The sequence below is a fragment of the Magnolia sinica genome, chromosome 7 (assembly GCF_029962835.1).
Source record: "Magnolia sinica isolate HGM2019 chromosome 7, MsV1, whole genome shotgun sequence".
NCBI classification, from domain to species: domain Eukaryota; kingdom Viridiplantae; phylum Streptophyta; class Magnoliopsida; order Magnoliales; family Magnoliaceae; genus Magnolia; species Magnolia sinica.
Genome location: NC_080579.1, coordinates 80,939,598 through 81,083,776, shown reverse-complemented (window position 1 = coordinate 81,083,776; position 144,179 = coordinate 80,939,598). Strand labels below are relative to the sequence as shown.

At 40.6% G+C, this 144,179-nt stretch overlaps 3 protein-coding genes and 1 long non-coding RNA gene across 5 annotated transcripts; all 4 read right to left on the bottom strand.

The window, feature by feature from the left end:
* Window positions 1-9,094: 9,094 nt before the first annotated feature.
* LOC131251536 (putative disease resistance protein RGA3) lies at window positions 9,095-13,561 on the bottom strand. Its single transcript, XM_058252291.1, has 2 exons — window positions 10,244-13,561; window positions 9,095-9,532 (listed from the first exon to the last, which is right to left on the bottom strand). Exons 1-2 carry the CDS (start codon window positions 13,348-13,350, stop codon window positions 9,511-9,513), a joined length of 3,129 nt encoding a protein of 1,042 aa, XP_058108274.1. The 5' UTR covers window positions 13,351-13,561; the 3' UTR covers window positions 9,095-9,510.
* Window positions 13,562-38,115: 24,554 nt separating this feature from the next.
* Window positions 38,116-41,235, bottom strand: LOC131250679 (putative disease resistance protein RGA3). The gene has a single exon (XM_058250963.1). The coding sequence runs from the start codon at window positions 41,233-41,235 to the stop codon at window positions 38,116-38,118; it is 3,120 nt and encodes a 1,039-aa protein (XP_058106946.1).
* A 21,851-nt stretch (window positions 41,236-63,086) lies between these two features.
* On the bottom strand, window positions 63,087-68,276 carry LOC131251534 (putative disease resistance protein RGA3). Its single transcript, XM_058252290.1, has 3 exons — window positions 65,132-68,276; window positions 64,425-64,472; window positions 63,087-63,433 (listed from the first exon to the last, which is right to left on the bottom strand). The coding sequence occupies exons 1-2, from the start codon at window positions 68,233-68,235 to the stop codon at window positions 64,433-64,435; spliced, it is 3,144 nt and encodes a 1,047-aa protein (XP_058108273.1). The 5' UTR covers window positions 68,236-68,276; the 3' UTR covers window positions 63,087-63,433; window positions 64,425-64,432.
* Window positions 68,277-96,804: 28,528 nt separating this feature from the next.
* Window positions 96,805-109,829, bottom strand: LOC131251532 (uncharacterized). 2 transcript variants are annotated; one of them, XR_009173941.1, is made up of 5 exons: window positions 108,475-109,829; window positions 99,012-99,100; window positions 98,551-98,910; window positions 97,898-97,951; window positions 96,805-97,817 (listed from the first exon to the last, which is right to left on the bottom strand). It is a non-coding gene; the product is annotated as an uncharacterized LOC131251532 (long non-coding RNA). The 2 variants fall into 2 exon arrangements; XR_009173942.1 differs by lacking the exon at window positions 108,475-109,829 and adding an exon at window positions 101,400-101,482.
* Window positions 109,830-144,179: the final 34,350 nt, after the last annotated feature.

Here is a 144,179-nt window from a genome sequence, read left to right as displayed (position 1 = left end):
ATTAGCGGACCTAGTGGCCCACAGGGTGCTCCCAGCAGTGGTTATGTGGGTCATTTGGACGTACGGAAATGAGGCCCAATTTAAGGGGAGGCAGCGGTCTAACACGGCAGCTAGATCAGAAGTATGGCGGTGGCTTTCATTATTAGGTTGTAATGTTCCAGGAGATACGCCGACCACGGCCCCTGCTATAGCGCTAAGATTTGCAGTTAGGTGGGTTAACGCAGCTAGGCTGCCTGCTGCTCATCTACTGCCAGCAACATTTGGGCAGCAGCCTATTCAGGCAGCCGCTAGATCCAACAATCCTCACTCCCGGCTGGTGCGTTGGCTTAAAGCTCCTCTGGGATGGGTGAAGATAAACGTCGATGGGTCATCGATGGACAATCCGGGCCAATCAGGTGGGGGCGGGATATGTAGGAGTGATAGTGGCGGTTTTCTATTTACCTTCTCGTCCCGATACGGTGTAGGTACTAACGTCTTGGCCAAGCTGAGAGCCATCCATGAAGGCATGGATATTTGTTTGAAAAGGGGCTTCAGCAAGGTCATGGTAGAATCTAACTGCCAGTTGGCAGTTAATCTCCTGCTAGGGGCGGTTGAGCCCGGTTGGAAATGGGGTCACTGGTTATGCAGGATCAAGCAGATTATGAACAGGGGTCAATTTAAGTTTATGCATATCTTCAGGAAAGGAAATGCGGTGGCAGATGGGATGACACGAGCAGGTAGTCTGAGTAATGTCCATTTCTTCTCTACTCACCTCCAGGATTTGCCGGCGATCGTCAAAGGGAGTATATTCCTAGACAAGGTCGGCCTAGGCGCGCTAAGAGATCAGGCTAGGAGGGATTGAGAGGTTTTTGTTTTGTAGGATGCTAGTCTCTCTTTTTGAGCTATGATAGGGGTTTCCAGTCATTTTTTTCAGGGTGCCCCCGAATGTAAATCCTGGATCTTGTTAATGAAATCAGGGCCTGACGCCTTTCTCTTAAAAAAAACTAGCGCCAACATGAATACGATAGGTACTTCACAACCGTCGCGAATATCTCAGTGAAGTCAATATATTCTCTTTGAGCATATCCCTTCGTTACCAACCTTACCTTGTACCTATCATGTTTCTTTTTGAAGATCCACTTGCACCAAATCACTTTACAGCCAACGGAAAGCTCCACCTACTCCCACGTCTCGTTCTTATACAAGGAGTCCATCGCTGCTTTTCACTTTTTAGCATCAGGCTCATCAAGAGCCTCCTAAAGAGTAGATGGATCACCCTTATCCATAATGAGGGAAAAAGTGATATTTGAGTCATCATTGTATCTTGCCAATAACCTGCGATCCCACAGTAGATTTCTTCTCACAGGTGGCGCCTTCACCTGCTCATGTACCTCTGTCTGCGTATTTGTATCATCCCAAGTATTATCTGTGTTGACCTGAACGTCCATAACAAACTATTTTGATTCCTTGTGCTCATTATTATCTCTCTCAACTAACAGTACATAAGTGAAAGCATCACAACCAAACACACACAATTCCAAGTAGTCTACATGCTGACCACTCCATACTTCTTCTATAATTTTACAATTAATGGCCATAGAAGGGAACCGATTCACTAAGTAACAAGTCATATTAACGGCCTCAATCCACAATTAATGGCCATAGAAGGGAACCGATTCACAAAATAACGAGTCGCATTAATGGCCTCAGTCCATAATTCATTGCCCAATGCAACATTACCGATCATGCATCGGGCCCTTCCCAAGAGAGCCCGATTCATCCGCTCAGCCACATTGTTTTGCTCAGGTGTGTGGCGCACTGTATTGTGCCTTACGATCCCTTTATCTTTGTAAAATTAGTTAAATTCCCTTGAGGTAAATTCTCCACCATTATCTATCCTTAGTACTTTCATCTTTCGCCTTGATTGTTTTTCAACCATCGTCTTTCATTGCTTAAAGTTGATGTAACCATTGGATTTATTTTTCATAAAATAACTCACACTTTCCTAAAATAGTTGTAAATGAACGTGACGAACCATGAAGACCCTCCACCGGAAACCACGGGCGCCAACCCCCATACATCAGAATGAACATAGTTAAGAACACCCTTACATACATATTTACCATATTTAAAAGGCAACTTATATTGTTTACTATATATATAATGCTCACAACGGTCAAAATCTAAACTTTTAAAAGATGAAATTAAACAACGGTCAAAAAGTACCTTCATGCCCCGCTCGTTCATGTAGCCTAGACATGCATGCCACATCGTGTAGACATGGAATCCACTATAGACGTTGCGAAAGGTGAAGATTTGGAAGTGATTCCATCACTAAACCATGCGCGGGCCAGGGACAACCCCAGCCATGAAGTTAGAATGGAAGGTTGGACGATCGGCAATCCAAAACAATCTTCCCAATGCAAGGTGTTTGCATTACTCACGGCTGCGCAAGAAGTTATGCACGAAACCGCATCTCTTATTGCATAAAAACTCTCCATCGACTGACTCCACCCAGCTGACTTACCTTAGGCTATAAAAGGAGAGATCTGAACATAGAGAGAACCATCCTTGGACGTGTGGAGCACGAGAGAGAGGAGGACGTGCGGCTGGTCTTTGGCTAGGAAGTTTCTTCCCTTTCATTACTTTGTTTATGTTTTTCCTTTAAGAGTTTTTAGTTTGATCATGTCTGTGATTAGCTAAACCTCTTGGCTAGGGCTAAGAGGTGAAGCTTATAGCATGATGGGGTGGTTCTGTGGCTTTGATTTATGTTAAGTTGAACTCTCTTTGATTATGGTTTGATTATAAGGAATATTAATAGTTTTTAATGATTTTTTTGTGACTTAAATTGCAATAGATCTGCGATAGCTTTGAGTATTTTCTGTTCATTATAGGGATTGTGAATTTGGGAACCCTGTTGTTCACCATCGTCTCATGGGCATAGTTGGATGATGGAATCCTTCCTAAAGTTCATAACTCTTTTAGATTGGCTGTGGATTAGCTAAATTTTGTTGTTTGTTTTGTCTCATGGGCACGGTTTTGTGATGGAATCAATTCTAATTCTCATACTTTTCATCTCTTGAGAACTAGAACAAATGAAGTTCATATTTTAATTTTTAATGAATTATCTTACAATTGGATGAAGATGAGACTCTGATTTCAGTTGTGTTTATGAATCAAGCATAGATCTCCCTGATTGCTACAAGTGGATCCTTGACACCCTAGTTTCCCACCTTTGAATTTTACAAGTTTTAGTTACATAGTTTCCAATTATTCTCTTAAATTCTCTAGATTTAGATTACATCTTCTAGTTCTAGTTCTAGTTACTTTCAGAATACGTACAAGGTTCAGTCCCTGTGGATTTGACCTCGGTCATACCGAGATTATTACTACATCGCAACCCTATACTTGGGGTGGTGAATAAGTTTTTGTGTGTTGAGGGTCAAATATTGCATGTTAGACCCTAGCTTTTACTAGATTTTACGTACATGATAATGCTTAAACGATATACTTTAATCGTGTTTTTGTTACAAGGTGAATTTAAGAGCTTGGACTAAAAAGGGTGTTAAAGGCATGGATTTGATGCTCAAGAATCACCAAGGCAAGGGACGGATCTTAGGGGACTAAGGTTAAAGAATTCACATGCCAAAGATCCGAGAAAATCAAGTGATTGATGATAAAGAGGTCTGAAAATCATCCTGAATGCAAAATCACAAGGTTCTCGCCATCCATTTGGCTCGAAACTTTATAAGAGGCCTGAAGACCCTAAACTAACCGTATACCTCGAAATTCAGCCCTTAGATCATTATGGAAGTGATCCAACGGACAGATCAACCACTAAAACACTGATTTGGGGCCCACCTAATCTTTAGATATGCGTCAATTTTGGTCTCAACCCCTTAAATTATATGAAGAAGCAGATGGTCGAAGCAAATTTATCATGTACATCACGATGGAACCCATTTGTGGATGTGCACACACACACTGCACGCACACACACACCACACCGGACTAGAGGCGTCCGGTCAAGGGTCATTGACCCAACCCTTCTCACCTTTACACAGCAGTAATCGGATGTCAGTCCGCTATGATGTGTAATGGGTCACCACCGTCCATCATTTGGTCGATGCGAACCGATCCAAGCCGTTCATTGGATCCAGGGTGTGGGGATGACCGTAACCATGCTCTCCTTTTACTCCCATGCATGTATACATATGCAGATCACCATCAAACGTAGGATGAACGATGGGAACAGAGATACAGTAGGTCGCACCAAAACTTGACCAAAAACACCCATTTTCGACCAAAATTGTGCTAGGAATCCAATGGACGAGGTGAATTTCTCCGAAAACATCACTGTGGGGCTCATCGAGCATCTTAGTGCAATTTGCATAAGAGCTACGCACGTCCGGACGTCCGAACGTTGCGGGACGTTCCGCGATCTTGGCTAGGATCAGACCAACGATGTTAGCCATTCAAAACCTTCCCAAGGTGGGGCCGACCAGGGCCAAAAAGCCTGACTGGATCAGATCCTGCAAGCGGTTCTCCCTTGTGACGAAACATGGGTTGAGCGCAAGACGAGTTGCGGCTTTCGTTGCGCATGGTGCGCACGTAAAACTCCACAGACTCCAGCCTCTTGTGCATGAAACCCAGCCACCGACTTCCCTTATCTATAAAAGGAGAAGAAAGAAAGAGAGAGAGAGAGAGAGAGAGAGAGGCAACCTAGGGACGTGAAAGAGAAGAAGAGAGAGAGAGAGAGAGAGAGAGAGAGAGAGAGAGAGAGATGGCTGGCTGAGTTTTCTCCATTCTTCTTCTTTGTTTTTTCTTTCTTTTTCTTCGATGATCATTATTAAGAACTTAGTTTCATCATGTCTACGATCAGCTAAACCTCTTAGCTAGGGCTAAGAGGTGAAGCTTGTAGTGTCATGGGGTGTTTTTCTATGCTTTGATTCATGTTTATTGAACTCTCTTGGATTATAATTTGATTATGAAGGAATATTTTTAGTTTTTAATAGTTTGTTGTGATTCAAATTATAATAGATCTGTGATAGCTTGAGATATCTTCTTTTCATGTATTGAGATTGTGAAATTAGGCAATCCCATTGTTCACCATCGTCTCATGGGCATGGTTGGGTGATGGAATCTTCCTAATCTTCTCAATTCTCTTATGATTGGTTGTGAGTTTGGTAAATTGTTGTTGTTTGCCTTGTCTCCTGAGCATGGTTTGGTGACAGAATCACTTTCAAATCTTCACCACTCTCATCCTTTGATAATTAGATCCATGAGAAGTTCAGGGATCTGACAAATCTCTTCTTACCAATTGGATAGGATAGGACTCTGATTCCAGTTGTGTCCTTGAATCAATGCAAGGTTGCTTCCCAATTGCTACAAGTGGATCCTTGGCATCCTAGTTCCCACCTTTATTTTTATTAGTTTTTAATTAATATATTCACAATTACTCTCTCAAGATATTTAGAATTAGGTTTTATCTTCTTCTAGTTCTAGTTCTAATTACTTTCAGAATACGTAAAAGGTTCAGTCCCTGTCGATTCGACCTCGATCTTACCGAGATTATTACTACATCGCAACCCTACACTTGGGGTGGTGAACAATTTCCACCTGATGAAGTGCTCCCAATCAACATGTAAAGGTTTCCGTTCCTCTGTGCCTTCACGACAATGAGTCCCCCTTTTGAAACTTTAAGGACACGACAAAAAATAATGAATTTGCATCCAAGCGTCTTGAGTGCTCCAAGAGCTATCAAGCTCTTCCTCATATCAAGAATCTGTCTCACCTCGGTCATGGTACGCTCCATGCCATTAAACATCTTGATGCTCATCGATCTAACACCCACATCATTACAGGCATTATCATTACTCATAAATATCTGGCCACCATCGCACTCTCTAAAATTGGTGAACCAACTCCGATGAAGAGTCATGTAATATGATGCATCGATATCCAAAATCTACTCGTCCTTATGTTCATCGTATAAGTGTCAAACCATAGACACAAACAACAAATCACATCCGCTTGTACCCTCGTTAGCTCCATAATGTTAGCCTCACTGGAAGAGGCCTCTGAGTTCTCTTTCATTTCATTAAGATTTGTATAATCCTTCTTCATGTGCCCAGACATCCCACGGTTCCAGCACTTTAACTTCTCTTTGCCCTTGCCCTTGGATTTGGATCTCGATCGAGAAGATCCATTGTCCCAATCATAATTTTGTCATCTCGTAACCAATGCATCAGTAAAGGTGCCCACACCACCGCTTTTCTTTCTTATCGCCTTTTCATGAAGGGCTGAGATAATAGTATCAATGTTAATGGTCAATCTGCCAGTGCACAACGAGTCCTTAAATGACTCATACGAAATCGAGAGAGAATTCAACAGGATGCATGCCTGATCTTCATCTTTCATCGTTTCTTCCACATCCAGCAATTTGCAAATTATCTTGTTAAAGTTACTAATGTGAGCTTCAATATCGGCCCCCTCTGCCATTTTTGGATTGAACAACTGAATTGCTTCAAATACAAGCGATTCTCAAGAGATTTATTTACGTAAATATCCTCTAATTTCACATATGTACTTGCTGCAGTTTTCTCTCTCATGACATTGTAGAAAACTTCATCTGTTAGGCATAATTGGATAGAGGTTCTTGATTTCTTATCCATGTTGTTTCATTCATCATCTGTAAAAGAATTTAGCCACTTCTCAAGGATTGCATCATCCAATCATTGCTGAACTAGGAGACCAGTCATCTTAGCCTTCCATAATTTAAAGTTATTTTTTTCGGAATATTTCTCAACATCAAACTTAGGATTAGAAGCCATTGATACTCTGCTTTCAGATTCAAACTGCGTCCCAACATTTAGCTCTGACACCACTCGTTGGGGAATTGTGGAAGCACACAAAGATGATTAATGCAAAGTATTCCAATTGTACAATCAAGCCCAATCTCAAACATGCTGAATTTAACGTGGAAAAACCCTTGCGGGAAAAAACCACAACACAAAGTGATAGTTATGCACTATGAAAGAAAAAGCTTACAAGAGATAGAGATTACCCGATTTGAACAAGCCTCGAATCTTCGTAAGCTATGCCCTTGAAACCCTAGAACGGACTAGAAAGCTCTCTCTATACCCTAATATCAATTACATCCATATATATATATAGCATATACAAGAATCACTATCAAAATCGGAAACAAATCCCGCACTTACGTATTTCTAAGTATATGATCGATGGTAGGTCAAAGGCATCAACAAACTGTAGATGTCATCGAACTCCTTTGATGGCATCGAGGAAACACCAAATCAATCAAGGGACAAAACACAAATTTACTAGATTTTTCCAATGGCATCTTCGATGGGGCTTCGATGGCATCAATGATTTTTGGATTTTCTTGATAGCATCAAGCACCTGTGGGTGGCATCGAACAACATGGCCCTGGTGCAGAAAGATTTGATACATCAAACAACACACACTTGTCATCTGCCTGAGCTGTACAGACGCCCTTCTGCTGGATATGATCAGCAACAAGTCTCGGCAGAAAAGGGAGCGCGGGAGAATCGAAGAGGAGGTCCTCTGGGCCCAAGATGTGTTTCACCTGGAGCTGCTGCACCCTGGTAGGGTGCTGGTTGACGCACAGGGACCGCAACGAGCCCAGACCGGTCCATTCAATTAATGTTCCACACGTTGCTGTCACCTCTACCAATCAGCCTTTTGCTTTGATTCTGCAGGATGGGGAACAGTTTAACTATCCCAGACCAGAAATCTTCTTCGTACTTCCTCCTAACAAAAGCCAACCAGAGCCTCTGATTTTCCGAGAATTTAGCCCCCCAACCGAGCTTCATCCTCAATCTCTTCATTAGATCTGAGAGCCGTCTAACGCCTAAACCCCCTTTTTCAACCGGGAGAGCAATCGTCCTGCAGCTCACACAGTGTGTTTTTCTCTTTCCTTTGTAAATTTCCCCAGAAGAAATCAGACACTACACAAAATGTGCTTGATCAGTAGGATTTTCCCTGTTTGCGAGAGGCACCTAGCCTGCCCACCAGAGATACGCTGAAGAATTCAATCTAGCATCAGAGGAAACCAATATGGGGATCCCCAGATAAGAGAACAAGGTAGGGGCGACACCCAAAGCTCTTTCAATCACTCTAATTCTGGATGTGAACATCTTCTCACAACCTGTTAATTTCCAAAGTTAGATGTCGTGGTCCAAAAAATAATATTACAAGCATATTGATGTAGAGCGGGTCGCGGACAGTTTCATGGCAAAGATGGATCAGAAAAGGCCCGGTCGACGACAGAAGTGATCCGGACCATCGGACCTTAGATCGGGCGTATCTTGCAATCCGGAATGAGTTATCTGACGTAAAATATATGATTTTAGGGTAGAATGAGCTACTTTAGCCAACCAACCCGGCTATGCCGGGTTGCGCAGCCCGGAATTGCGAAAAACCCCTTGATCGACGGTCGTTTCCTTGTTTTAATTTCATTTTTACTATAAATAGTAAGTTTTAGTTTGATTATAACTCTTCATCCGTCGGGCTTTAGGAGTTGCGCCCAACGTGAAAAGAGCTTAGAATAATTAGGAGAACGGTTTGGTGAAGCCAAATAGGACACTTACTATTTTTGACCGAAAACCTTGCGCACTAGTAAACATCACCACCGTCTATAAATAGTAAGTTTACTATTTATAGTTAGTCGCGGATTCTAGGAATTTGAGTTGTAGTTTGATTCTAATTTCTTTCCCGTACCCTTATTTAAAGGGTTGTGAACTCGTTTTTAATTATTCATTAATCAATTTCGAATTTATTAGAAATTTATTTCTATTTTCTACTTTCTTTCCTCGTGGATTCGAGAAGTCTCTGTGAGGAGTCCAGAGAAGTTCCGTGGATTCGGAATAGTTATCCTCTTGAGGAAGACGGTGCTCGACCTCACGTCCTCCCCTGCATCACATATATGAAACATTAGAAAACCATACTCACCACGCACACAAATATTAAAATCCTTCCTTTACAATCAAGAGATTCATATTACTCATATATATTCCTTAACAAATTCCAAACTGATACAGAAACATAGATATGGCATGCAAACTGATACATCTGATGGTAATCGCTTCCATGTATACCCTTTAAAATCATTAATTGATAAGAAAACCTCAGGCTATTTAATTACAAAGTTAGTGTCACACATTTTCAAACACAATGAAATTAAGGTGCTGGTGAGGCTGGCAAAGAGCAATAAATAGAGAGCTTTGATGTAATGTGGTTGCGGAGCTTTATAATTGTCTCATGGCCCAACAGAATCCCGGCTTCTTGTGGTTTTGAATTCAGTATTTCGCAGAGATTGCGGTTTTTCTGCAGTTTTCGCTGGAGCTCTCGTTTCTTGTCCCGAGTTGGAGGCAGTTTATTTTCAGTTTTGGATGATGGTGCTGTCTGTTTGGTGTAGTGCGCTCCTGGGTTGTGGGTATTTGGCTTTGAACAGGTCTTGGCTGCTGCTGAGGTTTGTCATTGGTGCTGCTAGAGCTCTTTGGTTGCTGCCCTGCATGAAAAAAAATAAAATAAAAAATTCTAGTGCTTTTAGGGTTGTGGTTGGTGTGATTCAAATTGATTTTTGTAGTCTTTCTTGGCTTGGCCCTGGTTTCTCTTGTTTTTCTGTACAAAGACGTGGATATATATGATAGGTGAGGGCTGTTTGTTTTTGTGGCTCCCACCAGAAAAGATGTACAATGGTTTATTTATTTAACAAAAGTTACATGTTGGGAGCTCCCACCTTTCAATTAAAAAATAAAAGGTGCCGAGACCAGAAACAGAGAACGAAAATCCCAATAGTGCGTCATGCGTAAATATTTTAGCCAATCGTTTGTTTTTTCTTTCAGAAAGGTGGAAGCACACCTTTCTGAAACTGAAAAACAACCATTTGATATGGTTTAATAACTGTACAATCATTTCAGTTGATGCTAAAAAATAATCGAGCCTCATCTACCATATAGGATTGCAATACATCACAAACCACCTCCACCCCTCTTAAAAAAAAAAAAAAAAAACATAACAGAAAACAAAATTACAAAAGAAAACTTAGCTGGGAAGAGATCTAAATCAAGCACCCAGAGGAGCTGAGGTGATATTTTGGCCAACTGATGACCAGATTGGATTTGCAGAAGAGTGGCCATATTTTGAGGTGTAGACCAAGTACAGATGCAATGGAGACTCGATGTGGCAGGGCATAAAATGAGCAGTAAACAACTCTTACCTTGCTTGTCCAGCGACTTCTCGCCCATCTCGCTTGATCTCTTGGTTGCTGATCCAGATATTAGGGATGTGTGACATCGCTTGTTGCTGATCGTCTTCCGCATATTTTTCACACCATTCTTCTAAACTTGGGCAGCCCTTGATCTTCAGTTGGCGAAGCTTAGGAAGATCTCTGAGCTCTTTAGGTAGACTCGTCAGTTTTTTGCAGTCTCTAATTTCGAGTATCTGAAGCCCACAGAAGTTTTTAATCCCAACAGGAAACTCCTGATATTCTGAATTTTCTATCACCAAGTACTTGATATTGCGAGGGAACGGCAGGTGGATGAACATGTTGATGTCTCTGATCTGTTTTACTACCAAAAACTCAACGGATTCTGAAACACATGATGCCCAGTACATGCTTGGTGATTCAAGATCTACTTTCCACAGTTTACCATGAAGGAACGAGGGCACTTTCGCTAATAAGGCGCAATCTGCAATACGTAGCTCAAGGAGAGATGGCATTCCCCCATCTTCTTTACTAACCCATTCCTCCAAAATATACATTCTCTCCAAAACGAGTGTCTCCAACCTAGGAAATGCTGCAGCTGCACCTGTTAAGTCTCCATTGTTGTCGTTCCTGTAGAACTCTGGACCCATGAATTTTACCCTATTCATTCCTTCAATTCTAAGGTATCTGAGAGATGGTAATGTCCCAAGTGCTGGTAGCTTTATGCACCCATGGCAATCACGAAGAGTCACAGTAACTAAGTTGGAGAAGGACGAATCTTCCATCCATCCCGGGAATTTCAATCCTGTGTAACCGATTACTTTCAGTTCTTCTATGCTTGTGTGGGGTCGAAGGCCTTCAAGCACACCTGCAGTCCTGTCTACTTCATCTTCTAACAATCTCCAACAATCTTCATCAAAATACAATTCCAAAAGGCGAAGGTGACTCTTATTCATTAGTTCTGCTTCCTTGGCATCGTCCTCATTTGACACCCTCTCCAAATGGTATACTGCTAACTCTCCTTGGAGGAGATTGAGGTTTTTGAGTTCCCCAATCCCACATTCCATCCCATCCCCAACAATGAACTTTGACAATGTTCGAAGGGAAGTTAATCTCCCAATCCCATGGGGTAAAGCCCGCAATTCCCAGGTACCGTTAATTTCCAGATGTCTTAGCCTCGCAAGTTTCCACATCTCTTTGGGAAGTTCAAACAGTTCGACGCAGTCATTAAGTTTCAAGGTTTGCAACAAATACAGTTCACATATGAATTCAGGCAGCCACACTACTCCAGTGGCAGATAAATTGAGGTATCTTAAAAGTTTCAAGTTCTTCAAGGATGTTGGAAGCCAAGAACACTTTGTACCACTCAAATCTAATGCTCTGAGGTACTTGAAATTTTCAAAAAAATCATCAGCCACCACAGTGATTCTTGACCACCCAATGAATAGGAGCGTGCGCAGATTCTTGGCTTTGTACAAGCTTCCTGGAATTGATGATAAATCATCACTGCATTTCAATGAGAAGTGGCGAACATGCAATGGGATGTTGTCCGGAAATTCCACATTCATGGTATAGGATTCTCTCATGACAGTTTTGAGGAAGTCATGAACAATATCTATCATCTTACAGTGCACGATGTTGCCGAAGAAATCTGTTAATGGAGCATCAAACAAGGATCGACCTAATAAATCATAAAAATACCCATCACCTATCCTTTCTATAACTGGACTTTCCTGTGGAAGAATGAAACCCTGAGCCATCCACAACTTGATTAATGTCTCCCTCTCTATAACATGATCCTTAGGAAATATAGAACAAAAGGCAAAGCAACGCTTCAAGTAAGGAGGCATGTTTTCATAGCTTAATTGAAGGTCAAGTACAATGCCTCTTGTAACATTTGAAAAATCCCATGTTTCACCATCCAACACAAGCTCCCACTCCCATCTCGTCCTCTTGAAACGCAATGCATTCGCCATTCTGTTTATAATAAGAGGTATTCCGCCACACTTTCTTGCAATTTTTTTCCCAGTTTCTTCCAACTCTACATGTTCTTCTGTATTTATTTCCCCAAAAGCAATGTGACTGAACAATGTCCAAGACTCGCTTTCTAAGAGAGGCTCCAGCTGATGCATTTTCACTGCACGCATAGTTTTTAACACAGTTTCATTGCGAGTAGTGATCAAAATTCTACTTCCACGTACTCCGCCATTCAAAGGAAGCCTCAATTTATCCCACTTTTCTTGATTTTCATTCCAAATATCATCAAGCACGAGTAAAAATCGCTCCCCTTTCAGGACATTCAATAGATGATTTTGCACCATTTCCCATTCAGAGTAACTAGGAGCAGGTCGACCCTCCACCGCTTCAATGATTGCTTTGGAAATGCTAGTCTCGTTAAAATCATCTGAAACATGCACCCACATTCTTTTTGGGAAGTGTCGAGTAATCCGCTCGTCATTGTATATTAATTGAGCGAGAGTAGTCTTTCCTACTCCCCCTAAACCAATTATAGAAATGACGGGAACGTCGTTACTTACACGACTAATGTCAGTTACTAACCAGGGTATGATCCTTTCCTTACCTGAAGTCCTACCTATAATCACCGATTCATCAATCAAGGAACTAGTTTTCCTCTCTGAAGTCTCCATCCTGCTATCTATGCTTTCTTCCAAATGGAACTTAGACTTCTCACTGCATATCCCATCGAGTCTTTCTCTAACATTTTTTAATCTACGCCTCATGTCCATGCCCAATTTCATATGAAATTCTGTTTCATCAGCTGTTTCCTCCCAAGTAATAATTCGGAGGATAGATTTGCATACCCGCTTCAACGTAGATTGTCTGCTGCTTAATTGAGATTCGTATATGAGAGCTTCTGCTCTCCACTCGTCCAGCACGTCCTCCACGTCGTAGGCTACATCTTTGAGCTTCACCAACCAATCGTTCACAGCTTTTTCCTTTCTGCATCTTTTCTCAGCATCGGAAAGAACGGATTGGATGGCTGTAAATGCACTGGAAAGGTCTTGTAGCTCTTGGCGACAGCATAGAACGGATCGTAACTCGGATTGGATGATGGAATTCAAGAAAATCAGAACCGATGGAACAAGTCCATCGGCCATGAGAAAAGAATTTAGAGCTTGAAAGCTAAAAAACTAAAACTGAGGAATGGTAAAGGTAAGCCGAAGTAGAGGTCATGGATCATAATGGGGGAAGTTCAGAGACAAAGGTAAAGTTTCCGAGCATGACTTTCAGCCGAGGTACGGTAAACGCGGAGAACGAGATTTTTCGCTATGGTTGCAAATCACCCACCCGCCCACACCACATGGGCACCCCTGGTATCAGTGTTGAGACAGGAGGCTGTCTACCACGCTCATAGCTAAATATCAAACTACTAGAATTGTCATACATGTACGTAGCTCACACGCACAAGGTCGTCACCGCTCTTCAGTTGGACCCTACCTTGGATCGACCTCATGTTAGAAGTTACGATATTCATGTCATTAGAGATACATTGGAGGTTTTACCCCTATATATGTACATATATAGACCACAAGTAAGGAGGGCAGTATGCATTTGTAACAATCTTAGCTACCAATAGTGTTGGCTACTTGGTTTGTTTTTTATTATGCGGGTGTGCCATAATCAATATAGTGGCTCCATCCAAATCAATCAACTTTGACCTCAAGTGCCAAAGTAAGTAGATACCTCTAATATAAATTTATATGGCAAGATTCAGAAAAAGATTGGTCGCTTACTCGACTATATGCAGAATTTGATAACAATTAGGTCATAATCGGAAGGTGGGGCTCTTTCTTCGAAGATGGGTTGCTTCATGCCTCTTACGAGAAATGACTTTCAGGGATCATTTGGCGGGGGATCAAATCCACTGATGTGTTTGGCACCATAAAGTAACTAGGGGTTTCAAATCCAAGGTGAAAGCTTGGATTACATCTAAAATTCTTCCAAGAGTTGCATGTGTAACATGTGTGTACTAGACTATTAATCTATTGGGCACGTGGCCCAGTGATGATGTCCAAAAACAATTAGATTATCAATTTCATCACTATAATTGTTATCGCTCGAATCTGAATGAACTCACTTCTTCACTTGTAAGCTATTGGATACTTGCACCACTAGAGAAAAAATGGCAATGGAGGCGTCGGTTGTAGCCAGGGACCCTTCGATGAAGTAAGGTATATGAACCTAGAGTAGGTACGGCTGGAGTTAGGATTTTTTAGGCGTCCATTTCTTCCAAGATAGGATGTGTATTTATGGGATGCTTAGGCGATTTGCGTATCCTAGTAAGATACGTCAAAGGATCCCAATTCGAGTAGGGATCTGTTTCCGAGAATATTGTCAAGTTTGTCTCGATCAACGTGATCTTCAGCTAGGATCTTGACGAATTCACTCATGTTTAGTACGATGCGGGATCTTAGCCGGATATCCCTCGCCCCAGGTCGAGGTCGACCCATTTGGTTCGAGGTTGATCGGTTCGGCTTGGGAGCTCAGTCTTATCTCTGAAGCGGGGCTCGGTGTTATAGCTCGATATCATCTCCGAGCCAGGACTCAATGTTCTTAAACTCAGGTTTAGAGCAGTTTAGACTGTCAAATAGGTCAATTGTTTCGATCTTTAGTCCTCGGGCATCGGCCTCTAAGTCGGGTCATCTTCAAAGCCCATGCATGGGGCCTATCCCAGGCGATTCTCTCCTAGCGTTGTCTTGTCCTCCCTTAACATACACATGTCCTAGTTCAGCTCAGTTCAGTTTTCCCCATAACAATAATTATTTTAATATGATGATCTGCCGTCTAAAATAGTCCATGTAAATCAATGGTTAAAAATCATTGGGGATGTGATCTTGTGCTTGTGGCCCATTCAAGACTTGAAATTTCATCATTTTCACGCAAAGTATATATTTCAACAGGCTTTGTGTCAAACATTATATACATACACCAATTAGAGATATTGAAATTGATTTAGTAATTAAATTCAAACCCTTGTAAATATACTTGCATAGCTACTTTTGGATGATAAGTGATTCTGAATCCACATGCCAAACACAACAGGAGGATTTCAAATCCAAGGATTTTTTAACCAAGGGGTTCTAAATCCATGCTCCCAAAGAGGCCCTTAGAATATTCATGCAAATCAAACAAAAGAAAAAACTCACAATTGATCACTAGGAGCAATTGTAAGGATGCATGCGTCTCTTGAAAGAACTGCCTGATTTTGAATAGAGAACAAATACAGTGTATGAGCGTAAACTTAGATTACAACTAAAGATTATAGCTAAGAATTACCATTAGTGGATTATCTCTACTCCTAGGATAAGCTGAAATGAAAGATAAATTGATAAGATAAGCTTGTTTATTTGATAGGTTATTGAAATTGTTGGATGTCTATTCCCCTGGTATTTATAGAGCTCTGTCGCAGCTTGCTCTTCCAGATCCTTCTTTCATTACTACAATGGTTGCAGTAGTCGAACAATCTTTTTGGATCAATCTCTTCTCTTATGTTTCCACTTTTGAACGCCTCTTTCTAGATCTCTCTTTCTGTTACATTTCCTTTCTGACTGTTTCCCTTCCAAACTTCTCTTGGCCTCTTGCTTTACTTTTGTCAGCTAAGTTTTTGTTTTAATAGCCCTCGATTGTCTTTTTGTCTTAAACAGCTCGACCACGCTTCTTGTATGTCGACCGCAACACTTTGTCGACCATCCTCTGTCACATAGATTTAGACTTACATCAATTGTAAGTCTACAAAAAGTGCTCCAAATTCTTAAAGATCTTTTTTATCTACTTCCTATCTCTCATACAATACCACATGTGGCTTTCATGTAATTGCCAGAAATAGAGTATAACAAATAATACCATATTTTTCGGGAAAATAATCCATGAGACTAGGGGTGTCAACAGTGCAGGTTTTGGCTAGGCCAAGCTCTGTTGACCTTGTTAAACCAAAGCAATACTGCCCGAGCCAGTGATCTGCCAAATAGTCCAGCCTAAGCTGAAGACGAAATGATTACACAAGACTCCACCGGAGCATAAAATATCCACTTGAGCCTTGCCTTAATTATTGAAATGCATTCTCTTAACTTTACAACGCCTAGCATGATGTTTTCATGAGATCTACTATGTCCATTGGATGTGTAATATACAAATGGTGAAAAAAAAATAAGACGAGCCCTTTATTAAGCTAGGCTACACTAAGGGAAAAAGTGTGAGAGAGACATCCACCCTTGATATTTAGAAAGCCCACCAGGATGATTATATAAAATCCACTCCAACATCAGATACCATACCAAAACCTAAGTCTACTCTCAAAACATCAGAACCGTAAAGCAGTTTGAAGGATAAGCGATGTAGAGTGGGTCGCGGATAGTTTCATGGCCAAGATGGATCAGAAAAGGCCCAGTTGACGACGGAAGTGATCCGAACTGTTGGACCTTAAATTGAACGTGTCTTGCAATCTGGAATGAGTTATCAGACGTAAAATATATGATTTTAAGGGTAGAATGAGCTACGTTAGCCACCCAACCCGCTACGCCAGGTTGCGCAAGCAGGATTTGTGAAATACCTTAAGATCGAATGTTATTTCCCTTTTTTAAAAAAAAAATTCTATTTTTATTATAGATAGTATTTTTTTAATTCCGTTTTTACTGGAAATAGTAAGTTTTAGTTTGATTATAACTATTCATCGGTTGGGCTTTATGAGTTGCGCCCAACGTGATAAGTGCTTAGAAAAATTAAGAGAACTTATTATTTTAGGCCGAAAACCTTGTGCACTAGTAGACATCACATACGTCTATAAATAGTAAGTTTACTAATTATAGTAAGTTGTGAATTCTAGGAGTTTTAGTTATAGTTTGATTCTGATTTTTCTCTCATTGCATAGTATCTATATTTAAAGGGTTGTGAACTCATTTATTTTATTCATCAAATTTTATAAAATTCATTTCTATTTTTGCTTGCTTTTTTTCTCGTGGATTCGAAAAGCCTCTACAAAGAGTTTAGATGAGACGAGCTCCCAGGACGGATTCGAAATAACTATTTCCCCGAAGCAGTTATTCAACCTCCCCAGTCGCCCTCACGTCCTCCCCGCGTCAATAAGCGTGTCTTGTATGATGCACTCAAACACATGATGAGACTAATGTTTAGGCCATGGACCTAGTATGGTGTGACACACCTGATGGTTAGAGTGCATCACATCAACACCTGGAAGTCGCGGCAGATAATAACTACTTTGTGGACTAAGTCGCGGCGCAGATAAGAGTACTTTGTGGACTCTTGGATCATTCCGTGTACGTAAAGTAGGGAAGCGGATTGCGTACTCAGTAACCCAGTTCGCTAACCGTACTGACAAAACTCTGTAGGGTCCACTGTGATTTATGTATTTTATCCAATCCGTTCATACATTTTACTAAATAATTTTAGGTTCTTAGCCCAAAAATCAAGCATATAAAAAGTTAAAATAGTCCACACTACGGGAAACAGTGTAATTTGAATGTCTACTGTTGAAATTTTCCAGGGAGCCATGGATCAAGCGTATATATTTTTCTTCCTTTCTTTATGCTCGTGTGAACTTATGGACAAGTTGAAGACAAATACACATCACTTTAGAGCCTAGAACGTTTTCAACGAAAATAATTATTTCCTTATTGTGGTATGGCCCACTTTAGCTTTAAACATACGTCAATTTTTGGTTCAACCCCTATGATGAACTTGGAAATACATACCTGGGTGTGGATAAACTACACATTTAGTGGGCCTAACAGAGTTTACTCAGTGCAATAAGAGCGTACTGAGTCCATTTTCGTATAGGAGGCGGCGGATTGCATCCTGCCCTCAGCTCGGTCTAGGCTGGGGGCTCTTTGAGGGCCAGTATAATGCATCTCTTTTATCCACGCAGTACATCTATTTTTCTATTTCATTTTAGTGTATCATGCCAAAAATTAGGAAGATTCAAAACTCACGTATACCCCCACAATGTGGTTGAATTCCCACCACTAGAAAATTTAGTGGGCCATAGAAGTTTTGGATCAAGCTGAAATACTTTTTTTTTTGTTCCCTTCATCTAGATCCACACGACCCCATCCAATGCACATGACCTCGTGAACAGGTTAGATAGCCAGGATGAAAAATATTCGTTATGGTGGATCTTAGAAAAGTTCAACAGCAGGCATCATTATCACAGCTGCTTTCTATAGTATGCCCCACTTGAACCTTGAATCTACCTTATTTTTTAGTCCATGTCTTAAAATTATATTAAAAAACTGGTGAAAGCGTGGATAAAACCCATACATGATGGTGGCCCCATAGAGCTCCTGCATGGATTAATTTCCATCCAGGCAGGCAAGACACGATCCGCTTCCGTACATGGAATAACTCTCCTCGTACTGCACCCTTTATTTTATAGAGGCCATCGTCTCATTAGATGTGTGATGCTACGTTACGCCCGTGGCCTAAAAATCAAATTATCATTGATTCAAGTGGGCCATACCAAAGGTAAAAGCAGGAAAGAGACATCCGCCCTTGATATTTACAAGGCCTAACGATGCTATAAAATTCACTCCAACTATTAGATACTACACCATTACCTGGTTCCAACAAGAAGGCCCATTAATCAATCAGGTAGACCACATGAAGGGAAGCATCTTGGAGGGCAAGTGTGCCTTGTAGACTGTTTGCAACCATGTGGTTCACCTCAAGCACAAATGCGGCTGATGTTTGGGCCATAGGCTTAGAATGATGTGGCACAGCTGATGGTCCGGGTGGATCTAATAAGATCCCCCCCCCCCCCCTTTCCAAAAGTCACCTGTAATGGTGACTGCTCTCGTCACTATGGAGAAAATTGAGGCTGACTTCTCACTTATGTTGTAACACCTACGATGAAAATTTAGGTATATAATTTTTTTTTTCTTTCAAAAATATAAGCCAAAATGACTTTCAAGTAGGTCATCAAATCATTTTGATCTAGATTCATGACGAGCTGTCCATCTAAATACCAAACTATACTATGGATCATTTATCTAAACCATCTAGAAAAATGTTTAATTCTTGGATTGACAATTGGACCGTTGAAAATTATCAAAGGAATGGAATGATCATTTAGATCATCGAAATTGCTTTGTTTAGCTTGAGAACCATTCATTTAATTCCCTTGTTATTAGCTTTCAAATGGTGTGATTTTCATATTTTTATTTTGAGTTCATATCATGATCTTAAGCCAAGAGTATGGATGGCCATAATTTATTTCATTTCTTACTTGATCTAATGTAACATTATGCATTAGAATTTTGTTAAATGTTTATATTGCTTAGATCTATAATCTCAATTTACTATATCTTATTTGGAGCACATGAAACTATGATAATCACGTGCATGTGCATGGCTCATCATCTTGACCATTGATTTCATCATCCATCATTCACTTTTGATTCACTAAAATATTTTTTCCTAAGTATGTACACAATGAAAAACAAGTTGAAAGTCTTGGATCGGATTAGATCATACTCAATTAGTGTCCACAAGATTGGCACGCACACACTCATGTATACAATCTCATCCATGGAATTTTGAGATACCTTTGTTAGGTGTACCCTGGGAGCTTTGGATGGTTCTACATAATAATTCCTTATTCTGAGATCTGTTGGCAATATGATGAATTTTAGGATGATGTACACACTCTCAGAGAGGGGATGGATGCTTTAGATGTTGTTTTCCACCTTTGTGGGACCTACTTTAAGAGTGGCATGTATACAGACTCTAAGTTACACCTCAAGGTACACTATACCCAAAATCCTAAAGGAGAGAATCTTTTGAAATTCCTCCATGCGTCGACCCTTGTGTGCCAGACCTCTAATACACAGATAAATTGTGACCCAAAAACGTGGACCCCACCACGGATTGCTACGATCTAATCCGTCCATCATCTTCATTGTTCTTCTAAGAGGTAACATGCTAAAATTTATCTTGATCCAAGGGTTAGAAACGAGGTTTATAGCTTGATAACAATCTATTCCAAAATCTTATCTTGCGCAACTTCGTGCCAAAGAGAAGAAGAGAGAAACGGCCACTTTGTGGGGACCAACGCTTGCCACTGGCAGTTGTGTGGGCCCCACATGCTGTTCACCTGGTCAGTCGTGTGGGCCCACACGCTTTGCCACGTGGCAACGTGGTGGCCCCACAAGTTGCCACATGGGCAGACACCTTTCGGGTGCCGCCATGTCGGTAGTGGCCCCTCTTGTACTGCCTTTTGATGATGATAAAAGACAAATTTACCACTGTACGACCCATTTACCCGCCCAAACCCACTCATTTTTACCGGACCAGAATATGCCTCAGCTATACGGACGATTGGCCAAAGGTCGAAAATGCCCCTGCTTTTTCCTTCAAGCTCGGTTGGTGCATGCAGGCTGGGGCTCCTATGGCTACGGATTATAACCGTAGCTGTATCCGCAGCCATTGAGTAAACACCAGGCAGCGGTACTACCGATCCGGCGGTAATGCCGCCTACCTCTGGACGTCTATGCCGTACTGCCTCGCGGTTTTTTTTTTTAAATTGGGTGGGTCCCATCGTGGACCCCACATTCACCTTTGCACCTTTATATATATATATATATATATAACCTTATTCTGCCTACATTTTTCTTTAATACATATTTATATAAATATGTATATATAAGCATATAAAAAAAATTCTCTCTCTCTTTTTTTTTTTTTTTTTTTTAATTTCTTTCTTTATTCATTTAACAAGAATATCTTCTAAACCAAAATTAGTTACTTGATGTACCTTATATGATTTTGGGGTAGGAGAAGCTACTTTAGCCAACCAACCTGTTTATTTTCCAAGATTCCATTAGGTCAATGGTCGAAAATCCATTTCATTCACTTCATGGTCAATTTCAATTAGTTCGCGATCAATTTCATTCATTGCATTTATTTCACGATCAATTCCATGCATTTCCTGGTCAATCCTGGCGATTCCGCTTCACTTCACGGTCAATTCCATGTATTTCACGGTCAATTTCCTTCACTTCACTGTCAATTCCATGCATTTCACGGTCAATTCCCTTCACTTCACAGTCATTTCCATGTATTTCACGGTCAATTCCCTTCATTTCACAGTCAATTCCATGCATTTCACGGTCAATTCCCTTCACTTCATGGTCATTTCCATACATCTTATGGTCAATTCTATGTATTTCACTGTCAATTACGGCGATTCTTCTTTACTTCATGGTCAATTCAATACATTTCAGGGTCAATTCCCTTCACTTCACAGTCAATTCCATGCATTTCACAATCAATTCCCTTCACTTCATGGTCATTTCCATGCATTTCACGGTCAATTATGGTGATTTCGCTTCACTTCACAATCAATTCTATACGAAAATAATATTGATATCATCGATAATATCGCTGATAACCGGAAATATTGGTATCGCTACAAGTTTCGCTGGCCAGGGATACGGAAACAATATGGATATCGTTGATAACTAAAAATATCGGTATCGCTACAAGTTTTGCTGGCCAGGGATATGAAAACAAGATCGATATCGTCGATAATATCGCTGATAAACCGGAAATATCCGTATCGCTACAAGTTTCGCTGGCCAGGGATACGGAAACAATATCGATATCGTCGATAATATCGCTAATAACCAGAAGTATCAATATCGTTACAAGTGAAGGGGATTGACCGTGAAATGAGTGGAATTGACCATGAAATGACTGAAATTGATGGTGAAGTGAAGGGAATTGACCGTGACATGCATGGAAATGACCGTGAAGTGAAGGGAATTGACCGTGAAATGCATGGAAATGACCGTGAAGTGAAGGGAATTGACCGTGAAATGTATTGAATTGACCATGAAGTGAAGGAGCATCACCGGAATTGACTGCGAAATGCATGGAATTGACCGAAATACATAGAATTGACTATGAAGTGAAGCGGAATCGTCGAAATTGACCGTGAAATGCATGGAAATGACCATGAAGTGAAGGGAATTGACCGTGAAATGCATGGAATTGACTGTGAAATGAAGGGAATTGACCGTGAAATACATAGAATTGACTATGAAGTGAAAGGGAATCGCCAGAATTGACCGTAAAATGCATAGAAATGACCGTGAAGTGAAGCGAATTGACCATGAAATGAATGAAAATGACCGTGCAGCGAAGAGGAATCGCCAGAATTGGCCCTGAAATGCATGGAATTGACCATGAAATGAAGGGAGTTGACCATGAAATACATAGAATTGACCGTGAAGTGAAGCGGAATCGCCGGAATTGATCGTGAAATGCATGGAATTGACCGTGAAGTAAAGGGAATTGACCGTGAAATGCATGGAAATGACCGTGAAGTGAAGGGAATTGTCCGTGAAATGAATGGAAATGACTGTGGAGTGAAGTGGAATCACTAGAATTGACCGTGAAATGCATGGAAATGACCGTGAAATGCATGGAAATGATTGTGAAGTGAAGGGAATTGACCATGAAATGAATGGAAATGACTGTGAAGTGAAGCGAAATCACCGGAATTAACTGTGAAATGCATGGAATTGACCGTGAAATGAAGGGAATTGACCGTGAAATGCATGGAAATGACCGGGAAGTGAAGGGAATTGTCCGTGAAATGAATGGAAATGACTGTGAAGTGAAGTGAAATCACTGGAATTGACCTTGAAATGCATGGAAATGACCGTGAAGTGAAGCGGAATCACCGGAATTGACCATAAAATGCATGGAATTGACCGTGAAATGATGGGAATTGACCGTGAAATGATGGGAATTGACCGTGAAATGCACGAAATTAACCGTGAAGTGAAGGGAATTGACCATGAAATGCATGGAAATGACCATGAAGTGAAGGGAATTGCCGTGAAATGAATGGAAATGACCGTGAAGTGAAGCGGAATCACCGGAATTGACTGTGAAATGCATGGAATTGACCGTGAAATGAAGGGAATTGACCGTGAAAAGAACGAAAATGACCGTGAAGTGAAGGGAGTTGACCATGAAATGCATAGAAATGACTGTGAAGTGAAGGGAATTGTCCGTGAAATGAATGGAAATAACTGTGAAGTGAAGTGGAATCACCGAAATTGACCGTGAAATGCATGGAAATGACCGTGCAGTGAAGGGAATTGACCATGAAATGCATGGAATTGACCATGAAATGAAGGGAATTGACCGTGAAGTGAAGGGAATTGACAGTGAAATGCATGGAAATGAGCATGAAGTGAAGGGAATTGTCCATGAAATGAATGGAAATGACTGTGAAGTAAAGTGGAATCTCCGTAATTGACAGTGAAATGCATGGAAATGACCGTGAAGTGAAGGGAATTGACCATGAAATGCATAGAAATGACCGTGAAGTGAAGGGAATTGACTGTGAAATGCATGGAAATGACCATGAAGTGAAGGGAATTGACCATGAAATGAATGGAAATGACCGTGAAGTGAAGTAGAATCACCGGAATTGACCGTCAAATGAATTGAATTGACAGTCAATTCCCTTCACTTCATTGTCAATTTTGTGCATTTCATGGTCGATTCCTTTCACTTCACAGTCATTTCCATTCATTTCACGGTCAATCCCGGCGATTCCCTTTCATTTCATGGTCAATTCAATGCATTTCATGGTCAATTCCATTCACTTCATGGTCAATTCCCTTTATTTCACGGTCAATTCCATGCATTTCATGGTCAATTCTCTTCACTTCACGGTCAATTCCGTGCATTTCACGGTCAATTCCCTTCATTTCACGGTCAATTCCATGCATTTCACGGTCAATCCCGACGATTCCCCTTCTCTTCACGGTCAATTCCATGCATTTCACGATCAATTCCCTTTACTTCACGGTCAATTCCATGCATTTCATGGTCAATTCCCTTCATTTCACGGTCAACTCCATGCATTTCACGGTCAATCCCAGTGATTCCCCTTCACTTCACAGTCAATTCAATGCATTTCACGGTCAATTCCGTACATTTCACGGTCATTTCCCTTCATTTCATAGTCATTTTCATGCATTTCATGGTCAATTCTGTGCATTTCACGGTCAATTCATTTCATTTCACGGTCAATACTAGTGATTCCGGTTCATTTCACGGTCAATTCCCTTCACTTCACGGTTAATTCTGTGCATTTCATGCTCAATTCCCTTCATTTCAGGGTCAATTCCGGCGATTCCCCTTTACTTCACGATTAATTCAATGCATTTCATGGTCAATTCCCTTCACTTCACGGTCAATTCCGTGCATTTGAGGGTCAATTCCCTTCACTTCACAGTCAATTCCGTGCATTTCACGGTCAAATCCCTTCATTTCACGGCCATTTTCATGCTTTTCAAGGTCAATTCCGGAATTCCCCTTTACTTCATGGTCAATTCAATGCATTTCACGGTCAATTCCGTGCATTTCACGATCAATTCCCTTCATTTCACGGTCAATTCCATGCATTTCACGATCAATACCGGTCATTCCTCTTCACTTCACGGTCAATTCCATGCATTTCACGGTTAATTCCCTTCACTTCACGGTCAATTCCATGCATTTCACGATCAATTTTGGCAATTCCCCTTTACTTCACGGTCAATTCAATGCATTTCATGGTCAATTCCCTTCACTTCATGGTCAATTACGTGCATTTCACAGTCAATTACCTTCATTTCACGGTCAATTTCATGTATTTCATGGTCAATTTCGGCGATTCCCCTTCACTTCACAGTCAATTTAATTCATTTCATGATCAATCCCCTTCACTTCACGGTCATTTCCATTCATTTCACGGTCAATCCCGGCGATTCCCCTTCACTTCACGGTCAATTCAATTCATTTCATGATCAATCCCCATCACTTCACGGTCATTTCCGTTCATTTCACAGTCAATCCCGGCGATTCCCTTTCACTTTACGGTCAATTCAATGCATTTCACGGTCAATTCTCTTCACTTCACGATCAATTCCATGCATTTCATAGTTGATTCCCTTCGCTTCACGGTCATTTTCATACATTTCACGGTCAATCCCGTCGATTCTTTTTCACTTCGCTGTCAATTCAATGCATTTTACGGTCAATCCCCTTTAATTCCGGTGATTGACCATGTAATGCATGGAATTGACCATGAAGTGAAGGGAATTGACCGTGAAATGCATGGAATTGACCGTGAAGTGAAGGGAATTGACCGTGAAATGCATGGAATTGACCGCGAAGTGAAGCAAAATCACCGGTATTGACTATGAAATGCATGGAATTGACCGTGAAATGAAGGGAATTGATCGTGAAGTGAGAGGGAATCACCGGGATTGACCGTGAAATGCATGGAATTGACCATGAAGTGAAGGGAATTGACCTCGAAATGCATGGAATTGACCATGAAGTGAAGGGAATTCACCTTGAAATGCATGAAATTGATCGCAAAGTTAATGAAATTTACCGCAAACTGATTGAAATTGACCGTGAAGTGAATGAAATTGACCACAAAGTGAATGAAATGAATGAAATTGACCGCGAACTGATTGAAATTGACTGCGAAGTGATTGAAATGGATTTTCAACCATTGACCCGATGGAATCTTGGAAAATAACTTTGTTGGTTGGCTAAATTACTTTCTCCTATCCCAAAATCATGTGGTACGTTGAGTAACTCATTCTACTTTAAGAGATATGCTTGTTAAATAAATAGACAAAGAAATGAATTAAAAGATAGAAAAATATTTTTATATGCTTATGTTTATATATATATATATATATATATATATATATATATATATATATATATATATATATATATAGATATATATATAATCATGCATTAGAGAAAAATGAAAGGGGGAAAAAGTTCTCTGCTAGATTGGCGCGGCACTGCCACAGTACTGGCGGTAGTGCGGCGGCGGTCTGGCCTTTTTTTTTTTTTTTTTTATAATGCGGTGGAATTTATCTTCGTTGATTTTGTGGGTCCCATCATGAGGTCTGTTTTATATCCAAAACCGTCCATCTATTTGGCGAGCTCATATTAAGGCTTAAAACGAAAAATAAGACAGATCTAACTATCAAGTGGACCACACTATTAAAGGCAGTGAGGAATTGAACGTCTACCATTGAAATCCTCTTAGGGGTTACAGAAGTTTTGGATCAGCATGAAATTTGTTTTTCCTCTTCATCTAGGTCTTTGACCCTATGAATAGATTGGATGGAAAATAAATGTTATGGTGGGCCCTACAAAATTTTTAACGAGGAAAATCAATTTTCCTGCTGCTCTTTGTGGTGTGCTCCAGTTGATCGTTGGATATGATTTTTTATTTTTTATTTTGGATAATGCTCCAAAATGATCTCGAAATATGGATGAACTCTGTGGATATAATAAATACATAACTGTGGTGCCCATGTAACGTTGATCTCTTTTGAACCGTTCGTACAACTAGGAGTCTGAGGAGTGTCAGCGCTCGTCTTCGAGCACCAGCCAATCCGGTAGAAGGTAAAAGTAGGGGCATTTTTTACCTTTGGCAAGTCATCCGTATAGCTGGGGCTTATTCTGGTGAGGTAAAAAGGAGTGGGCTTAAGCGGGTAAATGGGCCATAAATGAGTCTCACAGTGGTAAAATTCACGTTATAAAAAGGGGTTTCCCGTAAGCGGATTGCGTAGTAACTCAGTAGGCTAGGAGGGCGCTTGGTGCATGGTAGTAGATGGGATTAGGTGGGATGAAATGTATTTGGTTCCGTGCCAATCCCACTCAAAGTTTGAGAAGAATGAAAAAGCTTTGAATTAGATTAGATGAAATTGCATTAGGTCCATGCCTATTCCACTCAATGTTAGCCAGTTGTGTAGGTTCCATCATGATGTGTGAGCTATATCCACACCGTCCACCCATTTTTTGAGATCATTTTAGAGCATGGGCTAAAAAAGAAGGTAGATCTAAGGCTCAAGTGGATCCCACCATAGAAAGCAGTAGGGATTGAACAACTACCATTGAAAACTTCTTTGGGGCCACATAAGTTTTGGATTTGCCTCATTTTTAGGCCCATGCCATAAAATGAGTTTACAAAACAGATGAATCATTTCGATATAACACATATGTGTTATTCTTGATAGTTAAAAATGATGGTGGGTATATCCATTAAATGTACCTCCGTATTAGTAACAGGGCACAATTAGAGGTGTGCATTTGTGACCTGATCCGGCGGATCCGACCCGATCCGACCCGTTCCGAACAGAACCGACGGCCAAGATCGGGCCTGATCAGGTTGTGGTTTCCAGATCCGATTTTTTTTCGGGTCAGGTCCGGATAGACCTCTGTCCGGACCGACTCGACCCGGATACCCGAACCATTGGGACCCGAACAGCACCGAACAGACCCGAACCGATAGGCAGCGGGTAGTATAAAATATTTGTTTTATTTTTTACCATAATTTTCCTAAAAATGAATGGACGATGTGGATAAAACACATAAATTGCATAAAATATGTTCATCAAGTCATGAGGACCCAGATGAAGGGAAAAAATAAATATCAGCTTGATCAAAAACTTTTATGGCCTACATAACATTTTTAATGGTCAAAATTTAGTCAACACTGTTTTCTAAAATGTGGTCCACTTGAGATTTCAATATACCTCATTTTTTTTCTAATGACTTAAAATGATCTATAAAAATAAATGGAGGGCATGGATGAAACACATACATCATGGTGGGGCCCACAGAGGACGGACGTCCGGTGGCCAGAGGAGTAGCCTATCCGTTTTCGCTTTCCAGTACAGCGTACAGCTATAATACATCTGGCCTCTCGAGCTGCAGGCGCTCCTTGAGCTCCGTGCTGTACGGACGGTTCAAAGGAGATCGAAGTTATGGCCCCATAGAGATGTATTTATCATATCTACACCGTTCATATACTTTTAGAGATAATTATAGAGTATTATGCAAAAAATAAATAATATCTAAAGATCATGTGGCCCACACCACAAATAGCAGCAAAGAATGATTTTCACGGTTAAACCATTCGTGTGGTCCACTCGATAGTTAGATCCGTCTTATTTTTCGTCTCAAGCCTTAAGACGAGCTTGGAAAATGGATGAACGGTTTTGATATAACACATATCCTATGGTTAGATCTACAAACCTTGCTCCCTTGGATTGAAAAATTACCCTATACAGCCCTGCTTGCGTGAAAGGTAAGTAGCTTGGTTTTCGTGCACTGCACGTCAGATATTCAGTAAAAACGTTGTATACGTTAGATTGGAAGTTCTTTCATATTCATGTGGGGCTCACCTTGATGTGTATGTTTTATCTAAGCCGTTCATCAATTTTTACATACTATTTTAGCCATTGAATACAAAAAGTAGATATATTAAAGATTAAAGTAGACTACATCAAATGAAACAATTTAATTAATTTTATATATCCGAATTTTACCCAATTTGATCCGACTCGGTTTTCCTAACCGAGTCGGACACTGTTCGAGTTGTGGAAACCATTCATCGGATCTGTCCGAATCATGTGACCCAGATCCGGGCACGGATCGGATCGGATTCGGGTCCAGCCTGTAGAATTTCGGATCAGGTCGAGTTGAACCTAATCCGATCCGATCAGGACCGATGCCCAACTCTAGGCACAATCCCTGGCCATATGTAATAAGTACGTTATTTTAATCCCATCCCACCTGATCCCTCCCAATACCATGCGCCAAACACCCCTAAGGGCCCGTTTGGCCGGTCGGATTGGAAGGGACCGGATGGCATTGGAAGGGATTGGAAGTTAAATCCCGGGATTGGCCGGGCATGCCAAACAGAGTCGGTGATCTGATCCCAATCCCATGGATCTTAAGACAATCCACTAACAGCACCATCATTACCTTTAAATCCCATCCAATCCACTCTAATGCGTTCAAATTTGCCCAGGACGTGTTTGGTTTGACGGATTCGAAGGGATGGGAAGGTTTAATCGCGGGATTGGCCGGGTGTGCCAAACAGATTGGATATAACAATCCAGGGATATAGCAATCCCATGGATCTCAAGACAATCCACCGACAACACCATCATTACGTAGAAATCTATGCCATCCACCCTAATAGCATTCAATCCCTTCTAATCCACCCGGCCAAACGGGCCCTAAGCGTAGTGAGTGAACTCTGTGGGGTCCACTGAGATTTATATATTTTATCTACTTCTTCAATACATTTTATCAGATATTTTTAGGGCCTGAGTCCAAAAATGAAGCATATCCAAAGATAAAATGGACCACACCACGGGAAACAATGTGAATTGAACATCTATTGTTGAAAAATTCTCGAGGGCCACAAAAGTTTTTGATGAAGCTTATATTTGTATTTTACCTTCATCCATGTTTTTGTGATCTTATGAACAGGTTGGATGACAAATAAACATCACTGTAGAGCCTAGAAAGGTTTCAACGGTGGAAATCATTATTCCCACTGTTTCCTGTGGTATGATGCACTTGGGCGTTGGATATGCTTCAATTTTGGGCTCAGCCCCTTAAATGAGCTGAAAAAAACGGTTAGACAGCGTGTATAAACCACATACACTTACGGGCCCAACTGAGCGTACTCAGTACGATAAGAGCGTACTGAGTAACACAGTACGCAATCCGATTTCGATTTCCCCCGTATGTTACTCAGTACGCAATCCGATTTCGATTTCCCCTGTATGTTTCGTGTTTCGTGAATCTATGATTTATTTGATCTTGCTCATATTATGTATGTGGTGGAGATGTATGATTCATGGAATTTTATTTAGATCTGTATATTCTTGCGGGCCATATCCAATGAAGGATAACCAATTCATTATCAATAGACTCTAATAATGTAGACTTGAAACCGTTTTGGACCATAAATTTCTTGTACAAGCGAATGGTCTGGTGTAATGGGAACATTTGAATTTAATCGGATAAATGTGCCCCACCTCATGATCTTGTGATAAGTTTATAAGATGTTTCTATGCTTAGGAATGGATGTAGAATAATTGTACAAATGGACCTGTAATTGTAATCAATTGTAGACATGACTAAATCTAAGATTATAACCCTTGATCAACGGTATGATTAATCCCGATTTTATGTAATGAGCCCCACGTGGCAGAAGGGATATCCGATTCATTTTATGAATTTGGATTACCCAAACATTAAGATTAACAAATCAACCCTTAAATCAAGTGGATAGCCCGCCACGGGATCAACTTTTGGATAGTATGGATTTGAATCCATAAATTGTTTTTTTTTTTTTTGAATATTTTAGATTTGGAGCAAGATGACCATGTGGGCCCCACCTCGCATGATCTCTACCAACTTAATGGGCCTCACCAGGATTTTTGTTTAGATTGGATAAACTGATCTTGTCAAAGATCGGAATGGTACCAGTTTTTATGATTTGAATTGTTAGGCCAATATATGCCCTGCATTAGAACCCTTGATTTATTATATATCTTGATTTCGGTGTACCCCACCTTTAGACCTTGATCTGAAAACTAAAAATAAGAAATGAGATCTAATTTAGCCATGGATACCATGCCCACTAGTGACCAGGCGGTAGATCAGTGTGCGCCGCAACTTTAAATCATACATCAAAAGTGGGACCCAATGCCTAAAATAAGATTCAACGGTATATGTGCTTATCTGAAGATTTTTGTGGTGTAATTCATGTATAGAATCATGATCTGAACATAATCATCACGGTCACTGGACCTATCTTAAATCCAAGTCAAAGGATCTAGAGGAAAAGGGTAAAATGATCAACTTAGACCATTAACATTCTGATCAAGCCCAATCCAACCGTTTATTTTCTGTATAGACACATAAATTGGAAGGTTTAATGTAAGGAAAGTAAGATCCACCTGACATAACCTTTAAATCCAAAGTTGAGATGAATCATGAAATTCAATGGTCAAATTGGATGGATCTTAGCATATAATGTAGCTTAAAGCAAGATCTTAACATAAATATAAGAATTAGACTTGATGAATGATTCGGATCGTATTTAAGATGTAGTATTATCAATATAACGTATCAACTATAGCATGGATTTAAGGACCAAGGGCCATTTTAGCCAATCATCGGTTTGATTGTTGATGATTGTTGTTTTCAATTATTAGTATGTAGAATAATTGACTAGTGTAATGCATTAACCAAATCCTTTCATTATAGTCATGTCTCGAAAGAGAACACTGTCCAAAGAAAGAAAATGAGAATATAGTCGGTAGATCATTAGGGAGATGATCAAGAAGCCCAAATGGTTTAAAGGAAAATGGACACACTAGATAAGTAGTCACTTACATGGATGGATTTTAATACATGCATCTCATGGCATATCATGTACATTTTCTTGTTATTATTGATCATAATTGATATTTGTTAAAGTATGCAACTACCTTATATGATGTAAATTTCTTTAGAACATGGCTCGGGGAATGAGTCCCTTAAATTCTTGAGTGAGCGTCCCACATGGACTCGAGTTGGTACAAAAAAGGACTCCTTCGACTGAGGTCAATGCTACGGTCACACATCGTATATAAGAAATCACGAGCAAGTCTTGTGAGTATGCTACTACATATGCTAGACTTGTGAATGTCTTGATTGAATGGGTGTTAGCAGGCCAGACGCTATGTGATGTGTCAGGTATATGAGAAACTACTCGAAACAATGTTTCCCTTGATCAGTGTCAGGTACTGGGGTAAAGTCTTGCAAGGCATTCACTACTTGCTTAATCATGTCATCATTAAAATCCTCAAAGTGCGCCAACCAAACTTCTAGAGAGTCGGAACATTTAATTAGAAGGGACTCATTGTCCATAATAGAATCAAGCATGTCAATTTGGTAGATTGTATCAACATCACCATATTTGAAAACTTCCAGCATATGCTATTAACTAACTAAAAGCTTAGATGAGATAAACATTTGGGAAAACTGAACATTAGGCTCATAATCACACTCCGACTCTTCATCATGTTGAATATTACCGATCTCATCATCACCCTTAGATTCATATGCTTAATGAATTTTGTATAAGCATATCTAATAATTTAAGCACACTTAGTGTACAAATCATGATATGCATCATGGGTCCAAGTACACACCAAATACCCGTGGGTCGTGACATCCAATCCGTCATCCTAATGATTGGATCATTACTCTCGCAAAGTGAAATGGCCCTCTCATTTGGGAAATACTAATTCCTTCTAAACCTGTAACAGTTCAAAAATAAATTTGAGAATATACAACATTAATATTACTAATAATACAAATTAAAATCCATGAATAACCTTAATTAAAAAGCCAATATGGGGATTTTGCAGGTGATCTCCGCCACGAATGGCTATGATGTCTTGGATACAATGCTATCCACTTAATTGATTGACGAGTCCCAATGAATCACCCATGAGATTCTTAACATCATGGATCCTGCTCCCAATGGCCTCCTTCAATCCATCACTCGCCCCTTCATCCAACCCCTCAGAGCAGGTATCGAGGTTCGTAAGCGCAGCGCTCATCCACGCCTGCACATTGCCTACATGGTCCACATTTTTATCTTTCCCAAATTTCTTTAGCTCTCCAATGGAGTCGTCCATCTGATCTTTGCTGTCCAGAAGCAAACTATGGCAATCTTGGAGGGCCGCCATGTCATAGTGCTGGCACGCCGTCTTTCGTAGCTTATCAAGGAACTTAGACAACCTAAGGGTCTTTGATCGGCAGTTGCCTATGGCAGCGATCGCAGCCTTTACAGGGCTCTGGGCCCCACCGTTGCACGTACGAGAAGAAAGGGTGGAGATACCCAAATATGGATTCTGTGTAGGAATGCATGGATCTTGTACGTTGGATGAGGTAGGATGGCCACCGGCTTGAGAGAGAGAGAAGAGAAAAGGAAGGGAAAGATAGAGGAGAGAGAGTGGTGTCGCCATGAGAGTGTTTGAAGGTGGGTCAGATGAGAATGGCGTGAAAGGATTCGTTATTTATAAGGGGTGGCATCCATTGCTTAGCTTCAAATCACGCATTACGTATGTTTTACCGTTGTGAGATAAGATAACTTCCGGGCAAGGACACAGCCTAATCTGATAGAGCCACCTTCTACAGTCCACTTGTAAATTAGGACCGGACACTCAAGTGGGCCCAGCCTTAGATGGACCATTGCGGGAAAAACGCACTAAGAGGACAATCCCCCACCTGAATTGTAACCGTTATCACTTTGATTTGAAAATTCATTAATACTCTGGCAAAGTGTAATTTATGATATGCAGGCATAGAGAATTACTGAGAAATTGCATAATTGATTCACAAGTAATATAATCTAAACCGTCCAAACTATAGGCACCAGTAAATAGGATATGCTTATTAGATTGCTGGGCATTAGTAGACGGTTAAAAATGAAACAATCTATGGTCTTATTTCAAAAAACAAGAGTCCACAAATCAGATATTAGGATTGTTCAACCAATCTTACTTTTAGATGATAACTTGGCGACAGCCAGTTCCACAATTTAGTCTGTTTAATTTTAGTTAATGTGTTCCATGTGTATCATTTCTACATGCCTGAATATCAACAATCATACACAGCCAGAGTATAAAAAAATCAGTGTTTGAAAACTCAGGTCGAACATACAAAGCAAATTTAGAGATTCTCTAAGATAAAACTTCGTAGAGTGGTCCACCTGAGTGTTAAATCAGCCTGATTTTGGGATGAAGACCAAAAGAGTGATGACGCACCTGATGGACGGGTGGATTTAACTCAAGTCATTTCCTCCCACGTTAGAGAAGACGACACATATTGCCTATCCAGGGTAGGCAAGCGTTTTCCCTAGTGTCCAAGCCTCTTTGCATGATGACAATTCTCCTCAAAATTTCCTGGCCCAGAAATTTTGCCACAAATTTAAATCGTGGGGGTTTTTTTATTTTTATTTTTTTTTCTTTCAGGATATTAACAGGAATATCTAACAAATTCCATAAAGATTTAAAGATTTTCCCGTTAATATCGCAATGTTTTAAACTCTAATGGTGTTTTTGAAACATCCCATTACCATTTAGTGTATTTTTTATTTTTTTTTCCCATGATATTATAGCTGGGATTTCAAAATCTTGGGGATATTTATCACAATGTTTCTATGTTCTTGATCCACAACCTACCCTATGTCACAATGCTTCCATGTTCTTGAACCACAACCTACCCTTTTTCACAATGCTTCTATGTTCTTGATCCACAACCTACCCTACCATGTGGACTGAAGGGTGGCAAAATCTTCTATCAAGGGTACGCTCTCATTGCTTTCTTATAACGTTGTCTTGGTCACGCTTGAAGATTGATTGGTTTGGCTTATTATCTATGAGTGGCCCATCTAGCTGGATGGAAAGATGATCCTAGCCCTTGATATTGTGACTAAACTATTTGTGGGAGACTGAAAACAATTCCACAGTGATCTAAACCGGTTGATTTTTGCCCTGTTGAACATGGACTGTAGACCATTTTTTGCTTTTTAACAGTCCAATTTTCCTCGATTAGCTGTCCAAAGAAAGAGGGTTAAAGAGACCATTCTATTTCAAGGAAAATAATGATCAGAGTGTTTAGATAGAGCTAAATTGAGACTTTTTATTTATTTATTAATACCATTTTATTTTATATATTTTGCAGACGGTTTGTATCACCAAAAATGGCTCTAGGTGAAATGCTTATCCTCCAATGTTGTCGGCCACATCTTTGAGCTCCTACAACCAATCACTCAGAGCTCCATCTCTTCTCAACACCCTGAAGAATGTCTCAGATTGATGCGAATGGAAGATTTTCTAGCTCTTAGAGACAGGAAATTACAAATCCTATCTTGGATTGGTTGATAGAATTCAAAGAACTCAAAACTAATGAAACTAGTTACTCTGTTGTGAGGAAACAACTTGGAAATTTAAAGTGAGAAAGCTAAAGAGAAGTTTCTTCTGCTGATGGATATATGATATTGAAAGGTAAATGTAAAACTTGTGTTCATGTATGGCAGCTAAAGGGAATAAGATTTCACAATGGCAAAGGATTAAAGGATTGTATGTAAGGGTGACAAAAAGAGAAGAAATTATGAAGGAAGAGGATCAAAGGCAAATGTAAAGTTTTTGTATGAATGACCAAGGAAACTTTCAAATTAAAAACAATCAAGCAAAAGAAAAGTTTGTTTTGTTGATGGATGTTGAAGGACACAATTCAAAGACAAATATGAAATTAGATTGTAGGCATGGTTCTGAAAAATGGTATCGTAATAGATGTAGGTGTATCATATCCATATCAGCACAAGACGATATGTGATATATGTCTGTATTGGCTTGTGTCAAAAAATCCAACACATATTGGCACTGTTACATTGTACCTATATTGGTCAGATCAATACAGGCTTATAAACCCCCAACCAACTTCCTTTCTGAGATCTTCCTTTCTCTCTATTCCTTACGAACTATTTTAGCTCAGAGATTGTTTGAAACACATTTTTTATCAAATCAAGTTTGATTTGTTCTTGATTTGGAATACATTTTTTATTTTGCATTTACGTTGGAATTTTTAGAAAATTTTGTAAGTTTGTTTTAAAAATGTTTTAGCTAAATGTTGTAATAATGCATGAGTGATCTTTTAATATTGTAGATCCACAGATTTCACACATGCATTGGTTGAATATTTATTATTATTATTATTATTATTTACTATTATTATTGCATTTTATGGTTACATTTAGTGGGTATTTTCTGGAATTTTTATTTTTCAAAAATAATTTCAGGAAAATGAATCTAAATATAGATCTAGGTGTGTGTGTGTGTGTGTACTATTTATTGTTGGGTTGAAATTACTTTTTGTATTTTTGAACTATTTTTAGGCATTTTTTGAATTTTTCTGAATTTTTTTTTTTTGGGAAAGATAGATTTATGTTGTTTAAAAATAGATCAAGTTCTTGAACATCGATGTACATTTTATATGTTGTAATGTTATTTTTAACATATTTTCTCCCATTTTTGGTAATTTTTAAAAAGAAATTTATTTATTTTTTTTCCTTTCAAATATCAACTTGGGAAAATGAATAATCAGTGTTGTCTGAACATAGATATACCATACATGTGTTGTAATCTTGTTATTATTTTTACTTGTTGGTGAAATGAATAATCATTTTCACTTATTTTTTAATTTCTTTTTCTTTTGGTAAGGTAAGACACTTGGTTTTAATCTTCAACACATGAATACATGATACTGTATATCAATATATGTTGTACATGTTTTACACTTTCACATTATGATTTGAATAATTTGATATTCGTTTTAGGTTTCAGGAATTTGAAGAAACTGTAGTGACAGCTGAGATAAGGGGCTTATTCTTCTCAATCGATGAGGGCTTGAGTCCCCTATGGCTAAGGAAAGCTATCTTCGGAAACTCCATCTCTTCTTTAGGAACTATTTTCGTTCCTTAATCAATTGAGTTCTTGCATCATCAACTTTTTGTAAAATAATCACTAATCATACAACTGGTGTCACCACTTGTGGCATTGCTTGCATTACAGACTACTCTTCGTGCTGTTAACAACGCTTTCCTTTTTCTCATTTGGAAGTTTAAGGCCTAGCTTGATGTGGTAGTAGGGATTACTTTTCTCTTTTGTATAAGTAATAGATGATATCAATTTTTAAAATGTATCAACAATTTATACCCAAAAGACTCGACATCATAGCTTTTATAATAGCTCAAACCCAAAATACAACATGCTTACCAAAAAATGGTCCTAAACACCATTGAATACATAGTAAATAAATAAATAAAAGATAAATTTTTTAATATATCATTATTTTCTTATTTTTTCTACTATTGTTCAATATTTTTTCTAAAAAAATAATTGTTTGATACGGAGTTGATACCGATACACGACACCATATCATATTGGTTTTTCTACCAGGCCGATACACCCATTCATACTGATATTCAAAACCACAATTGTATGAAAGCAACAAAGGTGACTTAAAAGATGAAAAAAGTTTCAAAGGAAGAGAGGGAAAGGATCTAGCATGAAATGCATATATCCAAGATAGCTATCAAACGTTCCAAATCTACATACACATAGCACAAGTGTAAAAGATCCAGGAATGTCAGGCTAGGAAACCTCCCACTCATCTCAGAACCTATTTTCAGAGTTAGATGTCACATTCCAAAACAATAATATTACAAGTATACATAAGACATCAAAAAGCCATACTATGCATGAAAAAATTACATTAGTCCTTCGCAGTCAAGGGACTCCACTATCACACAAATATTACTCGGATACATTCCTTAAAAAATTCCAAAATGATACAGAAACATAGTTATGCTGGTCACAGATGCAGCCGACACAATGCAAACCGATACATCTGATGGTAATCAGTTCGGTGTATAGCAAGGTATCAACCATTTAAGATCATTTGATAAGAAAACTCAGGCTATTTAATTATTAGGTTGGTGTCACACGTTTAGAAACACAATGGAAAAGAAGTCCCAAAAGGTTTGTTTGCAGTTATCCATTGCTTTTGTAAACGTCTGGCTTCCCTGATAATTGAACCACCTGGGTTTTGACCAGATGCTTTAGATGGTGTGTCCCACCTGATACATGGCTGGGATGCTATACATAAATGCCATTTCGGCAGCTTGGCTGCATCTGGGGTTCATTGTGGAAAGGTGCTGGTGGGGCTGGCAAATAGCAAAAAACAGAGCTCTGATCGAATGTGGGTGCAGAGCCCAGAAACAGAGAAGAAAGAAAATCCCAATAATGTGTCTCACCTTGGATATTTTGGGCGACGTGATGTCCGGATTGGATATGCACAGGAGTGGCCATATTTTGACTTGTGAGGCAAGTACGGATGCATTGGAGGAGTTGACATAGCAGGGCTTGAAAAGAGAAGTAAACAGACTCTTACCTTGCTTGTCCAGCGACTACTCGCCCATCTCTTTTGATCTCTACGTCGTCGATCCAGATATTAGGAATGTGCGACATTGCTTGTTGCTGATCGTCCTCGACATATTTTTCACACCATTTTTCTAAATTTGGACAGTCCACAATCTTCAGTTCGCGAAGGTCATGGAGGTCTCTGAGCTCTTTAGGCAGATGTGTCAGTCTCGGGCAGCCTCGAATGTGGAGTATCTGGAGCCCACAGAGTTTTTGCAACCCATTAGGAAACTCATGAAGAAATGACTGTTCTATCACCAAGTACTTAAGGTTGTGAAGGAACTGCAGGTGGATGAACACGTTGACGTCACTGATGTTTTTTACTACCAAACACTCGACAGATTCTGAAATACATGATGTCCAATAGATGCTTGGTGCTTCAAGATCTACTTTCCACAATTTACCATGAAGGAACGAGGGCATTTTCATTAACTTGGGGCAATTTGCAATAAATAGTTCAAGGAGAGACGGCATTCCTCCATCTTGTCTCCCAACCCACTCCATCAAAGTATACATTCCCTCCAAAATGAGTGTCTCCAACTTAGGGAATGCTGCAGCTGCACCTGTTACATCTCCAGTATCGTTGTTCCCATAGAACTCCGGACCGATGAATTTCACATTATGCATTCCTTCTATCGCAAGGTATTTAAGGGATGGCAGTGTCCCAAGTGCTGGTAGTTTTATACACGCATGACAATCACGAAGAGTAACATTAACTAGGTTGGAGAGTGATGCATCTTCCATCCATCCTGGGAACTTCAATCCCATGTAATGCGATATTTTCAGTTCTTCTATGTTCGTGTGGGGTCTAAGGCCTTCAAACACACCCTCAATGCTCTTTGCTTCACCACCATTTAAAACTTTCTGACAATAGCCATCAAAATACAATTCCAAACGGCGAAGGTGTTTCTTATTCACTAATTCTGCTTCCTTGGCTTCACCCTCATTTAACACCCTCCCCAAATGGTGTATAGCTAATTCTCCTTGCAGGAAATGGAGGTTTTTAAGTTCCCCAATCCTGCATTCCATCCCATCCCCAACCAGAAACTTTGACAAAGTTCTTAGGGAAGTTAATCTCCCAATCCCATGGGGTAAAGCCTTCAATACCCTGGTACCTTTAATTTCCAGATGTCGTAGCCTCGCAAGTCTCCACATCTCTTGGGGAAGTTCATACAGTTGGTCGCATTCATTAAGTTTCAAGGTTTGCAACAAATACAGTCCGCATATGAATTCAGGCAGCCTCCATACTCTGGTGGTAGATAAGTTGAGATATCTTAAAAGTTTCAAGTTCTTCAAGGACGTTGGAAGCTGAAAACAATTTATACCACTCAAATCTAATGCTCTGAGGAACCTGAAATTTTCAAAAAAATCATTACCCACCACAGCGATTCTTGACCACCCAATGAATAGGAGTGTCCGCAGGCTCTTGGCTTTGAGCAAGCTTTCTGGAATTGATGATGAATAATCACTACATTTCAATGAGACATGGCGCGCATGCAGAGGGATGTCGTTTGGCAAATCCATGTTCATGGTATAGCAATCTCTCATGACTGTTTGGAAGAAGTCATGAACAATATCTATCATCTTACAGTGCATGATGTTGCCAACGCAATCTGTTATTGGAGCATCAAACAAGGATCGCCCTAGTAAATCGTAAAAATACCCATCGCCTATACTTTCCATTGCTGATGCTGCACTTTCCTCTGAAAGAATGAAACCCTGGGCCATCCACAACTTGATTAATGTTTCCCTCTCTATAACATGATCCTTAGGAAATATAAAACAGAAGGCAAAGCAACACTTCAAGTACGGCGGAATATTTTCATAGCTTAATTGAAGGCCTCTTGTAACATTTGGAAAATCCCATGTTTCACTCTCCAACACAAGCTCCCACTCCTTTCTGGTCCTCTTGAAACGCAATGCATTTGCTATTCTCTTTATAATAAGAGGTAGTCCGCCACACTTTCTTGCAAGTTCTGTGCCTATTTCTTCCAACTCTACATGTTCCTCTGTATTTACTTCCCCAAAAGCAATGCGACTGAACAATGACCAAGAATCGCTTTCTAATAGAGGCGCCAGTTCATGCATTTTCATGGTTCGCATAGTTTTTACCACAGCTTCATTGCGAGTCGTGATCAAAATTCTACTGCCACTTGTTCCGCCTTCCAAAGGAAGCCTCAATGTATCCCACTTGTCTTGATTTTCGTTCCAGATATCATCAAGTACAAGTAAAAATCGCTGCCCTTTCAAGAGGTTCAATAGATGAATTTGCACCATTTCCCATTCAGAGTAACTAGGTGCAGGTCGACCCTCAGCCGCTTCAATGATTGCATTGCAAATCCTAGTCTCATTAAAATCATCTGAAACATGCACCCACATCCTTTTCGGGAAGTGTCGAGTAACTCGCTCGTCATTGTATATTAATTGAGCGAGAGCAGTCTTTCCTACTCCCCCCAAACCAATTATAGAAATGACGGGAATGTTGTTACTGACATGACTACTGTCACTTACCAACCAGGGTATGATCCTTTCCTTATCTGAAGTCCTACCGATTATCGCTGATTCATCAATCAAGGAACCAGTTTTCCTCTCCTCTGTCCCAATCCTGCTATTTATGCTTTCTTCCAAATGGAATTTAGATTTCTCTTTCCATATCTCATCAACCCTTTCTCTAACATTTTTTATTTCACGCCCCATTTCCATGCCCAATTTCAAATAAAGGCCCACTTCATCGACTGTTTCATCAACATGAAAATTACGCAAGAGAGAGTTGCATACCCGCTTTGCGAGAGGTGAGGTTACACTTCCTCCATTTTCATATCTGAGGGCTTCGAATCTCCACATGTCCAGCACATCTTCGACATCGTAGGCTACTTCTTTGAGCTTCACCAACCAATCGTTCAGAGTGTCTTCCTTTCTGCATCTTTTCTCAGCATCACGAAGAACAGATTGAATGACTGTAAATGCACTGGAAAGTTCTTGTAGTTCCTCGCGACAGGAAAACACTGATCCTAGCTTGGATTGGAGGGCAGATTGGATGGTGGAATTCAAGTAACTCAGAACGGATGGAACAAGTCCATCGGCCATGAGAAAATATTTTAGGGATGGAAAGCAAGAAAGCTAGAAAGAAGTTTGGCAAATGTATAGTTTGTGGGCATGGGTTACAACTGAGAAATGGTAAAGCTCCGAAGGAGAAATTTCAGTTTTCCAAGAATCAACCATCCACACTCTCGTTACTACTATAAATAAGCAACGGTATGGTAATCTTGCTTCAGTGATGATCCAAAATAGAATAGAATGCAAGCCACTGAAAATTATAAATAGGTCACCATCATCAGTTCTAATGGTTGGCTCTACACCCTAGTGTCCACCACATGGACGGCTCTGCTGCTTCCATCCATGCCTCTGTGCCCCTGTCGATCGAACCCATCCAGCGTCCTCGCCCACGTCCACCGTCTCCAGCGCCGCGTCCCGCCATTAAAATCGGTTCGCTGAGAGCAGCCCCCTTCTCCATCTCTTCCCTCTGCGCCAGTGCCGCCATTAAATCCGGCGCATCTGGGTTCCGGCTGTGAGCAGCAGCGTTGTCCCTTGCTTCATCTTTGAGAGCGGCGACTTCCGCCCTGCTTCGCCGAGAGCAGCGGAACCCAAACGGTGCACAGCCGCGTAGTCCCCCGCTTCATCGCTGAGAGCGACGACTTCAGCTCTGCTTCGCCGAGTGATGCGCGACCCAAACCTTTAAATCTTCGTGACAGCTTCATCTGGAGATCGATTCAGTGCCATATCTGCGCGGCATCGAATCCGTTGACGAGGTGGCGGTCGAAAGGGTTGTTTGAAAACTCACAAATGTGCAGGGAGTAGCAGGGTTAGTTCCGTTGAAAACGTTACCAGCTTCTGAGGTTTTGGGAAGCAGATTGGCTGGTGTACCACACATCAGCTATAGAGCTGATGTAGGTACGTGTCGTGCGAAGATCGAGCGCTGACTCTCCTTGAGCTCCGACTTGTACGAACGGTTCAAAGGATATCACAGTTACATGGGCCCCACAATGATGTATTTATAATATCCACACCGTTCATCCATTTTTCGAGATCAGGTACCATGTAAAAATGAATCATATCCAAAGATTAACTAGACCACACCACAAATAGCAGCCGAGATAATGATTTTTACCGTTAAACATTTCATAGGGCCCACCATAACGTTTATGTTCCATCCAATCTGTACCTGGATGAAGAGGAAAGACAAATTTCATATTGATCCAAAACTTCTGTGAACCCTATAAGGGTTTCAATGGCAAGCGTTCAATACCCACTGCATTTTTCAGTGTGGTCCACTTGATCGTTATATCTGTTTTATTTTTTGTCCCACGCCTCACGAAAATCTCAAAAAATGGACCCACAGAACTTGGTTACGTACCTACACCAGCCAATCCGCTTCCCATTGTGAACGGAGACAGATTGGCTACTCCCCCTGACACCAGCCCCGTGGCTGGTGGTCAGTGATCTGTGGACCCCACCATGATGTATGTGTTTCATCCATTCCATTCATCCATTTTTACAAATCATTTTAAACTTGATACAAAAAATGATAGGGATATAGAGCTTAGTTGCACCACACCATAGGAAAAAATAATAATTGGATACCTACCACTAAAATCCTCCTAAGGCCCACTGTACTGTTTATTTGACATCCAATCTGTTGATTAGGTCATAAAGACCCAGATGAAGGGAACAATAAATACCAGCTTGATCCAAAACTTTTATGGCCCCAAAACGTTTTTAATGGTCAACGTTCATTCAACACTGCTTTCTGTAATGTGGTCCACTGAGATTGAGATATACCTCATTTTTTCCCTGTGGATCATAAAATGATCTATAAAAATAGATGGATGCCATGGATGAAGCATATACGTCATATGGGGCCTACAGAGCACCGACCACCAGCCAATGGCTGGTGGCAGTATGAGTAGCCAATCCGTTTCCGTTGTGAGTCCTTTGATTATCTCAGGTACATTGAAACGGAAAGCGACTCTCTCCTCCTCAATTAATCTGACGTACCCAAAAGTCAAAAGAGTAGCTTCGGCTGATGGGATTATTTTTATTTATGCGGACTCGACAGAGTCGATCCACCGGCTTGATTCAAACCAATCAAACTTTGATCCAAGCGATCGCCAAACTAAGCAGATACAGATACGTCCAAAGATTTGAAAAAATAATATAAAAAAATTTGAATGTATACGATGGTTATAAGAATTCTGTCATTTACTTAGCTACTTACAAATTTTGATAATAAACAAGTGAAAATAAGAAAAACCGATTGGCTACTCCCCTGCCACCATCCAATGGCTGGAGGTCGGTGCTTTGTGGGCGCCAACATGATATATATATATATATATATATATTTCCTCCATGCAGTCCATCTATCTTTATAGCTCATTTTATGGCATGCAAACAAAAATGAGGTATATATCAATCTCAAGTGGACCACATTACTGGAAAAAGTATTGTGTTAAATGAACATCAACAATTAAAAATATTTTGAGGGCCATAAAATTTTTGAATCAAGCTGATCTTTGTTTTTTCCCTTCATCTGGGTCAGATTGGATGTCAAATAAACAGTACAGTGGGCCTTAGGAGGATTTGAATGGTGGATATCCAATCACTATTGTTTTCCTGTGGTGTTGTCCACCGGAGATTTATATCCCTCTCATTTTTGGGATCAAGCCCTAAAATGATACGTAAAAATGGATGAACGGCATGGATGAAACACATACATCATGGTGGGGCCCATAGAGCACCAACCCCACTAGGTTGGAGGCACGAGAGTAGTCAATCCTATTTCGATAATAAGAGGGTAGGGTTTTTTCTTCAAAGATGGGTTAACTTTTAGAATACCAATGCAAATCAAACAGAAGGGAAAACTCATTTCTAGTCACTAAGAGCAACAGTAAGAATGTGTCTCTTGAAAGAAGTAATTCTCAATAAAACACAAATCCAGTGTGTGAGTATAGACTTGAATTATAACCAATGATTATGGCTAAGAATGACTGCTACTTAGTTAATGTTACTTTTAGAATAAATTGAGATAAAAGATAAATTGAAAAGTTTGTTTCAATTGATTGTTGTTTTGGATTGGATTTTTTATTGTCACATAATAGATTTCTTATGTAACTTATTCTTCTATTATTGCAACGATTACAACAGTCTAAAAGCTTTCTACATTCTTCTCTTTCCTAGATCATTGTCTTTTATGATTGCTCCTCATTTATAGGTCAGTTATATGTCTCTCAGTTGTCTTCCATTTCTAAATGCTTGACCATGCTTCTGCCTCTTGGACGCAATTTACTTTTGGGCACTCAATCGTGATTCGGCCGTGTTCCGCTTTCGTACGCCTCTCAACTTCTTGGACTGCTTTTGGACACATCTCAACCGCTCAATCTGCTTTTATACACCTCTTGACGATCTCCTGAATGCCTCTCGGCCACTTGATTTTCTTTTGAATACCTCTCAGGTGCTCCATGTCTTATTATTTTGTCAACTGTGATTATGTAAAAAAACACTCCAAGTATCCTTCAAGATCTTTAGTATGTTATATATTTCCATTGCTATAATACGTGTACTTTGCAATTAGGTTTCCCAAGAACGATTAGAAATAAGGTACAACATTACCCCCCACGTCACTTTGCCTTTGACGAAAGTGAATGCGATGGTGATTCGTTGTTTGGTGCAATAAATGTGACTGTTTAGCCATGAAAAAACATCAATTTTGGCCATCTTGATCGAACTTGGATATCTTGATTGGAAAACATCAAAGTCGGCTGACTCGACCAAACTCAACCATCTTGGTTGAAAAGTAACAAAATCGGCCAATTCAGTAGAATTCGGCTATCTTTGTCAAAAAACAGCAAAATCTTCTATCTTAGTTGAACTCGGGTTGTAACACCATGAACTTTTCAATGCTCGAATATTGAAAGTTCTTGAGTGTTACCATGAAATTTAACTTAGCATGTACATGTGTATGATACCAATGTACTTATCCTAACCTTACATCTATTCTCAAACATGAATGTGATCGTTGGGAATAATCTTCTACAACACCTCGAACTTTTTAACACCCAAGTATTGAAAGTTCTCGAGTGTTACCATGAAATTTAACTTATTATGTACATGTGTACGATACCAATCTAGCTATCCTAACCTTACATCCATTCTCCAACACGAATATGATCGTTGGGAATAATCTTCATTCATAGATCAAGTCATCTGACTGTTGATTTTGAGATAGGATCATCATATATCCAAGTATTCTCACTTGTCCATCATAACCAACCGTTCAGTCAACTATTCACCGCTAGGTAAAGATATCTGACCGTCCACTCTGAGTTTGGACCACCTAATCATAGTAAATTAGCTACTTGATCTCAATATCCACTCGTATATATATCAAATTGAGATTTTGATCCGTTCATCTTGTTCATCACTTATAAATATGATTAACCCACCATCAAAACTACAATATAAGAAACTTACACATGTGAACAAGTCACTTGAATCTAACGATATACATAGTCTACCTCTTGATCACTTCAAAAACTCACTTGTGATCATCCGTTTACAAAACTGACCGTACACCCACTTATATACATGATCTTGTTCACCACTTATAAATATGATTAACCCACCATCAAAACTACAATATAAGAAACTTACACATGTGAACAAGTCACTTGAATCTAACGATATACATAGTCTACCTCTTGATCACTTCAAAAACTCACTTGTGATCATCCGTTTACAAAACTGACCGTACACCCACTTATATACATGATCATATTACTAACCATCAAGTTTTTTTTTAACATGTCATCTGATAATCCATTATGTTTGTTAATATATGTACATTCCCTTAATTAGTTTAGTGAATAATTCTTTATTCATAATAATTTAGATATAAGTTTTTTTTTGCAAGAATTACTTAGAAACGTACCTATAACCATGTAGAACCATTAGATTCCTCAAAACTATTATATTAGCAATAATTACGAAAATGTCATTAACCTGGATCCCTGAATTCTAGATCACATAATTTTCACGATCCATTTGATGTGAAATTTTATATCATACCTATATATCATAAATTAACCATACATGTCAAATTTCAGCCCCTGGATCATTGTAAAAGTGACCCAATTGACAAATCATCCCCTTTACCGTTGATTTTGGTGTCCATCGAGTGAAGAAACCTCGTAGGTAGTCGTAGTAGGATATTTCCCTTCATATAAACAACTTGGATTACCCATAATATGGATTAAGTGTGAAATACGAAGACTCCACTTTGGTAGGCTTTTCCTTTGACGCAAAGTTATCCTATCGAGTCTTACCAACTCCTTATAAATCTAAATATTCCGATTTAACCACTTTATTCCATCCATCGGAACTCAAATTTGGACCACACTTTGATCTCATATGACTAAGAGGTTATACAAAATTTAGGCCTCGATCTATGATCCTACACTGCTGAAGGTTAAAGTCAGTTCCTTCCTTTTGGTAGAAAAGGTGAAATTTTAGATTTAGATTTTTTCAACCATCGATCAACCATCAAATTTTGTCCAACGATTTTCCTATCTTGACTACACATTTCTCCTAAAATTGTGCCCTGATCATTAAGTGTGGACCGTTAATTGAAATCAAGTTCGTTTTGGCACCCGTTATGAGAATTTTTAAGATAGGTCAATCTAAATTTTGGATCACCAAGAAAATCATATGCCCCGGCTCTATTCGACCACCCTAACACAATGGACAAATTAGATTTAAAGAAAGATCGTTAAAAAAGGGGCAAATTGAAGAAATCCAATCCAAGTGGGGTGGGAAACACACCCCTCTCACATGCCCACTCATTTATAAAAGGAGTGTGCGTCCCCTCTCCCAAATGTTTAAGGAGAAGGAGAAAGAGAGAGATAAAGAGAAAGAGAGAGAGAAAGAGAGAGAGCGAGAGAGAGAGAGAGAGAGAGAGAGAGAGAAAGAGAAAGAAACAGAAGGAAAGAGAAAGAGAAAGAAAGAGAAAGAGAAGGAGAAGTCTAGATGCCCTCTTCCTTCTCCATATGTATGGTGTCTCTCTCTTGCTCAGGCGATGTCATGATTCACGTGGAAGCTTTTCATGTATAAGCTTTCCTACATGGATATCTACCTAGGGTTTAGATTAGAGGTGTACATCGAGTCGAACTGAGTCGAGTTGGCCTTTGCTCGACTTGGCTGCCACTGGCTGATCTCAGCTTGAACTTGGCTCGGCTCGGCTCGGTCCTCGAGACTAACTAGCCAACTCGGCTCGGTCAGCAGCTCGGGCTAGCTCGGGCCGAGTTCGAGCCAAGATCGAGCCGAGTTCGCCATTGAGGCATTTCCACAAATACTTGAACTGCAACTTCAAAATCCCACTGTTTTACAAACAAAGGCAATGGTTTTACATGTATTTTATCAAACACCTTCTAAGCAACATAAAAACTAAGAAAAACAAAGAGAAAAAGGATATTTATTTCATGTACATACCTTCCTTGCCACCAGCCACATTTCGTTGAGTCATTTCATCAAACTGTTGGTGAGCAACATCAATAGAAAAGTAACCGAGTCACCGAATTGGTTCAATCCGAGTTCGATTCGAGCTGGATTCGAGTTGGATTCGATCTGAGTCGAGTCGGGCTGGGGCCTGCTCGAACTTGATTCGAAGTCATTTTCGAGCTCAAAAAATCAACTCGACTCGACTCGAACTCAACTTCGAACCGAGTCGAATCGAGCTTTTTCGAGTCGAGTCGAACGAGCTAACCGATCTAGCTCGATTCGTGTACACTTAGTTTAGATCTAAGGCTAAGGTGAGGGATTCTTTTAAGCTTACAGTAATTTAATTTGATATGCTTTATTTGCCTTTTTCATGTTACTATGACTCTCTCTCTCTCTGCATTTGTTTAATTTACCACCAATAATTATTTATCTTTTTGGAAATTATGGTTAAGGCATGATTTTATTTATGTGTGATCTTTATTAATTTATGTGGGGCGATGGATACAAGGTTTGCCCTTGACTTTACCAATTTGTTAAGTTAGCCCTTGCTACTCTCATTTTTTGTTAAGTTAGCCCTTGCTACTCTCCTCTTTCATTGGGTTAGCCATTGTTACTCTCCTCTTTGTGGAGTTAGCCATTATTACTCTTCTCTTTTATTATGTTAGTTGTGTGTTACCTCCCTTTATGGCTTGGGCATGTGTGTTGGAATTTTAAAACTCCCATGATTCAATTTATTTATCTATTGATGCAAGTAATGTGTTAGAGGTATCACAATTACCGATTCAAATATTCATCGTGGACGTAATGCGTTACGAGTAGCGGCCCTCTTGGTCGGCACGTAATTTCGTGGCTTGATTGGCGTGGTGCACAATCGATGTAAGTAAATCGTCATGCGTGTTACATCACTTTCGTGATTGAATGTCACAAATAGTCGTTCCATGAATACATCGTGTTACGTAAATTTTCTAACCACGTTGTTGTGTCGCCTTGAGATGTTCGCATAAATTCACGTTAACGTTGGACATGCCAGCGAATCTCAATAGTGTGAGAATGCGGGGCGAGTCAGATATTTTGAACTACTTTCCACATTGTGATAATGATCACTACATATGATGAGTCGCACACACTTTGCTAAGCATGTATTCATACATATTGGTTGTGCATACTAATACCCCTCGTAGTGGTGGAGTACGAGACATATTAGATCTCTTATATTACTTTTATGAATCTCTTGAATTATTGTTAATCTTAAAGGATAACCATCACTATGAGTAGGACATTGACCATCTCCAACCGTACAGATGATGCAGGTGATGCACAGATCGAAGACTTAGAGGACCATCTCCCTATAGAAGATTATACTGAAAAAATAAGAAAGTTTTTATGATTTAGTTTTATATTTCTGCTGTAAACTCGATAATGTAATAAACTCTCATTGAGAGGGCACTTGATAATTTGTTGAATTCTTTTACTATAATCAAATAAAAAATACAATCAATTTTACTCTCGTGAATGGTTTACCTTCATGAATGCAACTGAATGTGATTTAATAATAATAATAATAATAATAAGGTGCGATTTTTAAAACATCCAATTTATACATTATTACACCTTGAATTCTCAGGCACGAGTATGTACTCAAGCCGTGAAAATTCAGGATGTTATATCTTTATCCATGAATTAAGCCATCCGGCCATTGATTTTAAGACATGACCATTATATATCTACGTATTCTAATTTATTCATCATAAACAACTGTGCAGTCAACTACTCACCACTAGGTAAAGATATCTGACCATCCATTTTCAGTTTGGACCACTTGATAATAGTAAACTAGCTACGTGATCTCTACATCCACTTATACACATATCGATTCGAGATCTTAATCCGTTCATCTTGTTCACCACCTATGAACCCACCATCAGAACTACAATCTGAGGAACTTACATATATGAACAAGTCACTTGAACCTAACAGTATGCATGTTTTACCTCTTAACCACTTCAAACCCACTTGTGTTCATCCGTTTACAAAACTGACCATTCACCCACCTACATACATGTAAGAGTACTAACCATCAAGTTTTTCTATTTTTAACATGTCATCTGGTCATCCATCACATTTGGATATGCCAAACGTCCTGTCCAAACATCAAAATAAACTACTCAGTTTAAAGATCTTAGGGCACATGTCCAAACTACCGAATTATGTTTCAATTAGATGTATATAAATGTTGCATTAAACCTTAGAGTAGTATAGTCCATTAAAATGGTATCTTGGTCATCCGTAAGTGATCGAGGCTTAAACTGAAGCATTAGAAAGAACATGAAAAATAACAAATATTGGTGAAGTTTCGTCTCATTTGCACGATGTGGTTAGGAGGTATGGACGACATAAGTTGCAACAAAGGAGAAGGGCAAATTTTTAAATAAATATCCAAAATTCATACACACACACATCAACTGCGTGTGTCTCATGTTTTCACGAAGGTTTTTTACCTAGAGTTTCATTCATACGTTTTTTTGCAAAATACGGCCCACCCAAGGCTTAGATCTGCTTCATATTTGGGCCCGTGGCCCACCATGACCTACTAAAGATAATGAATGGACTAGATTTCATAACAAACATCACAATAGACCCCATTTGGCCCCCAACAATCAATCACAATCCACCAAGCCTGCGAACAGCGTCTGAAACCAAAACGAAATCTCCTTCCGCTTTGAATTTGCATGCAAGACGAAAACTGACTCTGCTTCTTTCTCCCAAAGGCAGCATAACCCATGGAGGGTCACTTTCATCAGATCTCAGCCATTCATAGGCCATTCAAGCCCAAACACAACCAGTAACAACCCCACTTGCGTTGTCTTCAGTTCTTTCCTTTTCTTTTGCCGAGACACCGTTTCAAACTGAAACTAGGAATCAATTTATGAAATAAATCTAGATCATTTAATTAAAGAATCCTAATTCCAACTCGACTATTCGAGAATAATCAGAATTAGAAACAGAGATTGCGTGGTTTGCATCACATGTGGTCTAACATCCACAACATTCTATTGCGAAACCCACCAAACAAACGCATCTCAACCTTTCATTTTCAATGTCCACAAGCTCCCTGTGGCCCATCTGAATCATCCATAATGATCACCTCGAAGAGAGATGAGCCAAAACCAAATCCGCCATTAAAAGCGACAATCGTCTTCCTCGTTTGAATGATGATCATTGATCGGGGAGGTTACACTATTCTAAGATACAATCAATTCATTTGATGGCCCATCTAAATACCTATCATCCCTTGAATTATTAGAGGGAATGAACTCTCAATCAGGATCACTGATCAAACCAAACAGCTACCAAAGCTGCATGCACAAACATGCCCGGCGCAAGTTGTTGTTGCAACGAAACTGGGATTCGTTCCCTACACAAAATTCATCTGAAGGCTTTATAAAGCCCAACTTGAAAGGGCTAAGAAGGACACAATTAGAGAGAGAGAGAGAGAGAGAATTCTAGAGGAAAACGTGAGAAGAACGGAGGAAACAAGAGGAGGGGAGAGAGCACGATGAACCGAGTTAACTCGATTGGTTTATGGAGCTCGAGTTGTTACCGAGTCGACTTAACAAAAATTTGCTGAGTTCACATATGCAGCTTGGTTTAACTCTAGATTCTCTATGGCAAGTCGAACTAAGTTGACTCAACATCGCTCGATTTGAGTTATCGAGCTGAGATCTAGGGGCTGAATAAGGTAAGTTGTCCACATGTATAATAACCTAGTTTAAGTTTTCAAATTAAATCATTAAATTGTATGACCCTAGACCTACATTGCAGACCCAACCTTAGTCGTTGATCTTAACTACACGAACCATGTGTTATTATGATCTAACCACACAAAATATGTGAATCATGATTAGATCTCGGTCTTAAAGTACGTACACACCAAACCCTAACAATTAGAAGGGATTTATCTTAAGAGGTGAGGGGTTTTCCTTTAAATTTTGCAATTTAATTGATTTGATTATGTCTTTCTTACATACTTTAAGTTTTAATGTCATTTATCTTCACTATGCAAATCATTGATACGTGATTTTAATTACTGCATTAATATCACACAACGCAAGTATTATGTTGGAAATCTCACTCCTAGTGATCAATATATTATCGTGGACGTAATGCGTTGCGGGTAGTGACCCTCTTGGTCGACACGTAATCCCGTGGGTTGGGTAGTGGTGCACAATCATATAAGTAAACCGTCATGCGTGTTACATTACTTCTCGGGGTTGGATGTCACAAATAGTCACTCCATGACCAAATCGTGTCACATAAATCTTTCAATTGTGTTGTTGTGTTGCTTTGAGATGTTCACATAAATCCATGTTAACGTTGGACATGCCGACGAATCTCCGTAGTGTGGGATGCGAGGTGAGCCAGATATCTTTAAACTACATTCTACATTGTGATGATCGTTAATTGTGATGGACTGCACATACTTTGTTAGGCATCCATTTCATATAGAATGTTTGCGCATATTGATACCACTTGTATTTGTCTAGTATGAGATGTATCAGAACCCTTTTGTTATTTTTATGAATCACTTGAATCATTGTAAACTTTAAAAGATAACCACCATTATGAGTAAGGCATTGACTATCTCCAACCATACAGATGTTGTAGGTAAATTATATGTTGATAATATGGACAACGACCATTCTATGGAAGATATGTTCGAATAGAGAAGAAGAATAATGCACGACTTGCTTTTATTTTTTTTTTTTGCTGCTTACTTTAAGACAATGTAATAAGTTCCCATTGGGAGGGCATTAGAAAATTAGTTGGACGCTTTTTTACTCTAATGGAATAATAAATACAACTAATTTTATTCTCATGAATAACCACCTTCGTGAATATATCTGGATGTGATTTAAATGGAAAAAAAAAAAACAAGGAGCAATTTTGAAGCTTCTAATTTTTATATTATTAACATCTGGAATTCTCGGGCACAAATATATACTCGGGCCGTGAAAATTCGGGGCGGTATGTGGGCGCCTTGATCGAGAGACATCAAATTCAGCCATCTTAATTGAATTCGGCCGTCTTGGTTGAAAAACAAAAAATTCAGCTATCTTAGTTGAACTCGGCCATCTTGATCGAGAGACAACAAATTTGGCCATCTTGGTCGAAAAATAGCAAATTCGACCATCTTGGTTGAATTTAGCCATCTTGGTTAATAAACGGCAAATTCAGCTGTCTTGATTGAATTCGGTTGTCTTGATTAAGAGAGCAAAATTCAACCGTTTTGGTCAAACTTGGCTATCTTCATCGAGAAACAGCAAATTCGGTCTTCTTGGTCGAATTCGGCCATCTTGGTAAAAAAATGGCAAATTTGGTCGTCCTCATTGAACTCGGCTGTCTTGATCGAGAGACACTAAATTCAGCTATCTTGGTCGAACTCGGCCATCCTAATCGAAAAACAGCAAAGTCGGCCATGACAATGGAGACTGTCGATCAATCCATTCCAAATCGGGTTTAAGGTTGACCAAGGTAATAATACAGACGAGAACTTGAGTAAGACCCGTATCTTAGTCTGTACTGTTCCGTCGACTGTCGCGATCCTTCCCGTCGAATTCTGGCAACCTGCGAAGTATGATCGACGTTTGCGCGCGACCCTAAGTCGTATCCTGTAGATTTAAGTCGGCTTAATCCAAGACTTGTACCTTAGCGACCGTGCCGTCGCCGCGATTCTAACGTCGCGACTCACGCACCGATCCGATACTGAAGCCGGAAGATGTGGGCCGGCGTTTATTTCGAAGAAAACACCGCGCGTTTGCAATCCTAAGAGAATCTCTACAACATGTCCCATCAATCAATCAATCACTTTATGTCAAGTACACATCACCTTTCACCTCATCCCTAAGCAACCACCAAGTCAACTCTTTCTTACCCTCTCTCTTACACAACCATACATGTCAAGTATACATCATACATCACTCACCCTTTCACCCATCACACCCATTCCTCACTTCTCTTACAACCCTTTCTCTCTCTCTCATTTCTCAACACAACTCCCAAGCTAGCAAGAGCATCACACGTTCAAGCATTCCATGTGAGAAAGAGTGATTTTGTGTGGTCCACTTTTCATCCCAAAAATTCATCATCCTAGCCCTTCATTTCTCATCCTCTCCATCAAAGTGAAGCACAAGGTGACCGGCGTTCCAACGGACTAAGAAGATCAATCGGTGGGTACTTCCATAGGCTAGATTTTATTGTTTTGATGATGGGCCAAGTGAGGCCTACCGATCGATGGTATGGATCTCTCCTTGCACCCTAAGATGTGGCCGATGGCCCACCTTGATCTTCATGATCATTCCATGATGGGGCCATTCTCCATGGACCCCATCATGATGTTTATTTTCTAGCTTAAAAGGGGGTCATCTAGACCTTACATCTTAGTGGAGAAGGGATCTCCACCATTGATCTTTAATTTGGTGGGCCCACATGCAATGAGACCCACTTAATGTATGTTTTAAATTATGCAAAGGAGGGCCTATAGTGCCGGGGTCCCTCCATCACACGTGTCCCTCTCTCCTTCTCTCTCTTTCCCTCTCTTTCTTTTATTCTTGTTATGTGATGATGTAGTGGTGTGGCCCACTTGGATGGATCCCACCTTAATGTATGTTTTATCCATACCATTCATCCATTTGGTGGCCCACCGGAGCAAGGCCCACCTTATGCATGTGTTATGCCAAGACCGTCCAGTGTCCAGGGACGCTGGACGTGGAAAGAAAACACAAATATGAGCTTGGTTCAAGCCTTGGGGTTGGACCACTCATGCAGGCCCACCTTGATGTATGTATTTAATCCACGCCGTCCATTCTATTTGCCGACTCATTTTAGGCGTTGAGCTGAAAGATGGAGCTGATCCAATCTTCTGGCGGGCCATACCTTTGAAAACAGTGATTTTCACCGTTCAAACTCACTTTAATTTTTCTGCATACCGAAAGATGCCTAATATTGGACTTGATGGATTGGTTATGGACTATAGAATCCATTGGGTGGGCTGGATTCAGCTGATGCGGGCCCCACGTATGAAAAACCCCAGAATTTCAGTGTTTTTTTAAAAAAAATACAACAGCAGCATTGCTGCTATTGTCAGAGGCGCAGACAGCGCTTGTGCCAGACGGGTCGGCAGTCGGTAGGCAAGGACCCACGACTCCAGCTATGGGCCCCACCATGATGTATATTTGTCATCCAACCCGTTCGTATGATGGGCCCCTTCCTGAAGTGGGCCCCCTCCAAATTTCAGCCACATTCAAGAATCAGGTGGCCCACATCATAGGAAACAGTGGTGATTGTACGTCTGCCCTTGAAACCCTTTTATGGGCCACAGAAGTTTTGGATCAAGATGAAATTTGTTTTTCCTCAGCGTCCAGGTCTGCGTGACCTCATGGACAGATTGGATTGCAGGTAAACATTATGGTGGGCCCCATGTGGAGCCCACAGTGATGCATGTGTTTTATTCCCACTGTCCAGGCGGACGGTGGAGCCCACAGTAATGTATGTGTTTTATTCACACCGTGGTGGAACCCACCTTTAATGTATGTGTTTTATCATGCCGTCCAGCCATTTTGCTGGCTGTTGGATGGATAGTGGGCCCCACTATGATGCATGTGCTGCATCCAAACCATCCATCCACTTTGAAAGCTCATTGTATGGCATGAGTTAAAGAATGAGTCAGATCTAAAGTTCAAGTGAACCCCACTATTTAAAATAGTGGACAGTGACCTCCACCATTCAAACTTCTTAAGAGCCATAGTGGTTTCCACTCATCATTGGGTATGGCCCATTTAATATGCATGGGGCCCAATTGGTGTGGCCCATTTGATATACATATGGCTCATGCGAGGTGGCCCACTTGTCATATTCATGGCCCGTTGGTTGAGGCCCACCTCGATGTGTATGAGGCCATTGTTGAGGCCCACCTTGATATGAATGTAAGGCCCATGTTATAAGGCCCATCTTGATTTATTTTTAGCTGTCCATCGAAGCCCACCTTGATATATATATGAGGCCCATGTGATTAGGCCCATTTTGATGCATTCCAAGGCCCATGGGTTATGACCCATTGCAATGTACATAAGGCCCATTGGTGCAGCCCATTGGTGCGGCCCATTGATGAATATAAGGCCCATTTGATATGGCCCATTTGATGTATTGAAGGCCCAATGGGAAGTACCTAAGGTTCATTACAATGCGTGATCCCAACATGGTTTAGGTAATGATGTTTATGACAGGCTATGCCTTGGGAGCAATGTTGGTTTGACGTCCACATTGCAAGTATAATGTTGGTTAAATGTCCACATTACGACTCTCCCTAGGGCCCATTGATAGGCCGTACTTGTTGTGTGTAGGCCGTCTAGGCTCATCTGCATTGTAAGGATAATTCATTACTTTATAACATGCTTAGTATAGCTTCATGATTCATGCCCATACGCATCATATGTGTGCTTGATATGAGGAATGTTTGATCATAGCATAAGTCGTTGGGCTGAGACATTTACGAGACTCCTTGTGAGATGGAGTGCCCCACATGAGTGCGTGGTATGCGTAGGATTGCTGCATAATTTGATGATGTGACTCATGCATTCCGCATATGTGTGACTTGATCACTGCACCCCCTAGCGACATCAGGGCCGTGGCCTCCACAGGCACATCGTAGATAGTCGTATCGGATACCATAAATATTGACTCTAGCATTGTGGGCACTTAGGATGTCCTTAGGTGAAAATCTCAGAACCTTTTTGGTACCAGGGGATGCTCCAACGCCTAGACTGAGTGGATACACGAGCGCCCGAGTGCCGAATACCAGTAAGCCGTGTCTCCCACTGTGTCGTGGTCGGTTAGAAGGGGGTATGGCCTTATCCTCCCGAGTGAGGGGGCTATAAGCTAGGCTGAGTTTGACCAGCTCGTAAATGAGTCCGCTATCGACGAGCCGGGTAGGTATTGACAGAATACTAGTCAGGCGAATAGTGTGGTCTCTTCCACTTGCTTGGCTGTGCAGTTAGGGAGGAGGCAGTCAGTGTGAGTGTACTAGACACGGTGATATCCAGAGGGGAACTGCACTGATATGTGTACTTGATGAGGACTGACATGCTTGTTTTGCATCTCGTATATGACATTTGGCTACATAGGCCTCGCATCGCATGGCCTTGGTATGGCCGATAGCATTCATGCCTTGCATCACATAGCTTTGGTACACCTGATAGCATTCATGGACTTACCGCATCTTTCTGCATTACTCTGATATCATACATTTGGCGCTTGCCTTGCGCACACACTTACACCACCCTCTAAGCTTTTGTAAGATTATGCACGACCATTGCGTGCAAGTAGCGTTGGACAACAGCAGCGCTGAGGCAGGAGTGTGCATCTGATCATTTTGGAGCTTTTTGATCACCCTGTATTTCCCTTTCCGCAGTGTACTTAAAGTTTTGATATAGTGGATATGTGGTGATGTTGTTTTGTGACTTGGTTATGCTTGTAGTTATGCTCCATTACAAAAAAAATTTCAAACTAAAAATTCTCCTCGTAGGATCTCAGGATTGGAATCTGGCATGTGAGTGCTGGAATCCGAGAATGGGATACTACGGAGGCTGTAGGCGCCGGATTCGGCGATCGAGAATTTTGTGAGCCCGTTTTCCAAGTTTAGGGCGTGACAACTTGGCCTGCTACCTCCTAGACCTTTTGAATAATTTGGTTACGATTTAAACAACCATATTTAGCCATTGGAGGTGGTTTAAGGCCTACTTAGTTTTATCTTCCATGATACGATGGATTTCTAGGGAAAAGTTGCCCTTAGGTATGCCTTGGTTTCCTTCTTTAGGAACAATATTCCTGACCTCCGTTCCGGAAGCTTAAATTCAACAGGTGGCATCCACACTTCCTGCACTACAAAAGGTGTATTCTATTGCAGAAGAGGTACTTGTAGTGTCGGTTGTGGTGTTAGCTCCATGGGTTGTACTGGTGGTATCGGTGCCAGATTTTCGATAAAACTAATATTGACCCGTTGCTGAGGTGCCACGGATGTTCTTTTGGCAAAGAAAGCCATCATCCGATTCATGTTTTCGGCATCACTGGTGATCCATCTGCCTAAAATTACGGTTGAACTCGTAACTGTTCAATGATATGCTAAATTCCTAGTTGCCTATCAGCATTTTGGCTGACATAATCTCAATAGGATCTATTGGGCATCTTGCTTTCACCTCACTTTTAAACTGGCTCATGTTGTTCCAGTATGAATATTCATACTGACTCATATTATAGTCCCACCAGGCATGCCAAAAATGTTGATTCCTCAGTTTGTTTTTAATTATGCGGGCATGCTAGAATCGATACAATGGCTCGATCTAAACCGATCAACTTTGACCCCAAATGCCAAAATAAGCAAATTTGTCTAAAATGAACGTATATGACCCGATTATGAGAAGATCGGTTTCTTACTTAGCCACTTGCAGAATTTGATAACGATCATGCGATAATCGGATGGTAGGGTTCTTCCTCCAAAAATGGTTTACTTTGTGCCTTCGACAAGAAAGGACTTTCAAAATACCAGTGCAAATCAAACAAAAGGAAAAACTCACAATTGGTCATCGGAACAACTGTAAGAACGCCTCTCTTAAAAGAACTGCTTGATATTAGAAAAAATACAAATCAAATGTATGAGCGTAGACTTAGATTACAACTAAAGATTATGGCTAAGAATTACCGCTACTTGATTATTGTTACTCTTAGAATAACCTAAGATAAAAGATAAATTGATAAGCTTGTTTTGATTTATTGTTGTGTTGGAATTGGGTTTTCTTTCTGTTACATTCTTCTACTATTTATAGATTTCTGTTGTAGCTTATTATTCCAGACCCTTTTTCCATTATTATAGTGGTTACAACAGTCCAAAAGCCTTTCTAAATTCTTCTCATTTCTAGATCCTTCTCTTTTCTTTTTCTTTTTTTCTTTTTTCTTTTATGTTAGTTGGGTTCTGTGTCTCTTGGTTGCCATCTATTTTTGAACGCTCGATCGCCCTTCAGCCTCTTGGCCACTATTCACTTCTGGACGCTTGACCGTGCTTCAGTCGTGTTTCGCTTCTATATGCTTCTCGGCTGCTCGATCTACTTTTGGATACCTCTCGACTGCCTCCTGAATGCCTCTCGGCCATTTGGTTTGCTTTTAAATACCTTTCATTTACTCCATATCTTATCATCCTATCAGCTGTGATCTTGTTAAAAGCACTCCAAGTATCTTTGAAGATTTTTAGCATGCTATATCTTTCTCTTGCTATAACATGTGTCCTTTTTAATTGAATTTTCTAAGAACAGTCAGAAATAGGGTACAGCATTATGAAACCCACGCGTGGTGGTCTACCTATAAAAAATACTAGCATATAGATTGTTGCGTCAATACAATCAAACATTAGGCCACATGTCTCCGCAAAGGCTTGTATTTGATGAGTGATTATAACGTGCAAGCTAAAGTCTACTCGATTCAATATTTGATTGAACTGTTGGAGTCCCAAGTTGAGTTATACTGATTAAAGATTGGAGGTAGTGATCCCACTATCCTCTCAACTACCGATTGTAATCAGTGATCAAGTGATCTTTAAAAGGGCAGGGGTTAGTCCTTTCATATGGATTAAATTTTCCTCATGTCAATGGACTTAAGAACTTATTCTTTCAACAATACTTTAGCTTGAAATTTATCAAAAGAATAAAAATGAACATATAAATAAAAAAATAAAAAAAGGCAAACCAATGTCAGTTTTATTGAGATTTGAATGTATAGCCCATTACAATCGACAAAGTATCAAAAAACCAAATAAATAAATAAATGAGAAAATAAATACCTAATCTATCTATTGAAACAAACGATCGAGCCGATTGGTTAGCAATAAAGTTGTACATGAACAGAGTTAGCTCGGTTAGCTCACTCGACTCGACTCGAAAAAGCTTAATTCGACTCGGTTCGAAACTGAGTTCGAGATGATTTTTTTAGCTCAAAAAAATTTCGAGTTGAGTTTGAGCTTGCCCGAGCTTGACTCGACTCGGATCAAACCCCAACTCGAATTGAACCAGTTCGGTGACTCGATTATTTTGATATTGATGTTGCTTACAAAGTGTTTGATGAAATGACTCAACGAAGTGTCGACTGGTGGCGAGGAAGGTATGGATATGAAACAAATACCATTGTATCTTGATTTTTATGTTGCCTACTGAGTGTTTGATGAAATACATGTAAACTGCTGCTGCCATTTTACATACCGTGAGAAATTGAAAGTGCACTCCATGTGTTTGAGAAAATGCCGCAAAGGCTCGATTCTGGCTCAAACTCAACTCGAACTGGCCTGAGCTACTGACTGAACCGAGCCAAGCCAGCCAGTCAAGCTCGAGGACCGAGCCAATCCGAGTTTGAGCTGGGGTCAGTTAGTGGCCGAGCTGAGTCGAACTATGCTAAGCTCGACTCGGTTCGACTCGTGTACAGCTCTAGTTAGCAGGATGTGACTGGATAGGTATGATCGGCTAAATCGGAACTCAAACGATCATGATCCAATAACTTATGGTTGCGGATATTTGATCTATGCTACAACTAGGCTAAACAATAGTGATCTATGCTAGAACTAGGCTAAGCTATGCTATGATAAATGAAAGATAAATTAAAAGTAGATAGATGTGTTTGGCGTGGGGACTCATGCTCTTCTTCCTATACTCCTTTTATAGCTTGTCGAGGTGGCAAAACCCTTGTTGGGTTTCCTTACTGATCCTAGATCCTCTTTGCTTGCATCGTGAGTTCTGAATAAGAAAATCTTCTCGACAGATTTGGGACTACTGGCTTTTCAAATCTTCTTCTTGTAATTGATCCTTCGTGGAGATCTTCGTGTCCCACTAATTGGATTCAGGATCAATCTGGGGAACCTCAAGGGCTGATGCCTAACCTCAAATTGATCATGGCCACTCATCTGGTGGCCCATCTCCTCCACTCGAGGTGTTGGTTGGTCCAGATTCAACCACCTTTTGCATTTAGCTTGAGGCCCTATTTATTGATGGTTTAGAGTGTTGGAAGGAAAGGATGAACCAGATCCACTAGATCATGATCTCCCAAACTTTTGATCCCAATTGAACCACGATCCCTAGATAAGATCATCATATGGTATGTCTATGCAATCCCTTGGTCTCTTTTGATCTTCGTGATGTTGGACAGACCAGATCCATCTAATACTTATTGGTTATTAGACAGATTAGATCATTCATCGAGCTCTCCTATTCTCTTTATGCTGATTAATGTATGACTTAGGACTCGATTTGGTTGATTTGTTTGTCTCTCATAATTTGGGTCCAAATCATAATCGGATTGGATGGATAAGGGTCCAATCTCCGGATATTTACATCCTTCTCAAATGATACAAACTCTCTACACATCTCTTAGAAGATCTCTCATTTAGGAAGGATTGTGAGAGATGGCCTCACTCGAATGTATTTATAGCCAGATATGTAATAGGATATGTTCTCTCGACTGGTGTTTTATAGACGTACCACTTACTACTTTTAAGTGGCTCTTCTAATCATTGCCACATGACATGCGCTGATTCGTTATCTTAAAAGCATCTGTAAGGGTTTGTGCTATCGCATTAAAGACAGATTGATAACATCGAAGGAAGATCAACTAAAGATCTCTTCGAATGCAAGTATGCTTCAATGAGTGTCAAACACAAAATGACTCCACGTAGTGATCAAGTTTAGAATATGGAAGATTTCAACCGTAGACGAGTTTATTAATGTGACCTACTTGATCATTTGATCTACTCCATTTTTTCATCAAATCTACTATCGGGATCTGACATTCCGATGAATAGTTCAATCCTAAACCATATAATCTAGTTAATTAATATTTAAGTAACTATTTAATTCCACCTAAATACCCTTAGGAACCCCGGAGATCGTTGACGATTAGTTTAGGTGTTAGATTGTCAGTAATAGGCACTTTTAACTAAAAATCCATTTAATATTGGTCATCTGAGTTGTGTATCTACCTAAAGGAATAGACTGATGTGCCATCGGTGGCAGTATAGCTTAATGGATGGAACAAATTTCATAAAAACATCATAGTGGGCCCCATATGATACCGAGTGTGCACTAGTGGCGAGTCCTCGCTCTGATTCCAATTGATGCAGGGAAGGACGTGATGAGGTCGATTACCGTCTTCCTCAGAGATAACTACTCCAAATCCACGGAGCTCTCTAGATTCCTCATAGTGTTTCCTCAAATCCATGAGGGATAAAATAGAAATAATTTCTAATAAATTCAAAAATAAATTGATTGATGATTAAAAATGAAATTACAATCCTTTAAATAATGAGTTCAAACCTAGGGCGGAGTTTTAGACTCAAACTCTCTAAAAACATTACTTACTATAAATAGTAAACTTACTATTTATAGAAGGTCATCATTCCTACTAGACTTCATAGTTTTCGGCCAAAAATAACAAGTGTCCAATTTGGCCTAACCACGTTATTCTCCTAATTTTTCTAAGCCCTTTTCATGTTGGGCATGACTCCTAATACTCAAAGAATCAAAAGTTCTGATCAAACTAAAACTTACTATTTATATTAAAAATGAAATTAAAAGGGACTTTTGACCATCGATCAGATGGAATCTCACGAATCCGGCATGGGGAAACCTGGTATAGCAGGTTGGTTGGCTAAAGTAGCTTCTCCTACCCCAAAATCATATATGATATGTCCAATAACTCAATCCAGTTTGCAAGATATGGTTGTTTTAAGGTTCTGACGGTCCGGATCATTTCCACCTCCGATCGGGCCTTCTCTGGTCCATCTTTGCCATGAAAGTGTCCGCGACCCACTCTACATCACCATGTAGGCAACTGTTGAAGAGAAACTGTTGACAGAGATGAAGAAACAGCAGCGGAGTAGGACAGAGCTGGCATGCATTCAAGATAAAGCTACCAGAACAACAAATACAGCAGCACCTGAGAAAGCAGATAGCATAGTGCTCCCAGAAATGGAAGGGGATCCAAGCATCAACCAGCAGAGAAGCCAGGCTGTTCAACAGACTACAGAGCAGCAGCCCAATTTGGATCCTCACACAGCCTCCACAGTTCATTTTCGGAAGATTAAATGAAAATTAATCTTACCATGAAATATCCATTAACTCGCTCTGGTGCATCGATTGCAACATTATTCAAATTTGCAAGCTCAAGTAGTAAATCATGATGCCTCTTGATGTCTTGGTTGATTGAAATCAGTTAGCTTGCTGGGGTCAGCTAACCTCCTCATTTTTAACCTGTTTTTCTCTTCATGGCATGTAATTGCATTCCAAAACACCTGTTCATTTTTTAACATCTTTTATAGTTCTTGGCACACAACATATTGCATTAGAAAACACGAAGGAAGATTACAATGGCACATGCCTTAACATCCAAATGTAACATGCACACCACACAAATATTGCAGTCTTACTGTCCTTGAGAGTTTCACACCGTTACATGCCTTAAAAATCCAAAGTTAAGTTGAGAGTTTCACAGCAACACACATTGGCATGCATGCCTTAAAAATCCAAAATATATGAGGGAGACATGCAGAAACGAACCTGCAGCCACACCTTGTCGACTTATGACTATTGGGTGTCAGTGTTGGTTGGAAGTGGATTACTATTTGATGGATGGTGTAGATTGATTGATTCAACTGCACAATGGGACTGAATTAGGAGCTAAAACACCAAAACACGGCGACCAGCTTAAATCAACCACAAGTCAAATGAGCCTCCTTAGCTCACTATATGAGGTCAATGATGATAAGCCAGTAGTCTAGGTCTTGATCAATCATAAGCAAGCCCCATTTTCTACTTCTTTCTCTTTTCTTTCTTCTCTGTTCTTTTTTCTATGACCAAGGGATCCATATAGGAATAAAAAAGGAACAAGAAGAAAAAGAAAAGAGATTGGGAGAGAGTGGGGAAGAAGTTAAAGAGAGTAATAGAGGAGAAAGTTATGGGCAATGGAGAGGGATGGTGCATCCAGCTATCCCATGGCATGAGGGGTGGCATGGACCACATAGGTAATAGAGAATATCTGTGATATTGTGAATAGATTGTGATATCACATTTATAATACACGCTAGTCATTCGAAAACCTTGTAAAGAAGGGCTTTATCCAATTTCACGGCGAACTGGCAAGCACAGATGCACTCTTGCAGCTTCTGTGAGAGTGCCTCAATGGATATATAGTGTAGGTGTCTTCACACTCTAATCGCAATGTCACAGTATCATCACCATACAATAGAAATTTTCTCTTAGCAGGGCCCACTATGGTTGCTCCACCAACAATACAATCAATGTATTTGGCAGATCCACAAATCATTTCATCAAATACTCCGGCTGTCTAACTATTAAGCCGGCCACTTGTTTTGAAAAGCGATGCCAGCAGATAAAAAAACACTGAAAGAAAGAAATTTTATTAGGCTATCCACTGCTTTGGAAAAAGAAAAAGTTCAGCAACCTGATGACCAAACAGCCTGAGTTTTTGATCAAATGCTCTAAGATGATATGTCTCATCTCATACATGGCTAGAATGTCCTACACATTTGCCATTTTACATGCCTGGCTGTGTGCACAGGTCAGCACAATAATGTGCCCGTAATGCTAGAGATTACAAACAGAAAATGAAATAAAATTCCATACCTATCATGCTATAGCCGAATCCCTTGGGCGCCGTATGTCGTTCCGCCACTGCTCCATCCCATGGAACCAACAACAGAAAAATTCTCCATTAGATATAAGAGACAGGAAATGATATGCACTGTTAGCCCACAAATTCCAACATGGCAAACAAATGCTGGAACTGGACTGTTCATTAATCAGTACTCATCTGTGTGCCAGGACACGTGTACTGTGATTGTGGACCGCAGATGTAGGCGATGTGATGCAAACTGAACATCTGACAGGAATCGGTTCTGTGTATACCAACGGATCCACTGTTTAAAATCAGTTGATAAGAAAACTCAGGCTATTTAATTATGAGGTTGGTGTCACACATTTAGAAATATGATGAAAAAAAAAGTTCAAAAGGTTTGTTTGTAGTTGTCCATTGCTTTTGTAAATGTGTGGCTTCCCTGATAATTGAACACCTTGTGTTTTAGCCAGATCTTTAGACGGTGTGATCCACCTGATACATGGCTAGGATGTTATACTGACATGCCATTTTGACAGATTGGATGCATCTGGGATGCATTGTGGGTAGTGTTTTGATGGAATGTGGGTGCAGAGGTCAGAAACAGAGAAGAAAGCAAATCCCAGTCCTGCACACCCCTAAATATTTATTTTGGCCAACCTGATGACTAAGTACAGATGCAATGCAGGAGTTGAAAAGAGGAGTAAAAGGCTCTTACCTTGCTTGTCCAGCGACTTCTCGCCCATCTCGCTTGATCTCTCGGTTGCCGATCCAGATATTAGGGATGTGTGACATCGCTTGTTGCTGATCGTTCTCGGCATATTTTTCACACCATTTTTCTAAATATCGACAGTCCACGATCTTCAGTTGGCGAAGGTTCCGGAGGTCTCTGAGCTCTTTGGGCAGATGTGTCAGTCCATGGCAGTGTCTAATGTGAAGCATCTGGAGCCCACAGAGTTTCTGTATCCCATTAGGAAACCCATGAATACCTGACCCTCCTATCACCAAGTACTTGAGGTTGTGAGGGAATGGCAGGTGGATGAACACGCTGATGTCCCGGATTTTTTTAACTGCAAAACACTCGACGGATTCAGAAACGCATGATGCCCAATACATTCTTGGTGATTCAAGATCTACTCTCCACAGTTTACCATGAAGGAACGATGGCACTTTCATTAACCTGGGGCAATTCGCAATACGTAATTCAAGGAGAGACGGCATTCCTCCATCTTCTCTCCCAACCCACTCCATCAAATTATACATTCCCTCCAAAACGAGTGTCTCTAACTTAGGGAATGCTGCAGCTGCACTTGTTACGCCTCCACTATCATTGTTCCCATAGAATTCCAGACCGATGAATTTCACCCTATCCATTCCTTCTATTGTAAGGTATTTGAGGGATGGTAGTGTCCCAAGTGCTGGTAATTTTATACACCCATGACAATCACGAAGAGTAATGTTAATTAGGTTGGAGAACGATGCATCTTCTATCCACCCCGGGAACTTAAATCCCATGTAACCCGATATTTTCAGTTCTTCTAGGTTTGTGCCAGGTCGAAGGCCTTCAAATACACCCTCAATCCTCTTTGCTACATCATCTTGTAACACTCTCTGACAATTGCCATCATACAATTCCAAAAGGCAAAGGTATTTCTTATTCATTAGTTCTGCTTCCTTGGCTTCGTCCTCATTTAACACCCTCTCCAAATGGTATATTGCTAACTCTCCTTGGAGGAGATTGAGGTTTTTAAGTTCCCCAATCCTGCATTCCATCCTTTCCCCAACAATAAACTTTGACAATGTTCTAAGGGAAGTTAATCTTCCAATCCAATGGGGTGAAGTGTGCATTAACAAGGTACCTTCAATTTCCAGATGCCTTAGCATTGCAAGCTTCCACATCTCTTTGGGAAATTCAGACAGTTGGCCGCACCCGTTCAGTTTCAAGGTTTGCAATAGATACAGTCGGCATATGAATTCAGGCAACCTTGTTATTCGAGTGGTAGATAAGTTTAGGTATCTTAAAAGTTTCAAGTCCTCCAAGGACATTGGAAGCCAAGAACACTTTGTACCACTCAAATCTAATGCTCTGAGGCACCTGAAATTTTCAAAAAAATCATCAGCCAGCACAGTGATTCTTGACCATCCAATGAACAGGAGCGTGCGCAGATTCTTGGCTTTGCACAAGTTTACTGGAATTGCTGATAAATCGTCACTACATTTCAATGAGACATGGCGCACATGCAGGGGGATGCTGTTTGAAAATTTAACGTTCACGGTATAGCATTCTCTCATGACAGTTTGGAAGAAGTCATGAACAATATCCATCATCTTACAGTGCATGACATTGCCAAAGCAATCTGTTATTGGAGCATCAAACAAGGATCGCCCTAGTAGATCGTAAAAATACCCATCACCTATACATTCCATCACTGCACTTTCCTCTGGAAGAAAGCCCTGGGCCATCCACAACTTGATTAATGTATCCCTCTCTATAACATGATCCTTAGGAAATATAGAGCAAAAGGCAAAGCAACGCTTCAAGTAAGGAGGCATATTTTCATAACTTAATTGAAGATCAAGTACGACGCCTCTTGTAACATTTGGAAAATCCCATGTTTCACTCTCCAACAGAAGCTGCCACTCCCTTCTGGTCCTCAGGAAACGCAACGCATTTGCTATTCTTTTTATAATAAGAGGTATTCTGTCACACTTTCTTGCAATTTCTTTGCCAATTTCTTTGAACGCTGCACATTCCTCTGTTTTAATTTCCCAAAAAGCAATGTTACTGAACAATGACCAAGAATCACTTTCTAATAGGGGTGCCAGTTGATGCCATTTTGTGGCCCCCATAGTTTTTAGCACGGCTTCATTGCGAGTCGTGATCAAAATTCTACTTCCACTTACTCTACCTTTCAGAGGAATCCTCAATTTATCCCACTTTTCTTGATTTTCATTCCAGATATCATCAAGTACAAGTAAAAATTGCTGCCCTTTCAAGACATTCCATAGATGATTTTGTACCATTTCCCATTCGGAGAAACTAGGGGCAGGTCGACCCTCTACCGATTCAATGATTGCTTTACAAATTCTACTCTCATTAAAATCATCCGAAACATGAACCCACATTCTTTTCTGGAAGTGTCGAGTAACTCGCTCATCATTGTATATTAATTGAGCAAGAGCAGTCTTTCCTAATCCCCCTAAACCAATTATAGAAATGACGGGAATCTCGTTACTGACATGACTACTGTCACTTAGCAACCAAGGTATGATCCTTTCTTTATCTGGAGTCCTACCAATAATCACCGTTTCATCGACCAACGAACTAGTTTTCCTCTCCATCATCTCCATCCTGCTATCTATGCTTTCCTCCAAATGGAAATTAGACTTCTCACTACATATCGCATTGAGCCTTTCTCTGATATTTTTTAATCTACGACCCATCTCCATGCTCAATTTTACATGAAAGCCTAGTTCATCAACTGTTTCATCAACATTAAGAATACGTAAGACGGAGTTGCATACCCGCTTTGCAAGAGGTGGGATTCTGCTCCCTTCGTTTTCATATCTGAGGGATTCCGTTTTCCACTCGTCCAGCAAGTCCTCAACGTCGTAGGCCACATCTTTGATCTCCTCTAGCCAGTCACTCAGAGCTTCTTCCTTTTTCTGTCTCTTCTCAGCATCACGAAGAAGGGCTTGGATTGCTTTGAATGCTCTGGAAAGGTCTTGTAGCTCTCGGTGACAGGATAACACTTTTCCCAGCTCGGATTGGATGGCGGAATTCAAGTAACTAGGAACCGATGGAACAAGTCCATCGGCCATGGGATAGGAATTTAAAGGTTGAAAGCTAGAAAGCTAAAAAGAAGTTTGTTTTGATCATAGATCAATTGTGAGGGAATTTTACAAAAAAGTATATCATTATTATGTTATTTACATCCCATTCCTTTTAATTAAGTTTTCATTATGCCACCTGCCTTCTGCGAGTTTTCTCTGACGTCAGTCAGTTTAAAGAATGATTTTTCTTCAAATGAGAAAATGCCCACCATCCCCTGGTCTTTGACCTGGACATGGATTGCATATGTGGCACTGTGGGCCCCACTATGACGTATGTGTTTAATCCACACCGTTCATCCAAATTTTCATATCATTTTAGCGTACCAGCCTAAAATTAAGACAGATCCAATTCTCAGGTGAACCATATTGCAGCAAACAGTGGTGATGAAGGCCCGCCATTAGAAACTTCTTGTGGGCTACAAAAGTTTTAGATCCAGCTGATATCTTCCTTTTCCCTTTATCCAGATATATGTGTCCATATCCACAGGTTGGATGCCAAATAAATGTTATGATGGGCATTGCGGTGGGCCCCAATAAGTTTTTAACGGTGGGTGATCAATCAGCACCGTTTCCTATGGTATGGACCATCTTAGATTTGGATCTCAACTTAATTTTTGGGTTCATAGCCTAAAAAGAGCCGGCAAAACAGATGGATGGCATGGATGGACAATACATACATCAAGGTGGCCCTCATGGTTAGTGCCGCACCCTGCCGGTGAGTACCTGTACTTGCAGGACTTCCTTAGCCGATAAGGTTCTAAAAGTTAGGCAGACCCAAAACTCATGTGGGCCACCCAACAACAAACCCTATGACTGATGATAACCCTATGAATTAGGGATGATAGTCGGGTTGGTGCTCAACCTTAAGCCCAACCCAAGGTTCTTATACCTCAACTCAATCCAACCCAAACTTAGGTTGGGAATTCTCAACCCAAGCGGGATTGGTCAGGTATATTTTCCGCATTATATTAATTTATAATATTTCAATACATGTTTTATTTTATATATATATATATATATATATATATATATATATATATATATATAATTTTATTAACTATATTTATAATTATTTATTATAAAGAACTTTATTTTTAAATAAATAGGCTAAAATATAGAACAACTACTTTAAAAGCATGAAATCTATTTGAGAGAGAAATTTGGAATCATCGAAAATGAAATGATATGAACTAATGAGACCCGATGACATTGGACTTTCTTGTGCCTTCAACATAAATGATCTGCACTCAATTATAATTTATAAGTAACTTATATTTTGATTGGGTTCAGGTTAAGGTTTGGCAACCTAGGGTTTCAACCCAAGATGGACCTAAGTTTTATCGGGTTGGTGTTTGTATAGCCCAAGCCTGAGACTGAACCCAATATATTCTACCCAAGCCCAACCCAACGTCAGGTCCGTCATGGGTCGGTCAGGTTGAACCTGCACTTTCAGCCCTACTATGAATATTTTGGATGGCCTATGAACATCATGGCCGGATAAGGAAGGTTTCAGCGGTTGATGTTTGCATTCCCACAATTTAAGGAAATGTGGCCTGCATGAGCTTGGATCTGCCTGATCTTTAGAATGGGATCCTATAATGATATTTAAGAACCGATGAATTGAGTGGATTTGTTACATATCTCTGCAAGCCCCACATCGTCCGCCTCGGCAAAGACACCAAGCGGTACCTTTAACCTGAATTACATACGGTACTCTGTGGGCTGTTTCATGAAGTATGTTTTTAATCCACACCGTATACTCATTTTCCAGATCATTTTAGGGCAGGAACGAAAAAAATTAGGCAATTCGATATCTCAAGTGGACCACACTGCATGAAATAGTGGTGATGGACTACAACCATTAAAAAATTCTTGTGGGCTACAAAAGTTTTGGAGCAAGTTGATATTTGTTTTTTTTCCTTCATCCAGGTCTGCGTGACCTAATCAACATGTTGGATGGAAAATAAATATTACAGTGGGCCCTGAAATATTTTTAATATTGGTCATTCAATCACCACTGTTTCCTATGGCATGGTCTGCCTGAGATTTGGATCTACCTCATTTTTTGGGTCATGCCCTAAAATAATATGGAAGAATGGATAGACGGCATGGATACATCATGGTAGGTCCCACAGAGCAGACGCCAGTAACCATGTCCCCACTACCATGCAATCGGACTTGCATATTGTTTTTGCTTGTGTGTAATTTTTTTCATAATGAAAAATCATTAATGATATTTACATTTAAGTATCCATTTAATTCTTATTAATAAATATAGTTAATTAGTAGGCATTTTCTTCATTAAGAAAAATCACTCTTTAAACTTAATTAAAAGGGAAGTAACCATTTCACAACTTGATTAATGAGGAAGCTTGTAAAAAACTTAATTAAAAGGGTATGAGGATGTAAATATCATACTAATGTGGTAATATTTTATAAAATTTTCTATTAAAAATTTAGATTTATTTATTTTCAAATATTTTTATTCTCGATGAGATTTCTGGATAATATCTCGAGGAAAACCTCAGGTGTTGAAAATTAATCTTTAGAGAACGAGATTTGTCACTATAGTGCTAAACGCCATTATTTAGTTAATTATCATCTGAATCACCATACGTGTTGCTCACATGCACAAGATCCTGACCGCTCTTCAGTTGGTCCTACCTTGGATTGGACACGTATTAGAAATCACCAAGTTTGTATAATTAGACATGCACAATGGAAGGTTTTGACCCCATATAGAACGATCAACACTACTAGGACATCTGAGTTACTGCAGACACATTACTCAAAATGAGATTAAACTCTCTTTAGACTTGATAAAATCATCTTTAAGCAACTCGAGGACTATTGAAAATCTAATGGGTTAAGAGAGTAGAACCGTCGGCACATCTTGGGAACAATAGATTAAAAGGGTTGAACCCTATGCACATCTCGGGAACAACCGACGTATCTAATTGATCAAAAGGGCAGAACCCTCGGCCTATCATCCAAACACTTTTGAAACCCTAATTAGCACACCGAAATCATCTATATTTAACCTGCAAAGCATCGCAAATCTAAATGTGGCGTATATTAAGGGTCCATAGCACCTCACATAAGCAACCAATGGACTCAATCGACGAAATAAAAAAGTAGGCTTTTCGGCGAGCCAATGGTGATGCCATCATCTCTACTTTCATTTTTCGCCCCCACAAGTGTCAAGAAGCTTATTTTGTCAAACAAAATAGTGCCAAGTGGATTGTCGGCCTGCCATAAGCCGACAACCACTGGCGTACATTTAACCTAACAACAACGTATATTCAAATCCTACAAACGTTAAAATCGCAAAATAGAGACAAGTTCTACGGTCGGCTCACCACGAGTGGTGGTGAGCCAATAGTCTGATGTAGAATGTGTCACAGATACATTCCTGGCATGGTTGGACCAAAAGAAGGTGGAACATAAATTGATCATAACTTTTGATCCGGGTATCGTTACAGTGCACCAGACCGAGTATTAAGAATCGAAGCAATACGAAAACTCGATGACGAGTTCTTTTGAAGTAGAGGGAACTGATGTAGAGTGGATCCCAGACACTTTCATCTCCAAGATGGATCAGAGAAGGCTCGATCGGAGGTAGAAGTCATCAAGACCGCCAGAACCTTAAAAGAGGTATATCTCGCAAACCGGAATGAGTTACTCAGCATACCATATATGATTTTGAGGTAGGACGAGCTACTTTAGCCAACCAACCCACTATGTCAGGTTGCGCCCACCGAATTTACGAGATTCCATCGTATCGACGGTCGAATTTCATGTTTAATTCTGTTTTTATTATAAATAGTAAGTTTTAGTTTGATTATAACTCTTCATCCGTTAGGCTTTAGGAGTTGCGCCCAACATGAAAAGTGTTTAGAAAAATTAGGAGAATAACGTGGTTAAGCCATATAGGACACTTACTATAAATAGAAAATTTACTATTTATAGTAAGTTACGAATTTCAAGGAGTTTTAGTTGTAGTTTAATTCTTAAACATATTCTAAGTCTTCGTATCCCTATTTAAAGGGTTGTAGACTCATTTATTTCATCAATAAATATTCAACAAATTTAGTTCGACTTTCTAGAATTATTTCTAGTTTCTATTTTTAATCGTGGATTCAAGAATTTTTGTGAGGAGTCCAGAGAAACTTTATGGATTCGAAGTAGTTATCCCCCTGAGGAAGATGTGATCGACCTCATCATGTTCATCCTTGCGTCAATTGTTATCAAAGCTAGGACTCCCCTCGGGCCGATGGCTGTCACGCCCCAAACTCGGAGAACGGGCTCACAAAATTTTCGATCGCCGAATCCGGCGCCGACAGCCTCCATAGTGCCCCATTCTCAGCTCCCGACACTCACATGCTAGATTCCAATCCTGAAATCCTACAAGGAGAATTTTTAGTATATTTTTTTTAATTGTAATAGAGCATAACTACAAGCATAATTGAATTACAAAACAACATCACCACATATCCACTAATTTAAACATTTGAATATAATGTTAAAAGGAAAACACATATGTATCAAAATCAAAGATCCAGAAGTCCGCTGCACGCTCCAAGTTCAACACGCTACGACCTAACGCCACCTGCATACATCTATCGTGTATAAGCTTATAGAAAGCTTAGAGGGTGGTGAAAGTGTGTGTAAGGTAAGTGTCAAGTATACAATAAAGCCCATAAATCATACATCATCGGAATAAGCGGAAATACTGACAAGATCATAATCTTACGATATCAGAGTAAGCAAAAATATACTGGTAAGTCCATGAATCATATAATATTAGAGTAAGCGGAAATATACTGGTAAGTCCATGAATCATATAATGTCAGAGTACGTAATACAGATTATAATAAGCAAAATATCATATACTCCAGATGCAATGTAATATGCAGATCCTACTAAGTCCGTCTAAGCCATATAAGTGCAGAAACGTAGCAATCCAAAATGTCATATGCCGTTAATGAAATGCAATATGCGATGCGAATGAAATGACTAAGCTAGAGTGATGTCGGGATGATAGTACGTGGTATCGCAGGCTATGGGGTCCATCACAAGGAAATTCTATCCAAACCAGCCCCATACCTAAATTTGGATAGTCAAACACAATGTCGTATACTCCTAATCTCAGGTTAGTCATGCGCCCCAACCGAAATCCTGGCCATTGCAAAGGTAAACATAACAAATAGTTGTGCACCACTAGCCCAAGTGGATAGTGAATGGATGAATGAATGAGTATGCAACTCCTGCTCAATAACCTGTCAGTACAGTAGCCTGCTAACCACTGGTAGCTCGCCCGGTGTGGTAGCTCGCCCAGGCCTCAGCCTCGCCCACATCAGTGTTCGCCCACGTGTGCCCGCCCACATGTGCAACAGTGACGGGGTGTTATAATATCATGTCAGTCCTCATATTGTAAGCCCCGTGTCCTAGACCGTACCGTTCCATAGGCTTCCGCAGTCGAATTCCGGCAACCTTCGACCCTTAACCGGTATTTACGCGCGACCTGGATTCTTGTGCCGACAACCCGAGTCGACTCAACCCAGGGCTTGTACCCTAGCGACCGCGTCGTCGCCGCGGTTCCGATGCCGCGACTCGCTCGCTGATGCGATGCTCTGGTTGGGAGATGTGGGCCAGCGTTTGGTGCGAGGAAACGCCGCGCGTGCGAATTCTGAGGGAATCTCTACGAGGTGTCACATCAATCAATCAATCCCATCAATCCCATCATGTCAAGTACACATCACCTTTCACCCTTTCCCAAGCAAGCCCCAAAAGTCAAAAAGTTTCTTACAACCCATAACTCCTCTTACAACTTTTGCCAAAAAAGTCAAAAAGTTCTTACACACCCATCCCTCTCTCTCCCATCCATCACTCCATCACCCATCACTCCCTCTCTCTCTCTTTCTCCCTTACAAGTCTCTCTCTCATTTCAAACTCTCCCATAAGCAAATCCCATAGGTATGAGTCCTCCCATGGTGAGAAAATTTCATTTGTGAGGCCCACCTTTCCTACCCCTTCATCTCTCATCTCAACCATCCATTTTTCATCTTCCTCCATCAAAGAGAAGCACAAGGAGCTAAGGAAGCCAAGGGAGCAAGAAGATCAAGCGGTGGGTGCCTTGATAGGGTAGATTTTGATATTTTTTTATGATGGGCCAAGTGAGACCAACCGATCAATGGTTTGGATCTCACTTTGGACCCTAAGATGTGGCCGATGGCCCACTTGGATCATCATGATCATTCCATGATGGGGCCATTCTCCATGGACCCCATCATGATGTTTATTTCCTTGCATGCTTAGGGTCATCTAGACCGTCTATTTTAGTGGAGAAGGGATCTCCACCGTTGGATTTCGATTTCATGGATCCACATGTAATGAGACCCACTTGATGTATGATTTAGTGCAAGGGAGGGCCTATAGTGCCGGGGTCCCTCCATCACGCGGGTCTCACTCTCTATCTCTCTCTCTTTTATTTTATTTTATTTTTGTGATGTTAATGAGGTTGTGTGGCCCACTTGAATGGGCCCACTTTTCAATAGGTTGTGATCACCATCCATCATTTGGTGGTCCACCTGAACAGGGCCCACCTTAAAGTGTTACGTATCAGTCCATCGTCCAGGGACGCTGGACGTTTAAGGGGAACAAAATATTAGCTTGATTTACAAGCTTTTTGAGTGGACCACTTGTTCAGGCCCCACCTTGATGCATGTATTCAATCCACGCCGTCCATTCCTTTCTTGACCCCATTTCAGGCGTTGAACCAAGATATGGTGCCAACTCGAGGTCCTAGTGGGCCATACCGTAGCAAATGGTGGTTTGCACCATTGAAACCTTCCCTAAACCTTTTATACGTTGAAATATGCCCAATATTGGGCTTGGTTTGCTTGTCTTGAGCCATAGAGGGCTACTGGACGGAGTGGATTCACTGGATATGGACCCCACCTGTAAAATCCATGGAAATTCCAGAAATAAAAAAAAATAACACAGCAGCGCTGCCTGCGCACGCCAGCGCCCGGACGGACGCACGTACAGCCAAGCACGGCTGTAGCCGTGGGCCCCACCTTGATGCTTATCTGACATCTGACCCGTCCATCGGGTGGGCCACCCCCTGACGTGGGCCCACCCCAAAAATCAGCTTGATCCAAGACTCAGGTGGCCCACACTGTAGGAAACAGTGGGATTGGATTTCTACCTTTGAAATCCTTTTGGGGTCCATAGAAGTTTTGGATCAGGGTGAAATTTATTTTCACCCTTCATCTAGGCCCATGTGGCCTTATCAACGGGTTGGATGGCATAGAAACATTGTGGTGGGCCCCACATGGAGCCCACAGTGATGTAAGTATTTTATTCCACCGTCCGCCTGGACGGTGGAGTTCACTGTGATGTGTGTGCGTGCATGTGTGGGTGGGTGCGTGCGTCTGTGTGTGCGTGCGTGCGTGTGTGGTGTGTGCGTGTGTGTGTGTGTGTGTATGTATATATATAATATTATATTATATATAATATCATATGTATTATATATATATATATATATATATATATATATATATATTATATTATATCATATTTAATATAATATTGGTGGGAGGCCCACCCCAGTTTGCTTGTGGCCTGTGATTGAGGCCCACCTTGATATATATATAAGGGCCATAGGTCGAGGCCCATAGATGTATTAGGGGCACATGGGTTATGGCCCATTAAAAATGTTTTGGGGCCAATGGGTTTAGGCCCATTTGATGTACATATGGGGCCCATTTGGCGAGGCCCATTTGATACACATAAGGCCCATGTGAGTAGGCCCATTTGACGCACTCTAAGGCCCACGGGTTATAGCCCATTGCAATGTACATAAGGCCCATTGGTGCGGCCCATTGATGTGGCCCACTTAATGAATATAAGGCCCATGTGATTTGGCCCATTTGATGTATTTAAGGCCCAATGGGATGTACCTAAGGTCCATTGCAATGTGTGATCCCAACATGATTTATGTAATGATGTTTACGACGGGCAGTACCTTAAAAGCAATGGCGGTTTGACGTCCCCATTGCAAGTATAGTGTTGGTTAAATGTCCGCATTATGACTTTCCCTTGGGCCCATACGTGTAATGTGTAGGCCATCTAGGCCCATCTTCATTATGAATATCATCTATCCCATATAACATGTTTAATTCCATGATTCATGATCATATGCATCATACGTATGCTTAATATGAGAGATGACTGATCATAGCATATGCCCTCGGGCAGATTGTTTAGGGGCTCCCGTACGGGGGGTGTTGCCCTACATGAGCGCACGATACGCGCAGGATTGCTGTATGACTGGATAGTGTGATTCATGTATTTGCATTGTGTGATATGGTTACTGTACGCCCTAGCGACATCAGGGCCGTAGCCTCCACAGACGTATCGTGGTTGACAGGATTGGATACCGAAAATACTGTTCTATATGGGGTGCGATAGATATCTCTGGGTGAAAGTCCCTAAACCCTTATGGTACCAGGAGGTTGCTCCAACGTCTAGACCGAGTGGGTGCATGAGCGTTGAGTGCCGATTACCAGACGGTTGCGCTTTCCACTGTGTCGTGGTCGGTTGGAAGGGGGTGCGGCCTTACCCGCCCAAGAGTAGGGGGCAATGCTAGGCTGAGTCTGACCAGCTCGAGGAATGAGTCCGCTATTGACGAGCCGGGCCCGATATTGGCAGGCGGATAGTGAGGTCTTTTCCACTCACCTTATTGCGCGCGATGGGGCGGCAATCTGGCTTGGAGTGTACTAGACCCCGGTGATATTCCAGATTTTTGAGCTGTATTGATATGTGGACTTAGATGAGGATTTGCATGCTTGAGTTGCATTTCGCATTGCATGGCCTTGGTATGGCTATGGTATTCTTAGCCTTCATCAGCATATTCCGCAATGGTATTCTTGGCATTCATCAGCATGTTCCGCATTACTCTGATACTGCATAACTGCATTACTACCTTGAGCATACACTTTCACCACCCTCTAAGCTTTCTATAAGCTTATGCACGACCGTTGTGTGCAGGTGACGTTGGATCGCAGCAGCGCTGAGGCTTAGGCGCGTAACAGATCATTTTTGGAGTTTTGTTCTTTTTCATTGTATTTCCCTTATGCTCATTGTACTTGTAAAGTTTTTCATTATAATGGAAATGTGATGGAGTTTTTGGTTGTTGTTGTGGGTTATGCCTTTGGTTATGCTTATTACGAATCAAACTGATGTTGAAAATCCTCCTTATAGCATCCCAGGATCGGAACCTGGCGAGTGGGCGCTGGGAGCCGAAAATGGGGTTCTACGGAGGCTGTCGGCGCCGGATTCGGCGATCGGGAATTTTGTGAGCCCGGTTTCCGAGTATGGGGTGTGACACATATCAATCCACATATCAGTACTATATATCTCTGGGATCATCACCAGGGTCTAGTACACTCCACACGGACTGTCGCCTCCCTAGCAGCACAACCTAGCAAGAGGAAGAGACCATAATATCCATATGACCAGTAGTCTGCCAATACCTACCTGACTCGTCGATAACGGACTGATTTGCAAGCTGGTCAAACTCAGCCTAGCTTATAGCCCCCTCACTCAGTCGGATAAGGCCACACTCCATCCCAACCGAACACGACATAGTAGGAGACGCGGCCTACTGGTATTCGGCGCTCGGGCGCTCATGTATCCACTCGGTCTAAACGTTGGGGCATCTCCTGGCTTCAGAGGTTTAGGGACTTTCACCCACGGACATCCAAAGTGCCCAGATGCTCGAACCAAACATTTGCGGTGTCCCATCTGGCCATCCACGACATGCTTGTGGAGGTCAAGCCCTAATGTCGCTAGGGCGTATAGTAATCACAATCACACAATAAACATGCGGATGATGCGTATGGACATGTATCACGATATTATGTTGTCATATACTCATAATTGGTATCAATAACCGGCATTAACAATCGGCCTCGACAATATGGACATTTAACCAACATTGCCCCCAAGGAATGACCCACATAGAGCCAAACAAGCAATGGGCCCACGGCCTCACACAAAGGCCTATTATACAATACAATGAGCCTTACTCAAGGGCCACATATACATAACAGATGGGCCCTGTTCATGGGCCTAATACATATCACAATGGGCCTTACCCATAGGCCACGAATACATCACAATGGGCCTTGCCCATGGGCCTTAAATACATTACATGTGGGCCCTACACATGGGTCTTGAATACATCAAATGGGCCATACAGCCTAATACATATCACAATGGGCCTCAACTACCGGTCTCATGTACATCATATAGGTCTTGACAATCGGTCTTGGCAATCGAAATCGGCCTTAACAATCGAAGTCGGCCTCAACAATCGAAATTGACACTCAGAATCAGCCTCGACAATCGGAATCGGCTTATACAATCGGCCTCGATAATCGGAATCGGCCTATACAATCGACCTCAACAAATCGGAATCGGCCTCAACAAATCAGAATCGGCCTTGATATTCGACCTCGACAATCAGAATCGGCCTATACAATCGGCCTCGACAAATCCGAATTGACCTCCACTCTCGGCCTCGACAATTGGAATTGACCTATACAATTGGTCTCGACAAATCCGAATTGGCCTATACAATCGGCCTCGACAATCGGAATCGGTGAGAATGAGCCTAATAAGGCCTAATAGAAGGTCACAATGTGGGCATTCAACCATCATTGCCCATCAACATGGACATTTAACTAACATTGCTCCCAAGGAGTGGCCCACATAAACATTATTATATACATCATGGCAAAATCATTAATCACATCGAGCCTTAAATACACAATAGGTGGGCCCTGCACCCGGGCCTCAAATACATCACATGGGCCTCTCATATACATCACGTCGGGCCTCGCCAAAGGTCATGAACACATCACCGTGGGCCTCCTCACGTGGGCCATATATACATCATGTGGGCCTCGCTAAATGGGCCACAAATACATCATAATGGGCCTCATATCTGTGCCACATATACATCACTATGGGCCTCATAACTGGGCCTCAAATACATCACGATGGGCCACAACTCATGGGCCTCAGATATATCACAATGGGCTGCATGATGTGGACAGCTCGGATCAAACACGTACATCACGTGGGGGCCACATGAATGGACGGTGTGAATATATAACATATATATCACGGTGGGTCCTACATCCTGATGGACGGTGGGAGCTTGGATTACATCTGAAATTATTTCAATAGTGGCAGGTGCAACATGTGTATCACTGTACACTATCATAGGGGTACATGGCTCACTAATGTGATCAGCACAGTCCAAACATCGCCTAGGTAAATCGGCACCATCCAAACATTGTCCATGTAAACCAGCGCCATCCAAACATTGGCCAGGTGCATCAACACCATCCAGACATTGCCCAGGTGCATCAGCACCATCCAAGCATTGTCCAGCACCGTCCAGCACATCTGGACGGTGTGGATGAAATAAATACATCAAGTGTGTGACCCATGTGGCAAAATAGGTGGATGGCTTGGGTCTAAAATACATATATCAGGGTGGGTTTCCTCGTGATGGGTAATCCCATAGTCACACGTGTCGCATGTGTGTACAACACATAGCGTAAGGTGGGGTCCCACGTCAGTTTGGATGGATGGTGTATACAAAACATACTTCAAAGTGGGCCCCTATGAACAGACGTCATTGATGAAACCCATACATCGTGGTGGATGTCCACGTGGCATCATGGTGCATCCCACAGCACCGTCCAAGGGACGGACGGTGCAGATGCTAAATACATACATCTAGGTGGGTCCCACGTGAGGCACACCATACATATATATATATATATATATATATATATATATATATTATATGATTATATATATATATATACTGTTTATAACAAAACAGCGTCCAGCCCTCTGAATGCAAATACATTTTTTTAAAAAATAAAATAAATAAATAAATTGAGGTGGGTCACACCCTGTTGTACGGTGTCTCACCCATCAATGTGGGTTCCACCATCCAGTGGTGTGGACGATGTGGATAAACCACATACACCACGGTGAGTCCCACCATCCAGTCATCTGGACGGTGCAGAATACAATACATACATCAGTGGGTCCCACGTGGGGCCCACCATAACGTTTATCTACCATCCCATCTGTTGGTAAGGTCATATAGAACCGTACGAAGAGGAAAAACAAATTTCATAATGATCCAAAACTTCTGTTACCCAAAAAGGGTTTCAATGGCAAACGTTCAATCACACTATTCCCTGTGATGTGGGCCACCTGAGCCCACATACTGCTGTTTTATGGGGTGACCCACTGCCAGAAAGAGGGCTCGCCAAATGCACGGTGTTGATTTATGGCACACATCATGGTGGGGCTGTAGTGGGGCCCACGAACCCTACGTCCAGGCAGCGGATGCTGCTTGCTGCAGCGTCCTCTGGACGCTGACAGCAACAGCATCTTAGTGTTTGCTCGTTGTTTTTTTTTTTTTTTTGAATGTTTTCTCGGGGTTTTTTCTAGGTGGGGCTTGCATCCGAAAAATCCAACCCACTAGTTGGGTTCTATGGCTCATGATGGACCAAACGAGCCCAATATACAGCATGTTTTGGTGTACCAAAACATCAAAGTAGATTTTAACAGTCAAAATACTATTTTCTAAGATACGGCCCGCCAGATATCTGGATTAACTTCATTTTTCGGCTCAACGCTTAAAATGATCTAGAGAGTGAGATGGACGACGTGAATTAGACCCATACATCAAGGTGGGGCCTACACGAACAACCCTCTCCAAAGCTTGTTGAGTCAAGCTAATATTTTTTTTTGTTTCAATTCACGTCCAGTTCACATTCCATGGTGTAGCAACGTCCAGCGTCCCTGGATGCTGGACGGTTTCCATACAACACAATCTCAAGGTGGGCCCCCACCTACTAGATGGCTTGAGTAAAATACATGCTTCATGGTGGGGTCCATCCGGGTGGGCCACACGGCCACATCATCATCACACACAAAAATAAAAAATGAAAGAGAGAGGGAGAGAGAGAAAGAAAGAGGCAAGTGATGGAGGAACACCGGCACTATGGCCTCTCCCTTCCATACATCACAACATAAATCAAGTGGGTCTCATTACATGTGGGCCCACCGATCAAAAATCAACTATGGAGATTACCTCTCCACCAAAATGAAAGGTCTAGATGACCTCTTTAAATCTAGAAAGTAAACATCATGATGAGGTTCATGGAGATTGGCCCCATCATGGAATGATCATGAGAATCATAGTAGGTCATCAACCACATCTAGGGTCCAAAGTGAGATCCATACCATCAATCGGTAGCCCCACTTGGCCCATCGTAAAAACATGAAATCTATGCCTATAAAACACTCACCGTTCGATCTTCTTGGTCCGATGGAACGCCGATCTCCTTGTGTCTCACTTTGATGGAAAGCGATGAGGGATGAAGGGCTAGGATGATAGATTTTGAGTAGGAAGTGGACCACACACATCTCACTTTCTCTTTTGAAAATGCTTGGATGTCCACCACTTTAGTGTTGCTTGGAAAGTGTGTTGAGAAAGAGAGAGAATGGGAAGTTGTAAGAGAGGTGATGAGTGTGAGTGATGAATGTGAGGTGATAGTTGTACTTGACATGTATGGGTGTGTAAGAGAGAGAGAGAGAGAGAGGGGGAGAGAGTTGACTTTGGGGTTGCTCTTGTACTTGACATGAGGTGATTATTGATTGATGGGACATGATGTAGAGATTCTCTTGGGATTGCAAATGTGCGGTGTTTTTTCTCGAACTGAATGCGAGCCCACATCTCCTGGCCTGGGTATCGAATCTAGGCGGAAGACGTGGTGTAGGAACCGCGGCGATGACGCGGTCGCACTGGTACAAGTCTCGGGTCGGGCCGACTCTGGAATATGGGATACGACTCGGGGTTGCGCGCAACTACCGATAAAAGATCGCGGGTCGATGAAATTTGACCAGGAGGACCGCGGAAGCTTAAGGAACAGTACGGGCTAGGATAATGGTCTTACAATGGCAAATAACGAAGGTATGGACCAAAATTCTATGGATGGTGATCCATTGATTCATTATCTTTCAGAAATAATGGAAGCTTTCCACCGGGAGAGTCAGTTGACCATGCAAAACTATAGGAAACTCTCGACCGTCTTGCAGATGCGTTAATTCCGCCTCGAGCCCTAGGTGATGCTCAACCGCCCGTGGTTGCTGTACAGCACAACCCCGATTTCCTTAGAGCACTACCAGTGGTGAATCATAGGGCTAATGTGAGTTTTAATGACGAAGACCTCGATGATAGCTTTGCCCAATGACTAGTCCATGGAGGAGATCGTCTAGATCGTGTTGAAAGAGACTATCGAGGTAAGGCCGAACTTCCTAGTTTTAATAGATTATTATGTATAGAAGATTTCCTTGACTAACTTGCCGAAGTATAACAATATTTCGATTACATGGATATGTTAGAGCATAAAAAGGTGAAGTTGGTAGCTTTCAAATTAAAATCTGATGCTTTTGCATGGAGGGATCAATTACAACTCTCACGTGCCCGACAGAACAAGGCACTCATCTCATCATGGTCACGGATGACACGCCTTCTTCGATCACAATTCCTCACTAGTGATTACGAGCAAATATTATTCCAACAATACTAAAATTGCCTACGGGGGAATCAAACCGTCACAGATTACACTGAAGAATTCTAGCAGTTAGCAACATGAAACAATCTGTCAAAACCAAAATCACAGAAGGTATCACGATTTATAAGTGAGTTACAATCGGTGATTCAGGACCAAGTTTAGATGCACCCAGTCAGGACCGTGGATGAAGTAGTTCAGTTGGCAGATAGGACAGAAACACAACTTGTAAGAGTTCTTATTCTGCCTTACCCTTCAACTCGGCCCCCTATAACACGTCCCACTCAGGATTCAGAACTGACACGAGGAAAAGAACTAGTAGCAGTACATCTTTAACATTTTGTCACCAGTGGGAGCAACCCATCTAGGCTTTAATGCCCCACAACCCACTTGACCATTAATGAATGGGGCACTGAAGGTGAGGCCGCAAAAGAAGTCCCTGACTTTGATAGAGATGGACAAGGCACTGAGGAAGGGGCACATGGCGAAGAATGGATGGGCGGGGACCGTAGCGAATCTCTAGTCGTGAGGCGACTAATGTACACCCCATGAAAAGAATTACATCCACAACGACATAATATATTCCGCACGCGATGCACCATTAACAGTGAGGTTTGTGATGTGATCATAGATAATGGTAGTAGCGAGAACATCGTCTCAAAAGTGATGGTGGACAAGTTACAGCCACCTATGACAAAACATCATTCCCCTTATTTAATTGGCTGGATTAAAAGGGTGAAAGAGACCAAAGTAACTATACAATATACTGTCTCATTTTCAATTGGTTAAACTTATAAAGATCAGATACTTTGTGACGTCGTAAACATGAAAGCATGCCATATGTTACTTGGTAGACCATGGCAGTCAGACCGTGATGCGACCCACCGAGGACGAGACAATATTGTTTACGTCTATGGTCGAAAGATAATCCTCGCCCCTATTGCACTGGAGAAACATCTCGAAGCTTCTAAAGTAGAGGGGAACTCCCTCTTGACCATTCGAGGTTTCGTGGAGCAATCCAAGGAAGCCGACGAAGTATACGTCGTAGTAGTAAAGGGCGAGGAATAGAAGCCCTTAGACATTCCTCCAAGTTTAAGGTCTTTCCTGAACGAATTTAAAAAAGTGTGGCTTAAAGATTTACTCGATGGATTGCCCTCATAAGGGACATCCAACATCACATAGGCCTTGTCCCTAGGGCTAGCTTGCCCAACCGCCCTCACTGTTAGGTGAGTTAGAAAAAATGTCAAATCTTGAAGGCAAGAGTGAAGGAACCGATCGATACTAGTCAAGTTAAGGAAAGCATGGGTACATGTAATGTGTCAACTCAAGAGCCTAATGCCAAGTACAAGAAAATGGCTAATAAACATCGGTGTCAGAAGTTATCTCAGAATCATGAGCCAAGTTCCTTGAGTAACTCAAGGATGAATTTTTTTTTTTTTTTTAAGGGTTCTGATGTAGAACATGTCAAAGATAGATTCCTAGCATGGTTGGACCAAAAGAAGGTGAACCATAAATTGATCATAACTTTTAATCTGGGTATCGTTACAGCACACCAGACCAAGTATCAAGAATCGAAGCAACACGAGAACTTGAGGACGAGTTCTTTTGAACTAGAGGGGACTGATGTAGAGTGGATAGCGGACACTTTCATGTCCAAGATGGATCAGAGAAGGCCCAATCGGAGGTAGAAGTCATCAAGACCGCCAAAACCTTAAAACAGACATATCTCGCAAATCGGAATGAGTTACTTGACGTACCATATATGATTTTGGGGGAGGACAAGCTACTTTAGCCAACCAACCTACTATGAGGGGTTGGCCCCACCGAATTTACGAGATTCCATCATATCGACGGTCGAATTCCATGTTTAATTTCGTTTTTACTATAAATAGTAAATTTTAGTTTGATTATCACTCTTCATCCGTTTAGCTTTAGGAGTTGTGCCCAACATGAAAAGTGTTTAGAAAAATTAGGAGAATAACATGGTTAAGCCACATAGGACACTTACTATAAATAGAAAATTTACTATTTATAGTAAGTTACGAATTTTAGGGAGTTTTAGTTTTAGTTTAATTCTTAAACTTATTCCAAATCTTGGTATCTCTATTTAAAGGGTTGTATAGTCATTTATTTCATCAATCAATATTCAACAAATTTAGTTCGACTTTCTAGAATTATTTCTAGTTTCTATTTTTCCTCTTGGATTTGAGAATTTCTATGAGGAGTCCAAAGAAGCTTCGTGGATTCAAAGTAGTTATCCCCCTGAGGAAGATGGTGATCGACTTTATCACATTCATCCCTGCGTCACAATCTCGATATATAAATGCAGTGCAGCCACGATGATATGTCCAAGAGGGCCATCTTCTTCAAGTACTTTGAAGATTCCTAATCGACACCCAGGCCCTATGTGACTTAAGAAACCAGCTTTAGGTAAAAACAACCCGTTAAAGAAGTTAACAATTTCAAAGAGTAGGGTTGGAATCGGGGATATCTGACCCTTCCTTTTGTATAAAAAGGGTGTCTGGTCTTCCTTTTCCTTCTCACATATCTATCAAGCCGAGTTCGCATCCCACTCAACACGTTCCTAATATATCTGCACTATAAACTCGCATTTCTATTTTTCTTCTTTTGCACCTTTTTATTTCTTCATTGCATTCACCTACGTTGAGTCATTTGACTCCATGAGGTAAGGTTAGTATTATTTTTTGGCTCGTACTTCCCCTTGTCGGTTATCCCAAGTATAACTAAACATATTATGCTAAAATTCTCATGAATCTCTATAAAAATCATAAAATCCCGTAGAGTAGAGACTGCACGCTGTGTAGGCAGAAGAGAGTGCCTAACTCCTTCCTTTTCTATTACCAAGACCCTTACTTAGAATCTAAGATTGCAAATTGATGTAGAGCGGGTCACGCACAGTTTCATGGCAAAGATGGATCAAAAAATGCCCAATCAAAAGCGGAAGTAATCCAGACCGTCTAGACCTTAAAACGGACGTATCTCACAAACCAGAATGAGTTATTCGATGTACAATATGATTTTGTGGTGGGACGAGATACTTTAGCTACCCAACCCTGCTATGCCGAGTTGCGCATGCCAAATTTGTGAAATACCATCAGATTGACGGTCGAATTCTTATTTTAATTTCGTTTTTACTATTTATAGTAAGTTTTAGTTTGAGTATAACTCTTCATATGTTGGGCTTTAGAAGTTGCACCCAACATGAAAAGTGCGTAGAATATTTAGGAGAATAGCATGGTGAAGACAAATAGGACACTTACTATTTTTGGCCGAAAACCATGTGCACTAGTAGGAATCATGACCGTCAATAAATAGTAAGTTTACTATTTATAGTAAGTCACGATTTCTAGGAGTTTTAGCTGTAGTTTAATTCTGAAACTTCTGACATTGCTTAGTATCCCTATTTAAAGAGTTGTACACTCATTTATTTCAATTATTAATCGATTTATGAATTTTCTAGAATCTATTTTTATTTTTCTTCTTTTTTCCTTGTGGATTCGAGAAGTTTCTGTGAGGAGTCCACAGAAGCTCTGTGGATTAATTAGGAGTAGTTATCCTTGAGGAAGACGGTGATCAACCTCATCACATTCATCCCTGCATTACAAATCAACTCCAGGAGTGACTTAAGTCAAAGAATTTTACGATTCCTTGACCCTAAGTGATTCTATGGTTTTTAGCCGACCATAGATTCTAGGCTTCATTTCGCTGGTAGCGACTCCAAAAATCAAACACATCTATACATCAATTACATACCTAATTTGTTGAATTTGTAAGTAGAAGTGAAAGCGACTGCGGTTATGTGGGTGGCACTCACAGAATGGTGACTCTACTAGGGATATCTTAGCCACTGGCTAAGGTCCAACTTAAAATACAGAATTTTTTGATATTTTTTACGGATTATATAATTTTAACAAGTTACCTTTTTAGTTAATATTGGCCTTGTTTTACTTTTATACACTATTAACTAACAGTCTAGTGAATATTGATCCTTGACTAACTCACTAATCCGCTAACACTCCAATGAATACTTGGTCCTAGTTACTTTCATGCATTTGCTTTCTACACTCCAGTGAATATTGTTCCTATTTACTTTCTTGCCTTTACTTTTCATTATTCCAATGTATATTAATCATCCATTTACATTTTTGTATGCAATTTTCATTTGTATTTGTTTAGTATAACGAAAAGTTTTTTATTTTTAAAGCAAAATAAAGGGGAAGAAAGCAAGGTGAGAAGAATGGAAAGTGAAAGGCCATTCCTTCACAATTGGGCCTAAAAACTGTCTAGGGGTTCGACATCCCTCAAAATCTGTGTCGAACTTTCAAAGCATCATCCACACTCATGCGCAAGCCACCATGTCTGTCCAACGAAACTTTTTGAGCCCTTCACCTCCTCTTGACTGTAACGTCTCCGAAAAATCCGTACAAAGACCCGAGTATCACCCCAGGCAGAAATCACTAAGGATCGAATTCTGTAGAAATTAGGCGAAAATTAATTAAGCACTAAACTATATAAATCGGAGAATTAGCTCAAACCACTTTCTATATGAACTGTAAGACCCAAAACTATTAGAATCACTAACTTCACATTTCCTAAAAACCTAGGATCCGTCTCAAAACCCAGTTGTTCCTGGGAACACATTGAAATCCCGTATCGGACCTGGACTGTACGTCGAAAGTTCGATCACTATGAAACTATAAGGTTATGACCACCTTATTGGGCTTGACAACCATCACGGGAATCGAGTCCAAATAATATCCAGAAATGCACAACTAGAGCCCTGAGTAAAGTGTATGAGAAACGCGAATATCCTTAGAAAATGAACTCAAATTTAAGTGAATTGGACCGTTCACTTGCGGGCGAAATTAAAGACTTTAGACCGTCAGATTCTGACCAAGCTTTAATCATGGATCAGGGAAATTTTCCTGCACATGTCAGTATACTTGTGGCCCTGATAGAGTGACAATGACCGTTGAATTGAAACAGGTCCTCCACAGTCGATCCACTTATCTGATCAGACCAAGATCATAACCTGGTATAGATCCATTGTCAGTGAGCTTTCTTTAGACCATATAAGAGCAATGGACCTCTAGATGAGCTCCGTTGGCCCGAAACAGATGCCTTTTGGCTATAACCTATTTATATCATGGCCTTGGGGCCATTAACATCATTTCCGGGCCTATATAATGCCCTAAACCCACCCCTCTCTCATTCCATACGAATTTTCTCTAACCCTAGGAGAGAGAAGAGAGAAAAGAGGAGAAAAGAGTGAGGAGAAGAGTGAGAGATTAGGAGATTATTGCTGGGATTCACTCCCACCACTCCATGTACCGAATCATCTCTCCCGTGTTACTACACCGTCAAATCCAACTTCGTTTTTGGATAAGAAATCATAACCCTAATCTGTTTTAAGAATTTAAATAGAGAAATCGGTGAAATAGCTAACCTATTTTAATGTTTAGGTAGTCGTGTGCTATAGACAAAGACGTTGGGTATGAACCGAGTTCGTAACAGGCGTACCGACGAAAGGTGCGAACTATAAACATTTACGTTATGGTTTTCAAGGCTTTCAATGTCAGCAATGATTTATGGCTGACTTGTTTACCACCATATGATCTTAGTTACGATGTATTCGATAGATTATACATGTGTGTGAACTATGTGAATATATAATGCATTCCATGTGTTTGTTGAAATGTTTGAATGAAATTACTATCATGATTTGTACTTGCCATGACTATTAATCTAGAATACATGTTTTTTGTATGTATGACAACTCCTTTGCGAAAGGATTTGCTATAATATATATTATAACTAAGCTAGGGCATATATGTAGTAATGTGTAGGTTAAGTGTTTGATAAAATGTCTGAATGAGTAATTATTTGTTGAATTGAAATTATTAAAGGTGTTGAGATAGGATTCTCAACTACCTTATCTATGTGTATAAATTCTTTCATGTAACTTTAATTTCACACACGTGATTTATGTATAAAAATGTATATGTATAGTAGCATGCTTTATGTATTTGATAAAATGCTCAAGTGATTATTGTATTTGGATTGTTTATTAAATGTTGTTATGACTATCACATGTGATTACCTATTGCAATTGAATGCGATTGGGACTACTACATAGTCCAGGCAATTGGTAATGGATCCCGGTTGAGTGGTCGAACTAGATTCGCCACATTGGATACGTTCGATGAATCCGAGTCGTACGATTATTGTCGATAGTGGCTAGGCCACGTGGAGTGCTTACGCGCTCCATGTCGATTAATTCAGCGTGCGCTTGTACTAATCGAACTTGTCAAATAACCCGATTGGCTCATTGTGTGTTTACCATGTATGGACGCTACTGCTTAAATCTAAGGTACCACTTACCAATGTAAAGCCCGTTTAACATTGGTACCACGATCCGTTAAGACTCATGAGCTGGACATGGGGGTATGGGACACTATGGTCGAGCTGTCGGCCTACGCTAGGGTGACGAGCCTCCACGTAGTGACCAGTGAGTAATCCAAACTCGTGAGCCGAATACGGTGGTATAAGACACTATATTCGAGTTGTCGGCCTACGCTAAGGTGACGAGCCTTCCCGTAGTGACCTCGAGTATAAAATACGCCTACGCCCAGGTGACGAGCCTTCCGTAGTGACCTCGAGTGTAAAGTCGTGAACTTGCCTATCCACTGCTATTCAAATCAGGGGTGATGTTGCCTTATGGCTTGCCTATCGTATGTGATTAACTAGGATTGACGACCCTAGATGGATCATCGTTTGGGTAAATGATATAAAGGGAGATACCTTAACTTCCTGAATCTTCTATATGAATAAGCCTAATTAAGTACTTGGTTAACACGACCATGCACCGCACTGCATGTGCTTTGGCAAGGAAGTGCACAGTGGGAGTTGCATGCGCGATCGTGAGATAATGTTGCTGAGGGAGTGTATGTGAGGGCATACATCATTATATCATATCATTCCTACATTAACAAGAGTACTTAGGACATGATTGTTGTACTGCTTTATCATTACTGCTTGACTGAATTGATAACATGTTAACCTTTGCCTTATAGCTCCACTGAGTTGATCACTCACTCCCACTCTGGGACGATATTTTAAAACACCAACCAGACTCTGTTTTAGCTGCAAATGATAGCGAGGCTTACGAAGCAAAGCCTGACTTCTACGACGATGAGGAGGAGTTCTCCTATATGCAGCTATCAGGCGGGTCTATGTAGACCATGTACTGATCGACGGGATTACAGGGATACGAATTAGTTGGACATTACACTTTGTCATTTTGTATATTTTGGAACAAACATGTATATATTCAGCCTGGTGACATGATCATACTCTGGGGGTTTATAACCACTTATATACTTTATATATCTATCACAGTCTTCCGCTTGCTTAATTTAATCATCTCTGGAGTATGATATGCTAATTTAGTGTAATCTCATTCATGTTTAATGCACTAATACAGACAACATTTAATCATCATTATTTATGTAGCATAAGTGATGCGACAGATCTCCGGAGTTGAGCTTTGCTCGATCCTCGATTTTCGGGGCGTTACATTGACTCATCTAGTTCTCCAACCACTCAGCTTACCATTATCCTCCCTTTGGCTCACATGGCCGTCACTCTACAAAGGCTTGAAAAATCTCATGGCCCGCTTCTCCAAGTTGGAGCCACACCAGCAGCTCCTAGCGTACTGATGGAACCACTTAACCTTGGCATCAGTCCCTCAAACCCCACCATGCACATACTTAACCAATTTTAATTGGCTCCCCTTAACGGGAGCCGAATACATTTCCAATATCCTCCTTCCACGGAAGCCTAGATTCCAATTCAATTTCCTTCCCCTAATGGGAGCCATCAACCGGCTCTAGCAAATACTCCTAGCAGGAGCTAGATCGTTGTCCAATTTCCTCCCCCTAACAAGAGTTAACCATTGCCACAACGGGCACATTCCAGTCAATTTAAGCAACCTTCCCCTAACAGGAGATCTTTTTAATTCCAGCCAGAACATTTACTTTTTAGTTAACCTCAACATTTATTTTCCAGTCTACCACAACAATTACCTTCTAGTCAATCTCATATTACATTCTAGGTCGTGATATAATACGAGCTCTTAATTATATTCCAAAGGGAATAATCCTTAATTCTCATGTATAACATAAATAGATCCTTGATTCGTATAAATGAACGAGTCCAAGGAACTTAACATAAATAAATAGCTAAAATAAGCTTAACAATCATATGAAGCTAAGATAATTTAAATGCCCAAGGAGGCAATTAGACTGTATCAGGCTGCAAGATCAATAAAAGAGAGAGAGAGAGACAAGCAACAATCCACTATACAAATAGATTTACGTGGTTCGACAATTTCTCCTACCACACAGTGTTGCTATGAGCTTACACTAGAACAATGATAATTTGAAATACAAGTACGATTTTACGTGCATTGGCTTTGAAGCCATCAATATGGGTTCTATTGGCTCCTCACTAGATAGTATAAAATACCATTCTTTAAAGCCATTGTTCTAGAATTATACTAATCAGATCATCCTAGCCCTGTAAATGTGGCCAATTCGTTAGAACCGTTTGTCTTTTACAAGCCATAGAATGCATGGTTAGAATCATCAAACCAAAACATTACTTGGAATCATAAGCAATACAAAGTGGAATATATTGGATAGATATTTGTTTAAGTGCTCAATCTTAAGTATATCTTTCCATGCTATTGATCGGATTCTTAGGATTGTCTAATTGGCATGATTTTTTGTACCATGGTTTCTCAACATCCGCATGAAGGTAGGAATGTTAGCAAAACCTTACATTTATTATTTAAAATTTATACAAAATTTAACAAGATGTCAGGTTTGGATCGAATGGCAGAGTAACCGTGCTTCGACAGATAAACTTTAGGGGTCATTTGGATGCCAGTAATTTTTTTAGTTGTAAACACATTACACCTGAAAAGAATCTCAAGTGTAATCGGTTTACATGTTGTTCCATTTGGCTTTTAAGTGGTAATTTGTTTACAAGTAAACAGATTGTGTGTTTGGCTAGCCTGTAAACTATTTACAATGAATAAAGTAGGTATTCATACTAGAGAACTTGGGCGGCGAACCTTCCAAAATCTGCAAAAATCACATAAAAAAGACTTGACTTTTTTAGGGCCTTAAGAGGGTATTAAAGCATGCACACACTAAACGAATTGGATGTCTTTCACCCATCACAGTGGCCCCAAATGCAATCTAGAAGTTTTTAATGGTGGTCGTCCCATCCCTCCTTCGTGTGGACCATTTGATAATGAACGAGCTGTTATTTTTAGGGCCATGAGAGAGCATCAAGGGAAGTACATGATGGATAGATTTGATGGACTATACACATTACGGTGGGCCTCGTATAACATGAGTGTACATTAACCATTGTTTTCTAACATATATAATGCCTTGTTAGCTGTAAAGACTTTACCTGTGATCTGAAACATGACTTTTTACCGGGTTTCAGACTACAGCTAAAAGTTGTAATCTGTTTACATCCTATAAAGCCTTTACAGGGAAATACATGCATCCAAACCCTATAATCCCTTGCAACTTAAGGACTTTATAGGCATCCAAACGACCCCTTAGGTCTTGTTGGTTCCAAGTCCTTTCAAATCCAAGTCTAGGGGCTCTTTAGTACCTGGATCATCCAATCAAGTCTAAGTACTTATTAGATCTTTGGACCTTAGTTTTGAGTTAGGCCAAAGTAAATTTGATTTACATGCCAAACAGATCAATGAATGGATTAAATTGCACAAGCGTGTGCCTATTTAGCATATGTATGGTATGTAAAAGGACTCTTTTAGATGCATGTCACTTTACCAAAGCATAACTAGGAATCTTATAAACATCAGCTTCAGACAGCCGAGATGAGCCACCGTTACCACCCGTCTACATACTTTACTCTCCAGTTGCCTGGAAACTCCCACAGACTCTTGATCAGTGTCGTAAACTGCACATGGCTTATCCGTTAGGGGTCAATCAAAAGACCTAACTCTTTGTACTTCCCTATAAATTGCTTCCAAGATGACCAACATCTACCAAGCTTATTCCAACCCTTCCACTGCTTTTATCAATCTAGGCATCCTCTAGTCGATCGAGGATCCAGGGGCAGTGGATGTAGATGAGACATTGCCACAATCCAAAGCTGCAACTAACCTTGAGTCTGGGAGAGCCATGGGAAAACAAGAATACCAGGAGATGGGTTGGTCATAGAGGTCACCTCCTAGACAAGAACCAGGTTCCCCTTAGGAGCAAAATTGAAAATGGCTATCATGCCTACCTCCTTAGTGCTCGACAGGTGATAAGGAAAGATGATGGAACTGAATATGTAGTTCTAGTCCCATTTGCGATTGGGGCATACCCTCTCTGCTTAACAAGTATGAGCAGCAAATATGCCTCCCTAATATATTCTCCCACAAGAGGCTGTTTATGGTGTGAGTGTCCCTCCACCCCTGCCTAGTGTGTTCCTATGTGGAGTTCCACCCCGCATCGTGCAGGGGAGTGTTAAAGTCCCTTGATATATATTGATCACTACAACAAATTTGGCTTTTCTAGGCGGTTAGAACCGCTGGTAAAGACCTAAAAAACTGCCGAAAAAGGTTTTACCGGCAGCCAACATCCTTTTCCGGCACTTTTGTGGGACGCCCCTAAATCGTAAGTTTTTACTGGACCATATATATAAAAAAAGGTCAAAGGCTACAAATAAAATCCGTAGCTATAGATATAAAGCCACGATTATAATCCGTAGTGTTACCGTAACCATTGAGGCCGTATTCATAGCTTTTTAATTATATGGCTACGGATTAATCTGTAGCTATAGAACCTATCGTACTGATAATCATGATGCAGTAATATCATAGGTAACATGAAATAGTGTCGCATTGAGCACTGAATAATAAGATGCCCAATATCCTAAAAGCATACCTATCTCATGATGGGGTCAGATAGAGTGTTATTAGAAGCAAACCTCAATTTGGATAACAATCAAATCAAGAAAAGTCAGCCAATTGCGAACTTCAATGACAAACCTGAATTTTGAATTCTTCATTCCCTTGCCCAGAATTCTTGGAAAGCCTTTTCCCTGCTATTTCTTGACCATTCATCAGCTTACCCTGATAGTAACCATCCAGCAAAATTGGGTTTTGTTTACAATCATGAAGCAGCCTATGAAAGAAACCGTATGCAAAACATAGCTAAAATTCATGGCAAAGTGGAAAAGAGAAACAGAAGAGAGCTCCAATTTCCTAATCCTTAGTTTGCATTAATTTGATGAAAGATTCAGAACCTTCAAAGTCATATAGTTGACTCAGTCCTTGATGCCCTGAATTTTTATTTATTTTTGAGACGGTGAAAATCAATGCCCTGAATTTTTTGAGTTAGATGAGGATAAAGTCCCAGCATTCACTAAAAATCTGTCTACTAATCAGAGATTACGATTGCTGAGACAATATAATTTTCCAAACCTGTAAACATTCAAAAGAGGCCCATTAAGTAACTAAGAATTCTAAATTCAGATCGTTGAAACAATTCTACTCTCTGATTAGGGGAAAATGGATTGAAAGGTGCACCTAAACTTGTGGAACATGTGGATTGGTGGATAAGTTAAAGCTCACATGAATGCTTTTCTAAATAAATGGGCCCATCTGTATGGAATGGGCACATTTGACACATTAAAACCTAATAATTCTTTCATTTGTTGGCCATTGATTTGGTTGTTTCACTTGATTTAAAAAATAAAAAAACAAAAAAACAAAAATGGGTTGTTTTGTGAAGGACATTGCATGAGGCATGTATGACCAAGTAAATGAAGCAACTGGCTTAATAATCATACCACAACATGTTCATAGTTGGATAAGTCTTAAATGATGATGATCCCCATTTGGAACATTAGTAAAATGTGTGGATGCATAAAAGAGGCATCCATGCCATGAGATGCAGTACAACAGATAAATCCTACACAATGCCCATGTGTAGATGCAATGTAGTATGTAGACAACTAAAGACAACTATATGATCAACATGATAGTAGTTGCAATCCTAGATAAAAGTTGTCAACAAACATGTTTAGATATTTAAGTTGTCAACAAAACTACAACTCAGGATGATGAATCAAACCTTGATACAAAGTTGTGCAAGCGGAAGGTCATGAGGGGCCTGAGATCTTAGACAAGCATTAAGCACATCTTTTATGCAGCTAAATATAAAGTGTAAGTTACAACTCCCATCAAATCTGAAAAAAAAAAAAAAAAAACCATCCGTGTTGGTGAAAAACACCCGCCATAAGTGTAGGCGGTCCCTCTCCTCCTTTCCATATCCAATATATCTAAAATTGTGTCAATGATTGCAGTTTCAAAATGCAAAATAATAATAATAATAATAAAGTGTGACATAGAACTTTTTGATGGAGCTAGTGTACAGCTCACATTAATCGATTGTGCCATCCAAAGCATCCCATGTGATCATCTATCTTATTTATTTTACTTTTTTTTGTGGGACCTATCATCAAAGAGACAATGAAGGCATTAAGTAATAGAGGAATGTCTTTATTAAAATTAGAACTATGTACATTTTACAAGGCAGACTTGAAAGTTGAAAATACAAGAGAACTAAACATTTCTAGTTCCAAGATCACTCATTTCCAAATTGTCGCAACTTAATTACCACAATCAAAGCCAGTTGAACATCCAAACATGACCTAATCATGCATAGAAGCATATAGAAGTAACACATTTCCATAGAAACTAAAGAACAGAAAAGGGGGGTGTGGGTGTGGGTGTGGTTGATTGAATGATGGGGCCCAACATGACAACTCCCTGGTCACACTGTGAACATACCATATGCCAAGAATCAGGGTAGTACACTCACCAAATGAGCCCCACATATACATTCAATTTTGAGACTTCTTTTCTAACCACCCATTTTTCTCATACAAGTTCGACATGCCAGATCAGTAGACCAACATTTAATTTTGAACCATGGCAAGTTAAAATACTATACCTGATAAATGGCCCACATCTCAAACATGTGCTGTCTGATGGTTGATCAAATGGTAATTTTCACACCCTCACATGAGGAGTGCCTCATCAAATCACAACCTTTTTTAAAAGGGAGAAAGAGGAAAAACTTTAATAAAGTAGCAGAGAATGATGGATGATATACAGGCACTTAGAAAATTAGAAATTGCATACCGGGCATAAAATTTTTCAAATTAAACTTCCCAAATTACGGGTCCTAATTTAGATGTCTTGTGAACCAAAAATTACAGACTTATGTGATTATCTTAGTATCAGATTGGTGGACATGTATCAGACGGTTAGAAATGAATATATGTATATATATATATATATATATATATATATATATATATATATATATATATATATATATATATATATATATATATATATATATATATATATATATATATCCAATAATCCTATTTCAAGAAACATGCGTCTACGAATAAGAGGTCATGATTGCTCAACCAATCTGAATTTGGGACAATAACTCTGAGACAGTGGGTCACACAATTCAATCCGGTTTTAATTTGAGTTCATGTATGTCTCATGTACATTGTCTGATGAAAGCCCATCCTTGCACCTGATTTCTCCATTAGAACTAGGTACATGGTCTACACATAAATCAACTATCAATACAACAAAATTAAAAAAAAAAAAAAAAAAAAAAGAAAGAAAAAAAGAAAGAAAGAAGCAAAACTAATCATACTCTTCTCATGAAGTTGGTAGCTTTCATAAATCAAGTATGAAATGGACCAAAATTTCCAAGGTGGTAGCTTTTTAAAAAAAGTCTGTCAGTAGATTAAGCTGAACCCAATGATGATGATGATGATCTGTTTTAGATCCATCAGTGGATTAAACTAAACCTGGCGATGATGATGAAATGGAAAGCCACAAGTTCTAATGAAGACTGTTGGCAAAACAGAAGTAACAATGAATGCAGGAAAAAAAGCACACGAGTTTTCTTGTGTGCGACTGTAATTCTCTTGGATTTGCAACCCACCACATGAAACAGTAACTCTGCCCCAACCAAAAGTCTGACCTAAAGAAAACTAATGGTATTTCATTCGAATTGGGTGACTAGATCAAATCTTTTCACACCAATAAGACCCTTTTCCATAGTATTGATCATACCTCTTCCATAATCCAAAGCTCTGAAAGAAATCACTCATAAAGTCCTGTTTCCTCCAATCAGTATTCAGACTATCAAACCATCATGAGGATTTTTTTAAATTTTTTTTTCCTTGGGACGTAAGTAGGGTGGGTCACATCATATCAATGTTTTCGATCGCTGAATGATCAACCTCACTTGTACAAACTGAAATTCGGAATGTATAGTACAGTCTCTCAATCCAAGCATTTTATAATACTTCAAGCTGTTACTAACCGCAAATTACTTCTAATGCTTCTAATACTCTTCATCAAAACTAATAACACTACTAACAACAAAGTTCATCTACAACCGAATAACAAAAAGAATCCGCACAACTGATGGTTGATGAAAATAAAGAAAACAAAGATTGTTCTTTGCCCTTTTAAGGACACAACTCACCTTGACACCCTTCTCCCTCCTCCTTTACCTGGCCTTGGGACCGGCAATGCAAGAAGTTGCATTGGTGGAGTTAAAAAAGGGCTTAAGCTCCATTTGGTTTGAGAAAAATTTATATTCATAAAGATTGATGTGATGACCAAATGGAGCCTAAGACTTGTAACACTACAAATATGAAGCAAGAGAGGCAAATTTACTAAAAGGTATGATAGGAACTCCTACATTACAAATATGATGACCAAGTGACTACCTGTAAAAACGAAAAGAAATAAAATGATTTTACAAAGTGTGTTGGTGCCACAAGGATGGAGAACATATATAAATACTCACCAATCACATTTCATTCCAGCTCCAAATGGAATACTGAATATGCACAGAAATCATCTAAGCAGAAGCCAAGATCATCCACAAATGAAGATTAGCAAGATATTGAAAATTAAATTAGAGAATGATTGAAAGATCAGAGCAAAACCAATCTAATGAAAGAGATGATATGACATTCAACCAAAAAAATAATTAAAAAATATGCATTCACAAAAGACATCGCAACTAGCATGCTGTTTACAATGCTCAACTTTGAAACATGAACCAAAGACAACATAGGAAACAAAAGCAGGAAATGCCAACTGAAATAACAGAGAGTTTTGCGATGATCAGCAGATTTGGTTAATATAATTCTGATAGGATATTCCCCAATAGATTAGCTGACAATTTCATCGGTTATATAACCATATTTTGCAACAGAACAATCTAAAATTATTTATTCACCTATCATGAGATGAAACAAGTAGTTCTTCTCAAATGATCTATCAGACTGTGAAAAAGAATCCTTCGAACAAAAGAATTTCACTGAAGTGGGTGAAACTTATCAGAACAAAAATAAAAATAAAAATTAAACAACAGGTCAAAGCTTTGGATATGGCACTAAAAAAGCGATAAACAAAGAGACAAGATATGATACAAAAATAGAACAGAATGCATACCCAAATCTTTCTTTTGCTGCATTAATCAACACCCCATCTTGTGTTGTAACACTGAGAACGATTTTGAATATTTGGCTCACATTGCAGGAATCCAAGAGCTTTTGAAACAGTTTATTTCCGGATTCGTGGGCCATGAGCTCATCCATGGATCCTCTAGTCACACCAAGTATGTTTTGCGCGGCCACAATGTCTCCTTGTTCCAGAATCTCCAGCAAATGCTTGCAGCCAATTATATCTCCAGCCATCGAATGCATCTCATCATCCCGCAATTGTTCCCAACTGAGAGGGTTGGGAAATGCCAGTCCAAAATGATGGTCCATTTCTTTCTGAAGTATTTTATTCAGAGGAACTTCTTTTTCCCTCTATGCATATTCCCAATAAAATTAGAAATCACATGAATTCTAGAATTGGTGTAGAAATTTGCCTTAGGACAAAATTTAACCAAGATCCAAACAATCCACCTTTTGCTCTTTAACCAGCCTCAAGAAATTCGCATCAGCCTTTTCCTGCTCCCAGATTGCACATCGCAGATAACTGTTCTTCATTAGTTCTGTAATTACCAAAAACAAAAAACAAAAAAAAATAAATAAATAAATAATTGGCACTGTGCATCTTTATAACTTGCAAAATTGTCACCTTCTTCCATATGATTCATTACTTGTAGCTCCGCTTTTAGTTGCTCAATTTCCAACTCCAATGCCTGTTTCTGGTACAATTTCTTTTCCAAATCATTTGCATGACTGTGACAAATTCTTTCAAGCATTTGTTTGCTTGTACAAGGAAATTATGCTGTGATGGAATAGGCCCTACACAGCTGCATTTTTCAAGCAAGGCATTGGAAACATTATATAGGTTACACAAGATGCAGATGGCTAGATATCGAATGCGAAACAGTTCAAACCCTTATCATCTTTTTTTTTTTTTTTTTTTTTTGAAAGATTGAAGTTCGGTGATGCTGGTTAAATAAAAGGCAATCCAAGAAGATCAACCAACTTCAAATTGCTTTAGTTGCATACCGATGGTTATAATCAAGATGCACTTACATGAAATTATTGATTGGACCTATGTTTGTGTAAATTATCTTGACTGACCATAGTAATGACCGTTGATCAAATGTTTTGTATTTGTCCAATCAGTGTGATGTTTGCATGGTAGCCCTTGAAATGTGCATTAAAACCCAAGGAACATTCTAAGTCAATGGATTGATCTGTGCAAGTGTCCGAGTGCGACTAGCAGCATGAGTATCCTCTTGAGGGCAATGGAGCATCTCTCACATTAAAGTAAGCCAATTGACAGTCTGTACGAAACCATATGGATGGGCCCACACATCTCTAGTTTTTGAACAATGCGTGAATATTACTATGAATGCATGATAATCCGAAAGGTCAAGCTGATGGTATGCTTCTACATTTCAAGGTAAAAGACAAATCCAATTTCCTACCACTCACCGTGATGTCTGCAGGACGTCTACTCTATCCCATTAGTTTTGTTATATCACGCTAGGAAGCAAAGACTAAAAATAAATCAGGCAGATCCAAAACTCAAGGGGACCACACCAGAGAGAGAGAGAGAGAGAGAGAGAGAGAGAGAGAGAGAGAGAGAGAGAGAGAGTGGAATGGAAACACCCACCATTGAAAACTTTTTAGGGTTAACAATGATGTTAATATTCCATCCAGCCTATTCATAAGTTTACTCTCACCAAGATGAATGGATAACACAAATGTTGGCCTGAACTAAAATGTTTGTGCACCCCTAGAAGGTTATGGTAGGTGTTTAACCCCAACTGCTTATGGTGCCTCTCATCCTAGCATGAGCTGACGAAACTGATGGATAGGGCCGATGTTACATACATTAAGGTGGGTCCACACAACTTCAGGTGACCAACTCCCCAAGAAACTCCCAACCTTAAGGATATCCATTGCGCACACCCTAGTGCTGGGGTACTAACTATGACCAATGGACCAGCTCTAGACTTGAAATCTAGCCTGCTGGGTACTAGCAATATAGCCAATGGACCAACTCTAGGCTTGAAATCTAGCCGAAGGTAAGTGGACTAAAACATGCACCATGCTGCAAGTCAGACCCAGTCTGTCCATCATGAGGATCCCACCATGCTCTGTCACAAGACTCGGGCCTACCAACTCAAAAGGCAGGCAACCAATTTTTATTGGCCGTCAACTGGTTTTGTTAACTGTGGCCCACCTATTTTGTTAATCAGCCTGAATTTTTTTTGGAAGAGCATCCACATCTACACTTTGATACACCTGAAAAGCTATGGTGGTGCACCCACCTTTTTATTCTCCTTGCAGGGACGATACTAGAGGATTGGTTTTGTGCCCAGGGCAGAAACAATCCACATTGCATTTGGAGCAGGAGAAACAAAGAAACTGTATCTGCACTGATACAGGATATTCACTTTAATTCAGTTGAACAAATGCACAAACAGATGGTAGGAAAGTGACATGACTGAGAGAGGCTTTTTTCATGCACACTCAGATGCAATAGGACTAACCGCCACAACTATATGGAGTTCCCCCATCCTCTTCCTCTTTATTCATTACAAGGGCACATTCTCGTACATTTCTCACATGAGACCACAAGATCTGAAAGACGAATATCTAAGCGTTGTGTAAGCGATTGGATGCATATATCAAACCCAAATGGCTAAATGATAAACAAATCAGAGCTCAGCCAAACAACATCTATCCAACTCCTACTTCCGACACACTTTTCAGTACAAATGCCAAAGGTGGATGGATTGCCGTGAAAAATAAAAAAACCAACAAAGAAAATAAATGGGAAACAGAACAAAAATTAATAACAAACAAACGAAGCATGTAAATGCTTACCAATCCAGTTGGTGAACCATGACAGCCCAAGAGAGGACTCCTATCCCTTTCAAAACTAGTAGCAAAGTATCCTTCATTGACCTAAGCCCATATTTTCCCAAACATGAAACAAATGAACGATGATGATGGCGATGATAATAATAATAATAATAATAATAATAATAACAACAACACGAGAAGAAAAAGAAAGAAAGAAAAAGAATCACCAAAACAATTTGGATAGTTTGGATCAAAAGAGTCATTTGCACATGCAAATCATCATGCTTTGCCAGATAATCAAATAACTTAAAAAAGAAAAAAAAGAGGAGATTGCCAATCTTACAACATCTAATTCATCCATGGAGAGGACCAAGGCATGACAACCCCATCACTCTGCCTCTGCCTCATGCCCAACACGTTCTGCTGCATCCAAAGCATTTCTGGTTTGTAAAGCGTATAATATCAGCAGCTGTGGCTTCTCTTCCATACCCCAAAAGAAAAAGAAAAACCTTAAATGCCACAAAGAAATGAAATTCCCGTCCATATCCTCATATAAAACCCTAGAAAATCCAAACAACGAAATTCCGCACTTGTTTACCTAGATCAGGAATAGCGGAGGAGGATTCAATAGGGATTTTGTGAAAATGCCCTAGATCACTACATGCAAAGTGGATTTTTCATAGAAATAGGTGGGATTTGTACCATTCTAGAGAGAATCTGATGGAGAATAGCTAAAAGGGAGAAATTCGAGTTCTGGATTTTGATTTCTAGGTCGTTTGAGAATTGAATGAGGGAAAGAGGAGAGAGAGAGAGAGAGAGAGAGAGAGAGAGAGAGAGAGAGTCGGCGGCGGGGAGAGGGAAAGGGCCGAATGAGAGGGTTAGGTTTTTTTTAGCATTTATAGGGATCCTTTGCCAGCGCCCAGTTTTAGTTAGCGCCGGCAAAGTGTCCCCCAAACGTCATCATAGTCCTACTTTGTTGTAGTGGATACGCCATCCTCTAACGGCTTGAGCTTTCAAAGAAAGTGGTTATTTGACAAACCCTTGGATTAATTAAGAGAAGATCATGCGCCAACACACCGGCAAACAACGTGCAAACCATCCCCCTCCTCCACCTGCTGGTCAGAATGGGCATTGTTCACATCACCTTCCTTAGGTTGGCCATGCTCATCGGCTCTTCCTGGAGTGATCTCCATCTTCTCCTGCTAACCATATCTACTAGCCAGAATAACCTCTTCCAACATCCATCTAGCATTCATCTTTGACTATCCAAACGATTGGGTCCCCATGACCTATAAATTCTGCACCTCCAAGTCCGCAAAGTCAGGATTTATAGTTGTGGGCTTCTCTTGATTGACACAAGAAACACATTTTAGTTCGGCAAAGATGGGGAAGGCGAGTCCCTCAACTCTCACTCGAGCATACATCATGAAAGATTCATCAACCTTGCCCTTATTGAATTCCACCCCCAAACGAAACGTCAACCTGATATCAATAATCACTGATTCACATCAAACATGGGCCAGAATGCTAAAGATCCTAATCCCAGAGTTGCATATAGTGCCCACCATTGAAGGATTCCACACTTTCATCTTGCTCAACAATATAGCTTTGTGAAGATCCCTGTTCGTAGCAAATGATACCATCTCTAACTTGTGGTTAAATGGTATGAGGAAAGAATTTGGAGATGAATGCCAAATTGAGACCCTTGACTCTTTCCCAATGGTAGGAACCCATTTTTGTTCTTTTACCTTTTCTATGTCCAAACAGATTGGGATCTACTTCTTCCCAATTACATTACTAAAAGATTATGAAAATCTTTCCATGAAATATCCATTAATGCACTCTGGTGCATCAATTGCGACATATCAAAATCCAATTTTGCAAGCTCAAGCAGTACATCATGACATATCTTGATGTCTTGGTTGATTGAAATCAGTTTATTAGCTTGCTAGAGCCAGGTAACCTCCTCTTCATTTCTGAACCTGTTTTTCAGTTCATGGCATATAACATTTGCATTTCAAGACATCTGTTTATTTTTTTAACATGTTTTATAGTATATTGCATTACAAAACACAGAGACACATTGACACATGCCTTAACATCCAAATGAAACATCCACACCACACAAATATTACAGTCTTACTGTCCTTTTCGTAGAGAATTTCACACCATTACATGCCTTAAAAATCCAAAGTATACTGTCCTTGGAGTTAAAAAGTATCACACTAACACACATTGGCATACATGCCTTGAAATCCAAAATACACGAGGGAGAAGTGTGGAAACAAACCTCTATGGTTGCTTCACCTTCAGCCACATGTCCTTGGAGTCGAGAGTTTCACACTATTACATGCCTCAAAAATCCAACGTATACTGTCCTCGGAGTTAAAAGAGTTTCACACCAACACACATTGGCATACATGCCTTGAAATCCAAAATAAATGAGGGAAAATTGTGGTAACAAACCTCTACGGTTGCTCTACCTTCAGCTACACCTTACCGACTGTTATGACTTTTGGGCGTCCGTGTTGATTGGAAGAGGAGTATCATTTGATGGATGGTGTAGATTGATATCAGCAACTGCACAATGGGAATGAATAAGGCGCCAAAACACAAAAACATGGAGACCAGCATAAATCAATCACAAGTCAAGAGGATGAGCCTCTTTAGCCCACTATCTGAGTGCAGTGACAGTAAGCCCATAGTCAAGGTCTAGATCAATAATGAGTACGCCCCATCTTCTTCTCTCTCTTCTCCTCTGTTTTCTTCGTTCTCTCTCTGTTTTTCTTCCTTTTTTTTTGTTTTTTACCAGTTATGGGCAACGAGAGGGATGTTGCATCCACCCATTCCATGGCAAGACCACGTAGATAAGAGAGAGTATCTGTGTCATTGTGATTTTTTTTCAAATTTTTTTTTTTCACGGACACAAACCCAGGCTGTCCACCTACGGGTACTCGAACCCCTGACCCAGTATTGAAACTCCTGTTGACTCTACCACTGGAGCATCAGTGAGGACCGTGACATTGTGATTAGATTGTGATCGACAGACCAGAAATTTTCCGTTAGAAAGACCTTGTGATGAAAGGGCTTTGATCACTTTTCATGGGGGAATGGGCAATCACAAATGCACTCGTACAGCTTCTGTGGAGAGAAGGCCTCAATGGATATATGGCATTTGTTTTCGAAACCCAATCACACTCTAATCACTGTCACAATAGCATCACTCTATAACAGATATTTTCTAATAGTAGACCCCACTAATAGTTGCTCCACGAACAATACACTCAATGTATTTGGTGGATCCCCAAATCATTTGATCAAATACTCAGGCTGCTTAATTATTAGGCAGCCCACCTATTTTGACAAGCGATTGCCGGTAACTAAAAATACAATGAAAGAAATAAATAAATTTTATTAGGCTGTCCATTGCTTTGGAAAACGAAAAAGTCTGGCTACCTGATAACCAAACAGCCTGATTTTTCTATTTTTTTTTTTTGTCAAATGCTCCAAAGATGATATGTCCCATTCCATACATGTCTAGTTGTCCTGCACATGGTCAGTTCGTTCCATACCTGTTACACTATAGTCAAATCCCTGGGGCCTCATGCGTCATTTCGCCACTGCTCCTCGAGGAACTAAAATATAAGAGTTATGCATTATATATAAGAGGAGAGATGATATGCACGCTTACCCCACTAGTACCAACATGGCAAGCATGTACATTTTTTCAACACGTGCTGTCATAGTAGTAGATGTGCCTATGATGACCGGCCGATGCACACAAGTGGCATCTTGGGACATGGGCAAGAGTAGACTTAGTAGGAAATAACTCTGGAATGAATTTGAGCATATTTTGTATTTATATAAGTATACTAATGATCAGAGTCATTCATTACGTGCAAGTTTTTGATATACATCGTGGCATAAATATATTCCTAGCATGATTGGATCAAAATAAGGTGAACCATAAATTGACCATAACTTTTGATCCGGGTATAGTTATGGGGCGCATAACTTACCAATGTTTACTGAAATGGGCCATCCGAGGTGAACCGACCCACACAGTGGGTTGTGTCTGTCCGTATCGCCAAAAAATGCGCAGTTTCAACTCAAAATAAAATTTTAAGAAAATTTTACTATTTTTAGTAATTTCAACTTTTTTTTTAATTATTAATTTCTTGTTTTTAGACTTTTAGATTTTCTTCTTTTTTAGAAATAATTTGTAATCATGCTAGGACTCTTTTAACAAAAGTTTGTATGAAACTTTTATTTTTAGAAATTAGGGTTTAGAAGAGTTTTACTGGAATTAGGATTTTTATTAGAGTTAGAATTTTACTATTTTTGATAATTACGAATTTTAGGGAGTTTGAATTGGAGTTTAATTCGGAAACGTCTTTCAAGGTTTGTTATCACTATTTAAAGGGTTGTAAATTCATTTTTATTATAAATCAATCAATCAATTTTGAATTTCTTAGAATTTATTTATATTTTATTATTATTATTATTATTTTTATGGATTCGAGGAATCTCTATGAGGAGTCTTGAGAAGCTCCGTAAATTCAGAGTAGTTATCCTCTTGAGGAAGACGGTGATCGACCTCATCACATTCATCCCGGCATTAGGTTCCTTGGGTGGCTGACATGGAATAACATTGTACAGTATGTTGGCCTGACAATGCATATTTGCAATGAGGATGTGCCTAAAACTAACCAAGTAATACATGGGGGAGAGTGGACATTAAATCTACTAGGTCCATCAACAATTTCATCAGTAGAGTAGGTATATTCTTGAACTATGTAATTCTTATGTGTCATCTTTTTTTCTTTTTTCTTTTTTCTTTTTTTTTTTCTTTTTTTTGGCTTTTCTTTGAACATTTTTTTTTTAGTTTTAGCTTTGCTTACATTAATCATGTGTGGACATTTTTCAGCAACAATTGGTATCAGAGTTAAAGGTTGAGAAATATTTTAGCATGAGATCTATGTTGCCATTTGTTTTGCAATTGGTGAAGGAAAGACGTGCAATTGTGATTCAAGAAAAGAAAAATAAGCATGGAGAAATGAAAGATAAGATATTTGAGGAGAAAAATCTAGTCATGGTGGACATTCTTCCTACATTAGATAATTCAATTTTGTTCAATGTGTCCGATCAAACCACCACGAAAGGTATATGGGACAAATTACGAAATCAATGCCAAACAAGATATTTCTTCTACGACAACTGTACTACTTGAAAAATGAAGGAATGATCTTCTTTATAAGAATACTTTAATGGGTTTAATACTCTGATTAGCAAATTGGCGGCGATCGAGGCGAAGATTGACGATGAACAGAATGTCGCACCTATACTCTATTCAATGCTAGATTTGTGGGATGGTTTGATTATGAATTTCAACAACAGTCTAGATCTTACTATGGAGTTATTTATATACATATTGTTTACTGGAGAATCTTGTAAAAAATGAATGTAGAATCTATCGGCGATGCCATACTGGTTAAAAGAATATCTACTAATCAAAAGAGTACCGATGGAAGAAATCACACAATATCTAAGTCAAAAGGGTACAAAACGGGTATGTATTGGAATTGCGGAAAAAATGGCCACTTGTGCAAAAATTATAGACTCGAAAAAGCAAATCATGAACATTACGAATCTAATTCGCATGATCAAACATCATATCCAATGGGTTCCTAAGGAAATCTATTTAAGAAAGACAATTCATCTAAGAATTGGGAAGTGTTGTTAGTAGTGATTTCATGAGAGAATCTGAGCCATCATGGATCTTAGATTCAGGCACTTCGTTGTATATGACTCCACACAGAAATTATTTTCATATATACCAATCATATGATGGCTGCACAGTTTACATGAGTGATAATATGTATAAAATTGTGGGAATTAGAGATGTCAGAACTATTATGTTTGATAGTATCGGATGTATAGTTTCTAATGTGCGGCATGTATCGAACTTACAGAACAGTCTTTTGTTATTGGGAAAGTTTGATGAAGATGACCATCGGGTCCTTACTCTTGCCCCAGTAGTAGACTCACCAGAGTTTCAACACTAGGTTAAGGGTTTGAGTACCCATATGTGGTTATATCCCACTACAACATGAGTGTGTGCGTAAAAATTAAAAAATAAAAATAGAGAGAGAGAGAGAGAGAGAGAGAGAGAGAGAGAGAGAGAGAGAGAGAGATGTGTGTATAAAATTTATGGTGAAAAGAATCGACCGGAAATTGTAAAGTGAACAATGGTGGTGGCAAAAGGAAAGTTAATGTGTGGTTTATATCATTTGATTAGAAATGCCATATTTGGCGATGCTGATATTGTTGCTAATACCATGACAAACTCTGTTACAATTTGACACAAGTGGTTATAAAGGAAAAATACAAATATGCAAATATTATCTTGAATTGATCCAAAACTTATGTGCCGCAAGAAATTTTTGACGATATGCATTCAATTCCGATCATTTCCTATGGTGTGGCCCACTTGAGCCTTGGATATGCTTCAATTTTGTGCTAATGCCCTGGAACTATTTTGAAAAACATATGGATAGCATGGTTAAAGACATCATGGTAGGCATCACAGAGTTTACTTAGTAAGCTATCCTGTACTGATTTACTCAATACAATCCCCATCATGGTGTCACACATTTAGAAATGCCATGGAAACGTAGTTCCAAAACGTTTGTTTGTAGTTGTACGTAACTTTTGTAAACGTGTGGCTTCCCCAATAATCAAACAACCTGCGTTTTGGCCAGATGCTTTAGACGGTGTGTCCCACCTGACACATGCCTGGGACGTTCTACCCACATGCCATTTTGACAGCTCGGCTGCATCTAGGTTTATGGTGGAAAGGTGTTGGTGAGGCTGGCAAAGGGCAACAAATAGAGAGTTTTGATGGAATCTGGGTGCGGAGCCCAGAAACAGAGAACGATGAAAATGCAAATCATTTTTCATGCCTAGATAATTTGGCGAACCTGATGACCGGATTGGATATGCACGGGAGTGGCCATATTTTGACTTGTGGGGCAAGTACAGGTGCAATGCAGGAGTCACATAGCAGGGTTCGAAAAGAGAAGTAAATGACTCTTACCTTGCATGTCCAGCGATTTCTTGCCCATCTCGCTTGATCTCTTGGTTGCCGATCCTGATATTAGGGATGTGTGACATTGCTAGTTGCTGATCGTCCTTTGCATATTTTTTACACCATTTTTCTAAATTTGGACAGTGCATGACCTTCAGTTGACGAAGGTTACGGAGGTATCTGAGCTCTTTAGGCAGATGTGTCAGTTTTTGGCAGTCTGTAATGTGGAGTATCTGGAGCCCACGGAGTTTGTGTATCCCAATGGGAAACTCAAAATATGGTGAGTTTTTAATCACCAAGTACTTGAGGTTGCAAGATAAAGGCAGGGGGATCGTATCGATGTCTCTGATGTGATGCCCGTCGTTGTTTCTGATGAACATATGGCTGCCTCTAATGCCGTCTACAACCAAACACTCGACAGATTCTGAAATGCACGATGTCCAGTAGCCGCTGGGAATTCAAAATCTACTTTCCACAGTTTACCATGAAGGAATAAGGGCACTTTCATTAACGTGGGGCAATTTGCAATACGAAGTTCAAGGAGAGACGGCATTCCTCCATCTTCACTCCCAACCCACTCCCTCAAAGAATACATTCCATCTAAAACGAGTGTCTCCAACTTGGGGAATGCTGCAGCTGCACCTGTTACATCTCTGCTATCGTTCTTCCTGTAGAACTCCGGACCGATGAATTCCACCTTAGCCATTTTTACTATGGTAAGGTATTTAAGGGATGGTAGTGTCCCAAGTGCTGGTAGTTTTATGCAGTCATGGCAGTTATGAAGAGTCACATTAACTAGGTTCGAGAACGATGCATCTTCCATCCATCCTGGGAACTTCAATCCCATGTAACCCGATATTTTCAGTTCTTCTAGGTTTGGATGGGGCCAAAGGCCTTCCAACACACCCTCATTGATCTTTACTTTAATCCTGACACTTCTGAACTTCCAAGCACTGGTGCTGACAGTCCCTCACCAACGAAATACAATTCCAAATGGCGAAGGTGTTTCTTATTCATTAGTTCTGCTTCCTTGGCGTAACCCTCATTTAACACCATGTCCAATTCGTATATTGCTAACTTTCCTTGGAGGAGATTGAGGTTTTTGAGTTCCCCAATCCTGCGTTCCATCCCTTCCCCAACAATAAACTTTGACAATGTTCTGAGGGAAGTTAATCTCCCAATCCCATGGGGTAAAGCCCACAATTCCCGCGTACCTTTAATTTCCAGATTTCTTAGCCTAGCAAGTTTCCACATCTCTTTGGGAAGTTCAGTCAGTTGGCCGCACGCATTAAGTTTCAAGGTTTGCAACAAATATAGTCCGCATATGAAATCAGGCAGCGACGCAACTTCAGTGGCAGATAAGTTATCTTAAAAGTTTCAACTTCTTCAAGGACTCTGGAAAATGAGAACATTTTGTACCACTCAAATCTAATGCTCTGAGGCACCTGAAATTTTCAAAAAAATCATCAGGCAGCACAGTGAGCACAGTGAATCTTGACCACCCAATGAACAGGAGCGTGCGCAGATTCTTGGCTTTGCACAAGTTTCCCGGAATTGAAGATAAATTTTTACTGCATTTCAATGAGACATGGCGCACATGCAGGGGGATGTTTTGGAAAATTTCATTTTCATGATATAGCGTTCTCTCATGACAGTTTGTAAGAAGTCATGAACAATATCCATCATCTTACAGTGCATGATATTGCCAAAGGAATCTGTAATTGGAGCATCAAACAAGGATCGCCCTAGTAAATCGTAAAAATACCCATCGCCTATACATTCCATCGCTGCACTTTCCTCTGGAAGAAAGCCCTGGGCCATCCACAACTTGATTAATGTCTCCCTCTCTATAACATGATCCTTTGGAAATACAGAACAAAAGGCAAAGCAACGCTTCAAGTATGGGGGCATATTTTCATAGCTTAATTGAAGGTCAAGTACAATGCCTCTCGTAACATTTGGAAAATCCCATGTTTCGCTCTCCAACACAAGCTCCCACTCCCTTTTCGTCCTCTGGAAACGCAACACATTTGCTATTCTCTTTATAATAAGAGGTATTCTGTCACACTTTCTTGCAATTTCTTTGCCAATTTCTTCAAACTCTGCACATTCCTCTGTTTTTCTTTCCCCAAAACCAATGTGCCTGAACAATGACCAAGAATCTCTTTCTAATAGGGGTGCCAGTTCATGCCACTTCGTGGCTCGCATAGTTTTTACGACGGTTTCATTGCGAGTTGTGATCAAAATTCCACTTCCAATATCTCCATCTTTCAAAGGAATCCTCAATTTATCCCACTTGTCTTCATTTTCATTCCAGATGTCATTAAGCACAAGTAAATATTGCTCTCCTTTCAAGACATTCTGTAGATGATTTTGACCGGATTAGCATTGTTCCCAACAATCAGTGACCTTAAATAAATTTCGTAAGTAGTATCATGAAACATTTAAAAATAAATAATAATAAAAATAGACAATTTTACCCCTACTTGTAGCTGTGCGGGCATAGAGCTAACGTTATCATTGGTGTTTTTGGAAGTGTACTTACGTAAATCAGTCCTGTGCGGGGGTGTACATTGAGTCGGCTGGGTCCTCGAGCCTGACTGGCCAGTTCGGCTCGATTTGGTCAGCAGCTTGGGCTAGCTCGGGCCGAGTTTGAGCCAAGATCGGGCCGAGTTTGAGACAAGATCAAGCCAAGTTCATCATTGAGACATTTTCACAAACACCTCGACTGCACCTTCAAAATCTCATGTATTTGAGATAGCAGCAATGATTTTACAGATTTTTATCAATCGTCTTCTACGCAACATAAAAATCAAGAAAATAAGGGTGTTGGTTTCATATACGTACCTTCCTTGCCACCAGCCACACTTCTTTAAGTCATTTCATCAAACACTTGGTGAGCAACATCAATATCAAAGTAACCGAGTCACCAAACTAGTTCGATCCAAGTTCGATTCGAGTTGGGTTTGATCCGAGTAGAGTCAAGCTGGGGCCAGCTCTGTAACGTCTTGAAAAAATTCGTATAAAGACCCGAGTACCACCTCAGGCAGAAATCACTAAGGACCAAATCCTTTAGAAATTAGGCGGGAATTAATTAAGTGTTAAACTGAATTAATCAGTAAATTAATGTCAATCACTTTCTATACGAATTGTAAGACACAAAAGTAGTAGAATCGCTAACGCTACATTACCTAAAAAGGTAGGATCAGTCTCAAAACCCAGTTGCTCTCGGGAGCGCACTGAAACTCCATAACGGACCTGAACTGCGCGTCGAAAGTCCGATTCCCGCGAAACTATACGGTTATGTCCGTCTTGTTGGGCTTGACGACCATCTTGGAAATCAAGTCCTAATAGTATCCAGAAACACACAACTTAAGACCGGAGCGAAGTGTGTGAGAAACATAAATATTTTTAGAAAATAGACTCAAACTTGAATGAATTGGGACGTTCACTTGCAAGCCAAATTTAAGGATTCAGACCATCCGATTCTGACCCAACTACACCCTTGGATCAGGAAAAATTTTCAACACATGTCAATGTACTTGTGGCCCTGATCGAGTAGCGATGACCGTTAAACTGAAACTGGTCCTCCACGATCGATCCGTAAATCCGATCGGACCGAGAACTTAACTTGACATAGATCCATTGTTAGGAAACTTTTCCTGAACCGTATGCAGAAAATGGGCCTCCAGATGAGCTCCGCTAGCTCGAAACAGCCAATCTTTGGCTATAATTTAAGTATACCATGACCTTGAGGCCATTTTCATCAGTTCTAGCCCTATATACGAACCTAAACCTACCCGTCTCTCATTCCATACGAATTTCAAACCCTAGAAGAGAGAAGGGAGGAAAAAGAAGAGGAAGTGAGGAGAAGTGAGAGAGAGAGTGAGAGATAGTTCCTGGGATTCAATCCCACCATTCCACGTGCCGAATCAACCTACCCTTATCGCTATTCCCGCGATTTCGATTCCGTTCTTAGGTAAGAAATCTTAACCCTAATCTGTTTTAGGTATCCAGATAGAGTAAGTGGCGAAATAGCTAACCTATTTCGTGATTCAAGTTGTCGTGGTGCCGAAGACGAAGGCATAGTGTTCAAACTGAGTTCGATACGAGTTTACCGACGGAAGGTGCAGACTATAAATGATTAGGTTATGGTTTTCAAGGCTTTCAATGTCAGTAATAATTTATGACTGACTTGATTACTATCACACATGCTTAGATACGATGTTTCCGCGTATTACACATATATATGAACTATGTTGAAAATAATGCATTCCATGTGTTTGTTTAAATGTTTGAATATGGAATTATAATTTGTGCTTGCCATGATTGTTGTTTGGGAATACATGATTGTTGTACGTGTGACAACTCCTATGTGGAAGGATTTGCTATAATATGTGTTTTAACTAATTTATTACATGTATGTGATATGCATAGTCTAAGTTTTTGATAAAATGCCTGAATGAGAAAATGTTTGTTGAAATGTATTTAATGAGGGTATTGAGATAGGATTCTCAATTCCCTTATCTATAGTTACCGTTTCCTTTATGTAACCTATATCACTACTATGTGCTTTATGATTGAAATGCCTATGTATGATAACATGTACATTATGTGTTTGTTAAAATGATCAAATGAGATTTATATGTGGATTGGTCGTCACATGTTGTCTTTGACTATCACATGTGAATGCTATTGTTTTGGAGTATGATTGGGGCTACGATGTAGTCCAGGCAATCGGTAATGGTCTACGATCGGTGGCTGAACTATTTAGCCACGATGGATACGTCTGATGAATTCGAGTCGTACGGTGATTATCGACAGTGGTGAGGCCATGAGGAGTGCGTATGCACTCCATGTCGACTAATTCAACATTCACTCGTACTAGTCGAGCTTGTCAAGTAACCCGATTGGCCTAGTATGTTCATCATTTATGGATGCTACTGCTTGAATCTAAGGTACCAACTTACCAGTGAAAATCCCGTTTAAGCTTGGTACCACTATCCGTTATGACTCATGAGCCGGGCATGGTGGTGTGTGGGACACCGTGGTCGAGCTGTCGGCCTACCTTGGGGCGACGAGCCTCCCCGTAGTGTCTAGTGAGCAACCCAAACTCATGAGCCGAATATGGTGGTGTATGAGATAATGTATTCGAGCTGTCGGCCTAAGCTAAGGTGACGAGCCTTTTTCGTAGTGACTTCGATTGTAAACTAAGGCCTACGTTGAGGTGACAAGCTTCTTCATAGTGACCTGAACTTGCCTATCGTATGTGATTAACTAGGATTGACGACCCTAGATGGATCATCATTTGGGTAAATGATATAAAGGGAGGTACCTTAGCTTCCCAAACCTGTTGTATGAATAAGTCTAATTAAGAACTTGGCTAATTACGTACATGTACCGCATTTGCATGTGCCTTTAGTGTTAGAGTTGAGCACAGAGGAAGGAGTGCATGCTGCGATCGTGAGATGATATCGTAGAGGGAGTGCAAGCGAGGGCATGCATCATTATCACATATCATTCTTGCATTAACCAAAGTACCTAGGAATACTCATTGTATTGCTTTATCATTACTGCTTGACTGAATTGATAACATGTTAACCTTTGCCTTATAGCTTCACTGAGTTGATCACTCACTCCCACTCTGGGACGGTGTATTAAAACACCAACTAGACTCTATTGTAGTTTCAGGTGATGATGAGGCTTACGAGATGGAGCCTGATTTCTGTGATGACGAGGAGGAGTTCTCCTACATGCAATTCTCTGGCAGGTCTATGTAGACCTGGAGTTGCATATCGGGGCTACACGGATATGGATAGATGACATTACACTTTATCATTTCATGCATTTTGGAATTATACATGTAACTATTTAACCTGGTGACATGTTCATACTCTGGGGACTTACAAACCACTTATATGCTTTATGTATCTATCACAGTCTTCCGCTTGCGTAATTTAACTGTCTTTAGAGTATGATATGTTGATTTGGTATAATTCCACTCATGTTTAGTGCATTAATACGGACAACCTTAAATCATCATTATCTATGTTGCATAAGTGATGCGTTGGAACTTGGGAGTTGAGCTTCTGCTTGACCCCCGATTTTCATGGCGTTACAAGTTGGTATCAGAGTATGATTTAGATTAAACTGGACCTCGGTTATGGTAACACGACACAAATTGACGTACTTTGACTTAGGAGGGGGCGATGAAACGTAGAAATAGTTGTAGGATTCCAAGTTTCGCCCGTCGACGATCATATGACCGTCGAAGCGAAACTAGCCATTGAATTTCACCCCGTATGCATGTAAGACGTGTAAAGATGATCCCAATCCCTTCCTAAACCGTCAATCGACGAGTTTGGGTGATAATTCAGCGAATCCCACGCTCAAAATACACCAAAAGCGTGAATATGTGCGAGTTATATTTCGAAAACACCTCAAATGGAAGTGGGGGCCACACCATGATTTACAGAGGGACCCAAGGGGAGTCCCACGTGTTTTCGGCACCCCGGAGAGGGATGGACATCACCCCCAGGCGGAGCCACCGCAGACGGTCCAGAGTCCGAGCGGCAGCACCGCCTGATCGGCGGCGCACCGCCCGGCTTCACAGCGCCCGGGCCGCGGCACCACCTGATCGGTGGTGCGCCGCCCACTGCCAGGCTAGGTGGGCCTGTGCACACGTGTGGGAGCACCCCACTACTCCTTAAACCCTCTCTTGGGTTGTTTTGTCCTATTTCATGCCTCTCTCAACTCCATTTCCCCTCTCAAACACTCCAAACTTCCTTTCCCTCCCAAATCTTTTCTTCCATACACTTCCAACCTTCAAATCTTCCATTTTGTTCATCACTACCTTCCCATTCCTCAATTTCATCCCTCCACCTCCACTATTTTCACCCATTTGAGCATAAAAGCCCTCTTTTGTGTCTCATAATCTTCTTAATCTTCTACCTATTGCACTTACCCACCACTATTGCCTCAAAACTATCATTTTTATCTCCCTTCCTTCCATATTTTCATCTATTGAGAACAAAGGCCCTCCTTTTGTGTCTCAAACCCTCCAAAACCCACAAATCCCTCTCATCCTTCAAGCATTCCCTCATCCAATGGCTCTTTTTGAGGTTCTCGCCACCATCTTCTCAATCTCTACTCTCCTTTCTCTCATGGGAAAGAAAAAAGCGGCCTCGGATGAGGCTGGGCCGAGCCAACCCCGCTGTACTACAAGGAAGGCGGACGCGCGAAGCCAGTGCCAGTGCCGAGCGTGAATGGAGGTCCAAGCAAGACCTCGATCCTCACATTCCGTTGGAGAGATCGCTACTACCAAACATCGACCTTGGTAAGTTCTGCAACTGCAAGGTCGTATTTGAGGCACATGTCGATGAGAAGATGTTTGAGATGTATCCATCCATCGACTTTCTCCTAGACAATGGGTGGGGTCCTATATTTGAAGGGAACACTCATATCAGCGAAGACACGGTGCGCACCTTCTACGCCCTCATTCGGAATCCACTGTGAAACCTCTCCAGTTTACTATCCCTTTGGGAAGGTAGGAGATCATAATTGGTGTGGACGATATTGCTCGCATTATGGGAGTTGAAAGAGGTGTGGTACACGCCTATGAGAAAAACCTTGCTAGTGAAAGTGTGCCTGCCTACGCTTGTCCTATCCTAGATCATCCACACTACACGGTCTAAGAGGGAAAGCTCCTCGCTACTTTTTGGTCGATTGATTTGTAAAATTTTCTGTCACTACTGTTTCCGACTCCATATGGAAGACGTCGCCCTGATTCACATTATCAGCGAAAACACGCTCGACAACATGGGCATTGGCCAAAGGCGACGCCAAGCCTGCCTGGAGGAGTAGAGCGATGATACAGAAGAAGAAAAAGTGACACTGTCGAAGAAAGGGAAGGTGAAAAAGGAAGTGGTGACGAGGAAGAAGGAAGTGGTGAGGAAGGCAGCGAAGATGAGGGCACTAATGAAGGGGGGAGCAGGAAGAGGAAGAAGAGGAAGCCCAAGACTCAAAAGAGGGCTCTCCACCTGCTACACACAAGCCCCGCCATGAGCGGGCTGCTATCGAAGCCTGCTTGGCATTGCTTGAGGAGGGCCAGGTCGCCCTGCGATAGGAGGTCAGTGAGACCCGGGCCTTCGTGAAATAAAAATTCAAGAAGGTGTCTCACACCTTGAAGGCTATCCTGTGCTGCATGCAGGACAAGGGCGCTCCTCTTCCATCACCGGATTCGGACGACTAGTCTCACGTGTAGTCGTCTTTTAGTTTGTTTTGTTGTTAGCTTCCTTTTTCACTAGCCTTGATAGGCTTAGTAGTAGGGTAGATTTGATGGTGTGTTTGGTGTTTAAGGCCTTGATTAGAGTAGCTCACATGCGTTTCCTGTCATGATTCATGTAAAGCTATACCTCATGTATTGTGACAATTTTGGTAAATGAAATGCATGAAGTTTCTTCTGGTTTGGAATGTGAATGATGTGTGGATGAGTGTATGTTCTTATGCTGAATCTGACACGGGTTGCACCCTATGTTTTATATAAGGAATGCCACCTAAGGTCACTCAAAGTACGACACGTCTTACACTTGGCGACTCGATTGACGGGGCACCTCCCCTCAGTGATAGCCATACGGACCCCAGTTTGGGCCCAGATCACGAGACTATGCCGGATTTTCAGCCCGCTACTGGCCCCACTAATAGGCCAACTCCTTCTACACCACCGGTTCCAGGGCAGAACCGCGCATTTACCTCGACGCCACATGTGCCTCAATTGGCTCCTCCTCCTGATAGGTTAGAGCAGATGATGCTCTTGATGCAGCAGCAGTTTTTGGCCACCATTGCGAGAGCCAAAGCCCAGAACATACACACGGTCCCGCTTACACCACCAGTGCAGCCTGTTGGAAATATGAGTGCCAGCGGCTTATTCGAGCGATTCCAGTGTTTTCGACCTCCTACTTTTGCGGGTACCCACAGACCCGAGGAGGCCGAGTATTAGCTTGGCCGCATCTCTAAGATGTTGAAGCCACTGCATAAGATGTTGAAGCCGTTGCACTGCACTGAGGCAGAGCAGGTTGAGCTAGTCACAAACATATTCGAGAAGGAAGCCAGTCTCTGGTGGGACAGTGTCCTTCGGACCATGGCTTTTGGCTATGTATGGACGTGGGAAGCTTTTGAGACACACTTCCATGAGAAGTACTTTCCCCTCACGTATCGTAATGAGAAGGAGAGTGAATTTCTTCGCCTCCGTTAGGGAGGGATGACAGTGGCAGAGCACGAGAATAGGTTCATGGAGTTGACCAGATATGCTCCCTTGATATTAGCAGACTAGCCGATGCGAATGTGGCAGTTTTCTAAGGGTCTGCGACCCGAGATATGCTCGAAGATGTGTTGCGCTAGCATATCCAACTATGCAGAGCTAGTGGACATGTCTCTGCAAGCTGAGCAGGATGAGGACAAGCTGTCCCGTACACGAGTGCCTGTGGTTCCTAGGCCTCGACCGGATTTGCCAAGCAGACCGTTTCTCAGCAAGAGGCCCTATGAAGACTCGCCTCCCAGACTTACAGCTCCATTAGCCCCAATGAGGCGATCAGACTTGTGGTGCACTTACTGCAAGAGGTCGGGTCATTCAGATACCTACTGCTTCACTAAGATAAGGGATATCAGCTTCTTGCTGCCTTAGAAGATCAATTGTCAGCTTCCTCAAACCATATCGGCTCCACCTCTGCGATCAGTACTGCCAGCACAACCTTTCTATAGGCCTAATGTGTCATTTAGTAGGCCACCTCAACGGCCCATGGTACAGCACCATTCTCAACGGGCTTGTATGCACTCACTTGCAGCTGAGGCATCCGGGCAGTAGTTACAGCATCGATGGCTTTCGAAGTCACAACACATATCCAAGGTACACCAGTCTTCTTATTGGTGAACACCGGGTCCATTATCTCTATATTATCGTGCGCAACAGTCAAGCGACTGGGGTTGGAAACTAGTCCTATGATTGGGTTGAGACTCCTTACCGACACAGGGACCTTCTTAGATATTACCAAGATGTGTAAGGGTTGTTTGATAGACTTAAGGAGCAGAATAATACTCATTGACCTGATTATTGCCCCGCTATGTCATTATGATGTGATCGTCGGTATGGATTGACTTACCGAGATGAAGGCAAAGATCAATTGTGATGCTAGGGTGGGACAGCCCATGGACCTGAGGGCACAACCTTTACCTTCCCAGTTCAGGTCAGTTGGTATTACCGCATTAGTTGTTATGTTGCCTTGCTAGAGAGTATTGATGATCCGACACTTAGGAACACACCTGTAGTTTAGGATTTTGCAGACGTGTTCAGAAAGATACTTGGATTATCCCCTCGGCGCGAGATCGATTTTACCATTGACCTTGTGCCTGGCGCGACTCCCATTTCACTACCGACTTATCTCATGCTTCCATGTGAGATGGAGGAATTGAGGAGACAGATCGATGACATGTTAGATGCAGGCTTCATATGACTGAGTGTATCTCCTTGGGGAGCACCTGTGTTGTTTGTGAAGAAGAAAGATGGATCACTGCGATTGTGTATTAATTATCACAAATTGAACCAAGTGACAGTGAAGAACAAGTATCATTTGCCTAGGATAAATGATCTGTTTGATCAGTTGAAGGGGGGCACGACACTTCACTAAGGTAGACTTACAGTCAGGGTATCACCAGTTACACGTCAGGGATGAGGACATTCAGAAGATAACGTTCAGAACCAGCTTTGGCCACTACGAGTTCCTTTTGATGTCGTTTGGACTCACAAACGCACCCCCCGTGTTCATGGACCTAATGAACCAGGTGTTTCGGCCGTATCTATACCGATTCGTCATCGTATTTATAGATGACATCCTGATATACTCTAAGAGTTAGGAAGATCACGAGGAACACCTGCGAGCAGTCTTTGATACGGTTAGAAAGAATCAGTTGTTTGCCCAGTACAAGAAGCGCGACTTCTGGAAGGAAGAAGTTAAGTTCCTGGGACATGTGGTGTCCAAAGAAGGCATAGCTATGGACCTTTCTGAGGTGACCGCAGTTTAGGACTAGGAGCAGCCCAGTTCGGTTACAGAAGTGAAAAGTTTTCTTAGCCTAGCAGGTTACTACCGTCGATTCATTAAGGACTTTTCCAAGATAGCCAGACCATTGTCTCAGCTGACTCGGAAGGATCTTAAGTTTGCCTGGAATGAGAAGGTAGAAGCAGCTTTTCAGGAACTGAAGGACAAGTTGACGTCCGCCCCTGTGCTAGTATTGTCAGAGCAAGGGGTCAAGTATATGATATACACCGATGCATCTCGTGTTGGTTTGGGTTGTGTCCTTATGCAGAAGGGCAGGGTCATTGTCTATGCATCACGACAGTTGAGGAAACATGAAGAAAACTATCCTATGCACGACCTAGAGTTACCAGCCATCATCTTTGCATTGAAGCTCTAGAGACATTACCTCTACGGAGAGGAATTCGAGCTCTTTTGCGACCACAAGAACCTCCGATACATATTCACGTAGAGGGACCTGAATATGAGGCAGGGATGGTGGATGGAAATCTTGAAAGATTTTAAGTTTGAGATTTCCTACCATCCCGACAAGGCCAACCTTGTGACAGACACGTTGAGCCGCAAGAAGGCTATAGCATTTGCGGCTCCACTGATGAAGAGGAGTGAAATATGTTAGAGTTTGTGCAGGACTTCGAACAGAAGCTTACGGTAGATGAGATATATGAGAGCGTTGCACATGTTCGGGTACAGCCACTCATCGATGACCGAATCATAATGGCCCAGGGAGAGGATAAATGGTTGGTGAAGATGAGGAAATGAGCTAGTGGCGATGAAGACTCGGAATGGAGAGTTGGTTGGGATGGGGGTTTACGTTATCGTGGCCGCCTATGTGTCCCAAATCTTCATGACTTGAGAAGAGAAGTTCTTGAAGCTGCTCACAATTCGAAAATGGTGATGCATCCTGGCAGTACAAAGATGTATCGAGACATGAAGAGGTCGTACTGGTGGGACAACATGAAGGCCCACATAGCAGATTATGTGTCCCGTTGTCTCACGTGCCAGCAGGTTAAGGCAGAGCATCGCCGACCTCTTGGACTGCTTCAGTACATGCCCATAGCTGAATGGAAATGAGATTTCATCTCTATGGATATTATCTCAGGGCTACCGAAGACGAGGAAGGGACATGACTCCATTTGGGTGATTGTGGACCGGTTAATGAAATCAGCTTATTTCCTCCCGATTAGAGTCTCAAACTCAGCAGACGATTTGGCCAGGCTGTACATCAAGGAGATAGTGCGTCTACATGGAATGCTGATGGAGATCGTGTTGGACCAAGACACACGATTCACATCTATCTTCTGGACTCACATCCAGGAAGCAATGGGTATGAAACTGAAGTTCAGTACCGCGTTCCACCCACAAACTGACGTGCAGACGGAACGACTGAATCAGGTGTTGGAAGATATGCTGCGAGCTTGTGTGCTTGATTTCAAAGACAGCTGGGATGACTGTCTTTCTTATGCTGAGTTCACCTATAACAATAGCTTTCAGATGAGTATCGACATGGCCCCCTACGAAGCGCTGTATGGGCGTCCGTGTAGAGCACCACGTTACTGGGCAGAAGTGGGTGAGAAAAGTTTGGTTGGCCCAGAGTTAGTACAGGCGACCTCAGAGAAGATCGATATTATCAGGTGTTGACTTCTGGCAGCACAGAGTAGATAGAAAAGTTACGCCAATTCGAGACGGCGACCGCTAAAGTTTGAGGTTGGGGACTACGTATTCCTGAAGGTTTCTCCAATAAAGGGAGTCATTCAGTTTGGAAAGATAGGAAAATTCATGCCGAAATTCATCGGCCCATTCCAGATACTAGATCGAGTGGGTGTGGTAGCATACCACCTTACTTTGCCCACACCACTCGTCGGCATGTACAACGTATTTCACGTATTGATGCTGAAGAAATACGTTCCTGACCCTTCCCACATTATCAGATGGGAGCAGGTACAGTTGAGTGAAGATGCTACTTATGTACTGCGACCGACATGGATTCTATATGGGAAGGAGCAGGTGTTGTGCAGTAAAGTTATTCCACTTGTGAAAGTACTGTGGACGCATCACACTGAGGAAGAGGCTACTTGGGAAACAGAAGCCGAGGTCTACAAGAACTACCCTCATATACTCAAGGAGTACGAAAAGGTACTAATTTCGAGGATAAAATTTTTCTTTAAAGGGGGTAGATTGTAACGTCTCAAAAAATTCGTACAAAGACCTGAGTACCACCTCAGGCAGAAATCATTAAGGACCAAATCCTTCAGAAATTAGGCGAGAATTAATTAAGTGCTAAACTGAATTAATCAGTAAATTAGCGTGAACCGCTTTCTATACGAATTGCAAGACCCAAAAGTAGTAGAATCGCTAACGCTACATTACCTAAAAATGTAGGATCAGTCTCAAAACCCAGTTGCTCTCGGGAGCACACTGAAACTCCGTATCGGACCTGGACCGTGCGTCGAAAGTCCGATTCCCGTGAAACTATACGGTTATGACTACCTTACTGGGCTTGACGATCATCTTGAAAATCAAGTTCCAATAGTATCCAGAAACGCACAACTTGAGCCCGGAACAAAGTGTGTGAGAAACGTAAATATCTTTAGAAAATAGATCAAACTTGAGTGAATTGGGCCGTTCGCTTATAGGACAAATTTAAGGATTCAAACCGTCCGATTCTGACCCAACTACACCCTTGGATCAGGAAAAATTTCCAACACATGTCAGTGTACTTGTGGCCCTTATCGAGTAGCGATGACCGTTGAACTGAAACTGGTCCTCCGCGGTCGATCCATAAATCCAATCAGACCTAGAACTTAACCTGACATAGATCCATTGTCAGGAAACTTTTCCTGGACCATATGCAAAAAATGGGCCTCTAGATGAGCTCCTTTGGCCTGAAACGGCCACTCTTTGGCTATAATCTAAGTATACCATGGCCCTAGGGCCATTTTCATCAGTTCTAGCCCTATATAAGGACCTAAACCCACCCTTCTTTCATTCCATACGAATTTCAAACCCTAGGAGAGAGAAAAAGAGGAAAAAGAGGAGGAAGTGAGGAGAAGTAAGAGAGAGTGAGAGATAGCTCTTGGCATTCAATCCCACCGTTCCACGTGCCGAATCAACCTACTTATATCGCTATTCCTGCAATTTCGACTCCATTCTTGGGTAAGAAATCCTAACCCTAATCTGTTTTAGATATCTAGATAGAGTAAGTGGCGAAATAACTAACATATTTCGTGATTCAGGTTGTCGTTGTGCTGAAGACGAAGGCATAGTGTTCAAACCGAGTTCGGTACGAGTTTACCGACGGAAGGTGCAGACTATAAACGTTTAGGTTATGGTTTTCAAGGCTTTCAATGTTAGTAATGATTTATGACTGGCTTGATTGCTATCACACATGCTTAGATACGATGTTTCCGCTTATTACATATATATATCAACTATGTTGAAAATAATGCATTCCATGTGTTTGTTTAAATGTTTGTATGAATATGGAATTATGATTTGTGCTTTCCATGATTGTTATTTGGGAATACATGATTGTTGTATGTGTAAAAACTCCTATGTGGAAGGATTTGCTATAATATGCGTTTTAATTAATTTATTACATGTATGTGATATGCATAGTCTAAGGTTTGATAAAATGCCTAAATGAGAAAATGCTTGTTGAAATATATTTAACGAGGCTGTTGAGATAGGATTCTCAATTCCCCTATCTATAGTTACTGTTTCCTTTATGTAACCTATATCGCTACTACGTGCTTTATGGTTGAAATGCCTATGTATGATAATATGTACACTATGTGTTTGTTAAAATGCTCAAATGAGATTTATATGTGGATTGGTCGTCACATGTTGTCTTTGACTATTACATGTGAATACTATTATTTTGGAGTGTGATTGGGGCTACGATGTAGTCCAGGCAATCGATAATGGTTTACGATCGGTGGCCGAACTGATTTAGCTACGACGGATACATTTGATGAATCCGAATTATACGGTGATTATCGACAGTGGTTAGGCCACGAGGAGTGCGTATGCGCTCCATGTCGACTAATTCAATGTGCGCTCGTACCAGTCAAGCTTGTCAAGTAACTCGATTGGCCTAATGTATGTTCACCATGTATGGACGCTACTGCTTGAATATAAGGTACCAATTTACCAATGAAAATCTCATTTAACCTTGGTACCACTATCCGCTAGGACTCATGAGTCGGGCATGGTGGTGTATAGGACACCTTGGTCAATCTGTCGACCTACGCTGGGGCGACAAGCCTCCCCGTAGTGCCTAGTGAGTAACCCATACTCATAAGCCGAATATGGTGGTGTGTGGGACACTGTATTCGAGCTATCGGCCTACACTAAGGTGACGAGCCTTTCCCATAGTAACCTCGATTATAAACTAAGGAGTACATTGAGGTGACAAGCCTTTTCATAGTGACCTGAACTTTCCTGTCCACTACTTGTAAATCAGGGGTGAAGTTGCCCTATAACTTGCCTATCGTATGTGATTAACTAGGATTGACGACCCTAGAGGTACCTTAGCTTCCCAAACCTGCTGTATGAATAAGTCTAATTAAGAACTTAGCTAATTACGTACATACACTGCATCTGCATGTGCCTTTAGTGTTGGAGTTGAGCACAGAGGAAGGGGTGCATGCTGCAATCGTGAGATGATGTCGCAGAGGGAGTGCAGGCGAGGGCATGTATCATTATCACATATCATTCTTGCGTTAACCAAAGTACCTAGGGATACTCGTTGTATTGCTTTATCATTACTGCTTGACTGAATTGATAACATGTTAACCTTTGCCTTATAGCTCCACTGAGTTGATCACTCACTCCCACTATGGGACAGTGTTTTAAAACACCCACCAGACTCTATTGTAGTTTCAAGTGATGATGAGGCTTACGAGATGGAGCCTGACTTCTGTGATGACGAGGAGGAGTTCTCCTACATGTAATTCTCTGGCAGGTCTATGTAGACCTGGAGTTGCATATCAGAGCTACAGGGATATGGATGATGACATTACACTTTATCATTTTATACATTTTGGAATTGTACATGTAACTATTTAACCTGGTGACATGTTTATACTCTGGGGACTTACAAACCACTTATATGCTTTATGTATTTATCACAGTCTTCTGCTTTCGTAATTTAACTGTCTCTGGAGTATAATATGCTGATTTGGTATAATCTCACTCATGTTTAGTGCATTAATATGGACAACCTTAAATCATCATTATCTATGTTGTATAAGTGATGCGTTAGAACTCGGGAGTTGAACTTCTGCTTGACCCCCAATTTTTCAAGCATTACAAGCTCGAACTCATTTTCAAGCTCAAAAAATTAGCTCGACTTGGCTCGAACTTAGCTTCGAACCAAGTTAAATCGAGCCTTTTCCAGTCAAGTCGAGCGAGCTAACAGAGCTAGCTCAGTTCGTGTACACCCCTAGTCCTGCATGAGTTTACAAGGTCCACTACACACAGTAAGTCCATTGGACGAGCTTATTTTAATCCAGGACCCTCAAAATAAATCGTATCTAAATATCAAGTGGACCAGCCCATAGAATGTTGGACCTAGGCATAAGTATTCATCCAGTAACGATTCAAAGACCGTCTTCACAATGCACTTGTCGACAAGTTTGTCCATCACAACCATTAGATAAGTATGATCAAAGGAAGGAATAGATGAGAAGAGGCACTCATCGTTAAGGATCGGAGGAAGGGAATGAGATTTTCAGATAAGAGGAAGAATTTGAAGCAGGAAGATGAAGTGAGCGCGAGAATGAAATTTGAAACAGTGCTTATATCGGTAGAAGGAATGAAGCATTTATTAGGACATCATTACTATTTTGTTAAAATCGATATGAGTGCACGTGTCAGCACAGGGTTCCTCCTACGCCTCGATAAGACACGAATGTCACTAATGTTTCACAACGAATCGGCCGAAGGCGGTTAGTCTCCTAGTGACGCGTGTACGCAATTAATTTGGTATTTATGAGGGGTTGTATGTCATTGTCACCTTTCTGCTAAAGGTACAACGATGTGTGGAAAACGTTCATCCCCATTATCGCCATACCCTGTTACGACTAATCAAAGGGAGTTATGTGTGATTTGTACGGATACACATAGTGTGTTTAGAGATCTGCAGATATGTACGGAGGAGATTTCTTGATAAGTGTAGGCAGGACATATCGAGTGGTGCCGTGTGCTTCCAAAGCGGCTGATGGAGAAACGATTGTGGTCAAATAGTTATATGACATATAGCAAGAGGAGTAAAGGAAGCAAGAACATGGGAAGCATCCAAAGGCAGTAACAGAGAACAGTTATGGTAATCGCCAGAACGTAAGAATGATCCATAATGGTTGGATCAAAGCTATAAATAAGAAAGCAAATCAAGAAGGAAAATCGTCTCATACCAAGCCAAACAAATTAAACATATCTTTCAATTATCCTTTAATTATTTTGTCGATTTACATTACATAGTGTAATCTTTTACTTACCATGTTGAGCAAGTTACATTTCGTAGTGTAATCTTTACTTTCCAAGTCTGTTACTTTACATTCCGTAGTGTAATCCGTAGCATTAACCGATGAGCTGATAATCTTTAGCTGTAATTTGAGTTTACGCTAGCATGCTGGACTCAGTTCATCTATCGGGAAGTGTTCTTTAGCTATTCTTGTGACCGACTGTAAGGATCTCTTTCCCATTTAATTCTGATATGTATTGAAAAGTCATTTCGTACATAAGGCAAATGAGTAACCCATCATCAGAGGACGAATCCCACCCTTTGAATATCACCTTATCCGATTTTTACACATTGAGCAAGTGGCTGAACATGCGACCGATCTTTTCATATCTCGGTCATACAATACATGTCTGCTTATCTTGGTGTTTGAGGTCATTATTGCCCAGTTTGAAATAAAGCTGCAAATTCAATGTAATACCATGAACTTTTCAATACCCAAGTATTGAAAGTTCTCGAGTGTTACCATGAAATTTAACTTATTATATACATGTGTACGATACCAATCTAGCTATCCTAACCTTACATCTATTCTCCAACAGGAATCTGACCGTTGAGAATAATATACATTCATAGATCAAGTCATATGACCGTTGATTTTGAGATAGAATCATCATATACCCAAGTATTCTCACTTGTCCATCATAACCAACCGTTCAGTCAACTATTCACCGCTAGGTAAAGATATCTGACCATCCACTCTGACTTTGGACCACCTGATCATAGTAAACTAACTACTTGATATCAGCATCCACTCGCACACATATCAAATTGAGATTTTGATCCGTTCATCTTGTTCACCACCTATGAATATGCTTAACCTACCATCAAAACTACAATCTGAGAAACTTACATATGTGAACAAGTCACTTGAATATAACGGTATACATATTCTACCTCTTGATCACTCCAAAAACTCACTTACAATCATTCGTTTACAAAATTGATCATACACCCACTTACATATATGATTAGAGTATTAACCACCAAGTTTTTCTATTTTTAACATGTCATCTGACCATCTATTATGTTGATTGATACATGTACACTTCCTTAATTAGTTTGGTGAATAATTTCTTATTCATAATGATTTATATATAAGTTCTTTTATAAGAATTACTTAAAAACGTGCCTATAATATTGTAAAACCATTAAATTTCTCAAAACTCTTATATCAACAATAATTACGAAAATGCCATTAACCTAGACCCTTAAATTCTAGATCACATGGTTTCGGCAATCTGTTTGATGTAAAATTTTATACCATGCCTATGTATCATAAATTAACTATACATGTAAAATTTTAGCCATTAGATCATTGTAAAAGTGATCCGATTGATAAATCAGCCCCTTAATCATTGATTTTGGTGTCCATCGAGTGAAGAAACCTCATATGTAGTCGTGGTAGGATATTTCCCTTGATATGAACGACTTAGATTTCCTATCATATGGACCAAGTGAGAAATATGAAGACCCCACTTTCGTAAGCCTTTCCTTAGGGCAAAGTTATCCTCTTAAGACTTACCAATTCCTTATAAATCTGGATCTTCCGATTTAACCACTTTCTATTATCCATCGTAACTCAAATTTGGACCAAACTTTGGTCTCATATGACTACGAGGTTATCCAAAATTTAGACCTCGATTTATGATCCTACACCGTTGAATGTTGAAGTCAGTTCCTTTCTTTCGGTACAAAAGGTGAAATTTTATATTTAAGATTTTTCCACCATCGATCAACCGCCAAATTTTGTCCAACCGTTTGCCTATCCTGACTACACATTTCTTCCAAAATTGGACCCTGATCATTAAGTGTGGACCGTTAATTGAGATCAAGTTCATTTTGGCACCCGTTAGGAGAATTTTTAAGATAGGCCTATCTAAATTTTGAATCACCAAGAAAATCATATACCCCGTCTCTATTCAATGACCTTGACACAATAGACAAATTAGATTTAAAGAAAGATTGTCAGAAAAAGAAAAATTGGAGAAACCCAATCTAAGTGGGATGTGAAACACACCATTCTCACACATCCACTCCTTTTAAAAAGGGGTGTGCGCCCCTTCTCCACTCACACGCCCAATCTTCCCAACGCCCAAGGAAGAGTATAACACCCTGAAAATCGGGGGTCGTGCATACGCTCGACTCCCGAGTTCCCGGGGTCACTTATAATCAGTTTTCATTAATATGTGATTAATCCAGGTTTAAAGGCGTAGCATGGAATTACTTGAAACATGAAGCACGATCACAACTAGTCTGCTGAAATGAAAAATAGATCATTATACACATGTCCAAAAGGATATAAAAAGGGTCGCATCAGGCGTTGCCCACCAAAATCACAAAAGGAGTATCATGTCCAAAAGAATAGGGCTGAGTTCACAACTCAGCGATCCAAATCCTATCTACTAGGCCGACGGGGATCCATCCATCAGCTGAAAGTAAGAGAACTCGTCCTCCTCCTCGAGGCTCGCATCACCAGGCTCCACGAAATCTGTATCACCTGCATCTATGAACGGGTCTGGTTGGTGTTTTAAAACACCGTCCCAGAGTGGGAGTGAGTGATCAACTCAGTGGGTGCTATTAGCCATAAGTTGTAACAAGCATCAATTATAATAAAAATTTAATGAAAAGCAATCAATCATAAACATCTATCTAGTTTTGTTAATGTGCATGCATGCAGGATGATATGATGTATGCCCTCACCATAACGCTCCTTCGTGCGACAACATCTAACGATCGCCAATGCCAACACTCCCTCAGTGCGACCTCGACTGCCGAGTCGCCAACCTAGCTAATGCCATGCAATGATGATGTTAACCGGGTTCTTAGTTAAGTCCATTCATCCAGTAGATTTGGAAATCTGATACACCCCATGTATCAAATGCCCTGAACTAGTTGCGAGGCTAAGACCCCCAATGTGTGAGGCCGAGACCCCGCGATCCTTGACCCCGTCGGGTTTTCCCCATCCCGACTTCAAGCACATGGGGGTGCTGAATGTAGGGTCACTCGCGGTCACTATGGGGAGGCGCGTCACCCCAGCGTAGGCCGACAGCTCGAACATAGTGTCCCATTCCACCATGCCCGGCTCACGAGACTGTGGATCAATATTCCATCCGGTATCGATGGGCTACAATGGTGGTAGGGTGTTTTAGTTTCCATACATATGTGAGCAAACAAGGTTAACAAACCAGGTGTGTCAGCCAGTGGACTAAACCGCACGAGCCCAGACAAGTATGTGGCAGAACGACATCGGGTACAAGCGACCCATGTAGCCTAACTACTGCCGCCCACACGTACTCGCCCAAACCCATGGGTTTAGCCTCAAAGTGGTCCTACCAACGGAACCACCTTCGCTCTCCTCATGTCCCTGACCAACCCAAGGGTAGGAATAATGACTCATAGCATGCCAACTACCAATGTAACATCAAGTATATTCATCACCATGTTCTCATGTTGCTCAACATACAGTTCAAATTTCTCTAGCAAGCAAACTATAAATATCATGAATAAGGTGTATGTGTGTGGTGTGGGTTGGTGAGGAAGTTAAGCACTTCCTATACCTCAAGTGATCAATTACACAAGAACAATGAATCAACACACTAAGAAGCAACACATATGAGAGAAAAGGAAATCAAACAAACACGAGCATGTAATCATCCATACACTAGATTATGAGAGGCAAGATTTAACATCAAGGAGAATTAAACATGTTATTCCATACAATCCAACAACATACCATTCCTAGGTTCCTCTAGATTCTTCCATACAACATACCAAACAAACAAAATCATTAAACTCCAACTATAATTGGTGCTAAGCCACCTAAGGATAATAGTCTGCACCTATGGCTCGTTGAGATCTTGGAAACGACCTAGGAATGAGGGCTTTTGGGGTCGGATGGCCGGAATCCCTAAAACAACCATTTGCATGTTAGAAATTCATGAAATCCCTTCTCATCACAAGGGTTTTAAGGAAAAAGGGGTGATGGGTCTTACCTAGACGATCAACGGGATGAATGGACGGTTGTAGAGGAGGGATTCTTGTTGGAGAAGAGGTAGGGAGTTGTGGGGTTTGATTCTTTAGGCCCCACCTCGACCTAGGGTCCACCTTCACTCCCTTCTTCACTCTCCCTCTCTCTTTCTCCTCTTTTCTCCTCTTTTCTCCTCTTTCTCTTCTCCCTTTTCCCTCTTCTCTCCTTCCTTCTCTAGGGCAAATTCGTATGGGGAGAGGGGTGCCCCAAATGAGGCCCTTATATAGTCTCAGGTTTGGTGTAAATGGCCCTAAGGGATGGGTTTTCACTATACTAGACTTATGAGAAGGTCTTTCTAAGCTCTAGGGCCCACTATGAGGTGTACAAGTCAATATACACCATATGATAGCTAGCCCTAATGATGATCTACGTATGGATATGATCGGCCCGCCATTTGGATGCGCCGATCGATAGATATGATAAGAAGTCTGTTCAACGGTCACCGATAGTCGATCAGGGCCGCGGCTATACAGATATGAGCAGGGAAATATCCTTACTTCATGGGTAGAGTTTGGTCGCAAACCGACGGTCCAAAATCCTCAACTTTGCCTAAGAGTGGACGACTCAATTCACTTAAGTTCCAACTCCTTCCTTTAGGGTATTTGCACTTCTCATGCACTCGTCCTTCAGCTCAAGTTGACCGGTTTTGGACCATACCCAGGTTCGATTCCCGCGATGGACGTCAAGCCCAATGAGACGAACATTATTCTATACTTTTGGAACTAGTGGTCCACCAACGAGCGGTCTAGAGCTTGTTTGGATAACCGGGGCAGTTTTGGTGGCCCTCTGACCATGAAACTTATAAGATATGTGCTCCATGGCCCGATGAAGGGCCATGCAAAATTTGGGGATGATCAGATATGGGGTTTGGTCGCACGGGTCTGATTGGCGATCAACGGTCATCGTGCCACGATCGGGACTCAGATTTTGTGGGCGAGCGTAGAAAAATACATTAGACCTTTACCGTAAATTTGGAAGAAATTCGACAGCTGAAATGCCTGAAATCTCAATTTTATTTACCAGTGCCAGATTCCAATTATGGCATTGGTGGGGCGCATCTGGCAAGTGCCAGATTCCACTTCTGGGTGTCCGCTGGGTCCGTGGTCCGCGATGGTCCCCAAGCCCAGTGAGATTTATGCTCCCTTGAATTTTTATAATTTTCTGACCTTCCCATGTCGCGGTATAGCCCGCACGGGTTGTCGCTAAGTGTAAACGGTCATCTGGCTTGGAGGCCCGCACCAGGTTCTATCAAGGCTCGTCTGGTCTATTCAACTGAGTTAATCTTGGTCTAATTTATTTGTGATACCTCACTATGAGTGGCTTAAATGAACAGTCTTGTAGCAAATCCTATGTGGACGCCCCAGGACACTGTTCTGGTTGGGTGAGACGTTACACTACACCTGATATTCAAGTGATTGGGCGGATTCATTGGCTTCCTACGGCTGATTAATCGGACTGGTGCGGTTCTTTACTAGTACCACCCCTGTATACACTGACATTGAGTGCTAATGGTTATTAAGTAATATTTAGGTTAATTAAATAAAATAAAAAATAAAATTGATGGATTTTTTTTTTGGAATCTAAAACAGTGAAAATTCAGGACGTTACAAAGAGAGAGGGAGAGAGAAAGAGAAAGAGAAAGTGTAGACACCATCATCCCATTCCTTCTCCACATGTGTGGTGGCTTTATTCGACGACCCTGACACAATAGATGAATTAGATTCAAAGAAAGATCGTCAGATAAAGGAAAATTGGAGAAACCCAATCTAAGTGGGATGTGAAACACACCCCTCTCACACACCCACTCCTTTTAAAAAGGGGTGTGCGTCCCTTCTCCACTCACATGCCCAATCTTGCCAATGCCAAGGAAGAGAGAGGGAGAGAAAAAGAGAAAGAGAAAGCCTAGACACCACCATCTCATTCATTCTCGACATGTGTGGTATCTCCCTCTTGCTCAAGCGATGTCGTGATTCATGTAGAAGCTTTCCTATATGAATATCTACCTAGGGTTTAAATCTAAGGACAAGGTAAGAGATTTCTTTAAGCTTACACTAATTTGAGTTGATATGATTTATCTTGTTTTTGCATACTTCATATTACTGTGATTTTTCTTGTAATTGATTGATTTACCATCATCAATTATTTATCCTTTTGAGAATTATGGTTAATGTATAATTTTAATTATACGTGATTTTTATTAATTTATGTGGGGTGATGGATACAAGCTTTACACTGTTAATTTTGAGAGTGACGCGTGCCTCTACTCTATATTGAGATGACCTTTAATTCCTCTCCCCTTATTTTTGTTGAGTTAGCCTATTTGCTACTCTTCTCTTTTATTGAGTTAGCTTATTGCTACTCTTCTCCTTTATCATGTCAGCCTTACACTACCTCCTTTTATGGCTTGGGCATGTGTCTTGAAATTCTAAAACCCTCATGGTTCAAATTATTTCTCTATTGATGCAAGTGATGTGTTATAGGCCTCATATATAGTGGTTCATGTATATTATCGTGGACGTAATGTGTTTCGGGTAGCGGCCCTCTTGGTCAGTATGTAATCCCGTGGATTAGTGAGTGGTGCACAATCGATGTAAGTAAATCGTCATGCATGTTACATCACTACTTGGGAATAGATGTCGCAATTAGTGGCTCCATGAACCAATCATGTCACGTAAATTCCTCAATTGCGTTATTGTGTCGTCTTGAGATGTTCGCATAAATTCACATTAACGTTGAATATGCCAGCGAATCTCCGTAGTGTGAGAATGCGGGGCGAATCAAATTTTTTATGAATTATATTCCACATTATGATGATCACTACGTATTGTACACTGCAAACACTTTATTAGGCATGCATTCACACACACACACACATATATTTGTTGCGCATACTGATATCACTCGTAGTGGTGGAGTACGAGACGTATCAAAACCCTCACATTATTCTTATGAATCTCTTGAATTATTGTTAATATTAAAGGATAACAATAACTATGAGTAGGACATTGACCCTCTCCAACCATACATATATTGCAGATGAGTTAGAGGTTGATGATATGATCGATAATCATTCTAGGGAAGATTCTTTCGAAAAGAGAAGAAGGATAACACTATAAATTATTTTATTTATTTTCCGCTACAAACTTTGATAATATAATAAGCTCCCATCGAGAGGGCATTAAAGAATTATTTGTACGCTTTTTATTCTAATAGAATAATAAATACAGTCGATTTTATTCTAATGAATGGTTATCTCCGTGAATGTAATTGGGTGTGATTTATTTAATAATAATAATAATAAATGAGGTGCGATTTTGAAGCATCCAATTTTTACATTATTAACATCCGAAATTCTCGGGCACAAGTATATACTCGAGCTGTGAAAATTCAGGATGTTACATTCAATTCTAGCATGCCTGTGCACCCAGTGAAGAAAACAACATCCAACACATATATCATAGTGGGCCCATAGTTAGGGATCCCACCCACGGTGGATCCCTAGATCAAGCCGCACCTCATGTGAGTTGAAGAAACTGATGTATGGAGTGGATGTCAGAAGAACATCGTCGTAGGCTCACAGAGTTTGGGAGACGATTAGGTGAGACCCCGGCCTGACCCAAGAGGGTGCCACCCTTACCGTGGGGCCCGCTTTGATTTATGTATTCTATATCCACATTGTCCATGCGTTTTCAGAGATGATTTTAGAGCATTGTTCCAAAAATGAAGCAGTTCCAGTTTCAAGTGGACCATACCATAGGAAACAGTGGTGATTGAACACCCCACCACTGGAAAAAGGGGAAAATTTTCAACTTGATTCAAAACTTTTGCGGCCTGAAAAATTTCAACTTGGTTCGAACCATTAATAGTCAATTACCATTGTTTCCTACGATATGCTCTGCCTAAAAATTGGATGGGCTTCATTTTTTGGGATAATGCATAAAATGATTTGGAAAAACATATGGACTGCATGAATATATAATACATACATTAAAGTGAGCCCCATGGTAAGGGCTGCATCATCTTGGGTGAGTCCCGGGTCTCACCTAATCCGTTGTGTTGTTGCTCAATGTAATTGACGTCCTTATTATATTGTATGATGGTTAGACAATGCACAATACCAACTACCATGTAATAATTAAAGAATTCATTTTTTTTCTTCACCGCGGTTCACTGTCCAGCATATGTCGCCATTCCACTGGGTCTAACATCCTAAGGGTTCGAAGAATCAGGACTGTAGACCCTCTCACTACTACTATAAATAAGCAAGTATATAGTAATCTTTGCTAAAGTAATAATCCAAATTAGAGTAGAATGCAAGTCACTGACAATTTTATTTACACTGTTCGAATTCATCTCCATATATTATTAGTTCCCATCATCAATTCAGTATAAGTTTCTTATGGTGGCCCTTACACCCTAGTGTCCACAACATGGACGGTTCTAATCATGGAAACATTTAGCATGTGGCCGCAGAAGGCGTTCAACATCTACTAGATCTCAAATCCCAACTGAGGCTGGAAAGGAGTCAACTCCATGGTTGGTAGAGGAAATTGCTAACATTACTCAAGTGCACTATGAAAGTGCACCCACATCAACCTTGATGTAGGCACACGTGCATCGCATCAGAGCCTCTCAACATGTGAACATTATACACCATGTCTCGAAAGTGTAACACTGGGCAATTTGTTTATGGCCATTTTGTTTATGCTAGGCCAATCTCAGCCAGGCCCGACAAATGGAATACCAACATGTGTGCGCACACGTGCATGTAGCCTAAGAAAAGATGCCCACCATCACAAAGAAGGGATCATAAGGATCTTAAGGATATGTTCATTACAAACGTTATATTGATAAAAGTCTTCTAACTTAGAAACGTATGCACAACCAAAACTCTATACGTGATCATTCTATGGGTGAGGCGATATGTGGTGAAAGGAAAATCTCACATGTTGCACACTTAATTGAAATCAAACTGAAATACTAGTGTGATCGAAGGTCAAGATTTGGTTCACGCGTGTGAATAAGATGTGTGGGCATACAAGAGTCTACTTGACTAAGGAGTTGATTGAATTTTGGTATCCCCTTCACCAAAACAGATCACAGATTAGATACTGGTATCAAAGATCCAAAGTCCTTTTGGCCATCTGTATTGTGCTACGTTCATACGATTTATAAAAGGAAATGGGACTGATTCTTATGGGGAAATGGTACTATGAGGTCGACCTCATGGAAACTTCCCATGAGGTCAAGCTGTGTGGGCCTCACCGTAATGTGCATCGAACATCTACCCCAAAATACAAATGAGACGGTACATTGTTTAGTTACATTGGTCTCGTACACCTTTTTTATCCAACTAATCAAGGGGAATGATGCTTTATCATAAGTAACCACAACTTTTCCACCATCACCTTCGAGATGATGTTCTCGCTACTGCTACTGTCTATGATTACATCACAGACCTTGTCATTGATGGTACACAATGTGTGGAATATATTTTGCTAATGTGGGTGCACTTCTTTCCTTGGAGTGTACAATAACCGCCTAATGACCAAAGATTCTCCATGATCCTCAGCCAACCGTTCTTCATCCCCAGCTCCTTCAGCGGCTTATTCATTCACATCAAATCCAGGGCCTTCTTCCACTGCCTCACATTCAGCGCCCCCTTCGTTAATGGCTAAGTAGGTTATGGGGCGTTGAGGGTAGGTATTCGATAAGTGACTTGATTGGCCATAGTGAAAATAATAGTTCGGCCTTAGTCGACCATAAGGATTTGAAATCCTACTCGGACTTGTTATTGTGGACGCTACATGTTGAGGCATAGATAGACTGCTCCCCATGTCACAGTTTGCGATTGTAAGGAGGTTGAGTACGCCTTCCTACTAGTTCATTTTCTTTGGCCAATGCTGAATCCTGCATGGGACTCGTCATGGGTACCGAGTTGAAGGTTAAGGCCGAGTAAGGACTTTTGCAAGCTGTATTTCTGCCCTAATCGCCAACTGAATCACTTCATCTACGGTTCTGACCGGGTGCATCTGAATTTGCTCTTGAATTTTCGATCGTAAACTGCTTATGAACCGCACTGCCTTCTGCAATTTGGTCTTCAACAAATCATTTCGTGTTGCCAACCACTAGAATTCTTCAGTGTAATCTGTAAGGGTATGATTCCCCTACCGGTAATTTTAGTATTGCTGAAACAACACATTCTCATAATCACTGAGAAGCAATCGTGATTGAAGGTATATCATCTGCAGCCATGATCAGATGGGCACACATGAGAGCTATAATTGCTCCCACCATGCAGAAGCACCGGATTTCAATTTGAATGCAACCAACTTCACTTTTTTTCTTTCAACATGTCCATGTAATGAAAATACTGCTCTACTTTGGCTTACCAATAGAAGGTCTTCAATATGCATAAGCCATTAAAACTGGAAGGTTTGGCCTTACCTCGATAATATCTTTTAGCACGATTTACTCGATCATCTCTATGGACCAACCGTCGGGCAACGACGTCATCAATGTTCTCGTCGCTAGAGCCAACTCATTTGGGATAACCCTGTGATTTGCCTCCAAAAGCGCTCTACGAAAAACGGGGTTATGCTGTACAACAATCACGGGGGGCTAAATGTTGCCTTGGGCTCGAGGAAGAAATAATGTTCGCTTGTACCCCAAGTACAGGGTTGTGATGTAGTAATAATCTCGATGAGACCGAGGTCATATCCACAGAGACTGAATATGTGTAATCTTTTGAACTAATTAAGAATTAGAACTACAGGCTAAACTAAATATGAAAATTGAAAGCGATTATTGTGAATTAAAATTATCAATAAAAGAAACACTAAAGCGCCAAGGATCCACTTGTAGTAATTTTAATGCATCTTTATTTGATTAATCAATACTTTAACTAGAATCGAAGTCCTAATCTGTCTAGTTATGATAGAGCGGTTAAAACATCATAAACAGTTCCAATATAAATCTGGATATCAGAATCCAAGTATAACAGTCTTATTGAATTGATTGAAGATAGTTCAAAGCATCTACCATGCCCGTAATCAATAGTAGATTAGAGAATTCTATAGATCAAACAATCATATGATAGAAGACTACCAGAAAACTGGGTAAACGCAACGGATAAAATCCGTAGCTAAAGATCTATGGCTACGGTTTTCATCCGTAGCACAACCGTCGTCGTAGGTGCCGTAGCCATAGGTCTAAATCTATAGCTACGGATTTAGTCTGTAGCCATAGATTATAATAGCTACAGATATATTCCGTAGCAATAATTACTGTAGCTAAAAGTACCTACAGCTACGGATAGTATTTGTAGCTAAAAGTAGTGTTGGATCCCTCGCAATATGGTTGGCAGATTACCAGCTATGGTCAATATCCGTAGCAATTGCCTACATTTTAAAATAAATATAATCATTCATTAATTCAATTACCACCTGCATAATCATTCATTCATTCAATTACAATCATTCATTTAATAATGAATCAATTACAATTATAATAATGCTAAAAATACAAATCTTGGTGAGTTTGTGTGCACTCAGATATGGTACCATAGTGAATTAATCACCTGGTGAGGATTTCGGTGTATGATCGACTGCTCCTTGAATTTTAGCTTACACGAATATTCAGAATTTCCTTCTATTCGCATGGTACCATAGTGATCACAGTAGAGCTTTCCCAGAATAAGGTTATAAATGGAAGTTGTGACCTGAAGGAAAAAATAAAAAAGAAATATACATTTCAGCTTGAACCCTATGAGGAAACAAATGTTACCATTTTCATTCATGATTTTCATACCTTGCTCCACTGAAAAACTTCACCATCATCCAACTTGAGAGTTAGAAGACCAACAGGATCAAGCTGGATTGAATGACCCCAAAATTTGCTTTTCAGATTACTCTCCCCAAAATTTCCATCTTCACCTTCACAATGGCATGCAACAATCATTGGATGATGACTGACCTGTCTCAAAGTAAAATATCAAGTTACCTCCTTGACTGAAACCAAGTCAACAATGTGAAGTCTTATCAGATTCTAAAACTCGTCAAACCAGTCCATTCGACAGGTTTCTGAGCACTAGATAAACCAACAATGTCGACCCCGATTAGATTCCCACATATAAATGGAGCTTACCTGCTTAGCTCATTTCCCAAATACAAAGAGCATTGCATCTATGATGTTGCTTTTACTACTTCCATTCAGACCCACTACCGTTGAAAAACTCTGCAGATAACAGAAAATTCAAATGAGACAATAAACACGAGTCAAGATGTAGTGCACAGCAAAATTGTGTGAAATTCATACTCAAGTAACCAGAAAGGGACCAGATCCAGTGTCATTGGATGCATGGGAGGTACCATGCCCCATGTCATTGCTGCACATGTGACATGGTCATAGATTAGGTGAGGCAAGGGTAACAGCTTAGTGGGTGAGGCCCTAACCATGGGGCCCACCTTGATGTATGTGGTATATATCCACATCATCCATCCATTTCACCATCTCTTTTTAGAGCATGGTCCAAAAATTGAGGCAGATACAAATCCCAGGTGGACCACACAACAGAAAAACAGTAGTGATTGAACACCCACCATTAAAAACTTCCTAGATCGACAGTAATGTTTATTTGCCATCCAACCTGTTGATAAGTTCACACAGACCAGGACGAAGGGAAAACACAAATAGCAGCTTGATCCAAACTTTCACGGACCCCAAGAAGTTTTTTAGGGCGTGTTTGGGCGGTGGGATGGGATTCAAAAAACATAATTATTACCCATGGCAGGGATTGTCCCCTGTTGCCATGGGATAAGATTAATGCCATGCTTTGTTGGTAATATGGTGGTACATTGAATGGATATACCCACCATCATTTGAAATTACTGAGAATAACACACGTGTTATATCTAAACCGTTCATTTGTTTTGTAACCTCATTTTATGGCATGGGCCTAAAAATGAGGTAGATCCAAAACTTATGTGGCCCCAAAGAAGTTTTCAACGGTAAGTATTCAATCTATGGTGGGGTCCACTTGAGCTTTAGATTTACCTGATTTTTTGGCCCATGCTCTAAAATAATCTCGAAAAATGGGTGGACGGTGTCGATATTAGCCCACACATCATGGTGGGACCTACACAACTTGCTAACATTGAGTGAAATTGGCACGGGACCCAATGCAATTCCATCTAATCTAATTCCAAGCTTTTCCATTCTTCCCAAACATGGAGTGGAATTGGCACAGGACCAGATGAATCCCATCCCACCTAATCCCTTCTAATCCCACCGCCCAAACACGCCCTTATGGTGGGAATTCAATCCCTACTTGTGTGGCAAAACAGATGAACAGTGTGGATATACAACATATACATCAAGGTGGGTCCCACGGTCAGGGCCTCGCCCACTAAGCTGTTAACCCTGCACTCAAACCAAGAAAGCATCTCATATCCAATTCCTATCAGCAGCATTCACACAAAAATGGCACAAGACAGTTGAAAACTTAAAGCTAATCGGCACCTGTAAATCCCCTACAGCCCTATACTAAAATCCCCACAATGACTACAGCGACTTTAAGTGCAAAACCCAACTGCCCCTCAAATATCTACAAGTAGTGTCAAACATGATTAGCTCTGTAGCAAACATCAGGATACCAGAAACAAGATCTAAACTGTTTTACCTCTCTCCTTCCTTTTCCAGCATAAAAAACTTGAAAAAGAAAAAAGGAAAAAAAATAATCTTAAGAGAACTTACAGTTTTGTAGCCACTGGACTGATCCAGTAGCTGGTCCGATGCATGCAGCTCATCTCAAAATTAAAGCCCTCTGCTTAGTTCCTGAGCCAAGATATAATGCTTGTTACCATGAGTGCTTAAGGGAAAACAAAAACAGAAAGCTGCTATTAATTGTTAAGGGTCTGATGGCTCCTAGCCCTGCCCCAGTTTGGACAATAGCTATATTCCTTGCATTCCTAAAATGGCATATTTGTCCCTTTGATATCTGTGGGTGTTCAGAGGACCTATGTCATTTTTTAGAAACAAAGAAAACATTTGTTATTGCCTGAAGCAATGCCACACTGGTCCACTACAACCAAGCCATCTTCCAAAATTCTAAACACAACCTATACATGAATTGGATTGGCCAAAAAAAGAAAAAAAGAAACAGCTCATAAAAAGAAAATGCCTAACCAAGAACCTCAAGGGACTGAGTATACCATTCATATCTGCATTTGCTGCCCACACTCCTATATACCTCAGGTATTTTCTTGCCATGAGGTGTTACTGTTTTATGGAAAATTCCAAAGCGCCTATTCCTTGGAGGATGATGCCAAATTGCTCCCCAAGTCTTCGACTCGTTTCCAAAAATGGACTGTGTGATGATGTAATCAGGTTTGTTTTATGGTTGTTTGTATCTTGATAGATCAGGTTGAATGTTTGAATTCATTTTTTAGAAACAAAGAAAACATTTGTTATTGCCTGAAGCAATGCCACACTGGTCCACTACAACCAAGCCATCTTCCAAAATTCTAAACACAACCTATACATGAATTGGATTGGCCAAAAAAAGAAAAAAAGAAACAGCTCATAAAAAGAAAATGCCTAACCAAGAACCTCAAGGGACTGAGTATACCATTCATATCTGCATTTGCTGCCCACACTCCTATATACCTCAGGTATTTTCTTGCCATGAGGTGTTACTGTTTTATGGAAAATTCCAAAGCGCCTATTCCTTGGAGGATGATGCCAAATTGCTCCCCAAGTCTTCGACTCGTTTCCAAAAATGGACTGTGTGATGATGTAATCAGGTTTGTTTTATGGTTGTTTGTATCTTGATAGATCAGGTTGAATGTTTGAATTCATGTTCAGCCTACAAGATCAGGTTTAAGAATGCATGTATATGTCCAATCTGTAAAAGGGTCAGTGGAGCCTGGCACATTTACAGTTAAATGAGTCAGGTTGGACTTGATGAATTTTTAACTGTGCCTCTTGGGTGAGAGAGTAATGGATTCTGGGTAGGGTTTTGGTGGGAATTTTTAACTGAGCTATCTGCATTTGTCTTGTGCAGACACCTTGCACCTGAGTGTGCTGAGAATGACATGGTTTCTGTAAGGACATGTTTAATTCATATGGAATTGTTCTGTTGCAACTGATATCAGGACGCAATGTGATCAATGAAAATCAAGAAGAGCAAAGCCAGTCTCTACTTCAATGAGTATGAAATTTATGGATATCTGTTGGTCACAAACTCCAGATAACATAAGAAATGCATTCCCAATAAAAACTAATTGCAGATAACATAAAGTTCACATATTAATTCTGTGTTGTTCGACCTCTGTTCAGTCCCGGGTTCACACATTAACATTCATTCTCATATACTAATGAAAACATGTGCACTTACTAACTGCAAGCCCTTGTACAAAGATAAAATTTCAGCACTCTTTGCATGTGCTGGTCATCGCACTCTCTGCTATGAGAAAAATGTCTGGAAATGAAAATTGTGATTAAAAAAATGAAAGTTATATATGCTAGAATTTTCTTGCTCAAAATTTATAAAAGAATTCAAAGCATATACTTATTAAGTTCCTAGGGCATTCGGTCCAAGTGTCTTAGATTAGTATCCTGTAGATATGGGTCCAGCTGTGTATACAACTGTACATATCAGAAAATCATGGGTATTAAAGACTGCATTTAGTTGCAAATTTCAGCTGAGTTGGGAACACCGGTTCTGTTTTTCGGTAACTTTTGGGAATGTCGATAGACTGAGACTCAATGGCGAATGTCGATGACTGAGACAATAAAACATTAAACAAGGTATTTCAATCTTACAAACAACAAACTCATAGGTAAAAAAGGGCCATCATCAAATATGTCTAAGAGATGACAATGCACGCAACAGAAATATGTTGTGCATTACACAGAACTCTAGCTTTTCGCAGGTATCAAGCGCAGTCCTGAAGAAAGGATGACTGTTCAACAGAAATAGAATGGGACAGCCATGGAGTGAGCTTATATACACTTGTATAAGTAAGAAAAGGATTCAAATGAACATATCCAATAAATGAGAACTGAGAAAAAAAAAACAGAAGGCTAAATTCATACATTTTGGCATAGTTGTCATGGAGACGAGTCCTGTACAGACCTGGCACCCGCAGTCCAAACTTGGTCAGTTTTAAGCTTGCAGGTCAAACACAGGCCTATGTTTAAGTGCACCAAATGAACGGGACAGGCCCAGTCCAAGTTTGAGAACCTTTTGAATTGCGGTCTAGCCCAAGATGGGATTCAGACCCATTTATTGATGGCCAGGCCCAGGCGGGTTTGGCCTGAATCATGGATCAGATGATTAAATGGGCTGGGTCGTGGCCTCAATTTCAGTGAAGGTGGGTAAACAGACTAGGCTACTAATCCATTATGCACGTGGCACTCTAAGGACACCCCAAAATAATCAAATTATCAACTGCATCACTAAAATTACATTAATAGGAGGATCCAAACAGTCCAAACATTGGCTATGTAAATCGACAGCAAAAAACATTGGTGGGTCGCTTGCTTGTGGCCTACCCAAGGCTCAGGGTTTCATTATTTTTTACCGAAGTATATATTTCAATGGGCTTATTAAAACTACTTTGTCAAATATAACAAAAATCTTGGCCCAATAATGTCCACTTCACTTCTTATAATAGGCATCAGGTACTGCAATACCAATAGATAAGACACCTCAGAAATGAAAAACAAAATGAAAAGAATAAAATCTAAGAGCTTTTCTCAGAGTAAAATTCTCCACAAGAAAGTGTATAGTTCTTTCAATTTCCTATCAAATGGGAGGCCAAAGAACTGAATTAAATTTATTTGAGATACAACAGAAACATAATATCACCTGTTTGATAGAGGCATCTTCCCAGCTTGTGAAGACATATGATGTCCTTAGAACAGAGAAACTCCTAAATGGGTCTTGCTGCACAGAATTCGTAGGGTGTGGGTCCCTTGCTTTTGGTGACCCTCCAAGGAGTGGACTCGCCTGATTTTTGAGCTGTGGCATCAACAAGTAGGGACCCACCTGATGGACAGCTTGGATCTTGCACATCTCTTCCATCCAGGCCTGTGTTGGCTTGTAGAGAAGTTGGGTTGCACAAGCTTGAGACTTTCCAATCTCAACGCATCTGTGTAAGCATTGGAGATATCCTGATTCTGTCTTCAACAAAGAATGAAAGCCTGTCTTTGATTGCCAGTCTCCACAACAAATGACATTTCTCCATCTCAATATTTATCTTCAAAACAGCTTCAGCATATTTCAGTGGAAGGTGTTCCTCATTAAACAATAGCTTCAACATATGTTTCTCGAGCTTGCATAAGCTGGTACTTCTGTCATTCTCTGTGGGGATTTTTCAATAGGATGCTTAATGTCGATGGAGGGTATGTGTTGAATCTTATGCCAATCCACTCCCCCTACACCAAGCCCATTGATTAAACTCTGAGGCATAAAACTTAGCTCCAAATTCCTGAGTGCAGTCACATGCTCCAATCCTTCTTGAAGCATCTTCATTTGTAGGCATCGGAAAATATGTAAATGTAAAAGACTCGGCATCGCTCCTTCCTCAACTATCCACCGCTCTAAATTATTAAATTCAGCAACCATCAAGGACTGAAGTCGAGGATACCCTTGAGCAACCATCAAGGACTAAAAACCACTAGCATTTAGTTGCAAATTTCATCTAAGTTGGGAACACCGGTTCTGTTTTTTGGTAACTTTTGGGAATGCATGGTCCATTAAGCAAAAGAGCTCGTATAAGAAAGTTCAGTGATTGTAATGTATTATTGCAGCATTGCTTAACTGCTTTAGCACAATAATAAAAAAGAAACAACACAAATTCTAATCTCTAGAAGGAAACAACAAAATTCTGACACCAATGAATCAACACATGAGAAACTACTATCTTACAATATCCAGAAATGCAAACTTGTGGGATGTAGATACCTAGTGAGAAAAGAGACGAGCCCTTGAGAGGAGATAGAGCAAGATCTCACTGTTGAATTAGCTATTTTATTTCTTTCTACGTCTGCACAACAAAAGGTCAAGTCATCT

Coding starts and splice junctions, on each gene's coding strand:
- LOC131251536 (XM_058252291.1), bottom strand. CDS start 13,350: ATGGCCGATGGACTTGTTCCATCGGTTCTGATTTTCTTGAATTCCATC. Junction 9,533..10,243: donor GAAGTCGCTGGACAAGCAAG/GTAAGAGTTGTT, acceptor TTTTTCATGCAG/GGCAGCAACCAAAGAGCTCT.
- LOC131250679 (XM_058250963.1), bottom strand. CDS start 41,235: ATGGCCGATGGACTTGTTCCATCCGTTCTGAGTTACTTGAATTCCACC.
- LOC131251534 (XM_058252290.1), bottom strand. CDS start 68,235: ATGGCCGATGGACTTGTTCCATCGGTTCCTAGTTACTTGAATTCCGCC. Junction 64,473..65,131: donor GAAGTCGCTGGACAAGCAAG/GTAAGAGCCTTT, acceptor GGGATGGAGCAG/TGGCGGAACGACATACGGCG.